Source organism: Mobula hypostoma, chromosome X1 (genome assembly GCF_963921235.1).
Source record: "Mobula hypostoma chromosome X1, sMobHyp1.1, whole genome shotgun sequence".
Lineage (NCBI taxonomy): Eukaryota > Metazoa > Chordata > Chondrichthyes > Myliobatiformes > Myliobatidae > Mobula > Mobula hypostoma.
The window spans coordinates 66,094,066-66,237,584 of NC_086128.1; the positions used below are offsets into that span (position 1 = coordinate 66,094,066).

Sequence of the window (143,519 nt, forward strand, 5' to 3'; positions counted from 1 at the left end):
GCTCTGTGTGCACGGGTAGTTTTGGAGAAGATTCCACTGCCTGTATCACTAGTTGTCGGTCTGTGTGCAAGGGTAGTTTTGGAGAAGATTCCACTGCCTGTATCACTAGTTGTCGGTCTGTGTGCAAGGGTAGTTTTGGAGATTCCACTGCCTGTATCACTAGTCGTCGGCTCTGTGTGCACGGTTAGTTTTGGAGATTCCAGTGCCTGTATCACTAGTTGTCGGCTCTGTGTGCACGGGTAGTTTTGGAGAAGATTCCACTGCCTGTATCACTAGTTGTCAGCTCTCTCTGCAGGGGTAGTTTTGGGATTCCACTGCCTGTATCACTAGTTGTCGGCTGTGTGTGCACGGGTAGTTTTGGAGAAGATTCCACTGCCTGTCTCACTAGTTGTCGGCTCTGTGTGCACGGGTAGTTTTGGAGAAGATTCCACTGCCTGTCTCACTAGTTGTCGGCTCTGTGTGCACGGGTAGTTTTGGAGTAGATTCCACTGCCTGTCTCACTAGTTGTCGGCTCTGTGTGCACGGTTAGTTTTGGAGATTCCACTGCCTGTATCACTAGTAGTCGGCTCTGTGTGCACGGTTAGTTTTGGAGATTCCACTGCCTGTATGACTAGTTGTCGGCTCTGTGTGCACGGGTAGTTTTGGAGAAGATTCCACTGCCTGTATCACTAGTTGTCAGCTCTCTCTGCAGGGGTAGTTTTGGGATTCCACTGCCTGTATCACTAGTTGTCGGCTGTGTGTGTACGGGTAGTTTTGGAGAAGATTCCACTGCCTGTCTCACTAGTTGTCGGCTCTGTGTGCACGGGTAGTTTTGGAGAAGATTCCACTGCCTGTCTCACTAGTTGTCGGCTCTGTGTGCACGGGTAGTTTTGGAGAAGATTCCACTGCCTGTCTCACTAGTTGTCGGCTCTGTGTGCACGGTTAGTTTTGGAGATTCCACTGCCTGTATCACTAGTAGTCGGCTCTGTGTGCACGGTTAGTTTTGGAGATTCCACTGCCTGTATGACTAGTTGTCGGCTCTGTGTGCACGGGTAGTTTTGGAGAAGATTCCACTGCTTGTATCACTAGTTGTCAGCTCTCTCTGCAGGGGTAGTTTTGGGATTCCACTGCCTGTATCACTCGTTGTCCGCTGTGTGTGCACGGGTAGTTTTGGAGAAGATTCCACTGCCTGTCTCACTAGTTGTCGGCTCTGTGTGTACGGGTAGTTTTGGAGAAGATTCCACTGCCTGTCTCACTAGTTGTCGGCTCTGTGTGCACGGGTAGTTTTGGAGAAGATTCCACTGCCTGTCTCACTAGTTGTCGGCTCTGTGTGCACGGGTAGTTTTGGAGAAGATTCCACTGCCTGTCTCACTCGTTGTCGGCTCTGTGTGCACGGGTAGTTTTGGAGATTCCACTGCCTGTATGACTAGTTGTCGGCTCTGTGTGCACGGGTAGTTTTGGAGAAGATTCCACTGCCTGTATCACTAGTTGTCAGCTCTCTCTGCAGGGGTAGTTTTGGGATTCCACTGCCTGTATCACTCGTTGTCCGCTGTGTGTGCACGGGTAGTTTTGGAGAAGATTCCACTGCCTGTCTCACTAGTTGTCGGCTCTGTGTGTACGGGTAGTTTTGGAGAAGATTCCACTGCCTGTCTCACTAGTTGTCGGCTCTGTGTGCACGGGTAGTTTTGGAGAAGATTCCACTGCCTGTCTCACTAGTTGTCGGCTCTGTGTGCACGGGTAGTTTTGGAGATTCCACTGCCTGTCTCACTCGTTGTCGGCTCTGTGTGTACGGGTAGTTTTGGAGAAGATTCCACTGCCTGTCTCACTAGTTGTCGGCTCTGTGTGCACGGGTAGTTTTGGAGAAGATTCCACTGCCTGTCTCACTAGTTGTCGGCTCTGTGTGCACGGGTAGTTTTGAAGATTCCACTGCCTGTCTCACTAGTTGTCGGCTCTGTGTGCACGGGTAGTTTTGGAGAAGATTCCACTGCCTGTCTCACTCGTTGTCGGCTCTGTGTGCACGGGTAGTTTTGGAGAAGATTCCACTGCCCGACTTTATTTATCCTGCGAAGGAAAGTTGTCCCCCACCCGTCCCCAGGATAACTAACACTAACTTCGGGCGAAAGTTTCGAACAGGGCAGGGCCGGCGGGCTGCGCAGGAATCGTTGACGTAGCCCGCAGATGCGGTGACGTCAGGAAGGGGTGACGTCAGCAAAAGGCGGGCGGTCGGAGGAACAGCTATGGCGGAGGCTCCGACCGGGGAAGGCGGCGGCGGCGACGCCGACGACGAGGCCGATTACTTCGACTCGAAGAGCCACTGCCTGGAGCTGTCGCGCCGGCAGAACGAGCAGCGGAAGCGCGGCCTCTTCTGCGACCTGACGCTGTCGGTGGGGGGCCGCGAGTTCCGCGCCCACCGCTCGGTGCTGGCCGCCGCCACCGAGTACTTCGAGCCGCTGCTCGGCGGCAACTTCGAGGAGTCGCGCTCCGAGCGGGTGGAGATGCGCAACTGGAGCACCCAGCCCGGCCCCGACCCCGACACCGTCGAGGCCGTCATCCAGTACATGTACACCGGCGCCATCCGCGTCTGCACCGGCACCGTCCACGAAGTGCTGGAGCTGGCCGACAGGTGAGCGCCTCGGGCTGGGCCGGGCCGGGCCGCGCCGATATGATTGGCTGACGGGGCTGAGGAGCAGCCGTGGCATTGGCTGAGGGACTGGGGTATCAGTAGTTTCATTGGCTGAAGGACTGGGGCAACAGGAGCTTCATTGAGGGACTGGGGCAAGAGGGGTTTCATTGGCTGAGGGGCCGCGGTATCGGGGGTTTCATTGGCTGAGGGACTGGGGCATCAGGGGCTTCATTGGCTGAGGGACTGGGGCATCAGGGGCTTCATTGGCTGAGGGAGTAGGGCATCAGGGGCTTCATTAGCTGAGGGACTGGGGCTTCATTGGCTGAGGCATGAGGGGTTTCAATGGCTGAGGGGCCGCAGTATCAGGGGCTTCATTGGCTGAGGGACTGGGGCATCAGGGGCTTCATTGGCTGAGGGACTGGAGTATCAGAGGCTTCATTGGCTGAGGGACTGGGGCATCAGGGGCTTCATTGGCTGAGGGACTGGGGCTTCATTGGCTGAGGCATGAGGGGTTTCAATGGCTGAGGGGCCGCGGTATCAGGGGCTTCATTGGCTGAGGGACTGGGGTATCAGTAGTTTCATTGGCTGAAGGACTGGGGCAACAGCGGCTTCATTGAGGGACTGGGGCATGAGGGGTTTCATTGGCTATGGGGCCGCGGTATCGGAGGTTTCATTGGCTGAAGGACTGGGGCATCAGGGGCTTCATTGGCTGAGGGACTGGGGCATCAGGGGCTTCACTGGCTGAGGGACTCGGGTATCAGGGGCTTCATTGGCTGAGGGACTGGGGCTTCAATGGCTGAGGCATGAGGGGTTTCATTGGCTGAGGGGCCGCGGTATCAGGGGCTTCATTGGCTGAGGGACTGGGGTATCAGGTTTCATTGGCTGAGGGACCGGGGCTTCATTGGCTGAGGCATGAGGGGTTTCATTGGCTGAGGGACTCGGGTATCAGGGGCTTCATTGGCTGAGGGACTGGGGCTTCAATGGCTGAGGCATGAGGGGTTTCATTGGCTGAGGGGCCGCGGTATCAGGGGCTTCATTGGCTGAGGGACTGGGGTATCAGGTTTCATTGGCTGAGGGACCGGGGCTTCATTGGCTGAGGCATGAGGGGTTTCATTGGCTGAGGCATGAGGGGTTTCAATGGCTGAGGGGCCGCGGTATCAGGGGCTTCATTGGCTGAGGGACTGGGGTATCAGGTTTCATTGGCTGAGGGATTGGGGCATCAGGGGTTTCACTGGCTGAGGAGCCGCGGTATCGGGGGCTTCATTGGCTGAGGGACTGGGGCATCAGGGGCTTCATTGGCTGAGGGACTGGGGCATCGGGTTTCATTGGCTGAGGGACTGGGGCATCAGGGGTTTCATTGGCTGAGGGTTGGGGAGCGGGATTTCATTGGTTGAGGGGCTGGGCAGCTGAATTTCATTGGCTGTGGGACTGGACGGTTAGGGGTTTCATTGGTTGAGGGGCTGGGCAGCTGAATTTCATTGGGTTGTGGGACTGGATGGTTAGGGGTTTCATTGGCTGAGGGTTGGGGAGCTGAATTTCATTGGGTTGTGGGACTGGACGGTTAGGGGTTTCATTGGTTGAGGGGCTGGGCAGCTGAATTTCATTGGGTTGTGGGACTGGATGGTTAGGGGTTTCATTGGCTGAGGGTTGGGGAGCTGAATTTCATTGGGTTGTGGGACTGGACGGTTAGGGGTTTCATTGTTGAGGGACTGGAGAGGGAAGGGCTTTACTGGTTGAAGGAGCAAGCTTCGGGCTTTCTGGGACCAGGTGTGTGGGTTGTTTTTAATGGAGTGGGTTGAGGGTCTGAACACAGAATATTACAGCTCTGGGCAGGCCATTTGGCGCAGGCCACACTGATCTTGAATCTGATTTGTACTAAATGCCTTCGGGTTCAAGTTTATTTTTACCTGATTGTACATACATATATATAGATAGAACCAAACAAACCAACTTCTTCCCAGACCACGGTGCACCCACGCAACATGGATCACACGCAGCAGATAAAACAAAATATTTCCACAAACAAGTTAACAACCTGTCATTCAAAGTCTATGTAATGCGAAGCCACAGGTAAACAGTATTCATCTCTCTGTCCTGGTGGCAGGGTATTCACTCCTCTTGTAGTATCATCCGTTTCTTTCATAGACACCTGTCTGTCTTCAACTCCACCAAATTACCACGTTCCACGACTACCCTAGGTAACCAAGCACCGACATAAGAAAAAACAACTTGCCCCTCATATCACCTTTAAACTGCCCCCACCCCATCTCTGGCAGATGTCATGAAAGTTGTTGTTATGCAGCTACAGTACATTGCGATACATTATAATAAAATCTGTAAATTACAGTATTGAAAAGGTTAGTAGTGCAAGAATAGAGGTAGTGTTCATGGGTTCAATGTCCATTCAGAAATCAGATGGTAGGAGCTGGTCCTGAATTGTCGAGTGTGTGCCTTTACGTTCCTGTTTCTCCTTGCTGATGGTAGCAATGAGAAGAGGGCACGTCCTGGGTGATGGGGGTCCCTTTTGGGGCATCGCCTTTTGAAGATATCCTGGGTGCTGGGGAGGATGACTGCCCATGACTGTTCAGTTCTCTGCAGCTTGTTTTGAATCTGTGCCTTTAACCCCCCCTCTCCCCTGCCCGCCATACCAGACAGTGATGCAGCCAGTTAGAATGCTCTCCACAGCGCGTCTAGAAATTCCGGTGCTTTTCCATCGTCGTTGAGCTAAGTGGAATGCATTGGTACTTGCAAATGCAGGTGGAGCTTAGCAGTCACTTAGTGATTTCACAAGATCTGTAGTATGACAGTGTATTCCTCTTCCCGCTTCCCTCTTCCCTCTTCTTGAAGTACCAACTCCGACCTCTTCCCTTTCCTCCTCACCTCCCCCTGGTGTTCCAGCTTCTTCCATTTCTCCCACGGTCCACTCTCCTCTCCTACCCGATTCCTCCTTCTCCAGCCCTTTGCCTTTTCCAACCTCCCAGCTCCTTATTTCAAACCCCCACCCCCCACAAACTGGCTTCACCTATCACCTTCTAGCTTTTCCTCCTCCCCCCCACCTTTTTACTCTGACATCTTCCCCCTTCCTTTCCGTAGATGCTGGCTGGCCTGCTGAGTTCCTACTGCATTTTGTTCAAAGACTTATTTATTATCAATGTATGTGTGCTTCACACAACCCTGAAATTCGTCTTCTCCAGATAGTCACGAGACACAGAGAAACTGTGGAAGTCATTCAAAGAAAAGCAGCAAACCCACCCACCCCCCGGCACAAAAAAATGAATGGCAGCAAGATCTGATCATATTTTGGGTCGTATTGATGTGGAAATGGTGGGGGTTTTCAGGGTTCGCAAACTTTCCAGCACCACTGTTTGTGTGTAGTGTGTGAATGGAACTGGTGGGGGGGAGGAGATGAAGATGGTTAATGGGGAACTCGCGGGTGGGATGTAGGAAAGTAAACTAATAATTAGAGATTGGGTTAAAGTGAATATATGATATAAAACATAGAATTTCTGGGTACAGCACAGTAAGTCAGGGTCCTTCTTCCCTCAATGTTTTGCTGACCAAAGTAAATGTACCATGATTAAACCATCCTTTCACTCCCATAAAGCCCATCTCATTATTTTTCATATATTTGTGAACTTTTCTAAGAGTTCTTTTATTTGCATTTTTGAGCTAAGGGGCAAAAGTTTAGGGGTAACATGAGGGGGAACTTCTTTACTCAGAGGGTGGTAGCTGTGTGGAACGAGCTTCCCAAAGAAGTGGTAGAGGCAGGTTCGATGTTGTCGTTTTTAAAAAAAAAAAATTGGACAGCTATATGGACAGGAAAGGAATGGAGGGTTATGGGCTGAGTGCAGGTAGATGGGACTAGGTGAGAGTAAGCGTTCGGCACGGACTAGGAGGGCCGAGATGGCCTGTTTCCGTGCTGTAGTTAAATGGTTATATGATCATCAGCCCCCAAACTCCCTCCCCTGCACAAAGTGCAACAAGAACTTTGACCTCCAAACCCCCTCCCTCCTGCGCAAAAATGAGAAAGCAGGCGTAAGCTCAGAATACAAAAACCGTAAGGCTGAAAAAGTCCACAGTCCACAGTCCAAATCCATAAATGCAAACCCTCAGAAACATCCTCCAAGATCATGGAGAGAGAGGGACACGGCTCGAGGGCTGAGGCCTTACCCTCCAGGCACAGAGATGGGCCACACAGGCTCCTACAGCAACAGAGGGATCAAAGGGGGAGGCCGAACACTTGCTCGCCTCTGTCGCAGTCTTCATCGTGGCTTTAATTGGTGAGTAATAGAAGCTTCAGTCGAAGAAATGGAGTTGATCATCGGCTAGCATCCCGTCTCAAGGTTTCTTCGCTTCGAGGCTTCGGGCTTGGAGCTCGGAAACTTCACTCAGTCGATCTCCAAGCTGTAAATTGCAGGCTTCAGCAGTTTCAGAAACATGCTTAAGATGAAAAACAGATATAAAAAGGCGTGAAATAACTGGTTTTGTGGTCTTATGCAGAAGGTGTGTGTTGCTTTGGATTTCAGCATCTGCAGAGCCTCTTATGTCTGTAATATCACAGCTATTCTGGAGAGGATGAGTGCTGTGAAAATATCACCGTGAGTGGATGATTCAGAACCCGGGTCGGGGCAGATTGAAGGAGGCATACATAAGAAACATTTCGTGCAGGGAGGAATCGAAAAAGAAATGCTGGAGGTACCCAGCAGGTGAAGTGAGCAAGGTGACGTTTGGCCAGGGGGTGTACTTTGGATCACGTTGCTAATTGTCTGCTTTCACCGATGAACCTGCTCCCCTTTCAGTTGAGACCCTCATCAGTGGCTTAATCTCAGCATTAAACGGATCTAGCCCATGCAAATATTATTCAATATAGAGCCAAAGGAAACAGCTTTCCCCTGGGGTCAGGGTGCAAAAGACAGTAACAACAGTGCAAAGCAAATGTGGTTATGACAGCGGAAAGCATGCAGTCAGAAGAATATAATATAGCTGTCCCTGAATGGCATGTCCTGCAAAATGGGATGTTGTCCTGTTCCAGCTTGTTCTTCCTCGGAGTGAACACCAGGGGGCAGCACCCAGCAGAAGATGGAGCTGGTCTATCATAATGAAACCAGATTTTTAAGATGGTGCTGCTGGGAACGTCTGCCCAAACGCTTGATCACTGCTCTTGAATGTGGGAATTGTTGCTTGCCAACCTTGGACTAAGGCTCTGGATGACGCTGAGAGTCAGGACATTGAATTGGAAGTGCAAAGACTGGACCGGTGAATAACAGGAATGTGGGGAGCATTGTTCATGTTTCTAAACATATAAAATGTGCTTTTAACCAGGGGCCCACAGACAGAGTCAGAGTCAGGTTTAATATCACTGGCATTTGTCGTGAAATTTGTTTTTGAAGCAGCAGTGCGTAATAAACAGCTAATACACACACATGCACGTACACAGAGACAGACACGTACACACACACACACACATTACATATTCATTGACATAAAATGTGGAATAGGCGTTTGCAGCCCTTCGAGTCGCACTGCCCAGCAACCCCACAACCCCCGATTTAACCCTCGCCTGATCATGGGGCTATTTGCAATGACCAATTAACCTATCAACCGGTACCGTCAACCATCGGTAAATACTGGGGCCATTTCATCCTATTGAGTCACCACTACCTCTTCAGATGCACGGCCTTGCCCAAAGAGTCAGATCTACCCCAGGTAAAGGAAATAGCCAGGAGAAATATCTGGTAAAACCACACTGGAGCGCAGGTTATATTAGACAGAGCCACAGTCTCGGCCTGATCACTTCCTTCCCACCCAAAGCTGCGTATCTTGCGATCTTGGTTCTCCCAACATAATCTAAGTTGGGTGATCATCCTCATGACCAGTGGGATGTGGCCAATAATTCATATCCATCTGCACTCTTCGCAAATACGACAGCAGTCGACCCATTCCCAGCTGCAGAGCAGAGAGAGGAGATGGCCTGACGGCACCAGCACACGGAACTACAGCGAGAGGGCAGCAGACCCGTACACAACATAGTCATGCTCTGACTACTCTAATCACGCCTAATGCAAAGTAATCGCCGAACCTCTTATTGTGGCTGGCGAAGAGCTTTACCGCCACGTCCTGAACCGGAGTGTGGCTCAGGATATCCGAATCCTATATATTTATATTTGTATCAGATTCTATTTTTTAAAAAAAAGCCTATTCTTAAGGACCTGCACTATATTTAAAGCAATAATCCTGTGATCCTTTCTGCAATGCTAATGTTAAATTGTATTTTTATGCCGTGATTGCTTGAAAATTAACCATCCCCTCTCTGGATTATATTTATTTTATTGAGATACAGCATAGAATGGGTCCTTCAAACCGTGCCACCCAGCAACACCAGGTTTAACCCTAGCCTGATCATGGGGCAATTTACAATCACCAATTAACCTACCAGCCCGTACATCTTCGGGCTGCGGGAGAAAGCCCACGCGGTGACGGGGAGAGTGTGCAAACTCCTTACCGCGGGAACTCCTTACCTCCTGCACTGTAAAGTGTCGTGCTTACCACCATACTACTGCGCTGACACACTAAAACACCTCAGCAGCACGTCGATTGCGAGACTCCCACCGCCCATGTTTGTTTTTAAGATGAAGAAGCACACGTACCATTTAACCCTGTGTGGCCAAACCTCAGTTAAACCTCTTGAGCGTGTCTGCGTACCTTTATGCATTGAGTTGCTGCCACATGACTGATTAGATATTTGCTTTAATAAGCAGGTCTATCTAATAAAGTGGCCTCTGAGCGTATATAACGTGTGATCTGTTTGCTCTCAGATGTGTCGTCCATTGTTAACACTCACAAGATTTTCCCAAACTTGACATTTGCTTCTTCCAGGTTCCTCTTGCTCCAGCTGAAGGAATTCTGTGGGGAGTTTCTGAAGAAGAAGCTGAACCTTACGAACTGCGTGGCCGTTCACAGCCTGGCCCACATGTACTCCCTGGACCAGCTGGCGCTGAAAGCAGCAGACATGATTCGCAGGGACTTCTACAAGGTGATCTGGGACGACGAGTTCTACACGCTGCCCTTCCACCTGGTCAGGGACTGGCTGTCGGACTCTGAGATCACGGTGGACTCTGAGGAAGTTCTGTTTGAGGCGGTGGTGAAGTGGGTTCACCGGAACCCCGAGGAAAGGGAGAAGCACTTCGAGGAGTTGTTCAAACTCTTGCGGTTGCCCCAGATGAAGCCCACCTACCTCACCCGCATCATTAAGTCCGAGCAGCTGGTGGCCGGTAGCGCCAGCTGCCTGCGGCTGGTGACAGAGGCGGTGGAGGGACACGCGCTGAGGTCGGAGAACCAGCAGCCGGCCAGCCCGGACAGCTGGGCGTCGCACGTGGTGCCCTTCCAGCCCCGCTTTGGCCAGAACATGGACGTCATCATGGTGGTGGGCGGCGTGTCAGAGGGCGGGGACTACCTCAGCGAGTGCGTGGGCTACTTCGTTGACGAGGACCGGTGGGTGAACCTCCCCCACATCCACAACCACCTCGACGGCCACGCCATGGCTGTCACCGAGTCCCACGTCTACGTGGCGGGCTCCATGGAGCCCGGGTTCGCGAAGACGGTGGAACGCTACAGCCCCAACCGTAACAGCTGGGAGCAGCTGAGCAACCTAATCACCAGGAAGCACTCCTTCGGCCTGATGGCGGTGAAGCAGCACCTGTACAGCATCGGGGGCCACGGCAACTTCAGCCCGGGCTTCAAGGACGTCGACGTCTACGAGCCCGAGAACGACCGGTGGCACCACCTCCAGTCGGCCCCCAAGATCCTGCGCGACGTCAAGGCCATCAGCGTGGAGGACCGCTACGTGTACGTCACCGCTCGCAGCCCCGTGGAAACCGACAGCGAGGACGGGCTGGGGACCGTCAGCGCCAAGTACGACACGGACACGAGGGAGTGGCAAGACGTGGAGTCCCTGCCGCTGCTGGATAACTACTGTGCCTTCCAGACGGCTGTCTCCACCACGAACTTCTACCACACGGCCTCCTGCTGCCCCAGGTGTTACCCCGTGACGGACAGCGAAGCGAAGCGGAAAATCTCCAGCACCGCGGCCGACGAGATCCTGGAGAGCTTGCCCCCAGAGGTGCTGAGTATAGAGGGGGCGGCCGTCTGCTACTTCCGCGACGACGTCTTCATCATCGGCGGCTGGAAGAACAGCGACGACATAGACAAGCAGTACCGGAAGGAGGCGTACCGCTACTGCGCCGAGCGGAAGCGCTGGATGCTGCTGCCCCCCATGCCCCAGCCCCGGTGCCGGGCGACCGCCTGCCACGTGAGGGTCCCGTACCGGTACCTGCACGGGGCGCAGAGGTACCCAATGCCGCAGAACCTGGCCAGGCAGCGGGAGAGGCTGCAGCAGATGCAGCAGCTGCACCGGCGTTCCCTGATCCTCAGGCGACAGCAGCAGCCCCAGGTCGACTGCTGACCGCGTGGCATCGCCATCGGAGACTCACACAGCCGCCCGAGTACAAAGGACGTGCAGCTTGTTGGTGTTTATAGGTAACTAGTAACTCCTGTCCTGTCCAAGCATAAACTGCAATGTCATTGTAAATTTGGAACGTTGAAAATGTTGGTAAGGTTTGTAAAATATGCTTTGCCTTAGTTAAGTTTATTTATTCACTTCAACCCTCTCACTAAATATCCTGGTCACTCAAGACCCATTTTTTATTTACCAATGCAGAATTGATAAGCTTTGTCATGTATATTTTGTTTAAGTAATTCACTTCAAGAAGTTTGGGTGGAGGTGGGGAGCCTATTCTGTTGAGTCATAGTAAATGCCTCTTGTCGCTCGATATCAACAGCCGCTCTTTGTTGTGGTCGGGCGACCGTTCTGTCAGCACTCAGAAACAAAGGGTGTTGGTGTGATCGGTCTCGCGGGTGCTTCTGCACTGCCGGAACCAAGGTCTGCCCCGATCCGGAATATTAGATTAACGCCATCAAAGACCCTGGCAGCTTTTGCCTGAATTTTCCGGGTGGCAGCCAGTAAGAGGGACGTTGCCCTGGAAACCTCAAATATCAGCGCGCTCCCCCGGCCACTGGGACCGCTGCGATAAGCACGCGAGTAGGTGAGGAGCGCGCTCATTAACAGGCGAGCAGTGGTCGTTGTTTCCCAGGCTGTTCGAAGCCAGTTACCTTTCCGTCGTACCTGAAGTGTTGTCTGCCAGTCGGGCACTCCTGGCATTCGGCAGATCGGCGTCGAGATGGCGCCTGCCCTTCGAGCTGCCGCTGCTGAAGGTGTCAAGAGTTCCCAGTGAGGAGCGTGACGATTGAGTTGCCGCGGTGACCACTGACCGCCGTCCCACACAGACCCCCAAGCTCAGTACGTGAGACGTGTTCTTAACATGGCCTCTCATCACCTCTGAACCCATGACTTTCAGAAGTGAACATTTACACGAAGGTGAAGTGCTTTCCTTTGCAGTTCTAGGTTTAGAATGACCGTAATTAAAATGCACCCACCCTAATTACCGTAATTAAAATATCTAGGAAGCTTTGAAATGCAACAATGTGAAATGATTCTGTTACATCACGGTGGTGTTTCCAATGTGTTTGGTCTTCTGGGGTGTTGTTACTAGAAGCTGCAATGTGTGTAAATGTATATTGACATGTCAATCCTTGAATTCTAGGATGTATTTTCCAAGTGCAGGTCCGTTTGTTTCAGAAGTTAAGCTCGGAGGAGGCAGTAGCATATGTTTGGTCAGGCCGTTCTAATTTCTGTATCAGAAGTGGTCCTGGAATTCGAGTAAGCAGTTCAAACCTGATTTAAAATTAAATTCACTTGTAAGCGCATTTGTGAGATGCATTGGTGAAAAGGGTTTATTGTGTAGGGTATGGTGACCGATCGTTCCTTTCTCACCCCATCTGACAGGCTATGTCGCTGCTGACTGCCACAAGGTCTGTACACTTTTTGACCCTACATATAAACTCAGTTTTTTTTTACCATTGTTGACGCCCTAGCGTTCGCTCAGAAGTCTGGTTTAATAATTGTCTCCTCTTACAGCGGTGACTTCTTGCGCGTGTCCTGAGCAATTGGGCAACCTCCCGTTTACTGGGCTTAGTGTTGACAGTCACATACTCCATCCAGCAACTACTGTTTCCCTTCCTAATTCCGATTTAAAATAGAATAGGAACCTTTACATATAATCTCTAGACCTGGTAAGAATAAGTGCCCTTGATAAAGTAGAACTGAAGGTAATCTGTCCGCCTGCTTACGCCCGGGAACCACGTACACTCTCCAGTCACAAGCTTCGGTTAGGAAGGACATCTTTTAATGGGCTAAATTTTTAAAACTATAGTCCTCCTTCCAGCACTGAAACGGCCATAACAATCTCGGCTGCAATATCTGCTTTTGTTCCTCCTTAAAAAAAAAATACACGTCTCTGCCATCAAATGCATCAGCACGCCAAGCCAGACGGAGATAATGTGGTGAGAACATGGCGGTATTCATTGATCCGTCGCCTCTGGAAGCAGTAGTGTGCTCAGTGGCTTTCCCAATTCTTGCTGTGTAACGGTGGTTCAGGAATGAATGCAGTCCTCTAACTGCTAAATACACTGTCACTTGTCGCACGAGCTACTGGAGTCATCTCTACACCCGTGTTACCGTGCTGATGAGTTGTTTTATTTCCAGACCCAGCGCCTGCAGCTTGGGAATTGATGGTAAGTGATTCGCAGCATGGTTTTTGCGTGAGTTACAGTCACTGCTTGTTTGAAATGGATTACTAAACCCAGTGGAAAATACTGTGCCCACAGCTCCCCGATAAACCAAAAGGAAATTCCAGCAACGATTAGTCCCTTTCAGCATGAAGCCTTGCTGCCTACAAATAGCCTTTTTTTGATCGATCCTAACCAGTGTTGTCAGTATCTTGTTGTGATACAGATCTCTCACCAGATTGTCTCAAACCAGCTGTCTCATTGTGACACAGATCTCATACCAGATCGTCTCTAAACAGTGTTGTCATTATCTCATTGTGATACAGATCTCACACCAGATTGTCCCTAAATAGTGTTGTCAGTATCTCATGGTGATACAGATCTCACACCAGATCCTCTCTAACCAGTGTTGTCAGTATCTCATTGTGATACAGATCTCACACCAGATCGTCTCTAAACAGTGTTGTCAATTCCTCATTGTGATACAGATCTAACACCAGATCTTCTCTAACCAGCATTGTCAGTTTCTCATTGTGATACAGATCTCACACCAGATCGTCTCTAAATAGTGTTGTCAGTATCTCATGGTGATACAGATCTCACACCAGATCTTCTCTAACCAGTGTTGTCAGTATCTCATTGTGATACAGATCTCACACCAGATTGTCTCTAAACAGTGTTGTCAATTCCTCATTGTGATACAGATCTAACACCAGATCTTCTCTAACCAGCATTGTCAGTTTCTCATTGTGATACAGATCTCACACCAGATCGTCTCTAAATAGTGTTGTCAGTATCTCATGGTGATACAGATCTCACACCAGATCTTCTCTAACCAGTGTTGTCAGTATCTCATTGTGATACAGATCTCACACCAGATCATCTCTAAACAGTGTTGTCAATTCCTCATTGTGATACAGATCTAACACCAGATCTTCTCTAACCAGCATTGTCAGTTTCTCATTGTGATACAGATCTCACACCAGATCGTCTCTAAATAGTGTTGTCAGTATCTCATGGTGATACAGATCTCACACCAGATCATCTCTAACCAGTGTTGTCAGTATCTCATGGTGATACAGATCTAACACCAGATCATCTCTAACCAGTGTTGTCAGTATCTCATTGTGATACAGATCTAACACCAGATCGTCTCTAACCAGCATTGTCAGTTTCTCATTGTGATACAGATCTCACACCAGATCGTCTCTCACCAGTGTTGTCAGTATCTCATTGTGATACAGATCTCACACCAGATCGTCTCTAAACAGTGTTGTCAATTCCTCATTGTGATACAGATCTAACACCAGATCTTCTCTAACCAGCATTGTCAGTTTCTCATTGTGATACAGATCTCACACCAGATCGTCTCTAACCAGTGTTGTCAGTATCTCATTGTGATACAGATCTCACACCAGATCGTCTCTAAATAGTGTTGTCAGTATCTCATGGTGATACAGATCTCACACCAGATCTTCTCTAACCAGTGTTGTCAGTATCTCATTGTGATACAGATCTCACACCAGATTGTCTCTAAACAGTGTTGTCAATTCCTCATTGTGATACAGATCTAACACCAGATCTTCTCTAACCAGCATTGTCAGTTTCTCATTGTGATACAGATCTCACACCAGATCGTCTCTAACCAGTGTTGTCAGTTTCTCATTGTGATACAGATCTCACACCAGATCATCTCTAACCAGTGTTGTCAGTATCTCATGGTGATACAGATCTCACACCAGATCTTCTCTAACCAGTGTTGTCAGTATCTCATTGTGATACAGATCTCACACCAGATCATCTCTAAACAGTGTTGTCAATTCCTCATTGTGATACAGATCTAACACCAGATCTTCTCTAACCAGCATTGTCAGTTTCTCATTGTGATACAGATCTCACACCAGATCGTCTCTAAATAGTGTTGTCAGTATCTCATGGTGATACAGATCTCACACCAGATCTTCTCTAACCAGTGTTGTCAGTATCTCATGGTGATACAGATCTCACACCAGATCTTCTCTAACCAGTGTTGTCAGTATCTCATTGTGATACAGATCTCACACCAGATCATCTCTAAACAGTGTTGTCAATTCCTCATTGTGATACAGATCTAACACCAGATCTTCTCTAACCAGCATTGTCAGTTTCTCATTGTGATACAGATCTCACACCAGATCGTCTCTAAATAGTGTTGTCAGTATCTCATGGTGATACAGATCTCACACCAGATCTTCTCTAACCAGTGTTGTCAGTATCTCATGGTGATACAGATCTCACACCAGATCATCTCTAACCAGTGTTGTCAGTATCTCATGGTGATACAGATCTCACACCAGATCATCTCTAAACAGTGTTGTCAATTCCTCATTGTGATACAGATCTAACACCAGATCTTCTCTAACCAGCATTGTCAGTTTCTCATTGTGATACAGATCTCACACCAGATCGTCTCTAAATAGTGTTGTCAGTATCTCATGGTGATACAGATCTCACACCAGATCTTCTCTAACCAGTGTTGTCAGTATCTCATGGTGATACAGATCTCACACCAGATCATCTCTAACCAGTGTTGTCAGTATCTCATGGTGATACAGATCTCACACCAGATCATCTCTAAACAGTGTTGTCAATTCCTCATTGTGATACAGATCTAACACCAGATCATCTCTAACCAGCATTGTCAGTTTCTCATTGTGATACAGATCTCACACCAGATCGTCTCTAAATAGTGTTGTCAATTCCTCATTGTGATACAGATCTCACACCAGATCTTCTCTAACCAGTGTTGTCAGTATCTCATGGTGATACAGATCTCACACCAGATCATCTCTAACCAGCATTGTCAGTTTCTCATTGTGATACAGATCTCACACCAGATCATCTCTAACCAGTGTTGTCAGTATCTCATTGTGATACAGATCTCACACCAGATCATCTCTAACCAGCATTGTCAGTTTCTCATTGTGATACAGATCTCACACCAGATCGTCTCTAAATAGTGTTGTCAGTATCTCATGGTGATACAGATCTAACACCAGATCATCTCTAACCAGTGTTGTCAGTATCTCATTGTGATACAGATCTCACACCAGATCATCTCTAACCAGTGTTGTCAGTATCTCATTGTGATACAGATCTCACACCAGATCATCTCTAAACAGTGTTGTCAATTCCTCATTGTGATACAGATCTAACACCAGATCGTCTCTAACCAGCATTGTCAGTTTCTCATTGTGATACAGATCTCACACCAGATCGTCTCTAAATAGTGTTGTCAGTATCTCATTGTGATACAGATCTAACACCAGATCGTCTCTAACCAGCATTGTCAGTTTCTCATTGTGATACAGATCTCACACCAGATCATCTCTAACCAGTGTTGTCAGTTTCTCATTGTGATACAGATCTCACACCAGATCATCTCTAACCAGTGTTGTCAGTATCTCATTGTGATACAGATCTCACACCAGATCATCTCTAACCAGTGTTGTCAGTATCTCATTGTGATACAGATCTCACACCAGATCATCTCTAACCAGTGTTGTCAGTATCTCATTGTGATACAGATCTCACACCAGATCGTCTCTAACCAGTGTTGTCATTATCTCATTGTGATACAGATCTAACACCAGATCGTCTCTAACCAGTGTTGTCAGTATCTCATTGTGATACAGATCTCACACCAGATCATCTCTAAACAGTGTTGTCAATTCCTCATTGTGATACAGATCTCACACCAGATCATCTCTAACCAGTGTTGTCAGTATCTCATTGTGATACAGATCTCACACCAGATCATCTCTAACCAGTGTTGTCAGTATCTCATTGTGATACAGATCTCACACCAGATCTTCTCTAACCAGTGTTGTCAGTATCTCATTGTGATACAGATCTAACACCAGATCGTCTCTAACCAGCATTGTCAGTTTCTCATTGTGATACAGATCTAACACCAGATCTTCTCTAACCAGCATTGTCAGTTTCTCATTGTGATACAGATCTCACACCAGATCGTCTCTAAATAGTGTTGTCAGTATCTCATGGTGATACAGATCTCACACCAGATCTTCTCTAACCAGTGTTGTCAGTATCTCATTGTGATACAGATCTAACACCAGATCGTCTCTAACCAGCATTGTCAATTCCTCATTGTGATACAGATCTAACACCAGATCTTCTCTAACCAGCATTGTCAGTATCTCATTGTGATACAGATCTCACACCAGATCGTCTCTAACCAGTGTTGTCATTATCTCATTGTGATACAGATCTCATAACAGATCTTGTTGCGACAAATCATCACATTAAGAAACAAGGTTTTCTTTCCCCTTCTCTATTTTTGTGAAATCTGCTTCTTTCATCTTTGGCAGCTTTTTCTTGGATTACTGTGGCAGCTTTAGTGTTCTGAGTAAAGGCTGATTTATACTTGTGAGTCAAATGTACGGCGTAGCCGCGTACCCTACGCTGTACTCTACGCAAACCCTACGCCGTAGCCTAACGCGCACCTCTCCCAAAATGTAACTGCGCGTCGCGGTGTCGCAGACTGAAACAACTGTGATTGTTCCGCCTGGTAGCATCGCATTTCCTCCTACGCTGCAATAGCTTCCCACTGGGCGACTGAAGGGCAGGGAAGGAACTCTGGCTGTAATGCTTTCCGTAAAGCTTTACAGACCTCCGAAATTACGGAGGACCCTGTGCTTGACGCCAGTTTGTAGCTGGCTGCTACAGCCTGTTGACTTCCATCTGAAGCTAAACCTTCGAATGGTGATTGCCAGTCGCTGCGCGTACACTGATGCGATATTAATGGTTGGAGACGATGAACCAAATCGTCAAATCTACCTGCCGACATCCGAAAATATTTGAAATGCATTTCCTCGTCCGTCTCTCTCAGTGGCCGGACAAGCACAGAATATTCACCCCCCTTCAGTTTCAGTCGCCATTGTCTGAAATTTGGGTTTCTTCGTGTTGAAACTCAACACAGTGGCATAGAAACCCCACCGCCAACGAGCGTTTTGGCGGTGAATTGCAGAGCGACGCAGACACACCAACGCACAGGTATAAATGCTCACAACGGCGTAGCCCACTTGCGTGAGCTAGTACGCACAAGTATAAACCAGCCTTAATCTGTCAGTTAACACGCATGTATAATGACTGATTGCATTCCTTTGCGTGATTTGCTGCGTTTAACCACTCTGGCTGTCTCACTTTTTTTTAGATTCAGCTGAAGCCTACTGGATATGGGAGCTTGTGCTTTAGACATTTCCCGTTTCTTTGTTCACAGTGTGTATGCAACTACCAGAACTAAACCTTGCTCTCTATTGAAAGAACTAACAGTGTGGTGGAGATGGGCCCCAGCTGTGCTTAACAGGCCTCTCCAAATTCTGCCGCTTGCTTTTGGTTAGTTTTAACTTTTGTGTGCTCTTTTTATTCTTTCTGAGTTATTGGCCTCTCTCTCTCTCCACTGAGATTGGATGACGACTTTGTCAGAGCGTGCGCCATTGATGACCTAAATGTGTATGTCAGGGGTGCTCACAGTTTTCATTTCTCCCTTTGGCCAAGGGAGCAGAGACTTCTGCTACTGTGTGGTGATGTTGGCTATTGCGAAGGGAAGGTAGTTAAAAGTCCATTGTGTCCTCGTCTGAAATCCAGGCTGTTTACTGCATGTGTTTGAGATTATAGTTGGTCTAGTTTCTCTCTGTCGCCCTTGGCAATCCGTTAAACATCCCCTCTGTCAAAAGGTTTGTTTGTAAAGAAGCAGGCTTCTCCATCCGCGCACTTCTGCAGTGAGCTGAGCACCATGTCGTTAACGTTGAGTTACGAGGGATAGACCGAGGAGTATCTTCTGAACAAAAGTTGTGCTTGTAAACTCCATCCCCCATCTGAACCATTTGCATCTGGTTTGTCTACACCTCACAGTCCCTTTCTATGAAATGCACGTGCATGTTTGGCAATCTGAACTTATCTATTCGTTTTTATAAAATACGGCATGTCAATAAAATGGTTACTTTTACCACGGAATATATCTGTCTTCTGTATTGAAAGTGTTACTATGCAGAGAGCCATACGCCCACTTGACAGACTGTAGAATTAAACATCTACTGTCTCTGTTTTTTATTATGTACAGTACGTCTTTCCTAGGTGGAGATGGAGCAGCAGATCTGTACTGTGTGTTCAGATACACAATCGTCATTTACCCATAAAATGCTGGAGGAACTCAGCAGGTCGGGCAGCATCTATGGAGAGGAATAAACAACTGGTGTTTCGGGCTGAGACCAGAAAGAATTCAGAAGATGGCAGGGAGGGGAAGGACTACAAGCTAGAAGATAATAGATGAAGATAGGTGGGTGGGGGGGGGGTGGAGGTGATGGGTGGAAAAGGTAAAGGGATGAACCTGCCTTGGCCTGAAACGTCAGCTGTTTATTCCTCTCCATAGATGCTGCCTGACCTGCTGAGTTCCTCCAGCATTTTTATTCTGAATTGAGATGCAGCACAGTGGGCCCTTCGAGCTGAGCCACCTAGCCCATTTAATCCCCCTATTTAATCCTAGCCTTATTCACGGGACAATTTACAACAACCTACTAACCGGTATGCCTTCGGACTGTGGGAGGAAACCAGATCACCTGGAGGAAACCCACATGGTCACAGGGAGAACATACAAACTCCTTACAGACAGTGGTGGGGTTTAAACCCAGACAGCCTGTACTGTAAAGCGTTGTGCTAACCAGTACGCTACCATATTGTCCTGTTTTGTATGAGCTCTGGGTTTCCAGCCCCTGTAGAATCTCTTGGGTTCATCGTTTACCCACCTTATTTTCCACTAATTACAATGATGTTCTTGTGTTGGCCCTTGTTATATTTTATATTCCTCGAAAGTATATGTTTATCTTTTAGCCTTAGGTATAATGAACACTGGGATCACAAGAACTGATTTATTATAAATTACGTACACCAGCCCTTTCTACAGGCTGCCTATCCCTTGTGCACTGCATTTTCATATTACCCCATTTCCTCACCATATTGAAGGCCAGTTGGCCTATTTAGTCTGTGAGCAATCCCATTATCTCACTTATTATGTCCATATGAATGCTCACCTACACTGAGACCAGGTGCAGGAGTTAGTTCTAGCAACATAGCCACAGGGAGAATGCAAATCTCTACCTCTACCTCTCACGTCACAGAGGGTCAGAGTGCTATCCGGGCCACCATATCTCAACGTTGGCTGCACTGGCTGTGTTTTGTGTTCTTGTAAGCTGGGTGGAAATCTGGCTTCAACCGAAGCAATTTCCAAACAACAAAGTCACTTTTCCTGTGTTAAGACATTTCTCAATGCTGTAAATCTCTGACAATAATTCGACAGACGCTGATTCTAAATTATCAGGGAGCGGAAGCTGCTGTTTCAGGTGTTTGTAAAAGAATGTCGAAATGCCGTCAGGAATCAACTGATTTTGGTTATTCAGTTCAACGGGACTTAACCAGCTAGACGGCACTTCAGGTGTTTAAAACAGTGTGGAGAACTAACAGGGTCAAAAGCCCATAAGACATAGGAACAAATTAGGCACTTATTTCTTCATTTCTAAAATTTTATTTAAGTGCAATCGTGAACAATAGCCAGATAAGAAATGCTGATCAAGTCAGCTAGTTCTCAAAGAAGACTCTAATAGGCCAATCAGATGGTTCACTGCTGCTCAGCGATAGAAAACAAAAAAAAACATGTACAATTAAGAAACATTAAAGAATAGTAGAAACACTGGAGTCATGATGATCATGATGAGGTCTGCTGGAGGGAGACATTTATACACATGCTGTCCTCCATAATTCAAAGAGATTAAAGGATAAGGTTGCCGGGTGACAAAACGTGGCGGGAGCACTTGAAACTACAAACTAATCCCTACCGGGAGAAAACAGCACCTGTTCTTTCCGCACTGTTCTCCAGCAGTTTAAGGACTAAGTCCATTTCAGCTCATCAACTCTGCTCTGTCATTTAATCATTGCTGATTTATCAACCCTCTCAACCCCATTTTATCTTCTCCCTGTAACCTGTGATGCCCTGACTAATCAAGAACCCTACCTCTGCTTTAGGTATACCTAATGAGTTGACAGGAACAGGCCCTTTGGCCCATCTAGTTAATATTAAATAATTTATACTGAGAACATGAGTAGTAGAGCTTGATAATGAAGTTGGTTTTCAAAGCTTGCAGAGAGATTTAGGACAGTTAGAAGAGTGGGCTGAAAGGCGGCAGATGGAGTTTAATGCTGATAAATGTAAGTTGCTACATGTTGGTAGAACTAATCAAAATAGGACACACATGGTAAATGGTAGGGCATTGAAGAATACTGTAGAACAGAGATATCTAGGAATAATGGTGCATAGTTCCCTGAAGGTGGAATCTCATGTGGATAGGGTGGTGAAGAAAGCTTTTGGTATGCTGGCCTTTATAAATCAGAGCATTGAGTATGGGAGTTGGGATGTAATGTTGAAATTGTATAAGGCATTGGTAAGGCCAAATTTGGAGTATTGTGTACAGTTCTGGTCACCGAATTATAGGAAAGATGTCAGCAAAATAGGGAGAATACAGAGAAGATTTACTAGAATATTACCTGGGTTTCATCTCCTAAGTGACAGAGAAAGGTTGAACAAGTTGTGTCTTTATTCTTTGGAGCGTAGAATGTTGAGGGTTGAAAGTGAGTCCGTAGGTTGATTTCAGTTTTGAGGTGAGTGAAGATGTACACACTGGTTCAGGTGCCTGGCATTTATCATCTCCAACAGGAGAATCTATAACCATATAACCATTACAGCACGGAAACAGGCCATCTCGGCCCTTCTAGTCCATGCTGAACTCTTACTCTCACCTAGTCCCACCGACCTGCACTCAGCCCATAACCCTCCATTCCTTTCCTGTCCAATTTAACTTTAAATGACAATATTGAACCTGCCTCAACCACTTCTGCTGGAAGCTCGTTCCACACAGCTACCACTCTATGAGTAAAGAAGTTCCCCCTCGTGTTACCCCTCAACTTTTGCTCCCTAACTCTCAACTCATGTCCTCTTGTTTGAATCTCCCCAACTCTCAATGGAAAAAGCCTATCCACGTCAACTCTATCTATCCCCCTCATAATTTTAAATACCTCTATCGTCCCCCCTCAACTTTCTACGATCCAAAGAATAAAGACATAATTTTTTCAACCTTTCTCTGTAACTTAGGAGATGAAACCCAGGTAATATTCTAGTAAATCTTCTCTGTACTCTCTCAATTTTGTTGACGTTTTTCCTATAATTCGGTGACCAGAACTGTACACAATACTCCAAATTTGGCCTTTCCAATACCTTGTACAATTTTAACATTACATCCCAACTCCCATACTCAATGCTCTGATTTATAAAGGCCAGCATACCAAAAGCTTTCTTCACCACCCTATCCACATGAGATTCCACCTTCAGGGAACTATGCACCATTATTCCTAGATCCCTCTGTTCGACTGCATTCTTCAATGCCCTACCATTAACCATGTATGTCCTATTTTGATTAGTCCTACCAAAATATAGCACCTTACATTTATCAGCATTAAACTTCATCTGCCGTTTTTCAGCCCACTCTTCTAACTGGCCTTAATCTCTCTGCAAGCTTTAAAAACCTATTTCATTATCCACAACTCCACCTATCTTAGTATCATCTGCATACTTACTAATCCAATTTACCACCCCATCATCCAGATCATAAATGTATATGACAACACTGGACCCAGTACAGATCCCTGAGGCACACCACTAGTCACTGGCGTCCAATCTGACAAACAATTATCCACCACTACTCTCTGGCATCTCCCATCCAGCCACTGCTGAATCCATTTTACTACTTCAATATTAATACCTAACAATTGAACCTTCCTAACTAACCTTCCGTGTGGAATCTTGTCAAAGGCCTTAATGAAGTCCATATAGACAACATCCACCGCTTTGCCCTCGTCAACTTTCCTAATAATCTCTTCAAAAAATTCAACAAGATTTGTCAAACATGACCTTCCACGCACAAATCCATGTTGACTGTTCCTAATCAGACCCTGTCTATCCAGATACTTATATATACCACCTCTAAGAATACTTTCCATCAATTTACCCACCACTGACGTCAAACTCACAGGCCAGTAATTGCTAGTTTTACTCTTAGAACCCTTTTTAAACAATGGAACAACATGAGCAATACGCCAATCCTCCGGCACCATCCCCGTTTCTAATGACATTTGAAATATTTCTGTCAGAGCCCCTGCTATTTCCACACTAACTTCCCTCGAGGTCGTAGGGAATATCATGTCAGGACCTGGAGACTTACCGATTTTTATATTCCTTAAAAGCGCCAGTACTTGCTCTTTTTTAATCATCATAGTTTCCATAACTTCTCTATCTGTTTCCCTTACCTTACACAATTCAATATCCTTCTCCTTAGTGAATACCGAAGAAAAGAAATTGTTTAAAATCTCCCTCATCTTTTTGGTTCCACACATAGCTGTCCACTCTGATTCTCTAAGGGACAAATTTTATCCCTCGCTATCCTTTTGCTATTAATATAACTGTAGAAACCCTTTGGATTTATTTTCACCTTACTTGCCAAAGCACCCTCATATCTTAAGGTTCTTTTTACATTCTTTATATTCCTCGAGAACCTCATTTACTCCATGCTGCCTATATATATTGTAGATATCTCTCTTTTTCCGAACCGAGTTTCCAATATCCCTTGAAAGCCACGGCTCTCTCAAACTTTTAACCTTTCCTTTCAACCTAACAGGAACATAAAGATTCTACTTAACCATATCTATAACAATTACAGCACGGAAACAGGCCATCTCGGGCTTCTAGTCTGTACCCTCAAAATTTCACCTTTAAATGACCTCCATTTCTCTATTACATCCCTCCCATAAAACAAATTGTCCCAATCCACTCCTTCTAAATCCTTTCGCATCTCCTCAAGGTTAGCCTTTCTCCAATCAAAAATCTCAACCCTGGGTCCAGACCTATCCTTCTCCATAATTATATTGAAACTAATGGCATTGTGATCACTGGACCCGAAGTGCTCCCCAACTCATACCTCTGTCACCTGACCTACCTCATTCCCTAACAGGAGATCCAACACTGCCCCTTCTCTAGTTGGCACCTCTATGTATTGCTGCAAAAAACTATCCTGCACACATCTTACAAACTCCAAACCATCCAGCCCTTTTACAGAATGGGTTTCCCAGTCTATGTGTGGAAAATTAAAATCTCCCACAATCACAACCTTGTCCTTACTACAAATATCTGCTATCTCTTTACAAATTTGCTCCTCCAATTCTCGCTTCCCATTTGGTGGTCTGTAATACACCCCTATAAGTGTTACTACACCTTTCCCATTCCTCAATTCCTCCCTAGACGAGCCCTCTAATCTATCCTGCCAGAGCACTGCTGTAATATTTTCTCTGACAAGCAATGCAACACCTCCCCGTCTTGTCCCTCCGATTCTAACACACCTGAAGTAATGAAATCCAGGAATATTTAGTTGCCAATCACACCCCTCCTACAGCCAAGTTTCACTAATAGCTACAACATTATACTTCCAGGTATCAATCCATGCTCTAAGCTCATCCACCTTTCTTACAATGCTCCTAGCATTAAAATAAATGCATTAAAGAAATTTTCCACCTCTTACTCTGTTTATCACTAACGGTGCAAACAACTTTACTATTTTCTTTTTCTTCCTTCTCCCCTACATCTGTTCCTACACTCTGTTTCCGCTCTCCCCTTGTACCTAGTTTAAATCCACTGGATCCTCTCTAGCAAACCTACCTGCAAAAATATTTGTCCCCCTCCAATTCAGTTGTAAACCGTCCCGCCGGAACAGGTCCCACCTTCCCTGGAAAACTGCCCGATAATCTATAAATCTGAAGCCCACCCTCCTGCACCTTGTCTTCAGCCATGTGTTGATCTGCGCTATCTTACAATTTCTAATCCCGCCTGCATGTGGCACTGGTAGCAATCCTGAGATTGCTATCCTGGAGGTCCTGTCCTTTAACTTGGCACCTAACTCCCTAAACTCGCCTTTCAGGACCTCCTCACTCTTCCTACCCACGTCATTGGTCCCTACATGGATCACGACATCCGGCTGCTCACCCTCCCTCTTGAAAATACCAAGAACTCGATCCGAGATATCACGGACCTTGGCAACAGACCATCTGGGATTCTTGATCTCTTCCACAAACCTCTTATCTGTCCCGCTAACTATCGAATCCCCTATCACTACTGCTCTCCTGTTTTCCCTCCTTCTCTTCTGAGCTGAGGGTCCAGTCTCAGTGCCAGAGACGCAATCACTGCAACTTGTCCCTGGTAGGTCGTCCCCATCAACAGTATCCAAAATGATGTACTTATTGTTGATGGGAACAGTCACGGGGGTGCTCTGCTCATTCTGTCTATTCCCCTTTCCTCTCTTGACAGTCACCCAGCTACCTGTCTCCTGACTCTAAGGGGTGACTATCTCCCTGTAACTCCTTTCTATTTCTGCCTCTGCCTCTCGAATGATCTGAAGTTCATCCAGCTCCAGCTCCAGTTCCCTAACTTGGTTTGTCGGGAGCTGCAGTTGGATGCACCTTTCGCAGGTGTAGTCATCAGGGACGATTGTGCTCGCCCTGACTTCCCACATACTGCAAACGGAGCACTCGACTGTCCTAACTGCTGCCTCCATTACCTACTCTTAAGGTAATTAAAGTAATTTAAGGAACTTACCTGGCCTTACCTCACTTGGAGTGAAGCTGGTCCTCAGTCTCTTGAGCCAAAGCCTTCCTAATCTGTCTCCCTCTACTCCGTCGCCCGCTACAACCAGCACCTTGAGGTTTAACTCTCTTCCACATTCAAGTATATTACTAAAGTTGACTCACTTTTTTTTAAAATCACCATCAATACTCAGTTCCCAGTTGGGAATTCATTCAGAAGGCCTCTCTTCCCCATCTTTCAAAATGTGGATGTTCAGTGTATGCTTCCCTCATCTCCCCTGCGGGGCGGGGGGGGGTAGTTGTGGTATTTATCCAGTGAGTTAATTAATTTTCATAAATACAAGACAAGAGATTCTGCAGATGCTGGAAATCCAGAGCACAACACACACACACCTCACACAAAATGCTGGAGGAACTCAGCATGTCAGGCAGCATCTGTGGAGAGGAATAAAGGGCTGACATTTCCGGCCGAGTCCCTTCATCAGGAGTGATGACTGGGGTTCAGTTCCTGCTGCTGTCTGTTAGGAGTTCTTCCTGTCACTACGTGGGTTTCCTCTGAATGCCCTGGTTTCCTCGCTTTCCAAAGGTTCAGTAAGTTGTGATCATACAGGCATGCCGACACTATTGGGCTACCCCAGCACGTAGAAAAGTACCGCTCAGAAACCTAGTTCAATGCCAAAACCATTTAATCTGCCTCCTGCCGTCGACCTGCACTGTGACCATAGGCCTTCATACCCTCTTCTATCCATGTACCTGTCTAAACGTTGAAATCGAGCTTGCATGCATCCCTGCACTGATGGCTCGTTCCACACTCACACCACCCTTAACTCTCAACCCCTCACGTTCCCCTTAAACGTTTCACTTTCATCCTTAACCCACGACCTCTCGTTGTAGTCCCACTCAACCTTGGTGGAAAGATCTGCAGGAAGAGGTACAGTCGACGTTTCGGGCCGAGACCCTTCGTCAGGGGTCTCGTCCAGAAACGTCGACTGTACCTCTTCCTAGAGATGCTGCCTGGCCTGCTGCGTTCACCAGCAATTTTTATGTGTGTGGCTTGAAATTCCAGCATCTGCAGATTTCCTCGTGCTTGGTGGAAAGAGCCTGATTGCATTTACCCTCTCTATTGTGGCTTGAGTTAAGGAAGGGTGAAAGACCGTGATGTGAGTTATATACAGACCCCCCCCACCCGCCAACCAGTAGTAAGGATGTGGTCTACAAATTACAATGGAAGATAGAAAATGCACGCCAAAGGGCAATGTTACAAAAATCGTGGGGGATTTCAAAAAGCAGGTAGATTGGGAAAATCAGGTCGGTGTGGGATTCCAAGAGGGGGAGTTTCTAGAATACCTATGAAATGGCTTTTTAGCACAGCTCATAGTAGAGCCCAGTAGGGGATCAGCTATTTCTGAATTGGGTGTTGTGCAATGAACCAAAATTGATTAGAGAGCTTAAGGTAAAAGAACATTTTGGAAAAAATAATCATAATTTCAAATTCCCCCTGAAATTTGAGGAGAAGCTAAAGTTAGATGTACCAGTTTCACAGTGGAGTCAAAGAAATCTCATAGGCGTGAGAGAGGAGTTGGCCAGAATTGATTGGAAAAGAACACTGGCAGGGATGATGGCAGAGTAGTAATGGCTGGAAATTTCTGGAAGGCACAGGATACAGTATATACACCCTAAAGAGGAAGAAGTATGTTGAAGGCAAGATGATGCAACCATGGCTAACAAGTGAAGTCGAAGCCAAAGAGAGGGCATTTCATAGAACAAAAATTGGTGGGAAGTTAGAGGATTGGGAAGCTTTTAAATACCAACAGAAGGCAACTAAAAAGTCGTAAGGTAAAGATGGAATATGAAAGCAAATCAGCCAATAATATTAAAGGGGATACCAACATTTTTTTCAGATCCATGAAGTATCAAAGAAAGGTGTGAGGGATATCAGACCACTGGAAAATGATGCTGGGGATGTAGTAATGGGGACAAACTGAATAAATATTTTGCATCGGTCTTCACTGTGGAAGTCCCAGGTGTCATGAAGTGAAGTTACTGTTACTAGGGAGAAGGTTCTTGGGAGACTGAAAGGTTTGAAAGTAGATAAGTCACCTGGACTAGATGGACTGCAGGGTTTTGAAAGAGGGGGCTGAAGAGATTGTGGAGGCATTAATAATGATCCTTCAAGAATCACAAGGTTCTGGAAGACTAGACAATTACAAATGTCACTCCACTCTTCAAGAAGGGAGAGCGGCAAGAGAAAAGGAAATATAGGCCGGTTAGTTTGACCTCAGTGGTTGGGAAGCTGGTGGATTGATTGTTTAGGGTACGGTTTGGGGTTACTTGGAGGCACATGATAAAATAGGCTGGAGTCAGCATGGGAAAATACTACCTGACAAATCTGTCGGAATTCTTTGAAGAAATAACAAGCAGGATAGACAAAGGAGAATTGGTTGATGTTGTGTATTTGGATTTTCAGAAGGCCTTTGACCAGGTGCCACACATGAGGCTGTTTAACAAGCTACGATTTCATGGTATTACTGGAAAAATTCTAGCATGGATAAATCAGTGGCTGATTGGCAGGGCGTAAAGAGTGGGAATAAAGGGAGCCTTTTCTGCCTGGCTGCTGGTGACTAGTGGTGTTCCATGGGGGTCTGTGTTGGGACCGATTCTTTTTACGTTATATGTCAATGATTTGGATGATGGAGTTGATGGCTTTTTTTTTTGCAAAGTTTGCAGACAATATGAAGATAGGTGGAGGAGCAAGTAGTTTTGAGGAAATGGCTACAGAAGGACTTGGATTCAGAGAACGGGCAAAGAAATGCAGATGGAATACAGTGTCGGGAAGTGTATGGTCTTGCACTTTGGTAGGAGAAATGAAAGGGTTGACTATTTTCTAAATGGAGAGAAAATACAAAAATCTGAAGCGCAAAGGGATTTGGGAGTCCTTGTGCAGGATTCTCTAAACATGAATTTGCAGGTTAAGTCTGTGGTGAGGAAGGCAAATTCATTTCAAGGGGACTGGAATATAAAAGCAAGGACTTTATAAAGCTCTGTCTGCCAGAGAAAGCAGGATCTCCCAGTGGCCACACATTTTAATTCCACATCCCATTCCCATTCCGACATGTCTATCCACGGCCTCCTCTACTGTAAAGATGAAGCCACACTCAGGTTGGAGGAACAACACCTTATATTCCGTCTGGGTAGCCTCCAACCTGATGGCATGAACATCGACTTCTCTAACTTCCGCTAAGGCCCCACCTCCCCCTCGTACCCCATCTGTTATTTATTTTTATGCACACATTCTTTCTCTCACTCTCCTTTTTCTCCCTCTGTCCCTCTGACTATACCTCTTGCCCATCCTCTGGGTCCCCCCCCCGTCTTTCTTCCTGGACCTCCTGTCCCATGATCCTCTCATATCCCTTTTGCCTATCACCTGTCCAGCTCTTGGCTCCATCCCTCCCCCTCCTGTCTTCTCCTATCATTTCGGATCTCCCCCTCCCCCTCCAACTTTCAAATCCCTTACTCACTCTTCCTTCAGTTAGTCCTGACGAAGGGTCTCGGCCTGAAACGTCGACTGCACCTCTTCCTACGGATGCTGCCTAGCCTGCTGCGTTCACCAGCAACTTCTGATGTGTGTTGCTTGAATTTCCAGCGTCTGCAGAATTCCTGTTGTTTGACTTTATAAAGCACTGGTGAGGCCTCACTTGGAGTATTGTGAGCAGTTTTGAGCTCCTCATTTTAGAAAGGAGGTGCTGAAACTGGAGAAGGTTCAAAGGAGGTTCACGAAAATTATTCCAGGATAGAATGACTTGTCATATGAAGAGCATTTGATTTCTCCGGGCCTGTATTCACTGGAATTCAGAAGGCTGGGGGTGACCCAGTTGAAACCTATCGAACAGTGAAAGACCAGTAGTGGATGTCTCTCCTATGATGAGAGAATCTAAGATCAGAGGACATCGACTCAGAACAGAGGGCTGTCCTTTTAGAACAGATACAAGGAGGAATTCCCTTAGCCTGAGTGTGGTGAATCGGTGGAACTTATGGAGCTGTGGAGGCCAAGTCTTTATGACAGAGGTTGATACATTCTTGATTGGTCAGGACATGAAGGGATATTAGAGGAGGGCAGGAGACTGGGCTGAGAGGAAAACTGAATCAGCCATGATGAAATGGCAGAGCAGACCTGATGGGCCAAATGGCCTAATTCTGCTCCTATATCTTATGGTCTTATACTCCCCTCACAATATTGTATACGCTCATCAAATCTCAGCTCAATCTTCTACATTGTAAGGAATGAAATCCTAACCTATTCAATCTTTCCTTGTAACTCAGGCCCTTCAGACCCGGCGACATCCTTATAAATTTTCTCAGGGCTCTTTCAACCTTATATGCATCTTTCCTGTGGGTAGGCGACTAAAAATGCACACAATACACCGAGTTAGGCCTCGCCAACGTCTTATACAACTTCAGCATAACATGCCATCTCCTGCACTCAATACTTTGATTTATGGAGGCATCTTCAGATACCCTTGGACTATTTGCATTGCCACAAGCAGCACATTTCCCTGTATGTTTCGATGTACCTATGAGAGAAAGAAACCTAATCTAAAAGATGAAAAAATCTTTCACATACTCAATCATCCTAGTCGCCGTGACCCCAGAGTTGGCAGATTTTGTTCATTTTCCAATGCCGACCTCTTGTTTAGTTTAGGTAGTTCGTTGGAAATTGCCGCTGTAACAAATCTACTTTACAATCCTTTTGCTTTGTACTCCAGAAATGCAGTAACTGTTTTACTAAATCCACTGATGTATCTACTAATTTAGGAAAATTAACCCTATTGTCTCCGTCTCCTGCATTGGATTTATCCTTATCAATACCATACTCTGGGTTCAAATTATACAAACATCCTGTGACTTTTTTTAAAACCCTTGTACCTCATTGGCAGGGTGGAGATACGTCTTTATCAAAGGAGGTGAAAGGTGCTCCTTACCTCTGCTAGTTATATGACCACTGACGCCAGGCAGACAATCTCTGAACAGTATTGATAATATTAGGCTGGGGGGAGGGGGGGGGTCACCCATCTTGTAAAGACACTGCCCAGAAGAAAGCGATGGCAAACCACTTCAGTAGAAAAATTTGCCAGGAACGATCATGGGTCTTGCAAGGACCGTGATCACCCACGGCGCATAACAAACGAACACACCTCATTCCAACAACATACATCAAAGTTGCTGGTGAACGCAGCAGGCCAAGCAGCATCTATAGGAAGAGGCGCAGTCGACGTTTCAGGCCGAGACCCTTCATCAGGACTAACTGAAGGAAGAGTGAGTAAGGGATTTGAAAGCTGGAGGGGGAGGGGGAGATGCAAAATGATAGGAGAAGACAGGAGGGGGAGGGATAGAGCCGAGAGCTGGACAGGTGATAGGCAAAAGGGGATACGAGAGGATCATGGGACAGGAGGTCCGGGAAGAAAGACGGGGGGGGGTGACCCAGAGGATGAGCAAGAGGTATATTCAGAGGGACAGAGGGAGAAAAAGGAGAGTGAGAGAAAGAATGTGTGCATAAAAATGAGTAACAGATGGGATATGAGGGGGAGGTGGGGCCTTAGCGGAAGTTAGAGAAGTCAATGTTCATGCCATCAGGTTGGAGGCTACCCAGACGGAATATAAGGTGTTGTTCCTCCAACCTGAGTGTGGCTTCATCTTGACAGTAGAGGAGGCCGTGGATAGACATGTCAGAATGGGAATGGGATGTGGAATTAAAATGTGTGGCCACTGGGAGATCCTGCTTTCTCTGGCGGACAGAGCGTAGATGTTCAGCAAAGCGGTCTCCCAGTCTATGTCGGGTCTCGCCAATATATAAAAGGCCACATCGGGAGCACCGGACGCAGTATATCACCCCAGTCGACTCACAGGTGAAGTGATGCCTCACCTGGAAGGACTGTTTGGGGCCCTGAATGGTGGGAAGGGAGGAAGTGTAAGGGCATGTGTAGCACTTGTTCCGCTTACACGGATAAGTGCCAGGAGGGAGATCAGTGGGGAGGGATGGGGGGGGGGGGACGAATGGACAAGGGAGTTGTGTAGGGACCTCATTCTAACTTTATTTATGTTTACTTAGAGATAAAAGACTCTCATAGCCCAACGAGCCCACACTGCCCGTGATCAATTAACCTACTAACCTGTATGCCCTTGGAACGTGGGAGGAAACCAGAGCACCCGGAGGAAACTGAGAATGTACGAATTCTTTACAGACAGCGACGGGTAATTGAAACCAGGTCACTGCCACTGAAAAGCATTGAACAAACAAAGGGGCACCCAGATTTGAACCAGGGACCTGTGGATCTGCAGTCAAGTGCTCTACCACTGAGCGATACCCCCCCCCCCCCACATCAAGAGCTGATAATTATCTACTGTCACATACTTAACCTGTTCATTTAGACCTCTTCCTCTTGGACTATAACACTCTACACTCCGTTTTCCTTTCCTTACTCACGGTACAAATGGTATCACTTCTCCAGCATGCAGAAGACATCTTTCCTTCTCCTTTGTGAGGCATTGATGGTGAAAGGAATCTCTCATTCTCCCTGACGTGTGCCCTGTTAATTGATCCTGAAAACAATACTTTAATTTTCAGAACTCTGATGCTGTTCACTCTCTGTGTTCCCTGGGCGGCTTCTTCACATTTAACACTGTATATAGTCATACCAAGTTTCTAAAAAAAAATTTTATTAAAAAATAAGTTTTATTTATGGTTATTACACAGTTGATTCTTCAGGAAAATATTTTATTGGTAACAGCAAAAGAGTAATCAAGTTGTCATTTCAGAGATCATACTGCTAAAATACTGGTAGAAGCAGAATATTTTATTTGTTCCTCGCGGGACAATAACCCGAGCAGTTTGTCTCGGGGCGCTGCATACTCCCTGACGTTGGGCAGGCCCGGCACCACGCAGCAGCTCAGGGCGCTGCGGTAGATACTCATGTCGTGGGCATCATACCACTCATCCGTCTTCTCATCGTAGCACTCTACGTTGAACGTGGTGGTGAAGCCATTGAAGCCGCCCACGACAAACAGGAGGTCGTCCACCACCTCGATGCCAAAGTTGCTGCGGGGGTTGAACATGGTGGGTAGCGTGCGCCACGTATTGGTGAGCGGACTGTAGGCTTCAGCGCTCCGGAGTCGGTTAGCACCATCGAAACCTCCTACCTGGCGTTCAAAGAAATAAACACAATGCTCACAACAAAGGAAACAGCCTGTTTTACTTTTAATCTCAATAAATTATATGGACCACAATAAAATCTTCAAATTTCTGCGATTTTATGGAAAAGTGTCAGTTGACACCTGGAGTTCCATGTCATCTAGACTTTCCAAAGTTCAAAGTACATATATAAACTGTTGAGATTCATTTCCTTGAGGGCATCCTCACTGAATCCATAGGATGATAACCATAGCAGAATCAATGAAAGACCGTACCAATTTGGGTGCTCAAACAGAGCGCAGAAGTTAACCAAGTGTGCAAATACAAAAATAACGAAATAATAAAGGAAGAAAGAAACAAGCAAGCAAATAATAATTGAGAACATGACAGAAGTGGCCTTGAAAGTGAGTCCATAGGTTGTGGGAACAGTTCAGAGATGGGGGCAAGTGAAGTTATCTCCACTGGTTCGATCACCTGATGGTCGAAGGGTAATAACTTCCTGAACCGGGTGGTGTGAGTCCCAAAGTACCCGTGCCTTCTTCCTGATGGCGGCGGTGAGAAGAGAGCATGTCCTGGGCGGTTGGGTCCCTAATGATGCATGCTGCTTTCCTGCTGCAACATTTCAAATAGATGTACTCAATAGTGGGGAGAGCTTTACCCGTGACGGTCACCCATTACCCATTTCGTCATTACAAAGCAGAGAATTACTTGTGAAGAGTGAAATAAAGATCGCCGGGAATTGAGAGTTCGATTTTAGATATTTTTTTTTTCTCAAATCGAGGATGGGTTCTTGGGAGAAGCCTCCAAAAGGACCACAGCCTTGTCATGGGGTTTGGAGGTTGTCGTGCCTGGAGAGCTATGTTGGCTGGAGTCAAGGGCTTTACTCTTTGGCTCTTGGTAGGGTCGCCCATTCCAAACAGGTCAAAGGTTAGAGGACAGACTAAGAGTGGTCCATTGGTCCTCTAGGCTTGGGGGATTCAGCTCAACGATAACAACCCTGACTGGTCAAAGTAAAAATTGTTACAGAAACAGCAATGAAGAATTCTTCTATGGAGCACCTTCATTGCTTCCCTAAGCACCAGCAGCGTAATGGGCAGTAAGTAGGTAAATCTTGGGAGAAGAGTTTCTGGTAATATAAGATTTAAATACCATTTTCAAGGTAGTGAAGAAACAAAAATTATTTATAGCTCAGAAAAGTTCGAGAAGATCTTTCACAAAAAGGAATTCTTCAAAAATTATCTTTCTTTCAGAGACCTTTTACCCCACATACAACATTCGGCTCACAATGTTGTTCCGGCCACTGAATAGTACTTTATTGAAAAGTGTTAATGTGTTAGGGGAAGTGGGGAGGGAAAAGCAAATGAATAAATGTACCATCCTCCAATATCCTGACCTCGGCACGATCACGGTTACGCAGTGTGTGGTTTATTTCCTGTTCAAATGGGGTGGTCAATTCAGGAACAATCAATGGATTCACTTTCAAGGACTGTTCGGCTCATGTTCTCGATATTTGTTGCTTATTTATTTACTACTATTATTTCTTTTTGTATTTGCAGAGTTTGTGGTCTTCACTCTGGTTGAACGCCCAAGTTCTTTCATTGATTCTGTTTGGGTTATTACTCTATTGAGGACGCCCACAAGAAAATGACTGTCAGGGCTGTATATGGTGACATATATGTACTTTGATAATAAATTTACTTTGAACGTTGAGAAATCTCCTACAATGAAGTCAGACAGTCTTAGAACACCACGGCACAGATACTGTCCCTCTAGTCCTTGCCAACAGTGAGGCAAAAGGCCAGATAATCTATTTTAAGAATGCTTTTATTTTCAAGGACACCAAAGAAGAGATTTCCTTCATCCAACACACATAAAAGTTGCTGGTGAACGCAGCAGGCCAGGCAGCATCTCTAGGAAGAGGTACAGTCGATGTTTCGGGCCAAGACCCTTCGTCAGGACTAACTGAAGGAAGAGCTAGTAAGAGATTTGAGAGGGGGAGGGGGAGGTCCAAAATGATAGGAGAAGACAGGAGGGGGAGGGATGGAGCCGAGAGCTGGACAGGTGATAGGCAAAGGGGATATGAGAGGATCATGGGACAGGAGGTCCGGGGAGAAAGACAAGGGGGGGGGACCAGAGGGTGGGCAAGGGGTATAGTCAGAGGGAGAAAAAGGAGAGTGAGAGAAAGAATGTGTGTATAAAAATAAAAAACAGATGGGGTACGAGGGGGAGGTGGGGCATTAGCGGAAGTTAGAGAAGTCGATGTTTATGCCATCAGGTTGGAGGCTACCCAGACGGAATATAAGGTGTTGTTCCTCCAACCTGAGTGTGGCTTCATCTTTACAGTAGAGGAGGCCGTGGACAGACATGTCAGAATGGGAATGGGATGTGGAATTAAAATGTGTGGCCACTGGGAGATCCTGCTTTCTCTGGCGGACAGAGCGTAGATGTTCAGCAAAGCGGTCTCCCAGTCTGCGTCGGGTCTCGCCAATATACAGAAGGCCACATCGGGAGCACCGGACGCAGTATATCACCCCAGTCGACTCACAGGTGAAGTGTCGCCTTACCTGGAAGGACTGTTTGGGACCCTGAATGGTGGTAAGGGAGGAAGTGTAAGGGCATGTGTAGCACTTGTTCCGCTTACACGGATAAGTGCCAGGAGGGAGATCAGTGGGGAGGGATGGGGGGGACGAATGGACAAGGGAGTTGCGTAGGGAGCGATCCCTGTGGAAAGCGGGGGGGCAAGGGAAAGATGTGCTTAGTGGTGGGATCGCGTTGGAGGTGGCGGAAGCTACGGAGAATAATATGTTGGACCTGGAGGCTGGTGGGGTGGTAGGTGAGGACCAGGGGAACCCTATTCCTAGTGGGTATTGTTGATTGTTGTTGTTTCCTTCATTCGTAGTGTTTAGGGAATATAGTGCCATGCCTCGATGCCCTATTGGGCAGGCACCACCTCTGCACTGTAACGTTCCCTCAGTAAACTCTCTTCCTAAGCGTGGGGCTTGAATCTGTATCTGTCTGATCCAGAGATGAGTGTTCAGCCCTTGAACCAGTACATAATATTCAGTGGTTTCAAATTTCGCAACCTCACTCCAGACTAGGACCTCTGGTCCATTCAGAATACATAAGCACAAGAGATGCTGGAAATCCAGAGCACTGCACGCTCAAAATGCTGGAGGAATTCAGCGGGCCAGGCAGCACCAGTGCAGAAGACTAAAGAGCCGGCGTTTCGACCGAGACCCTTCGTCGGGATCGGAAAGGAAAATGGAAGAAGCTGGATAAAGGTGAGGACCGGGGAAAAAGCCCAGTGGTGATAGGTGAATTAATGCCGGTACGGGGGGGGGGGGTTTGAAATAAGGAGCTGGGGTTGATAGGTGGAAAAGGTAACGGGCTGGGGAAGAAGGAGTCTGATAGGAGAGTGGACCATGGGAGGAAGGGAAGGAGGAGGTGATAGCAAATGAGGAGAAGAGTAAGAGGGGAGCCAGAGTGGAGAATGGAAGAAGAGGGAAGGGGGTGGAGGAAATTGGGGAAATCGATGTTCATGCCATCAGGTTGGAGGCTGCCCAGATGGAATTTGAGGTGTTGCTCCTCCAACCTGAGAGTGGTGTCATCATGGCAATAAATTATAACAAAACAAAATATACATATTTCCTCAGCTTCCCTTGATCGAAATTCTCTTCAATCTCATTTTCCTTCTCTCTAATTGGGGAATTTACAATCAGCGGCCACTTTATTAGGTACACCTGTTCGTTAATGCAAATATCTAACCAGCCAATCGTGTGGCAGCAACTCCCAAGGCATAAAAGCATGCAGACGGGGTCAAGAGGTTCAGTTGTTGTTCAGACTGAACATCAGAACGGGGAAGAAATGTGATCTAAGCGACTTTCTCCCTGGAATGATTGGTGGTGCCAGACGGGGTGGTTTGAGTATCTCAGAAACCGCTGATCTCCTGGAATTTTTCAGGCACAGTGGATTCTAGAGCTTAACATAGAATGGTGTGAGAAACACAAAAAGGAAAATCCTGTGAGCAGAAGTGCCTTGTTAGTGGGAGAGGTCAGGGGAGAATGGCCAGACTGGTTCAAGCTGACAGGAAGGTGACGGTAACTCAAATAGCCACGTGTTGCAACAGTGGTGCGTAGAAGAGCATCTCTGAATGAACAACACGTCCAACCTTGAAGTGGTTGGGCTACAGCAGCAGAAGATTACACTGAGCTCCACTCCTGTACCTAATAAAGTTGCCAATGAGTGTACATTTATTAAGAGCGATCTATGATGGCACGATGTCGTTACTTACTGCGTACACACATTCACCGTAAGCTATAACACCAACACCACTACGCCGGCTTCTCATGGGGGCTACGGTTGTCCATTGGTTAGTTTCTGGAGTGTAGAACTCGGCCGTAAACAAGCACTCGTTCCCGTTGAACCCTCCACATATGTAGACCTGGGGTGAAGAGGAAAGGACAGTTAGCTGGCTGCATCAGATGGATTGAGTTCACCGTAAGGTGTACACGCCGATCACTGTTCAAGAACAAGCCAAAACCAAGAGTGCACCAACTTTTGAATTACTGAGGACCAGCAATTAAGCACACAGTGGAAATATTTCGGGCATTCTATTCGCCGGTAGCCTGCCGACACTTGTAGGCAGCCTCCAACACATGCTTGGACTGTGGTGGTGTCAATTTCTGTGTCTGTTTCAATGTTTATGTGACAAATAGAGCCAATCGTTAATTAACGGTTGCCGGCCAGTTACTTAAAAGCAGAGGAGATGGAAGCAAGTACCGGAGTGAAGAAATAATACAGCAGGAATAATTTGAATTTAATAATTTTTATAAAATTATGAATGGTAAAAGACCGCTCACAGTGGGTGGAATGATTCTGTTTTAGAGCTTTTAGCATCCACTCGCAGCATCAGTTAAGCCATTTTCTGCAGTTGAGAACCAGATCTCAAACGATTGTAATGCACACACACACACACTCACACACACTCACTCACACACTCCCACACACACTCACTCACACACTCACTTACAGACACATACACTCACACAGATACACACATACAGACACACACACACTGACTCACTCACTCACACACTCAGACACACACAGACACACACACACACACACACACTTACAGACACATACACTCACACAGATACACACACACACACACACTGACTCACTCACTCACACACTCACAGACACACACACACACACACACACACACACACACACACACACACACACAATGCTGGAGGAACTCAGCAGGTCAGGCAGCTCCAGTGAGAGGAGTAAACAGTTGACGCTTGAGGGGGTGGGGTGTAGGAGCCAGAATAAGAAGGTAAGGGAGGGGAGGGGGGAGGGGGTCGAGTACCAGTTTGCAGATGATGGGTGATTGGGAAGATGGAAATAAAGCGAGAAGCTGGGAGATGATAGGCGGAAGAGGAAAAGGGCTGAAGAAGAAAGAATCTGATTGGAGAGGAGAGCGGACCGTGGGAGAAAGGGAATGGCGTGATAGGCAGGTGAACATAGAATAATACAGGCCCTTCGGCCCACAATGTTGTGCCGACACTTAAACCCTGCCTCCGATATAACTCCCCCCCCCCACACCTTAAATTCCTCCATATACCTGTCTAGTAGTCTCTTAAGTGAGGGGAAGAGAAGGGGTGAAAGGGTAACCAGAATAAGGATTGGAAAACAAGATGGTGTGGGGGGGGGGGCGGCTGTTCCTCCAGCATTTTGTGCGCATTATTCTCGATTTCCAGCATCTGCAGAATCGTTCTGTTTTTTAAACGTTGTCATTGTACCTGAAACACCTCCTCCTGCAGCTTGTGTGGAAAAGGTCCTCAGTTTAAACCTATATTCTCAAGTTCTTGGAGGCGGGGGGGGGGGGGGGGGGGGGGTCTAGGCACAGCCTCAGAATAGGGGGACGTCCATTTAGAACAGAGGTGAGGAGGAATTTCTTTCGCCAGAGGGAGGTGAATCTGTGGAATTCGTCACCACAGGCGGCTCTGGAGGCCAAGTCATTGGGGAGACTTAAAGCGGAGGTTGATAGGTTCTTGATTAGTCAGGGCATCTAAGGTTACAGGCAGAAGGCAGGAGAGTGGGGTTGAGGGGGTGATGGAATGGCAGCAGACTTGATGGGCCGAGTGGCCACATTCTGCTCCTATGTCTTACGGTCTTATTTAGTGTTCTTAAACCTGATCCTAAAGGCCGATGTATTATCGACTGATCGATTGCACATTTCTGCCGCCGGGTACTGGCCACATTATTACAGCCGGTGATCAAATCCCCGTCCTTTTGGCTCCTTTCAGTGAGACCTGCGACCTGTAATTAGAACAGAGGCGAGGCCGGATTTCTCCAGCCGGCCAGAGGCCGGTGGATCTGTGGAATTCGTGGCCACGCAGGCGGCGGCGGAGACTGAGCCACATTGAAAGCGGAGGTTGATCGGTTCGCGATTAGGGGCGAAGGAAAGAGAGTGTGGGGGGGGGGTGTTGTTGAGAGGGGAAAATAATCCGGCCATGATGGAATAGAGTGGAGCAGACTCAGCGGGCCGAATAGCCAAAATCTGCAGCTACGTCTTGCGGTGATCGTCGTTTACCGCTCGAGCTGGGCGATTACCTTGGAGAGTTCAAACTGGAGGTGATTAGATTTCGAGGACACGCAGTCCTCTTTTATTGTCATTTAGTAATGCACGCATTAAGAAATGATACAATATTCCTCCTACAATATTAGAATGGAGCTCCGACTTCTGCAGGGCTCTGGGGTAAGAGAGGAGCGAGCTGGGGCGTTTCTCCGTGGAGGGAAGAGCTGACTTGACGGAGGCGTACAGGGAGGCAGGGAGGCGGGTAACCAGAGAGAATTTCCTGGGCAAACACGAGGAAATCTGCGGACGCTGGAAACCCAAGCAACACACATCAAAGTTGCTGGTGAACGCAGCATCTCCAGGAAGAGGTACAGTCGACGTTTCGGGCCGACGAAGTCCTGACGAAGGGTCTCGGCCTGAAACGTCGACTGTACCTCTTCCTGGAGATGCTGCGTTCAGCACCAACTTTGATGCTAGATTTTCCTGGGGGCGGAAATGGCTAATGCCAGGAGTTTCTTTAGCCGGAGGCTCGGGGCTGCCCCCCACCCCATCTCCCCCCGACCCTCCGGGTTACCTTGCCGTGCAGCATGGTGGCGCTGGCGTCGCTGCGCTGTTCGTGCATCGGCGCGATCAGCGTCCACTGGTTGGTCTCGGGCTCGTAGCGCTCGGCGGTGTTGAGGCGCACGTAGCCGTCGAAGCCGCCCATGGCGTAGATGAAGCTGTCGAGGACGGTAACGCTGACATAGCAGCGCCGGGAGTGCATGGGCGCCACCTGTTGCCACGCCCGCCTCACCGGGTCGAAGCGCTTGACGCTGTTGAAGTAGTCCACGCTGTCGAAGCCGCCGATGATGTAGACGAAGCCGTTGAGGTAGGCGGCGCCGTGGTAAGCCCGGGGGCTCTCCTCCTCGCAGGTGACATTGACCCAGCGGTCGGCGCGGGCGTCGTACGCCTCGATGGCGTTGGTGGGGCTGCCGCCGCTCCAGCCGCCGATGGCGAAGAGGATGGAGAAGGGGAGCCGGGGCCTGGTGAGCGGGTTGCGGAAGTCCGAGCTGGACGGCCCGTTCATGTTGAGGTCGTACATGGCCTTGAGGGCGTTGATAATGATCGGCTTGCAGTCGTCGTTGTCCTTCACGTAGTCGTTGTTCTTGACGTTGTTCATGAAGTACTCGGCGTTCATGAGGGCCAGTCTCACCTACGGGGCCGGGGCGGGGAAGGGGGAAGGCAACGAGCGGTTAGCACGGGGAGGAGGAGACCCCGCTATGCCCACTCACGGGGAAGGCTTCGGGAGTGAACCGCGAGGGGGGAAATCCGGAGCTGGAGCCCCTCAGGCAGAGTCCGACCTTGAGTTCCACGCTGACTGGCAACTCCCGGTGCCATTAATATCATTAATACATATATTAATGACCTGGACGAGGGAATTAAATGCAGCATCTCCAAGTTTGCGGATGACACGAAGCTGGGTGGCAGTGTTAGCTGTGAGGAGGATGCTAAGAGGATGCAGGGTGACTTGGATAGGTTAGGTGAGTGGGCAAATTCATGGCAGATGCAATTTAATGTGGATAAATGTGAAGTTATCCACTTTGGTGGCAAAAATAGGAAAACAGATTATTATCTGAATCGTGGCCGATTAGGAAAAGGGGAGGTGCAACGAGACCTGGGTGTCATTATACACCAGTCATTGAAAGTGGGCATGCAGGTACAGCAGGCGGTGAAAAAGGCGAATGGTATGCTGGCATTTATAGCGAGAGGATTCAAGTACAGGAGCAGGGAGGTTCTACTGCAGTTGTACAAGGCCTTGGTGAGACCACACCTGGAGTATTGTGTGCAGTTTTGGTCCCCTAATCTGAGGAAAGACATCTTTGCCATAGAGGGAGTAGAAAGAAGGTTCACCAGATTGATTCCTGGGATGGCAGGACTTTCATATGATGAAAGACTGGATCAGCTAGGCTTATACTCGTTGGAATTTAGAAGATTGAGGGGGGATCTTATTGAAACATATAAAATCCTAAAGGGATTGGACAGGCTAGATGCAGGAAGATTGTTTCCGTTGTTGGAGAAGTCCAGAACGAGGGGTCACGGTTTGAGGATTAAGGGGAAGCCTTTTAGGACCGAGATGAGGAAAACCTTCTTCACACAGAGAGTGGTGAATCTGTGGAATTCTCTGCCACAGGAAACAGTTGAGGCCAGTTCATTGCCTAGAGGGAGTTAGATATGGCCCTTGTGGCTAAAGGGATCAGGGGGTATGGAGGGAAGGCTGGGGCGGGGTTCTGAGTTGAATGATCAGCCATGATCGTACTGAATGGTGGTGCAGACTCGAAGGGCCGAATGGCCTACTCCTGCACCTATTTTCTATGTTTCTCTGGGTTCATCCGCTACGTGGAGAGAGGGAGCCCGTTACACGGGCAACTGTTCGCTCTCCGTATCGTACCGCCCTGCCAGCCGCAATACTCACGGTCGGCCTCCGGCCAACCGAGGGGCCTCCTTTGCTAACGGGGGGAAAGCACGAGTTACCCACACCTCTCCTTCTATCGCCCCTCTCGCCCTCGTTTGGTTTCACGCTCCGCCGTCCTCTCCCGTCAGCTTCAGCCCTCGGCGACCTCCAGCCGCCCACCCCCTCCATCGATCAGGGTCGTCCAGGGACGGTGCGTCCCAGCTGTCTGGATACGCAGGCCAGGGCGGTACGATACGGAGAGCGAACTGCTGCCCCCGTGTAGCAAGCTCCCTCTCCCCACGCAGCCGATGGACCCAAAGGACCGGCAGAGACCGACACGGTTTGGCACCAGGAATTGCCAGGCAGCCTCGAACTCAACGTTAGGGACTCCGCTCTCCAGACTTTTTTTCTCTCGGCGGGGTTTACTCCCGAAGCGGGTGTAGCCGCAAGACAGCGGGTGGTTTGAGATCAGAGTTTCCCTTCTCCCAGATGAGCTGCCAACCGCGGCTGACGAGCCCCATCTGCCCGGAGCGACTGGTTTTAAGGCGCCGGTAACCCGCGTTTGCCCCTTCTCCTGTCAGTAGACACGGTTCCGCCGGGTTTAGTAGCTAAACCACACGGGAAGGCCGGGAGCTGGACTTGGTTGTCAGAGGCTACGTGAGACGCACAACACTGGGAGCATTTAATAGGTAGTGGTGCTTATTAACCCTCTCCTCCGCCCCACCCCTGGTTATGACAACCTTAAGGAATGTTTCCAGCCTCCTTTACCCCTCTCACCTGGATCCACCCATCACTAACCATCTCCTGCGCCACCCCGCCTCTTAAACAACCCCGACCCCCCGTCATCTCCCCTCGTCTGTCAGTCCTGGTGAAGGGTCTCAACCCGGAACATCGACTGCCCATCTCCTTTCACAGACGCCGCCCGACCCGCTGTTCGTCCGGCGTGGGTATCGTCCCCACCCCCCCCCCCGACCCCATTCTGGGCGCCCCCCCGGAGCGCTGCTTAATCCCAGACCGGAGAGCCAAGGCAGTTGGCTCGGTTCAGTGCACGCGTGGAGCCGCTAACCATCTGCCGCAGGAACTCAGCGGTTCGAGCAGCGTCTGTTGGAGGGGAATGAATTGTCGATTGAGTTCCTCTACTCTGACCTTTTACTTCTTCTCACCCGCCCATCACCTCCCCCTGGTGTCCCTCCTCCTTCCCTTCTCCCACAGTCCACTCTCCTCTCCTGTCAGATTCCTTCCTCTCCAGCCCTTTACCTTTCCCACCCATCACCTCCCCCTGGTGTCCCTCCTCCTTCCCTTTCTCCCATGGTCCACTCTCCTCTCCGAGCAGATTCCTTCCTCTCCAGCCCTTTACCTTTCTCACCCATCACCTCCCCCTGGTGTCCCTCCTCCTTCCCTTTCTCCCATGGTCCACTCTCCTCTCCGAGCAGATTCCTTCCTCTCCAGCCCTTTACCTTTCCCGCCCATCACCTCCCCCTGGTGTCCCTCCTCCTTCCCTTTCTCCCATGGTCCACTCTCCTCTCCGATCAGATTCCTTCCTCTCCAGCCCTTTACCTTTCCCACCCATCACCTCCCCCTGGTGTCCCTCCTCCTTCCCTTTCTCCCATGGTCCACTCTCCTCTTCGATCAGATTCCTTCCTCTCCAGCCCTTTACCTTTCTCACCCATCACCTCCCCCTGGTGTCCCTCCTCCTTCCCTTTCTCCCACGGTCCACTCTCCTCTCCGATCAGATTCCTTCCTCTCCAGCCCTTTACCTTTCCCACCCATCACCTCCCCCTGGTGTCCCTCCTCCTTCCCTTTCTCCCACGGTCCGCTCTACTCTCCGATCAGATTCCTTCCTCTCCAGCCCTTTACCTTTCCCACCCATCACCTCCCCCTGGTGTCCCTCCTCCTTCCCGTTCTCCCACGGTCCACTGTCCTCTCCGATCAGATTCCTTCCTCTCCAGCCCTTTACCTTTCTCACCCATCACCTCCCCCTGGTGCCCCTCCTCCTTCCCTTTCTCCCACGGTCCACTCTCCTCTCCGATCAGATTCCTTCCTCTCCGGCCCTTTACCTTTCCCACCCATCACCTCCCCCTGGTGTCCCTCCTCCTTCCCTTTCTCCCACGGTCCACTCTCCTCTCCGATCAGATTCCTTCCTCTCCAGCCCTTTACCTTTCCCACCCATCACCTCCCCCTGGTGTCCCTCCTCCTTCCCTTTCTCCCACGGCCCACTCTCCTCTCCGATCAGATTCCTTCCTCTCCAGCCCTTTACCTTTCCCACCCATCACCTCCCCCTGGTGTCCCTCCTCCTTCCCGTTCTCCCACGGTCCACTCTCCTCTCCGATCAGATTCCTTCCTCTCCAACCCTTGACCTTTCCCTCCCACCCGGCTTCACCTATCACCTTAGAGCCAGGCCTCCTTCCCCTCCCCCCGACCTTTTTATTCTAGCATCATCCCCCGCCGCCCGCTTCCTTCTCAGTCCTGATGAAGGGTCTCGGCACAAAACGTTGACTGTTTATTCCTCTCCACAGACGCTGACCGACCTGCTGAGTTCCTCCAGCATTTTGTGTGAGTGTGAGTGTGAGTGTGCGTGTGAGTATGAGTGTGTGTGTGTGTGTGAGTGTGCGTGTGAGTATGAGTGTGTGTGTGTGAGTGTGAGTGTGTGAGTATGAGTGTGTGTGTGTGTGCGTGTGAGTATGAGTGTGTGTGTGTGTGTGTGAGTGTGCGTGTGAGTATGAGTGTGTGTGTGTGTGTGAGTGTGAGTGTGTGAGTATGAGTGTGTGTGTGTGTGCGTGTGAGTATGAGTGTGTGTGTATGTGAGTGTGAGTGTGTGAGTATGAGGGTGTGTGTGTGTGTGTGTGCGTGTGAGTATGTGTGTGTGTGAGTGTGCGTGTGAGTATGAGTGTGTGTGTGAGTGTGCGTGTGAGTATGAGTGTGTGTGTGTATGTGAGTGTGAATGTGTGAGTATGAGTGTGTGTGTGTGCGTGTGAGTATGTGTGTGTGTGTGTGAGTGTGCGTGTGAGTATGAGTGTGTGTGTGTGTGTGTGTGCGTGTGAGTATGAGTGTGTGTGTGTATGTGAGTGTGAGTGTGTGAGTATGAGTGTGTGTGTGTGTGTGCGTGCGAGTATGTGTGTGTGTGTGTGTGCGTGTGAGTATGTGTGTGTGTGTGTGAGTGTGCGTGTGAGTATGAGTGTGTGTGTGTGTGTGTGAGTGTGCATGTGAGTATGAGTGTGTGTGTGTGTATGTGAGTGTGAGTGTGTGAGTATGAGTGTGTGTGTGTATGTGAGTGTGAGTGTGTGAGTATGAGTGTGTGTGTGTGTGTGTGCGTGTGTGTGTGTTGGCAGTTCTTCCCCCCCCGCTCACAGACGCTGCCCGACCTGCTGAGTTCCTCCAAATGCCATTTCGTGCTCCAGATTCCAAATCTCTGCTGTGCGTCTCCGCTGACCCATCTGGACTCCCAGATCACGAGGACTGGTCAAGGCCATTCAGCCCATCGAGACCACTCCGCCATCCCAACATGGCTGATTTATTATCCATCTCGACCCCGATTCTCCTCCTGATGTTTGTCACCCTGACTACTCAAGAACCTGTCAATCTCTACTTTAAATACACCCAATGACTTGGCCACCAGCGCCGTCTGTGGCAACGAATTCCACAGATTCACCACCCTCTGGCTAAAGAAATTCCTCCTCATCTCTGTTCTATTGGGGATCCTATTCTGAGGTGGAGACTTCTGGTCCTAGACTCCCCCACTATAGGAAACATCCTCTCCACATCCAGTCTATCTGTGTCCTCTGGTCCTAGACTCCCCCACTATGGGAAACGTCCTCTCCACATCCACTCTACCTGTGTCCCCTGGTCCTAGACTCCCCCACTATAGGAAACATCCTCTCCACATCCACTCTATCTGTGCCCTCTGGTCCTAGACTCCCCCACTATAGGAAAAATCCTCTCCACATCCAATCTATCTGTGTCCTCTGGTCCTAGACTCCCCCACTATAGGAAACATCCTCTCCACATCCTCTCTATCTGTGTCCTCTGGTCCTAGACTCCCCCACTATAGGAAACATCCTCTCCAAATCCACTCTATCTGTGTCCTCTGATCCTAGACTCCCCCACTATAGGAAACATCCTCTCCACATCCACTCTATCTGTGTCCTCTGGTCCGAGACTCCCCCACTATAGGAAACATCCTCTCCACATCCACTCTATCTGTGTCCTCTGGTCCGAGACTCCCCCACTATAGGAAACATCCTCTCCACATCCACTCTATCTGTGCCCTCTGGTCCGAAACTCCCCCACCATAGAAAACATCCTCTCCACATACACTCTATCTGTGTCCTCTGGTCCTAGACTCCCCCACTACAGGAAACATCCTCTCCACATCCACTCTATCTGTGCCCTCTGGTCCTAGACTCCCCCCACTATAGGAAACATCCTCTCCACATCCACTCTATCTGTGTCCTCTGGTCCTAGACTCCCCCCACCATAGGAAACATCCTGTCCACATCCACTCTATCTGTGTCCTCTGGTCCTAGACTCCCCCACTATAGGAAACATTCTCTCCACATCCACTCTATCCGTGTCCTCTGGCCCTAGACTTCCCCCACTATAGGAAACATCCTCTCCACATCCACTCTATCTGTGTCCTCTGGTCCTAGACTCCCCCACTACAGGAAACATCCTCTCCACATCCACTCTATCTGTGTCCTCTGGTCCTAGATTCCCCCCACTATAGGAAACATCCTCTCCAAATCCACTCTATCTGTGTCCTCTGATCCTAGACTCCCCCACTATAGGAAACATCCTCTCCACATCCACTCTATCTGTGTCCTCTGATCCTAGATTCCACCACTATAGGAAACATCCTCTCCACATCCTCTCTATCTGTGTCCTCTGGTCCTAGACTACCCTACTATAGGAAACATCCTCTCCACATCCACTCTATCCGTGTCCTCTGGCCCTAGACATCCCCCACTATAGGAAACATCCTCTCCACATCCACTCTATCCATGTCCTCTGGTCCGAGACTCCCCCACTATAGGAAACATCCTCTCCACATCCACTCTATCTGTGTCCTCTGGTCCGAGACTCCCCCACTATAGGAAACATCCTCTCCACATCCACTCTATCTGTGCCCTCTGGTCCGAAACTCCCCCACCATAGGAAACATCCTCTCCCCATCCACTCTATCTGTGTCCTCTGGTCCTAGACTCCCCCACTACAGGAAACATCCTCTCCACATCCACTCTATCTGTGTCCTCTGGTCCTAGACTCCCCGCACTATAGGAAACATCCTCTCCACATCCACTCTATCTGTGTCCTCTGGTCCTAGACTCCCCCCACCATAGGAAACATCCTCTCCACATCCACTCTATCTGTGTCCTCTGGTCCTAGACTCCCCCACTACAGGAAACATCCTCTCCACATCCACTCTATCTGTGTCCTCTGGTCCTAGACTCCCCCCACTATAGGAAACATCCTCTCCACATCCACTCTATCTGTGTCCTCTTGTCCTAGACTCCCCCCACCATAGGAAACATCCTCTCCACATCCACTCTATCTGTGTCCTCTGGTCCTAGACTCCCCCACTATAGGAAACATCCTCTCCACATCCACTCTATCCATGTCCTCTGGCCCTAGACTTCCCCCACTATAGGAAACATTCTCTCCACATCCACTCTATCTGTGTCCTCTGGTCCGAGACTCCCCCACTATAGGAAACATCCTCTCCAAATCCACTCTATCTGTGTCCTCTGATCCTAGACTCCCCCACTATAGGAAACATCCTCTCCACATCCACTCTATCTGTGTCCTCTGATCCTAGATTCCACCACTGTAGGAAACATCCTCTCCACATCCTCTCTATCTGTGTCCTCTGGTCCTAGACTCCCCTACTATAGGAAACATCCTCACCACATCCACTCTATCCGTGTCCTCTGGCCCTAGACTTCCCCCACTATAGGAAACATCCTCTCCACATCCACTCTATCTGTGTCCTCTGGTCCGAGACTCCCCCACTATAGGAAACATCCTCTCCACATCCACTCTATCTGTGTCCTCTGGTCCTAGACTCCCCCCACTATAGGAAACATCCTCTCCACATCCACTCTATCTGTGTCCTCTGGTCCTAGACTCCCCCCACCATAGGAAACATCCTGTCCACATCCACTCTATCTGTGTCCTCTGGTCCTAGACTCCCCCACTATAGGAAACATCCTCTCCACATCCACTCTATCTGTGTCCTCTGGTCATAGACTCCCCCACTATAGGAAACATCCTCTCCACATCCACTCTATTGAGTCCTTCCAGTATTTGACAGGTTTCGATGAGATTTGACACCCCGCCAACACGGCTTCATTCTAAACTCCAGCGAGTGCAGGTCCAGAGCTATTGGATGTTTCACAGGTGTTCCCGGTGACTCTCAGCTAGTGGGGGGACATGGCAGGGATGGTGGGGAATAGAGGGGTGGTTGGGTTGGGAGGAGGGGTGGTGTCACAGGACACGTTTAGCTGGCCCATTGCTGCCCAGTGATCCTGCGGGATGCAGGGACAATCCAACATGCTGGTGGAACTCAGCAGGTCAGGCAGCATCTCTGGAGTGGAACAACCGGTGGACGTTTCGGGCCGACACCCTTCATCAGGACTGGTAAGGAAAGTGGGGTGGGGGGAAGAGAGAGACTCGCCATTCTTTTTAAAAAGTAATTCCCTCCCCCTCCCTTCCCCTAATTCTATGTCACTCTGCCCCCTCCCCCAGCTGCCTACCACCTCCCTCATGGTTCCGCCTCCTTCTACTACCCATTGTGTTTTCCCCTATTCCTTCTTCACCTTTCCTGCCTATCCCCTCCCTGCTTCCCCTCCCTCACCCCTTTATCTTTCCCCTTACTGGTTTTTCACCTGATACCCACCAGCCTTCTCCTTCCCACCCTCCCCCACCTTCTTTATAGGGCCTCTGGCCCTTCCCTCTTCAGTCGTGACGAAGGGTTCCCGCCCGAAATGTTGACTGATCGTTTCCACGGATGCTGCCCGACCTGCTGAGTTTCTCCAGCATGTTGTGCGTGTTGCTTTGACCCCAGCATCTGCAGATTATTTTGTGTTTATTTCTTACTGTAAATTATAGTCTTTAAAAATCATGATATCCTGCCAAACAACAAATTTCGCAGGTGAGGATCTCTTTGAAGGCAGCAGGAAGACGGGGTGGAGGGCGGGCATCCGGGAAATGGAGGAGGAGCGGGAGGAGGGCGGAGGATTGCCCCGTGGGCAGCATTGCTCACTGGCAGTGGCGTCGCGACCTCCTCGATGTCTGGCCAGCCTCTGACAATCTTTGCCCGTCTTGGCAAGTTCGGTGGTGGTGGGGGCTGGGGAGGGGTATGGTGATTAGAGGGCGGCACAGTCCTTGAGTGGGAGAGGCGGATGGGGACGGTATCGGAGTTGCTGCTGGTGGGTGTTTGTGTTCTGTGTTGGTCGGGCTGGCAGAGTGGCCAACTGGAATGTGTGACGCCACTTGGGGAAGCCCCCGCCACCCCCGACACGTCCACCGGCTGTGTTAGACAGCGAGGCAAATGTTGGCATTTCACAGCATGTTTCAATGTTCATGTGAAAAATAGATTTAAGTCTTAAATCTTCAAATCCACCCCCCCCCCCCAAGACAGGGACAGCATGGATTAGATACATAATAAAGATCTGCCTGCACTGTCCCAGGGCACGGGATACAGACAGAGTGAAACTCCCGCTACACTGTCCCATCACACACTCCCAGGACAGGGACAGCACGGGTTAGATACAGAGTGAAACTCCCTCTACACTGTCCCATCACACACTCCCGATCAGCAGCAGTATGGGTTAGATACAGAGTGAACCTCCCTCTACACTGTCCCATCACACACTCCCGATCAGTAACAGTACGGGTTAGATACAGAGTGAAACTCCCTCTACACTGTCCCATCACACACTCCCGATCAGTAACAGTACGGGTTAGATACAGAGTGAAACTCCCTCTACACTGTCCCATCACACACTCCCGATCAGTAACAGTACGGGTTAGATACAGAGTGAAACTCCCTCTACACTGTCCCATCACACACTCCCGATCAGCAACAGTACAGGTTAGATACAGAGTGAAACTCCCTCTACACTGTCCCATCACACACTCCCGATCAGCAACAGTACAGGTTAGATACAGAGTGAAACTCCCTCTACACTGTCCCATCACACACTCCCGATCAGTAACAGTACGGGTTAGATACAGAGTGAAACTCCCACTACACTGTCCCATCACACACTACCGATCAGTAACAGTACGGGTTAGATACAGAGTGAAACTCCCGCTACACTGTCCCATCACACACTCTCAAGGCAGGTACAGCACAGGTTAGAGACAGAGTGAAGCTCCCTCTACAGTATCCCAACACACACTCCTAGATCAGCAACGGTATGGGTTCGATACAGAGTGAAGATCTGTTCACATTGTCTCATCACACACTCCCAGGTCAGAGACAGAGTGAAGATCCCACATCACATATTCCCAGGTCACTTAGATACAGAGTGAAGCTCCCTGTACTCTGCCCCACTACACACTCACAGGACACAAGTTAGCTCCAAAGTGAAGCTCCCTCTACACCATCCCATTGCACACTCCCATGACAGGAAGAGCACGGGTCAGATACTGAGTGAAGATCTCTCCACACTGTCTCAAAACACACTCCCAGGACAGGGAGAGCACGGGCTAGACACAGAGTGAAGCTCCCTCTACACTGTCTGAGGCCGGGAATCCCCTCCTCTGGCCAAGGGTGGAGTTTACTCTGCCTCAACGGATGTCGGTGGGGCTCAGGTGTGTGGAACGACTCAGGCTGAGCTGCTTGTCGGGCCCAGGCCCCGCTATCTTATCCGAGGGCCGTGTCCACACAATTTAAGCCGCCTCTCCTCGACACCCACAATCCCATTCAGGGATGCAAGCAGGAGGTATCTGTGTGGGCTGCTGCTCCACACCCTCCACTTCCTAGCCCTTGTCCACCATCCCGACACGCCATGGCGGTCTGTCTTTCCACCTGGAGGTGAGGGGGCCCCAATGGAAGTCCCTTTATGGAGGAGTTCTTTCCATGCACCTGGGGGATCTGGGGTGGAGGGTGCTGCAGAGAACGGTGCCTTGTAATAATTTTTTTAGTCTGTACACCGATCTCCCAGCCGCATACCACTTCTGCGGGCTGGAGGAGACCATGTACCATACGTACCTGGAGTGTGCAAGACTGTGGCCCCTTTTTACGTATTTGCGTAGGCTGCTTCTCGCCTTCTGGTTGCATTTTAGCCCCAACCTATTTATATATGGTCATCCAGTAAGGAAGGGGGCACAGAGGGATGAGGATGCCCTTGTCAATGTGCTCCTGGAGCTGGTGAAAACAGCCATCCGCGGGTCTTGGAAACGGGTGGCGGGAGGATGTCCCCGGGCAGACTGCCTGGTAATGTTTAGGGGGTATGTTCATGCCCGGGTAAAAAATTGAGAAGGAACACGGTGACCACAGAGTTGTTCCGGGACCATTGGGCTCCGCGGGGGTTAATAGCCATCATTGACAGAGATGGAAACATTTTGGTTTAATGTGTACTGTCTATTTGTAGTGTAGTAATTGTGCTAGTCACTGGTTTGTATATATTGTAGCACTGAATTTGTAATAAAGGTATTTTGTATATAAAAACAAAGGACAGGAACAGCACAGGAAGCTGCCCCTACACTGTCCCATCACACACTCCCAGGGCAGACACAGCACAGGTCAGAGACAAGAGTGAAGCTTCCTTTACACTGTCCCATCGTAACTCCCAGATCAGCAGCAGTACGGGTTAGATACAGAGTAAAGGTTTGTTCAAACTGTCCCAACACACACTCCTAGGACACGGGTTAGAGACAGAGTGAAGATCCCTCTACACTGTCCCATCCACACACTCTCAGGGAGACACAGCACAGGTTAGAGACAGAGTGAAGCTCCCTTTACACTGTCCCATCGTAACTCCCAGATCAGCAGCAGTACGGGTTAGATACAGAGTAAAGGTTTGTTCACACTGTCCCAACACACACTCCTAGGACACGGGTTAGAGACAGAGTGAAGATCCCTCTACACTGTCCCATCGTAACTCCCAGATCATCAGCAGTATGGGTTAGGTACAGAGTGAAGATCTGTTCACACTGTCCCATCACACACTCCCAGGACACAGATTAGATACAAAGTGAAGCTCCCTCTACACTGTCCGTTCACACACTCCCAGGACAGGGAGAGCACGGGCTAGATACACAGTGAAGATTCCCTGTACACTGTCTCATCACCCACCCCCAGGGTATGATGTAGAGACAGAGTGAAATTCTCTCTACACTGTCAGAGTGAAGATCCCCCTCACGAGTATGCATACTGTGCTATCCCACACCCTCACTTCAGGAAGTCTGATCGCCTGGCTGAGTATAGGCAGAGACTGAAGACTGCAGCATCAGTCGTGGGGACCAAGAAGGTAAGGACCAAGACAGTTTGGACAAGGGAAGCACAGGAGCGCCTACAGGACTGCCTTGAATCAGTGGACTGGACTGTATTCATGGATTCATCTTCGAACCTGGATGAGTGTGCTGCAGTTGTTAATGACTTCAGTAAAACCTGTGTGGATGAGTGTGTGCCTACAAAGACTTACTGTACATTCCCAAACCAAAAGCCGTGGATGAACCAGGAGGTGCATCGTCTGCTGAAGGCTGGATCTGCGGCATTCAAGTCTGGTATCCCAGGCCTGTACCAGAAAACCAGGTATGATTTGCGAAGGCCTATTTCAAGGGTGAAGAGACAATTTTGAATGAGGTTGGAGGTGACATCGGATACACGGCAACTCTGGTAGGGACTGCAAGACATTACTTCCTACAAAGCGAAACCCAACAGTATGAATGGCAATGATGCTTCACTACCAGATGAACTCAACGCCTTCTATGCCAGCTTTGGAAGGGAGAACACAACTACAGCTGTGAAGATCCCTGCTGCACCTGATGATCCTGTGATCTCTGTCTCAGAGGCTGATGTTAGGCTGTCTTTAAAGAGAGTGAATCCTCACAAGGCGGAAGGTCCCGATGGAGTACCTGGTAAGGCTCTGAAAACCTGTGCCAACCAACTAGCCGGAATACTCAAGGACATTTTCAACCTCTCACTGCTACGGGTGGAAGTTCCCACTTGCTTCAAAAAGGCAACAATTATACCAGTGCCTAAGAGGAATAATGTGAGCTGCCTTAATGACTATCGCCCGGTAGCACTCACATCTACAGTGATGAAAAGCTTTGAGAAGTAGGTTATGACTACACTGAACTCCTGCCTCAGCAAGGAGCTGGACCCATTGCAATTTGCCTATCACCACAATAGGTCAATGGCAGACGCAATCTCAATGGCTCTTCACACCGATTTAGACCACCTGGACAACACAAACACCCACGTCAGGATGCTGTTCATCGACTATAGCTCAGCATTTAATACTATCATTCCCACAATCCTGATTGAGAAGTTGCAGAACCTGGGCCTCTGTACCTCTCTCTGCAATTGGATCTGTGACTTTCTAACTGGAAGACCACAATCCATGCAGATTGGTGATAACAACTCCTCCTTGCTGACGATCAACACTGGCGCACCTCAAGGGTGTGTGCTTAGCCCTCTGCTCTACTCTCTCTATACCCATGACTGTGTGACTAGGCATAGCTCAAATACCATCTATAAATTTGCTGATGACACAACCATTGTTGATAGAATCTCAGCTGGTGACGAGAGGGCGTACAGGAGTGAGATATGCCAACTAGTGGAGTGGTGTCACAGCAACAACCTGGCACTCAACGTCAGTAAGAGGAAAGAGCTGATTGTGGACTTCAGGAAGGGTAAGATGAAGGGACACATACCAATCCTCATAGAGGGTTCAGAAGTGGAGAGAGAAGCAGCTTCAAATTCCTGGGTGTCAAGATCTCTGAGGATCTAACCTGGTCCCAACATATCGATGCAGTCATAAAGAAGGCAAGACAGTGGCTATACTTTATTAGGAGTTTGAAGAGATTTGGCATGTCAACAAATACACTCAAAAACTCCTATAGTTGTACCGTGGAGAGCATTCTGACAGGCTGCATCACTGTCTGGTATGGAGGGGCTACTGCACAGGACTGAAAGAAGCTGCAGAGGGTTGTAAATCTAGTCAGCTCCATCTTGTGTACTAGCCTACAAAGTACCCAGGACACCTTCAGGGAGCAGTGTCTCAGAAAGGCAGTGTCCATTATTAAGGACCTCCAACACCCAGGGCATGCCCTTTTCTCACTGTTACCATCAGGGAGGAGGTACAGGAGCCTGAAGACACACACTCAGTGATTCAGGAACAGCTTCTTCCCCTCTGCCATCTGATTCCTAAATGGACATTGAATCCTTGGACACTACCCCACTTTTTTAATGTACAGTATTTCTGTTTTTGTACATTTTTTAATCTATTCAATATAAGTATACTGTAATTGATTTACTTGTTTAATTATTATTATTATTATTTTTTCCCTCTTCGATATTATGTATTGCATTGAACTGCTGCTGCTAAGTTAACAAATTTCAAGTTATATGCTGGTGACAGTAAAGCTGATTCTGTCTCATCACAAACTCCCTGGTAAGGGAATGCATGAGTTCGATACAGAATAAATCTCCCTCTACACTGTCCTATCACACACTCCTATGACAGGGACAGTATGGGTGAGACACAGAGTGAAGATCCCTGTTCACTGTCTGATCACACACTCCCAGGACAGAAACAGCATGGATCAGATACAGAGTGAACCTCCCTCTACACTGTCCCAACACACACTCCCATGACAGGGACAGCACAGGTTAGAGGCAGAGTGAATGAAGCTCCCTCTACACCGTCCCATCACACACTCCCATGACAGGGACAGCACGGGTCAGATACAGAGTGAAGCTCCCTCTACACTGTCCCATCACACACTCCCAGGACACAAGTTAAAGACAGAATGAAATTCCCTCTACACCGTCCCATCACACACTCCCATGACAGGGACAGCCCGGGTCAGATACAGAGTGAAGCTCCCTCTACACGGTCTCATCACACAATCACAGGGCATGGTTTAGATACAAAGTGAAGCTCCCTCTACAATTTCCCATCATACAATCACAGGACACAAGTTAAAGACAGAATGAAATTCCCTCTACACCGTCCCATCACACACTCCCATGACAGGGACAGCACGGGTTAGATACAGAGTGAAGCTCCCTCTACACTGTCCCAACACACACGCCCAGGACACAGGTTAGAGACAGAGTGAAGCTCCCTGAACTCTACCCCAACACACTCCCATGACAGGCATAGCACGGGTTAGATACAGAGTGAAGCTCCCTCTACACTGTCCCATCAGACACTCCCAGGACAGGGACAGCATGGGTCAGATACAGAGTGATGTTCCCTCTAGATGGTCCCATCACACACTCCCATTAAAGGGAGAATTTGGGTTAGATACAGAGTTAAACTCCCTTTACACTGTCCCATCACACACACTCACAGATGAGCAACAGTATGGGTTAGATACAGAATGAATATCTGCTCACACTGTCCCATCACACACTCACAGAAAACAGGTTAGAGACAGAATGAAGCTCCCTGACCTCTGCTCCAACACACTCCCATGTCAGGCACAGCACAGGTTAGATACTGAGCGCTACTCCCTCGACATTGTCCCATCGTACACTCCGAGAATAGGGATAGTATGGGTTAGATATAGAGTGAAGCTCCCCCCACAGCGTCCCATCACACACTCACAGCAAACATTGTTAGAGTCAGAGGAAGCTCCCTCTTCACTGTCCTATTACACACTCCCAGGACAGGGACTTCATGGGTTAGACACAGAATAAAGCTCCCTCCACACTGTCCCATCACACACTCACAGATCAGCAACAGATTGGGTTTGACACAGAGTGAGGAGGTGATAGAGAGGAGCAGGTAGTCACACCGGGGCCTCGGGAGACAGATAAGTGGGTAACAGTCGGGAGAGGGAAGGGCAGGAGTCAGATACTAGGGAGTACCCCAGTGGCTGTCCCCCTTAACAATAAGTACTCCTGCTTGAGTACTGTTGGGGGGGTGGGGACAGCCTACCTGGGGGAAGCAACAGTGGCCGCGCCTCTGGCACAGAGTCTGGCCCTGTGGCTCAGAAGGGTAGGGAAGGGAAGAGGATGGCAGCAGTGATAGGGGACTCTTTAGTTAGGGGGTCAGACAGGCGATTCTGTGGATGCAGGAAAGAAACACAGATGGTGTGCCACAGGGATCAGTGCTGGGTCCACTGTTATTTGTCATCTATATCAATGATCTGGATGATAATGTGGTAAATTGGATCAGCAAGTTTGCTGATGATACAAAGATTGGAGGTGTAGTAGACAGTGAGGAAGGTTTTCAGAGCCTGCAGAGGGACTTGGACCAGCTGGAAAAATGGGCTGAAAAATGGCAGATGGAGTTTAATACAGACAAGTGTGAGGTATTGCACGTTGGAAGGACAAACCAAGGTAGAACATATAGGGTTAATGGTAAGGCACTGAGGAGTGCAGTGGAACAGAGGGATCTGGGAATACAGATACAAAATTCCCTAAAAGTGGCGTCACAGGTAGATAGGGTCATAAAGAGAGCTTTTGGTACATTGGCCTTTATTAATCGAAGTATTGAGTATAAGAGCTGGAATGTTATGATGAGGTTGTATAAGGCATTGGTGAGACCGAATCTGGAGTATTGTGTTCAGTTTTGGTCACCAAATTACAGGAAGGATATAAGTAAGGTTGAAAGAGTGCAGAGAAGGTTTACAAGGATGTTGCCGGGACTTGAGAAACTCAGTTACAGAGAAAGGTTGAATAGGTTAGGACTTTATTCCCTGGAGTGTAGAAGAATGAGGGGAGATTTGATAGAGGTATATAAAATTATGAGGGGTATAGATAGAGTGAATGCAAGCAGGCTTTTTCCACTGAGGCAAGGGGAGAAAAAAACCAGAGGACATGGGTTAAGCGTGAGGGGGGAAAAGTTTAAAGGGAATATTAAGGGGGGGCTTCTTCACACAGAGAGTGGTGGGAGTATGGAATGAGCTGCCAGACGAAGTGGTAAATGCAGGTTCTTTTTTCACATTTAAGAATAGATTGGACAGATACATGGATGGGAGGTGTATGGAGGGATATGGTGCTTGTGCAGGTCAGTGGGACTAGGCAGAAAATGGTTCGGCACAGCCAAGAAGGGCCAAAGGGCCTGTTTCTGTGCTGTAGTTTCTATGGTTTCTTTGGTAGTTTGCCTCCCAGGTGCCAGGGTCCGGGATGTTTCTGATCACGTCCAGGATATCTTGAAGTGGGAAGGTGAACAGCCAGAGGCCGTGGTACATATTGGTACCAACGTCATAGGTAGGAAAGGGGAGGAGGTCCTGAAAACAGACTACTGGGAGTTAAGGAAGGAAGTTGAGAAGCAGGACCACAAAGGTAGTAATCTCGGGATGACTGACTGTGCCACGTGACAGTGAGTATAGGAATAGAATGAGATGGAGGATAAATGCGTGGCTGAGGGATTGGAGCAGGGGGCAGGGATTCAGATTTCTGGATCATTGGGACCTCTTTTGGGGCAGGTGTGACCTGTACAAAAAGGATAGGTTGCACTTGAATCCCAGGGGGACCAATATCCTGGTGGGGAGGTTTGCTAAGGCTACTGGGGAGAGTTTAAACTTGAATTGTTGGGGGGTGGGAACAGAACTGAAGAGACTGGGGAAGAGGTGCTTGGCTCACAAATAGAGAAAGCTTGGAGATAGTGCGAGAGGGAGGATAGGCAGGTGATAGAGAAGGGACGCGCTCAGACCAACGGTTTGAGATGTGTCTATTTTAATGCGAGGACTATTATGAACAAAGTGGATGAGCTTAGAGCGTGGATCAGTACTTGGAGCTATGATGTTGTGGCCATTACAGAGACTTGGACGGCTCAGGGGCAGGAATGGCTACTTCAAGTGCCAGGCTTTAGATGTTTCAGAAAGGACAGTGAGGGAGGCAAAAGAGGTGGGGATGTGGCACTGTTGATCAGAGATAGTGTCACGGCTGCAGAAAAGGAGGAAGACATGGAGGGGTTGTCTACTGAGTCTCTGTGGGTGGAAGTTAGAAACAGGAAAGGGTCAATAACTCTACTGGGTGTTTTTTATAGACCACCCAATAGAAACAGGGACATCGAGGAGCAGATAGGGAGACCGATTCTGGAAAGGAGTAATAATAACAGGGTTGTTGTGGTGGGAGATTTTAATTTAACAAATATTGATTGGCATCTCCCTAGAGTGAGGGGTTTAGATGGGGTGGAGTTTGTTAGGTGTGTTCAGGAAGGTTTTCTGACACAAAATGTAGATAAGCCTACAAGAGGAGAGGCTGTACTTGATCTGGTATTGGGAAATGAACCTGGTCAGGTGTCAGATCTCTCAATGGGAGAGCATTTTGGAGACAGTGATCACAATTCTATCTCCTTTACCATAGCATTGGAGAGGAATAGGAACAGACAAGTTAGGGAAATGTTTAATTGGAGTAAGGGGAAATATGAGGCTATCAGGCAGGAACTTGGAAGCATAAACTGGAAACAGATGTTCTCAGGGAGACATACAGAAGAAATGTGGCAAATGTTCAGGGGATATTTGCATGGGGTTCTGTGTAGGTACGTTCCAATGACTCAGGGAAAGGATGGTAGCGTACAATTCTGTGGTGCACAAAGGCTGTTGTAAATCTAGTCAAGGAGAAAAGAAGAGCTTACGAAAGGTTCAAAAAACTAGGTACTAATAGGAATTTAGAATATTACAAGGCTAGCAGGAAGGAGTTTAAGAAGGAACTTAGGAAAGCCAGAAGGGGCCATGAGAAGGCATTGGCAAGCAGGATTAAAGAAAATCCCAAGGCATTCTACAAGTATGTGAAGAGCAAGTGGATAAGACGTGAAAGAATAGGACCTATCAAGTGTGACAGTGGAAAATTCGTATGGAACAGGAGAAAATAGCAGAGGTACTTAATGAATACTTTACTTCAGTATTCACCATGGAAGAGGATCTTGGTGATTGTAGTGATGACTTGCAGTGGACTGAAAAGCTTGAGCATGTAGATATTAAGAAAGAGGATGTGCTGGAGCTTTTGGAAAGCATCAAGTTGGATAAGTCGCCGGGACCGGATGAGATGTTTCCCAGGCTACTGTGGGAGGCGAGGAAGGAGATTGCTGAGCCTCTGGTGATGATCTTTGCATCATCAATGGGGACGGGAGAGGTTCCAGAGGATTGGAGGGTTGCAGATGTTGTTCCCTTATTCAAGAAAGGGAGTAGGGATAGCCCAGGAAATTATAGGCCAGTGAGTCTTACTTCAGTGGTTGGTAAGTTGATGGAGAAGATCCTGAGATTTATGAACATTTGGAGAGGCATAATATGATTAGGAATAGTCAGCATGGCTTTGTCAAAGGCAGGTCGTGCTTTACGAGCCTGATTGAATTTTTTGAGGATGTGACTAAGCACATTGACGAAGGTAGAGCAGTAGATGTAGCGTATATGGATTTCAGCGAGGCAATTGACAAGGTACCCCATACAAGGCTTATTGAGAAAGTAAGGAGGCATGGGATCAAAGGGGACATTGCTTTGTGGATCCAGAACTGGCTTGCCCACAGAAGGCAAAGAGTGGTTGTAGATGGGTCATATTCTGCATGGAGGTCAGTCTCCAGTGATGTGCCTCAGGGATCTGTTCTGGGACCCCTTCTCTTCGTGATTTTGATAAATGACCTGGATGAGGAAGTAGAGGGATGGGTTAGTAAATTTGCTGATGACACAAAGGTTGGGGGTGTTGTGGATAGTGTGGTGGGCTGTCAGAGGTTACAGCGGGACATTGATGCAAAACTGGGCTGAGAAGTGGCAGATGGAGTTTAACCCAGGTAAGTGTGATGTGGTTCATTCTGGTAGGTCAAATATGATGGCAGAATATAGCATTAATGGTAAGACTCTTGGCAGTGTGGAGGATCAGAGGGATCTTGCGGTCCGATTCCATAGGACACTCAAAGCAGCTGCGCAGGTTGACGCTTTGGTTAAGAAAGCATACGGTGCATTGGCCTTCATCAATTGTGGGACTGAGTTTAAGAGCCGAGAGGGAATGTTGCAGCTATATAGGACACCGGTCGGACCCCACTTGGAGTACTGTGCTCAGTTCTGGTCGCCTCACTACAGGAAGGATGTGGAAACCATAGAAAGGGTGCAGAGGAGATTTACAAGGAAGTTGCCTGGATTGGAGAGCATGCCTTATGAGAATAGGTTGAGTGAACTTGGCCTTTTCTCCTTGGAGCGACGGAGGATGAGAGGTGACCTGATAGAGGTGTATAAGTTGGTGAGAGGCATTGATCGTGTGGACAGTCAGAGGCTTTTTCCCAGGGCTGAAATAGCTAGCATGAGACAGCATACTTTTAAGGTGCTTTGAAGTGGGTACAGAGGTATGTTTTTTACACAGAGAGTGGTGAGTGTGTGGAATGGGCTGCTGGTGGCGGCGGTGGAGGTGGATACAATAGGGTGTTTTAAGAGAATCCTGGATAGGTACATGGAGCTTAGGAAAATAGAGGGCTATGGGTAAAGCCTAGGTAGTTCTAAGGTAAGGACATGTTCGGTACAGCTTTGTGGGCCGAAGGGCCTGTGTTGTGCTGTAGGTTTTCTATGTTTCTATGTTTCTATGTGTTCACACTGTCCCAACACACACTCCCAGGACAGGGAGGCACAGGCTAGATGCAGAGGGCAGCACCCTCTCCACAGTCATCACCCACTCCCGGGACAGAGACAGCATCGGTTAGAGATAGTGTGAAGCTCCCTGTGCTCTGCCACAACACACTCTCCCAGATCAGGGGCAGCAAGTGTGAGAGACAGGGTGTAGCCCCCTCAACAATGTCCCAACACACACTCACAGGACAGGGACAGCACAGGTTAAATACAGGGTTGAGTCTCCTCTACACTGTCCCATCTCACACTCTCGGAATAGGGAGAGCACAGGCTAGGTACGGAATAAAGTTCCCTCGACACTGTCCCATCACACATTCCCAGGACAGGGAGAACATGGGTTAGATACCGATGGATGCTCCATCCACTTTGTCCCATCACACACTCCAGGGCAGACACAGCTTGGGTTAGACAAAGAGTGAAGTTCCCTCTGCACTGTCCCATCACACACTCCCAGAACACAGGTTAGATAGAGTGAAGCTCCCTCTACACTGTCCCATCACACACTCCCAGAACACAGGTTAGATAGAGTGAAGCTCCCTCTACACTGTCCCATCACACACTCCCAGAACACAGGTTAGATAGAGTGAAGCTCCCTCTACACTGTCCCATCACACACTCCCAGAACACAGGTTAGATAGAGTGAAGCTCCCTCTACACTGTCCCATCACACACTCCCAGAACACAGGTTAGATAGAGTGAAGCTCCCTCTACACTGTCCCATCACACACTCCCAGAACACAGGTTAGATAGAGTGAAGCTCCCTCTACACTGTCCCATCACACACTCCCAGAACACAGGTTAGATAGAGTGAAGCTCCCTCTACACTGTCCCATCACACACTCCCAGAACACAGGTTAGATAGAGTGAAGCTCCCTCTACACTGTCCCATCACACACTCCCAGAACACAGGTTAGATAGAGTGAAGCTCCCTCTACACTGTCCCATCACACACTCCCAGAACACAGGTTAGATAGAGTGAAGCTCCCTCTACACTGTCCCATCACACACTCCCAGAACACAGGTTAGATAGAGTGAAGCTCCCTCTACACTGTCCCATCACACACTCCCAGAACACAGGTTAGATAGAGTGAAGCTCCCTCTACACTGTCCCATCACACACTCCCAGAACACAGGTTAGATAGAGTGAAGCTCCCTCTACACTGTCCCATCACACACTCCCAGAACACAGGTTAGATAGAGTGAAGCTCCCTCTACACTGTCCCATCACACACTCCCAGAACACAGGTTAGATAGAGTGAAGCTCCTTCTACACTGTCCCATCACACACTCCCAGAACACAGGTTAGATAGAGTGAAGCTCCCTCTACACTGTCCCATCACACACTCCCAGAACACAGGTTAGATAGAGTGAAGCTCCCTCTACACTGTCCCATCACACACTCCCAGAACACAGGTTAGATAGAGTGAAGCTCCCTCTACACTGTCCCATCACACACTCCCAGAACACAGGTTAGATAGAGTGAAGCTCCCTCTACACTGTCCCATCACACACTCCCAGAACACAGGTTAGATAGAGTGAAGCTCCCTCTACACTGTCCCATCACACACTCCCAGAACACAGGTTAGATAGAGTGAAGCTCCCTCTACACTGTCCCATCACACACTCCCAGAACACAGGTTAGATAGAGTGAAGCTCCCTTTACACCATCCCATCACACACTCCCAGAACACAGTTTAGATACAGAGTGAAGCTCCCTCTACACTGTCCCATCACACACTCCCAGAACACAGGTTAGGTACAGAGTGAAGCTCCCTCTACACTATCCCATCGCTCACACCTGGGACAGGAACAGCACAGGATAGATAGAGTGAAGCTCCCTCTAGACTGTCACATCACCCACTGAACAGGGACAGTATGATTCAGATACAGAGTGAAGAGCCCTCTACGCTGTCTCAGGACAGGGACAGCATGGGTCAGAGACAGAAGGAATCTTCCTCTACAGTGTCCCATCATACACTTCAAGAAAACAGGTTAGAGACAGAATGAAGCTTTCTCTACACTGTCCCATCACATACTCCTGGGACAGGGACATTATGGGTTAGATAAAGAGTGAAGATCCCCCTACACTTTCCCATCACAAACTCCATGGTCAGGGAGAGCATGAGCTCGATACAGAATAAATCTCCCTCTACACTGTCCTATAACACACTCCTTGGACAGGGATAGTATGGGTTAGACACAGAGTGAAGCTTCCTCCACCCTGTCCCATTACAAGCTCCCAGAAAACAGGTTAGAGACACAGTGAAACTTCCTCCACACTGTCCCATCACACACTCCCAGGACACAGGTTAGGGATAGAGTAAGGCTCCCTGAACTCTGCCCCAGCACACTCCCTTGACAGGCACAGCTCGGGTTAGATACAGAGTGAAGCTCCCTCTACACTGTCATATTGCATAGTCCCAGATCAGCCACAGCATGGGTTAGATACAGAGTAAAGATCTATTCACACTGCCCCATCGCACACTCCCAGGACACAGGTTAGAGACAGAGTGAAGCTCCCTCTACTCTGCCCCAAAACAGACCCCCACGACAGACACAGCACAGGCTAGAGACTGAGTGAAGTTCCCTCTACACTGTCCCACACACACTCCCAGGACAGGGACAGCATGAATTAGACACAGAGTGAAGCTCCCTCTATACTATCCTATCACACACCCATGAGACAGGGACAGCATGGGTTAGATACAGAGTGAAGCTGTCTCTACACTGTCCGATCACACACTCACAGAACAGAGACAGCATGCGACATAGAGAGTGAATCTCCCTCTACATTGTCCCTTCATACACTCCCAGGACAGGGACAGCACGGGTCAGAGACAGATGGAAGCTCCCTTTACACTGTCCCATCACAGATTCCCAAGACGGGGACTCCCAATATAGGGGTTAGAGACAGATCGAAGCTCCCTCTCCTACACTGTCCCATCACACACTCCCAGATCAGCAACAGTATGGGTTAGACACACCTGGAGATCTGTTCACACTGTCCCAACGCACACTCTCAGAACACTGGGTCTTGGAAACAGGTGGCAGGAGGATCTGCCCGGGCAGACTGCCTGGCAATGTTTGGGGAGTATGTTTTTACCCGGGTAAATATTGAGAAGGAACACATGCTGTCCACATCGACCTTACAGTCATTCTGGGACCATTGGGCTCCGCGGGGGGTAATTGCCATCATTTACACAGATGGAAACATTTTAGTTTAATGTGTATTGTGTATTTGTAGTGTAGTAATTGTGTTAGTCTGGTTTGTAAATATAGCACTGAATTTGTAATAAAGGTGTTTTGTGTGTGTATATATATATAAAAGACACAGGTTGGAGACAGAGTGAAACTCCCTCTTCTACACTGTCCCATCACACACTCCCAGATCAGCAACAGTATGGGTTAGAAACAGAACAGGGACATCTGAGAACAGGGAAGATCTGTTCACACTGTCCCAACACACTCTCACAGGACACAGGTTAGAGACAGAGTGAAGCTCCCTTTACACTGTCCCGTGACACACGCACAGGACACAATTTAGCTACAGGGTGAAGCTCCCTCTATACTGTCCCATCACCCACTCCCACAACAGGAACAGCACGTTTTAGACGCTGAGTGGAGATTCCTCAACAACGTCCCAATGCACATTCCCAGGACAGGGACAGCATGGGCTAGATACAGAGTGAAGCTCCCTTTACATTGTCCCATCACACACTCTCAGGGTAGGGAGAGGGACAGCATGGATTAGATACAGAGTGAAGATCCCCCTACATTGTCCCATCACAAATGCCCCGGTCAGGAAGAGCATGAGTTTGATACAGAATAAGTCTCCCTCTACACGGTCCTATCACACACACTTCCAGGACAGGGACAGCACAGGTGAGACACAGAGTGAAGCTCCCACTGCACTGTTCAGTAACACACTCCCTGGGGAGGGACAGCATTAGTTAGATACAGAGTGAAGCTCTGTTTACAGTGTCTCAACATACAATCTCAGGACACAGGTTAGAGACAGGGTGAAGCTTCCTCTACATGGTCCCATCTCACACCACCAAGGCACACTCAGCTCAGGTTAGACACCTTCCGCTCTGCCCCAACACACACTCCCAGGGTAGGTTCAGCATGGGTCAGAGGCAGAAGGAAACCCCTTCTACACTGTCCCATCACACACTCTCAGGGCAGACACAGCATGGTTCAGATAGAGAGTGAAGTTCCCTCTACACTGTCCCAACAATCACTCTTGGGACAGGCACAGCACAGGTTAAACACGGAGTAAAACTCCCTCTACACTGTCCCATCAAAAAAACTCCTTGGTAAGGGAATGCCTGATTTCCATACAGAATAAAGTTCCCTCTACACTGTCCTATCACACACTCCCAGGAAAGGGACACCACAGATTAGATACAGAGTGAAGCTCTCTCCACATGTCCTATCACACGCTCCCAGGGCATGGGTTAGATACAGAGTGAAGCTCCCTCTACACTGTCCCATCACACTCCCAGGACAGGGACAGCACGGGTCAGAGACAGCGTGAAGCTCCCTCTACACTGTCCCATCACACCCTCCCAGGGACAGCGCAGTCAGATACAGAGTGAAGCTCCCTCTACACTGTCCTGGGCACAGGCTATGTACAGAGTATAAACCCCAGAGCTACCAGCACTTCAACAGAAGCTCCCAAGGCATCATTCCTGGGCGAGGCAGGATCTTCGAAGAAGGGCAGCACCTGGGGACAACTTGAAAGACTGGCCCAGGCCTGAGGACTGTGGCGAGCTGCTGTCAGCACCCAGTAGCAGCGTCCTACATGATATGGGGGATGCACTAACTCAGCTGCAAACAGAGGAGGCTGGGCATGGGGTTTGCAATCCCATCACGTTAAAAACCCAGACCTATGGCAGCAGGACCTCCATAGACCTCATTCCTGGGAGAGGAAGGATACACCAAGGAGATGGGCTACACTTGGAGACAACGACCTCATTTCCGGGAGAGGAAGGTTCTTCGAAGATTGGCCTGTGGGCAACTTGCCCAGGTCAGAGGACTCTGGCAAGCCACTGTTGGTGGTCTATGCCCCAGCCGTTGTGGTGGGCTTAAGAAGAATAAGGAGATGGTTTAATTTTAAGAGGCCAACAGAAGAAGACCTGAGAGCACGAGCAGGGTTATTAAACAGAAGCGATTCTGTGATGTAAGACACACACACACACACAATGCTGGAGGAACCCAGCAGGTCAGGCAGCGTCCGTGGGAAAGTGTAAACAGTCGCCGTTTCTGGCCGAGTCCCTTCGGCAGGACTGGCAGCAGGGATCACAGAGGGGGAGCGGTGAGAGGGGGATAGGGGAGGTTTCTCTGAACTCCCATATAACAATTACAGCACGGAAACAGGGCATCTCGGCCCTTCTAGTCCCTGCCGAACTCTTACTCTCACCTAGTCCCACCGACCCGCACTCAGCCCATAACCCTCCATTCCTTTCCTGTCCATATATCTATCCAATTTAACTTTAAATGACAACATCGAACCTGCTTCAACCACTTCTGCTGGAAGCTCGTTCCACACAGCTACCACTCTCTGAGTAAAGAAGTTCCCCCTCATGTTACCCCTAAACTTTTGCCCTTTAACTCTCAACTCATGTCCTCTTGTTTCAATCTCCCCCACTCTCAATGGAAAAAGCCTATCCACATCAACTCTATCAATCCCCCTCATAATTTTAAATACCCCTATCAAGTCCCCCCTCAACCTTCTACGCTCCAAAGAATAAAGACCCAACTTGTTCAACCTTTCTCTGCAACTTAGGAAATGAAACCCAGGTAACATTCTAGTAAATCTTCTCTGTACTCTCTCTAAGATTTTTTGACATCTTTCCTATAATTCGGTGACCAGAACTGTACACAATACTCCAAATTTAGCTTTACCAATGCCTTGTACAATTTTAACATTACATCTCAACTCCCGCCCAAGGGAAGATCTAAACTTCTTCGGTATCCCCGGAAGAGACTTCGCAAAATAGTGCTGTAAATCCAAATCGCAAATCTGCAGATGCTGGAAATCCTGCCAAGGGTTTCGGCCCGACTCCGTGTGTGTGTGTGTGTGTGTTGCTCTGGATTTCCAGCATCGGCAGATTTTCTCCTGTTCTGTGATAAACTGCGGTCCCAGACTATTAAGAGTTTTTTTTTTAAAAAAAGCAAGTTAGAAAACTTCTAAATAGTCAGTGTGACACACTATACCTTAGGTAGCAGTATGACAATGGACCTTTTCCTGATGTCCGGGTCTTGGACAATCCACTTGAGAATGGCGTCGAAGACCACGTCTTCCTGCTTGACGTTTAACTCGTCCTTCTCGATAATGTCTCTGAGCTCGAAGGCCGAGAGCTCCAGGAACTCCTCGCTCACCTTCACGATCTCCTCGAAGTGGTGCAGGATATACATGTAGGCTTTGTGCCGCAGGTCGGGGCAGAAGTAGTAGTCGGCAAACTTGCAGATGCCGATGCAGTTCTCGAGGCAGAGCTGGGCCTGCAGGAACTCGCAGCAGGCGCGGACGATCCCCAGCACGTTGAACTGGTCGGCGGCGGCCAGCAGCCGCTCCACGTTCTCCACGGTGACTGGGACCGTCCGAGTGTAGGCGTACTCAATGATCAGCTTCATCATGTCGGGCGACACGCCCGGGATGTTGTACACCTTCTTCTCTATGCTGTTCCAGCCGCTGGTGAACAGGGCGCTGTGCGGGGACGGAGGGGAAAGGGAAACAGAGGCGTTCAGGCGTGCGTTCCCCTCCGCCCTCCCGCGCAAAACCCTACCGCCGGCGCTGGAGAACTTGGGCAACGCGCACAAAAAGCGACCGAGGAACTCAGCAAGTCAGGCAGCATCCACGGAGAGGAATATACTGTATAGACGAGGTTCGGACCGGTAGGTTGGGGAGAGTTCTGATGCAACTCAAAGTTGAAAGCAACTTTCTATCAAAGTTTATTTTCAGTACTGTATACACACACACACACACACACACACACACACACACACATACACACACACACACACACACACACACACACACACACACACACAGAGCTAGGGTGGCCTAAAGCTTTTGCACACAGTACTGTAGTAATTTTACGTATTGCACTGTACTGCTCCCACACAAAAAAAAAATCAAATTTCATGACATATGCTAGTGATGATAAACCTGATTCTGATCTGGGTCTCTGTTGTGGACTGAGAGTGGGAAGGGGGGCAGGGAGAGGGGAATTGTGGTTGGGAAAAGTGGAAGGAAGAGGGAAGCACAAGAGAGACATTCTGCAAATGATCGGTAAACCGATTGTTTGGAATCAAATGGCCCTGCCTGGTGTCTCAGGGCTGGGTGTGTTTGCACCCCATCACCCCGATACTCCTTCTCTGCCACCTGTCCCACATCCCTCCCGCGGTGCCCCACCCTCGCCAATTCCAACATCCTTTGCTCCCGCCAGATTTACAAACTCGCTCTCCGTTCCACAGTGACAAATGCAGTACTGAGCAAAAGTCTTGGGCACCCTGATTCTATATGTATTTGTCCAAGACTTTTGCACAGTACTGTATATAACTAGATACAATCCTGAGATTTATTTCCTTCCAGGCATTTACAGTAAATACAAATACACAAACATATAATAATAACAATAAATAATAATCATAATAAGCAATAAATATCGAGAACATGAGATGAAGACTCCTTGAAAGTGAGTCCATTGGTTGCGGGAATGTTTCAATGAATTGAGTGAAATTATCCCCCTTGATTCCAGCGCCTGATGGTTGAGGGGGTAATAACTGTTCCTGAACCTGGTGGTGTGGGACCTGAGACTCCTGTACCTCCTTCCTGATGGTTGAGGGGTAATAACTGTTCCTGAACCTGGTGGTGTGGGACCTGAGACTCCTGTACCTCCTTCCTGATGGTTGAGGGGTAATAACTGTCCCTGAACCTGATGGTGTGGGTCCTGAGGCTCCTGTACCTCCTTCCTGATGGTTGAGGGGTAATAACTGTTCCTGAACCTGGTGGTGTGGGTCCTGAGGCTCCTGTACCTCCTTCCTGATGGTTGAGGGGGTAATAACTGTTCCTGAACCTGGTGGTGTGGGACCTGAGGCTCCTGTACCTTCTTCCTGATGGTTGAGGGGTAATAACTGTTCCTGAACCTGGTGGTGGGGTCCTGAGGCTCCTGTACCTCCTTCCTGATGGTTGAGGGGGTAATAACTGTTCCTGAACCTGGTGGAGTGGGTCCTGAGGCTCCTGTACCTCCTTCCTGATGGTTGAGGGGTAATAACTGTTCCTGAACCTGGTGGTGTGGGTCCTGAGGCTCCTGTACCTCCTTCCTGATGGTTGAGGGGGTAATAACTGTTCCTGAACCTGGTGGTGTGGGTCCTGAGGCTCCTGTAGCTCCTTCCTGATGGTTGAGGGGGTAATAACTGTTCCTGAACCTGGTGGTGTGGGACCTGAGACTCCTGTACCTCCTTCCTGATGGTTGAGGGGGTAATAACTGTTCCTGAACCTGATTGTGTTGGACCTGAGACTCCTGTACCTCCTTCCTGTTGGTTGAGGGGGTAATAACTGTTCCTGAACCTGGTGGTGTGGGACCTGAGGCTCCTGTACCTCCTTCCTGTTGGTTGAGGGGATAATAACTGTTCCTGAACCTGGTGGTGTGGGACCTGAGGCTCCTGTACCTCCTTCCTGATGGTTGAGGGGGTAATAACTGTTCCTGAACCTGGTGGTGTGGGACCTGAGGCTCCTGTACCTCCTTCCTGATGGTTGAGGGGGTAATAACTGTTCCTGAACCTGGTGGTGTGGGACCTGAGGCTCCTGTACCTCCTTCCTGATGGTTGAGGGGGTAATAACTGTTCCTGAACCTGGTGGTGTGGGTCCTGAGGCTCCTGTACCTCCTTCCTGATGGTTGAGGGGTAATAACTGTTCCTGAACCTGGTGGTGTGGGTCCTGAGGCTCCTGTACCTCCTTCCTGATGGTTGAGGGGATAATAACTGTTCCTGAACCTGGTGGTGTGGGTCCTGAGGCTCCTGTACCTCCTTCCTGATGGTTGAGGGGGTAATAACTGTTCCTGAACCTGGTGGTGTGGGTCCTGAGGCTCCTGTACCTCCTTCCTGATGGTTGAGGGGTAATAACTGTTCCTGAACCTGGTGGTGTGGGTCCTGAGGCTCCTGTACCTCCTTCCTGATGGTTGAGGGGTAATAACTGTTCCTGAACCTGGTGGTGTGGGTCCTGAGGCTCCTGTACCTCCTTCCTGATGGTTGAGGGGATAATAACTGTTCCTGAACCTGGTGGTGTGGGACCTGAGGCCCCTGTACCTCCTTCCTGATGGTTGAGGGGGTAATAACTGTTCCTGAACCTGATTGTGTTGGACCTGAGACTCCTGTACCTCCTTCCTGTTGGTTGAGGGGGTAATAACTGTTCCTGAACCTGGTGGTGTGGGACCTGAGGCTCCTGTACCTCCTTCCTGATGGTTGAGGGGGTAATAACTGTTCCTGAACCTGGTGGTGTGGGTCCTGAGGCTCCTGTACCTCCTTCCTGATGGTTGAGGGGTAATAACTGTTCCTGAACCTGGTGGTGTGGGTCCTGAGGCTCCTGTACCTCCTTCCTGATGGTTGAGGGGATAATAACTGTTCCTGAACCTGGTGGTGTGGGACCTGAGGCCCCTGTACCTCCTTCCTGATGGTTGAGGGGGTAATAACTGTTCCTGAACCTGATTGTGTTGGACCTGAAACTCCTGTACCTCCTTCCTGTTGGTTGAGGGGGTAATAACTGTTCCTGAACCTGGTGGTGTGGGACCTGAGGCTCCTGTACCTCCTTCCTGATGGTTGAGGGGGTAATAACTGTTCCTGAACCTGGTGGTGTGGGACCTGAGGCCCCTGTACCTCCTTCCTGATGGTTGAGGGGGTAATAACTGTTCCTGAACCTGATTGTGTTGGACCTGAGACTCCTGTACCTCCTTCCTGTTGGTTGAGGGGGTAATAACTGTTCCTGAACCTGGTGGTGTGGGACCTGAGGCTCCTGTACCTCCTTCCTGATGGTTGAGGGGATAATAACTGTTCCTGAACCTGGTGGTGTGGGACCTGAGGCTCCTGTACCTCCTTCCTGATGGTTGAGGGGATAATAACTGTTCCTGAACCTGGTGGTGTGGGACCTGAGGCTCCTGTACCTCCTTCCTGATGGTTGAGGGGGTAATAACTGTTCCTGAACCTGGTGGTGTGGGACCTGAGGCCCCTGTACCTCCTTCCTGATGGTTGAGGGGGTAATAACTGTTCCTGAACCTGATTGTGTTGGACCTGAGACTCCTGTACCTCCTTCCTGATGGTTGAGGGGTAATAACTGTTCCTGAACCTGGTGGTGTGGGTCCTGAGGCCCCTGTACCTCCTTCCTGATGGTTGAGGGGGTAATAACTGTTTCTGAACCTGGTGGTGTGGGTCCTGAGGTTCCTGTACCTTCTTCCTGATGGTTGAGGGGTAATAACTGTTCCTGAACCTGGTGGTGTGGGACCTGAGGCTCCTGTACTTCCTTCCTGATGGTTGAGGGGTAATAACTGTTCCTGAACCTGGTGGTGTGAGTCCCGAGGCTCCTGTACCTCCTTCCTGATGGCTGAGGGGGGTAATAACTGTTCCTGAATCTGGTGGTGCAGGTCCTGAGGCTCCTGCACCTTCTTCCTGAACTGTTCCTGAACCTGGTGGTGTGGGTCCAGAGGCTCCTGTACCTCCTTCCTGACGGGTGAGGGGGTAATAACTGTTCCTGAACCTGGTGGTGTGGGTCCTTATGCTCCTGTACCTCCTTCCTAATGTTTGAGGGGGTAATAACTGTTCCTGAATCTGGTGGTGCGGGTCCTGAGGCTCCTGTACCTCCTTCCTGATGGCTGAGGGGGGTAATAACTGTTCCTGAACCTGCTGGTGTGGGTCCTGAGGCTCCTGTACCTCCTTCCTGATGGCATCAGCGAGAGGAGAGCACGGCCTGGATGGTTGGGGTTCCTGACGAAGAGTCTTGATGCTGCTTGACGTGATGAGTTCGTGAGAGTTGCGGAAGATGTGACACGTACTTTGCAGAGTTTGCATCTCCGGCGACACAAGAGGCTATGGATCAAAAACACGAGAGATTCCACAGACGCTGGAAATCCAGAACAACACACAGAAGACGCTGGAGGAACTCAGCAGGTCAGTCAGCATCTATGGAAGGGATTAAGCCCCTTCCTCTCCAGTTCTTCCATCAGGACTGGAAAGGAAGTAGGAAAAAGCCAGAATAAGAAGGTGGGTGGGGGAGGGGGGAGGAGGACAAGCTGACAGGTGACAGGTGAGACCAGGTGAGGGGGAAGGTGGGTGGGTGGGGTGGGGGCGGGGACAAGCTGACAGGTGACAGGTGAGACCAGGTGAAGGGGAAGGAGGACAAGCTGACAGGTGAGACCAGGTGAGGGGGAAGGTGGGTGGGTGGGAGAGAGGGGGAGGAGGACAAGCTGACAGGTGAGACCAGGTGAGGGGGAAGGTGAGTGGGTGGGGGAGGTGGAGGAGGACAAACTAACAGGTGACAGGTGAGACCAGGTGAGGAGGAAGGTGGGTGGGGTGGGGGAGGGGAGAAGCTGACAGGTGAGACCAGGTGAGGGGGAAGGTGGGTGGGTGGGGGAGGGGGAGGAGAACAAGCTGACAGGTGACAGGTAAGACCAGGTGAGGGGGAAGATAGGGTTGGGGGTAGGGGAGGAGTCACCTCATGTGCCGACACCCCTGTGCCCAGCGTCACTTTATGGACACACAATCAATGTGTGTCCACAAGCTATCTTACGTATTCATATTTATTATGTTTTTATTATTAATGTGTTCTTTATCTTATTGAATTTTTTTGTTCTGCATCGGACCCGGAGTAACAATTATTTCGTTCTCCTTTACACTTGAGTGCAGGAAATGACTTTAAACAATCTTGAATCCCGAACCTTAAGGAGAAAGGGATATTCGGATTGGCTCCCAACACATCAATCTGATGAAATGCTGGCGAGTTCCCATTTTCCTTTTACAATTTGCGGTGGGGTCGGGGGGTGCGGGGCGGGGCGGGGGGAGGGGATAGGTGGCGCGGTTTGAGTAACGCCACTACAGCACCAGCGGCCCGGGGTCAATGCCCGCCGCTGCCTGTGAACTGGTTTGTACCTCCTGCCCGGAGACCACGCGGGCTTCCCTCGGATCCCTCCCGCATTCCAGAGATGTACAACGTTAGAGCCCAGTGTGTGCTGACCTACTCTAAGACAAATCACACCTCCCCTCCACCCCCTCCCCAGGAGGTCGATGACCTCCCATCTCCATCGGCCTCTGAAGGCGATGGCGTGTCTGGATTTCATCCAACGCTTCCGCAGTCCACTGCGTCCACTGCACAGGGGTTTGGCCTGTTGGTCGGCCTTACCCGTTTCCACCTCTCACTACGGGGGCGTACTGTCAGATTAGATTTTAGAGGCCACTCCCACACAGCAACCCCCCCCCCCACCGCTTTCCCGTCATCTAGGCACCTATCTAAGAGTTTCTTAAACAAGAGAAAATCTGCAGATGCCGGAAATCTGAGACTCTCTCTCTCTCTCTCTCTCTCTCTCTCTCTCTCTCTCTCACACACACACACACACACACACACAGACACACACACACACACACACACTCTCTCACACACACACACAGACACACACACACGTAGACACACACACACACACACACAGACACACACACACACACACACACACACAGACACAGACACACACACACACACACACACACACACACACACACACACACACACACACACACACACACACACACACACTCACACACACAAACACACACACACACACAATGCTAGAGGAACTCAGCAGGCCAGGCAGCATCCATAGAGAAAAAGTACGGTTGCCTTTGGCAGGACTTTAATCTATCTCCCTCTACCACCCCACCTCCGGAGCGCATTCCACGCACCCACCACTCGCTGTCAAAAAAAAAAACCAGCAGAGACGTCACCTTCCCTATCCTTTCCTCCAAATCACCTTAAAATTATACCCCCTTGTATCAGCCACAACCGTCATTAGAAAACGACTGGCTCTCCACTCGATCTGTGCCTCTTATCATCTTGTTCACCTCTCACTCTCCTTTGCTCCGAAGAGAAATGCCCGATAGGTCACTTATCTTCATTAAACGTGCTCTCTAATCCAGGCAGCATCCTGGTGAATCTCCTCCGCACCTTCTCTAATCCAGGCAGCATCCTGGTAAATCTCCCTCTGCACCCTCTCTAATCCAGGCAGCATCCTGGTGAATCTCCTCTGCACCCTCTCTAATCCAGGCAGCATCCTGGTGAATCTCCTCCGCACCTTCTCTAATCCAGGCAGCATCCTGGTAAATCTCCCTCTGCACCCTCTCTAATCCAGGCAGCATCCTGGTGAATCTCACTCTGCACCTTCTCTAATCCAGGCAGCATCCTGGTGAATCTCCTCTGTACCCTCTCCGATCCAGGCCGCATCCTGGTAAATCTCCCTCTGCACCCTCTCTAATCCAGGCAGCATCCTGGTGAATCTCCTCTGCACCCTCTCTAATCCAGGCAGCATCCTGGTGAATCTCCTCCGCACCTTCTCTAATCCAGGCAGCATCCTGGTAAATCTCCCTCTGCACCCTCTCTAATCCAGGCAGGATCCTGGTGAATCTCCTCTGCACCCTCTCTAATCCAGGCAGCATCCTGGTGAATCTCCTCCGCACCCTCTCTAATCCAGGCAGCATCCTGGTAAATCTCCCTCTGCACCCTCTCTAATCCAGGCAGCATCCTGGTGAATCTCACTCTGCATCTTCTCTAATCCAGGCAGCATCCTGGTGAATCTCCTCTGTACCCTCTCCGATCCAGGCCGCATCCTGGTAAATCTCCCTCTGCACCCTCTCTAATCCAGGCGGCACCCTGATAAATCTCCCTCTGCACCCTCTCTAATCCAAGCAGCATCCTGGTGAATCTCCTCTGCACCCTCTCTAATCCAGGCAGCATTCTGACAAATCTCCTCTGCGCCCTCTCTAATCCAGGCGGCATCCTGGTGAATCTCCTCTGCACCTTCTCTAATCCAGGCAGCATCCTGGTGAATCTCCCTCTGCACCCTCTCTAATCCAGGCAGCATCCTGGTGAATCTCCTCTGCACCCTCTCTAATCCAGGCAGCATCCTGGTGAATCTCCTCTGCACCTTCTCTAATCCAGGCAGCATCCTGGTGAATCTCCTCTGCACCCTCTCTAATCCAGGCAGCATCCTGGTGAATTTCCTCTGCACCCTCTCTAATCCAGGCAGCATCCTGGTGAATCTCCTCTGCACCTTCTCTAATCCAGGCAGCATCCTGGTGAATCTCCTCTGCACCCTCTCTAATCCAGGCAGCATCCTGGTGAATCTCCTCTGCACCCTCTCTAATCCAGGCAGCATCCTGGTGAATCTCCTCCGCACCCTCTCTAATCCAGGTGGCATCCTGGTGAATCTCCTCTGCACCCTCTCTAATCCAGGCAGCATCCTGGTGAATCTCCTCCGCACCTTCTCTAATCCAGGCAGCATCCTGGTGAATCTCCTCTGCACCTTCTCTAATCCAGGCAGTATCCTGGTAAATCTCCCTCTGCACCCTCTCTAATCCAGGCAGCATCCTGGTGAATCTCACTCTGCACCCTCTCTAATCCAGGCAGCATCCTGGTGAATCTCCTCCGCACCTTCTCTAATCCAGGCAGCATCCTGGTGAATCTCCTCTGCACCCTCTCTAATCCAGGCCGCATCCTGGTAAATCTCCCTCTGCACCCTCTCTAATCCAGGCGGCACCCTGATAAATCTCCCTCTGCACCCTCTCTAATCCAGGCAGCATTCTGACAAATCTCCTCTGCGCCCTCTCTAATCCAGGCGGCATCCTGGTGAATCTCCTCTGCACCTTCTCTAATCCAGGCAGCATCCTGGTGAATCTCCCTCTGCACCCTCTCTAATCCAGGCAGCATCCTGGTGAATCTCCTCTGCACCCTCTCTAATCCAGGCAGCATCCTGGTGAATCTCCTCTGCACCTTCTCTAATCCAGGCAGCATCCTGGTGAATCTCCTCTGCACCCTCTCTAATCCAGGCAGCATCCTGGTGAATTTCCTCTGCACCCTCTCTAATCCAGGCAGCATCCTGGTGAATCTCCTCTGCACCTTCTCTAATCCAGGCAGCATCCTGGTGAATCTCCTCTGCACCCTCTCTAATCCAGGCAGCATCCTGGTGAATCTCCTCTGCACCCTCTCTAATCCAGGCAGCATCCTGGTGAATCTCCTCCGCACCCTCTCTAATCCAGGTGGCATCCTGGTGAATCTCCTCTGCACCTTCTCTAATCCAGGCAGCATCCTGATGAATCTCCTCTGCACCCTCTCTAATCCAGGCAGCATCCTGGTGAATCTCCTCTGCACCCTCTCTAATCCAGGCAGCATCCTGGTGAATCTCCTCTGCACCTTCTCTAATCCAGGCAGCATCCTGGTGAATCTCCCTCTGCACCCTCTCTAATCCAGGCAGCATCCTGGTGAATCTCCTCTGCACCTTCTCTAATCCAGGCAGCATCCTGGTGAATCTCCTCTGCACCCTCTCTAATCCAGGCAGCATCCTGGTGAATTTCCTCTGCACCCTCTCTAATCCAGGCAGCATCCTGGTGAATCTCCTCTGCACCCTCTCTAATCCAGGCAGCATTCTGATAAATCTCCTCTGCGCCCTCTCTAATCCAGGCGGCATCCTGGTGAATCTCCTCTGCACCTTCTCTAATCCAGGCAGCATCCTGGTGAATCTCCCTCTGCACCCTCTCTAATCCAGGCAGCATCCTGGTGAATCTCCTCCGCACCCTCTCTAATCCAGGTGGCATCCTGGTGAATCTCCTCTGCACCCTCTGTAATCCAGGCAGCATCCTGGTGAATCTCCTCTGCACCCTCTCTAATCCAGGCAGCATCCTGGTGAATCTCCTCTGCACCTTCTCTAATCCAGGCAGTATCCTGGTAAATCTCCCTCTGCACCCTCTCTAATCCAGGCAGCATCCTGGTGAATCTCACTCTGCACCCTCTCTAATCCAGGCAGCATCCTGGTGAATCTCCTCCGCACCTTCTCTAATCCAGGCAGCATCCTGGTGAATCTCCTCTGCACCCTCTCTAATCCAGGCCGCATCCTGGTAAATCTCCCTCTGCACCCTCTCTAATCCAGGCGGCACCCTGATAAATCTCCCTCTGCACCCTCTCTAATCCAAGCAGCATCCTGGTGAATCTCCTCTGCACCCTCTCTAATCCAGGCAGCATTCTGACAAATCTCCTCTGCGCCCTCTCTAATCCAGGCGGCATCCTGGTGAATCTCCTCTGCACCTTCTCTAATCCAGGCAGCATCCTGGTGAATCTCCTCCGCACCCTCTCTAATCCAGGTGGCATCCTGGTGAATCTCCTCTGCACCTTCTCTAATCCAGGCAGCATCCTGGTGAATCTCCTCTGCACCCTCTCTAATCCAGGCAGCATCCTGGTGAATCTCCTCTGCACCCTCTCTAATCCAGGCAGCATCCTGGTGAATCTCCTCTGAACCCTCTCTAATCCAGGCAGCATCCTGGTGAATCTCCTCTGCACCTTCTCTAATCCAGGCAGCATCCTGGTGAATCTCCTCTGCACCCTCTCTAATCCAGGCAGCATCCTGGTGAATCTCCTCTGCACCTTCTCTAATCCAGGCAGCATCCTGGTGAATCTCCTCTGCACCCTCTCTAATCCAGGCAGCATCCTGGTGAATTTCCTCTGCACCCTCTCTAATCCAGGCAGCATCCTGGTGAATCTCCTCTGCACCCTCTCTAATCCAGGTAGCATTCTGATAAATCTCCTCTGCGCCCTCTCTAATCCAGGCGGCATCCTGGTGAATCTCCTCTGCACCTTCTCTAATCCAGGCAGCATCCTGGTGAATCTCCCTCTGCACCCTCTCTAATCCAGGCAGCATCCTGGTGAATCTCCTCTGCACCCTCTCTAATCCAGGCAGCATCCTGGTGAATCTCCTCTGCACCTTCTCTAATCCAGGCAGCATCCTGGTGAATCTCCTCTGCACCCTCTCCAATCCAGGCAGCATCCTGGTGAATCTCCTCTGCACTCTCTCTAATCCAGGCAGCATCTTGGTCAATCTCCTCTGCACCGTCTCTGATCCAGGCAACATCCTGGTGAATCTCCTCTGCACCCTCTCTAATCCAGGCAGCATCTTGGTAAATTTCCTCTGCACCCTCTCTAATCCAGGCAGCATCCTGGTGAATCTCCTCGGCACCCTCTCTAATCCAGGCAGCATTCTGATAAATCTCCTCTGCGCCCTCTCTAATCCAGGTGGCATCCTGGTGAATCTCCTCTGCACCTTCTCTAATCCAGGCAGCATCCTGGTGAATCTCCCTCTGCACCCTCTCTAATCCAGGCAGCATCCTGGTGAATCTCCTCTGCACCCTCTCTAATCCAGGCAGCATCCTGGTGAATCTCCTCTGCACCTTCTCTAATCCAGGCAGCATCCTGGTGAATATCCTCTGCACCCTCTCTAATCCAGGCAGCATCCTGGTGAATCTCCTCTGCACCTTCTCTAATCCAGGCAGCATCCTGGTGAATCTCCTCTGCACCTTCTCTAATCCAGGCAGCATCCTGGTGAATCTCCTCTGCACCCTCTCTAATCCAGGCAGCATCCTGGTGAATTTCCTCTGCACCCTCTCTAATCCAGGCAGCATCCTGGTGAATCTCCTCTGCACCCTCTCTAATCCAGGCAGCATTCTGATAAATCTCCTCTGCGCCCTCTCTAATCCAGGCGGCATCCTGGTGAATCTCCTCTGCACCTTCTCTAATCCAGGCAGCATCCTGGTGAATCTCCCTCTGCACCCTCTCTAATCCAGGCAGCATCCTGGTGAATCTCCTCCGCACCCTCTCTAATCCAGGTGGCATCCTGGTGAATCTCCTCTGCACCCTCTCTAATCCAGGCAGCATCCTGGTGAATCTCCTCTGCACCCTCTCTAATCCAGGCAGCATCCTGGTGAATCTCCTCTGCACCTTCTCTAATCCAGGCAGTATCCTGGTAAATCTCCCTCTGCACCCTCTCTAATCCAGGCAGCATCCTGGTGAATCTCACTCTGCACCCTCTCTAATCCAGGCAGCATCCTGGTGAATCTCCTCCGCACCTTCTCTAATCCAGGCAGCATCCTGGTGAATCTCCTCTGCACCCTCTCTAATCCAGGCCGCATCCTGGTAAATCTCCGTCTGCACCCTCTCTAATCCAGGCGGCACCCTGATAAATCTCCCTCTGCACCCTCTCTAATCCAAGCAGCATCCTGGTGAATCTCCTCTGCAGCCTCTCTAATCCAGGCAGCATTCTGACAAATCTCCTCTGCGCCCTCTCTAATCCAGGCGGCATCCTGGTGAATCTCCTCTGCACCTTCTCTAATCCAGGCAGCATCCTGGTGAATCTCCCTCTGCACCCTCTCTAATCCAGGCAGCATCCTGGTGAATCTCCTCTGCACCCTCTCTAATCCAGGCAGCATCCTGGTGAATCTCCTCTGCACCTTCTCTAATCCAGGAGGCATCCTGGTGAATCTCCTCTGCACCTTCTCTAATCCAGGCAGCATCCTGGTGAATCTCCTCTGCACCCTCTCTAATCCAGGCAGCATCCTGGTGAATCTCCTCTGAACCCTCTCTAATCCAGGCAGCATCCTGGTGAATCTCCTCTGCACCTTCTCTAATCCAGGCAGCATCCTGGTGAATCTCCTCTGCACCCTCTCTAATCCAGGCAGCATCCTGGTGAATCTCCTCTGCACCTTCTCTAATCCAGGCAGCATCCTGGTGAATCTCCTCTGCACCCTCTCTAATCCAGGCAGCATCCTGGTGAATTTCCTCTGCACCCTCTCTAATCCAGGCAGCATCCTGGTGAATCTCCTCTGCACCCTCTCTAATCCAGGCAGCATTCTGATAAATCTCCTCTGCGCCCTCTCTAATCCAGGCGGCATCCTGGTGAATCTCCTCTGCACCTTCTCTAATCCAGGCAGCATCCTGGTGAATCTCCCTCTGCACCCTCTCTAATCCAGGCAGCATCCTGGTGAATCTCCTCTGCACCCTCTCTAATCCAGGCAGCATCCTGGTGAATCTCCTCTGCACCTTCTCTAATCCAGGCAGCATCCTGGTGAATCTCCTCTGCACCCTCTCCAATCCAGGCAGCATCCTGGTGAATCTCCTCTGCACCCTCTCTAATCCAGGCAGCATCCTGGTGAATCTCCTCTGCACCTTCTCTAATCCAGGCAGCATCCTGGTGAATCTCCTCTGCACCCTCTCTAATCCAGGCAGCATCCTGGTGAATTTCCTCTGCACCCTCTCTAATCCAGGCAGCATCCTGGTGAATCTCCTCTGCACCCTCTCTAATCCAGGCAGCATTCTGATAAATCTCCTCTGCGCCCTCTCTAATCCAGGTGGCATCCTGGTGAATCTCCTCTGCACCTTCTCTAATCCAGGCAGCATCCTGGTGAATCTCCCTCTGCACCCTCTCTAATCCAGGCAGCATCCTGGTGAATCTCCTCTGCACCCTCTCTAATCCAGGCAGCATCCTGGTGAATCTCCTCTGCACCTTCTCTAATCCAGGCAGCATCCTGGTGAATCTCCTCTGCACCCTCTCTAATCCAGGCAGCATCCTGGTGAATCTCCTCTGCACCGTCTCTAATCCAGGCAGCATCCTGGTGAATCTCCTCTGCACCTTCTCTAATCCAGGCAGCATCCTGGTGAATCTCCTCTGCACCCTCTCTAATCCAGGCAGCATCCTGGTGAATTTCCTCTGCACCCTCTCTAATCCAGGCAGCATCCTGGTGAATCTCCTCTACACCCTCTCTAATCCAGGCAGCATTCTGATAAATCTCCTCTGCGCCCTCTCTAATCCAGGCGGCATCCTGGTGAATCTCCTCTGCACCGTCTCTAATCCAGGCAGCATCCTGGTGAATCTCCCTCTGCACCCTCTCTAATCCAGGCAGCATCCTGGTGAATCTCCTCCGCACCCTCTCTAATCCAGGTGGCATCCTGGTGAATCTCCTCTGCACCCTCTCTAATCCAGGCAGCATCCTGGTGAATCTCCTCTGCACCCTCTCTAATCCAGGCAGCATCCTGGTGAATCTCCTCTGCACCTTCTCTAATCCAGGCAGTATCCTGGTAAATCTCCCTCTGCACCCTCTCTAATCCAGGCAGCATCCTGGTGAATCTCACTCTGCACCCTCTCTAATCCAGGCAGCATCCTGGTGAATCTCCTCCGCACCTTCTCTAATCCAGGCAGCATCCTGGTGAATCTCCTCTGCACCCTCTCTAATCCAGGCCGCATCCTGGTAAATCTCCCTCTGCACCCTCTCTAATCCAGGCGGCACCCTGATAAATCTCCCTCTGCACCCTCTCTAATCCAAGCAGCATCCTGGTGAATCTCCTCTGCACCCTCTCTAATCCAGGCAGCATTCTGACAAATCTCCTCTGCGCCCTCTCTAATCCAGGCGGCATCCTGGTGAATCTCCTCTGCACCTTCTCTAATCCAGGCAGCATCCTGGTGAATCTCCCTCTGCACCCTCTCTAATCCAGGCAGCATCCTGGTGAATCTCCTCTGCACCCTCTCTAATCCAGGCAGCATCCTGGTGAATCTCCTCTGCACCTTCTCTAATCCAGGCAGCATCCTGGTGAATCTCCTCTGCACCCTCTCTAATCCAGGCAGCATCCTGGTGAATCTCCTCTGCACCCTCTCTAATCCAGGCAGCATCCTGGTGAATCTCCTCTGCACCCTCTCTAATCCAGGCAGCATCCTGGTGAATCTCCTCCGCACCCTCTCTAATCCAGGTGGCATCCTGGTGAATCTCCTCTGCACCTTCTCTAATCCAGGCCGCATCCTGGTGAATCTCCTCTGCACCCTCTCTAATCCAGGCAGCATCCTGGTGAATCTCCTCTGAACCCTCTCTAATCCAGGCAGCATCCTGGTGAATCTCCTCTGCACCTTCTCTAATCCAGGCAGCATCCTGGTGAATCTCCTCTGCACCCTCTCTAATCCAGGCAGCATCCTGGTTAATCTCCTCTGCACCTTCTCTAATCCAGGCAGCATCCTGGTGAATCTCCTCTGCACCCTCTCTAATCCAGGCAGCATCCTGGTGAATTTCCTCTGCACCCTCTCTAATCCAGGCAGCATCCTGGTGAATCTCCTCTGCACCCTCTCTAATCCAGGCAGCATTCTGATAAATCTCCTCTGCGCCCTCTCTAATCCAGGCGGCATCCTGGTGAATCTCCTCTGCACCTTCTCTAATCCAGGCAGCATCCTGGTGAATCTCCCTCTGCACCCTCTCTAATCCAGGCAGCATCCTGGTGAATCTCCTCTGCACCCTCTCTAATCCAGGCAGCATCCTGGTGAATCTCCTCTGCACCTTCTCTAATCCAGGCAGCATCCTGGTGAATCTCCTCTGCACCCTCTCCAATCCAGGCAGCATCCTGGTGAATCTCCCTCTGCACCCTCTCTAATCCAGGCAGCATCCTGGTGAATCTCCTCTGCACCTTCTCTAATCCAGGCAGCATCCTGGTGAATCTCCTCTGCACCCTCTCTAATCCAGGCAGCATCCTGGTGAATTTCCTCTGCACCCTCTCTAATCCAGGCAGCATCCTGGTGAATCTCCTCTGCACCCTCTCTAATCCAGGCAGCATTCTGATAAATCTCCTCTGCGCCCTCTCTAATCCAGGTGGCATCCTGGTGAATCTCCTCTGCACCTTCTCTAATCCAGGCAGCATCCTGGTGAATCTCCCTCTGCACCCTCTCTAAACCAGGCACCATCCTGGTGAATCTCCTCTGCACCCTCTCTAATCCAGGCAGCATCCTGGTGAATCTCCTCTGCACCTTCTCTAATCCAGGCAGCATCCTGGTGAATCTCCTCTGCACCCTCTCTAATCCAGGCAGCATCCTGGTGAATCTCCTCTGCACCTTCTCTAATCCAGGCAGCATCCTGGTGAATCTCCTCTGCACCTTCTCTAATCCAGGCAGCATCCTGGTGAATCTCCTCTGCACCCTCTCTAATCCAGGCAGCATCCTGGTGAATATCCTCTGCACCCTCTCTAATCCAGGCAGCATCCTGGTGAATCTCCTCTGCACCCTCTCTAATCCAGGCAGCATTCTGATAAATCTCCTCTGCGCCCTCTCTAATCCAGGCGGCATCCTGGTGAATCTCCTCTGCACCCTCTCTAATCCAGGCAGCATCCTGGTGAATCTCCTCTGCACCTTCTCTAATCGAGGCAGCATCCTGGTGAATCTCCTTTGCACCCTCTCTAATCCAGGCAGCATCCTGGTGAATCTCCTCCGCACCCTCTCTAATCCAGGCGGCATCCTGGTGAATCTCCTCTGCACCTTCTCTAATCCAGGCAGCATCCTGGTGAATCTCCTCTGCACCCTCTCTAATCCAGGCAGCATCCTGGTGAATCTCCTCTGCACCCTCTCTAATCCAGGCAGCATCCTGGTGAATCTCCTCTGCACCTTCTCTAATCCAGGCAGCATCCTGGTGAATCTCCTCTGCACCCTCTCTAATCCAGGCAGCATTCTGATAAATCTCCTCTGCGCCCTCTCTAATCCAGGCGGCATCCTGGTGAATCTCCTCTGCACCTTCTCTAATCCAGGCAGCATCCTGGTGAATCTCCCTCTGCACCCTCTCTAATCCAGGCAGCATCCTGGTGAATCTCCTCTGCACCCTCTCTAATCCAGGCAGCATCCTGGTGAATCTCCTCTGCACCTTCTCTAATCCAGGCAGCATCCTGGTAAATCTCCTCTGCACCCTTTCTAATCCAGGCAGCATCCTGGTGAATCTCCTCTGCACCTTCTCTAATCCAGGCAGCATCCTGGTGAATCTCCTCTGCACCTTCTCTAATCCAGGCAGCATCCTGGTGAATCTCCTCTGCACCCTCTCTAATCCAGGCAGCATCCTGGTGAATCTCCTCTGCACCTTCTCTAATCCAGGCAGCATCCTGGTGAATCTCCTCTGCACCTTCTCTAATCCAGGCAGCATCCTGGTGAATCTCCTCTGCACCCTCTCCAATCCAGGCAGCATTCTGATAAATCTCCTCTGCGCCCTCTCTAATCCAGGCGGCATCCTGGTGAATCTCCTCTGCACCCTCTCTAATCCAGGCAGCATTCTGGTGAATCTCCTCTGCACCTTCTCTAATCCAGGCAGCATCCTGGTGAATCTCCTTTGCACCTTCTCTAATCCAGGCAGCATCCTGGTGAATCTCCTCCGCACCCTCTCTAATCCAGGCGGCATCCTGGTGAATCTCCTCTGCACCTTCTCTAATCCAGGCAGCATCCTGGTGAATCTCCTCTGCACCCTCTCTAATCCAGGCAGCATCCTGGTGAATCTCCTCTGCACCCTCTCTAATCCAGGCAGCATCCTGGTGAATCTCCTCTGCACCTTCTCTAATCCAGGCAGCATCCTGGTGAATCTCCTCTGCACCCTCTCTAATCCAGGCAGCATCCTGGTGAATCTCCTCTGCACCTTCTCTAATCCAGGCAGCATCCTGGTGAATCTCCTCTGCACCCTCTCTAATCCAGGTAGCATTCTGATAAATCTCCTCTGCGCCCTCTCTAATCCAGGCGGCATCCTGGTGAATCTCCTCTGCACCCTCTCTAATCCAGGCAGCATCCTGGTGAATCTCCTCTGCACCTTCTCTAATCCAGGCAGCATCCTGGTGAATCTCCTCTGCACCCTCTCTAATCCAGGCAGCATCCTGGTGAATCTCCTCTGCACCTTCTCTAATCCAGGCAGCATCCTGGTGAATCTCCTCTGCACCCTCTCTAATCCAGGCGGCACGTTGATAAATCTCCCTCTGCACCCTCTTTAAAGCTTCTGGTCCTTTCCATAATGGAGCATAGTGGAACCGAACACGAAGCTCAAAGCGTGGTCCAACCTAGAGTTCGGCAGCGCTGCAAAACTCCTGCTCGGCTTTCGGACTCAGTCCCCCTTCCTCCCCCGCCCCCTCCCCCGACCAGCGAAGGCCAACTTTGAAGGATCTGTGTATGTACGATGAGACCAAACTTTTCAAATTCCGACTCCCACATTCCCGTTCCCGCGTGTCGGTCCACGGCCTCCTCGTGTACCTGGACGTAGCAGGTAGACCGTCCACCTGGATGGGCGGGGGCGGTCTCGCCGGGCCGAAATGGAGCGTGTTAACTGCGCCGTATCTCACAATAATGTGGACCCGCTTCGCTACACCGTTCGCCCCAAGCAGCCCGGTTCGCGGACCGCAGGAGCCCCGGTGACCGAATCGGGCCTGCTGGCCGCGCTTACTGACCGAAAGTAGGAGCTGCAACTGCAGAGGATGTTCTTGTGGGCGTTGAAGTCGATGCGGTTGACCCTGATCACCACGTCGCAGAGCTTCCCTTCCAGGCGGAGCTCGTTGAAGATGGTGCACGCCATGGCGCTCATCTTCCTCTCCATGGTGCCCTGCCTGAGCTGCCGCGCCGAGGTCGACGGTTCCTCCATGTGTTGAGGCTGTAGGTCGGGGAACGGGGTGGGGTGGGTGGGCCCCCTTCCCGGTGAGGTTGGGAATGGGGTGTGTGGCGAGAGATCCGTGCGTGACCTGGTTGTCACGGCCTGTATTTTCAGAGCGCTAGCTCAAGGTTCCAGAACAACCGCGATTGTAACATCACTAAAGGGAAGCCCCCCCACCCCACCCCCCACTCCCCAACACCCCCCCCCCCAGCACTTCTGGTGACACGGACAATGAAATATTGGGCTCCCAATGACGAGTTTAAATAAAACTGAGTCGCAGCTTTCAATCTCAAGTCTACCCAAACTGGCCGATCGTTCTTATCAACCCAGTCGAACCAAAAGGACATTAACAGCCCAGTATATACATTCTTAAATTAGGCAAAGCGAGACCTCCATCCCTTTTCAACTTTTGTAAGTGACATCTACTAATTTCTCGGTCTTTTATTATCCCAAATAAAAGATAAAATAATAGAGTCAATCCGTTCAAAAAAAAACTTCTTAGTCAGAAAAACAGGAATATTCTGAAATAAATATAACAACATTGGTAAAGTCATCATTTTGACTATATGAATACGACCAACAAGTGAAAATGTAACTGGGCTTCATCTACTAAATAAGTACTTCGTGGAATCTACCAAGGGAACAAAATTAGATTTATAAAGATCCTTATATTTTTTAGTGATTAAGGCGAGCATTTGTAATTTCGCGAGGTGCCCGGTCAACACCTCGCATTCCCTCGGGCTAGTCTCCAACCTGCTGGCATGATTATCGATTTCTCTTTCCCCTCTATATTCCTCACCCTCACCTTTACTTATTCTCGCCCGCCTATCACCCGCCCCCCCCCCCGCGTTCCCCTTTCTCCTCTGGTCCACTCCCCTCTCCTATCAGATTCCTTCTCCTCCAACCCTTGATCTTTTCCCACCTACCTGGCTTCACCTGTCATCTTCCAGCTAGCCTCTTTCCCTCCGCCCCCCCCACACCTTTTTATTTTGGCAGCTCCCGCCCTCTTTCCTCCTGATGAAGGGTCTCAACCCGATATTAAGGGAGAGGAGGTGTTGGAGTTGTTAAAATACATTAGGACAGATAAGTCCCCGGGACCTAATATTCCCCAGGCTGCTCCACGAGGCGAGAGAAGAGATTGCTGAGCCTCTGGCTAGGATCTTTATGTCCTCGTTGTCCACGGGAATGGTACCGGAGGATTGGAGGGAGGCGAATGTTGTTCCCTTGTTCAAAAAAGGTAGCAGGGATAGTCCGGGTAATTATAGACCAGTGAGCCTTACGTCTGTGGTGGGAAAGCTGTTGGAAAAGATTCTTAGAGATAGGATCTATAGGCATTTAGAGAATTATGGTCTGATCAGGGACAGTCAGCATGGCTTTGTGAAGGGCAGATGATGTCTAACAAGCCTGATAGAGTTCTTTGATGAGGTGACCAGGCATATAGATGAGGGTAGTGCTGTGGATGTGATCTATATGGATTTTAGTAAGGCATTTGACAAGGTTCCACACTGTCGGCTTATTCAGGAAGTTAGAAGGCATGGGATCCAGGGAAGTTTGGCCAGGTGGATTCAGAATTGGCTTGCCTGCAGAAGGCAGAGGGTGGTGGTGGAGGGAGTACATTCAGATTGGAGGATTGTGACTAGTGGTGTCCCACAAGGATCTGTTCTGGGACCTCTACTTTTCGTGATTTTTATTAACGACCTGGATGTGGGGGTAGAAGGGTGGGTTGGCAAGGTTGCAGACGACACAAAGGTTGGTGGTGTTGTAGATAGTGTAGAGGATTGTCAAAGATTGCAGAGAGACATTGACAGGATGCAGAAATGGGCTGAGAAGTGGCAGATGGAGTTCAACCCGGAGAAGTGTGAGGTGGTACACTTTGGAAGGACAAACTCCAAGGCAGAGTACAAAGTAAATGGCAGGATACTTGGTAGTGTGGAGGAGCAGAGGGATCTGTGGGTACATGTCCACAGATCCCTGAAAGTTGCCTCACGGGTGGATAGGGTAGTTAAGAAAGCTTATGGGGTGTTAGCTTTCATAAGTCGAGGGATAGAGTTTAAGCGTCGCGATGTAATGATGCAGCTCTATAAAACTCTGGTTAGGCCACACTTGGAGTACTGTGTCCAGTTCTGGTCACCTCAGTACAGGAAGGATGTGGAAGCATTGGAAAGGGTACAGAGGAGATTTACCAGGACGCTGCCTGGTTTAGAAAGTATGCATTATGATCAGAGATTAAGGGAGCTAGGGCTTTACTCTTTGGAGAGAAGGAGGATGAGAGGAGACATGATAGAGGCGTACAAGATAATAAGAGGAATAGATAGAGTGGATAGCCAGCTCCTCTTCCCCAGGGCACCACTGCTCAATACAAGAGGATATGGCTTTAAGGTAAGGGGTGGGAAGTTCAAAGGGGATATTAGAGGAAGGTTTTTTACTCAGAGAGTGGTTGGTGCGTGGAATGCACTGCCTGAGTCAGTGGTGGAGGCAGATACACTAGTGAAGTTTAAGAGACTACTAAACAGGTATATGGAGGAATCTAAGGTGGGGGCTTATATGGGAGGCAGGGTTTGTGGGTCAGCACAACATTGTGGGCCGAAGAGCCTGTACTGTGCTGTACTATTCTATGTTCTATCGACTGTTTACTCTTTCAGACATCCCACCTCTCCTGTAAGTTCCGGCAGTCTCCTGCATATTGATAGCGGCTCCCTGATGCTCGGAAATTATATACAATATCCCGCAAATCTATTTTTTTTGAGAGGGAGAGCGAGCATCCTGATTGGTGTCTCTTCGCGCTAAGTAGACCTATCAGTTTTCTCTGTGGGCAGGCTTTACAGCCGACATCAAAAATAATGACAGTGTTGCTCGCTGCACTGTTGGCAACAGTGACTTTTCTATTGCCCATGGTGGGTTAAAATGTAAACGACATGTTGAGGTGAGTTTAACAGGTGTCGTTCGTTCATTAGCATAGCTAATGTTATTTAAACTAGCTGGCTGGCTGCTAAGGAGCTACTCTATTAATGTCCTAACGTGATGAGGCCTAACTCCCTGTAGACTTGCTTAAAGTTATAACAGAATAAAAAAAAAACGACTCCATGATAATATAAGTACATATTTTAATGTCACATTTTCTGCATATACCCAACTTGCTTTACAAATTAGACAAAATCACTAAACAAAGTATTACATACACCCTTGAAGGTCGACCGGCGGGGGTGGGGAGATTTGGGGTTGCGGGGAGGAGTGGGGGGGCGCTGCTACCTCCCTGAAATGTGTTTTTGTAGGGTGGGATGTCTGCTCTTTTTCCATAGATGCGGCCTGACCTGCTGAGCTCCTCCAACGTTTTGTGCGTGTGTCACGGTCCCGTCTGGCAACTCGCCGTCTTGCTGTTGCCTCCTGAACTGGGCCATAAACCCCTCGTCTGATTTCCAGTCATTCCCAGTTCCACTAATTACAGCGCCCCTGGTTCCCATTAGCGAACCTGGGATAAAACTCGCGCGGCACAGTCGTGCTTTGTCCGTTCGTTGGTCGGCTCCAGCGTGAGAAAACCTCGCTTCCCGATTCCCTGGGACTGTTAGTTCTCAGCTCCGCATCATTTCCTGGATCCTCCTACGTAAACCGTGTCTCCGTGTAAAGACTCTCCCGGGTACCGGTTCCCCGTGCGCGGCGGTGCTAACGCCTCACGACTCTGCCTCCGCGCCTGGGTTCGTCCTCAGCCTCGTCCTTGCCACAGGGTGTTGCTCTGGATTTCCAGCGTCTGCAGACTTCCTCGTCTTTTATGCAGGAAGAAGGAGTTGGACTGTGTGCATGATCAGACGGCAAGCAAGACTCCCGTTCGAAAGAGTCCATTAATTGGCAGCCGACTCTAATGTATTCCAGGGTTCCAATCGTGTGTAGGCTGGGCGAATGGTGTTTTTACCATAAAACAGAGGAGCAGAATTAAGCCATTCGGCCCATCGAGTCTGCTCCGCCATTCCATCATGGCGGATTTACTATCCCTCTCAACACCGCTCTCCTGCCTTCTCCCCGTAACCTTTGACGCCCTGACTGATCAAGAACCCGTCAACCATAGAACCATAGAACCATAGAAACTACAGCACAGAAACAGGCCCTTTGGCCCTTCTTGGCTGTGCCGAACCATTTTCTGCCTAGTCCCACTGACCTGCACATGGACCATATCTCTCCATACACCTCCCATCCATGTATCTGTCCAATTTATTCTTAAATGTTAAAAAAGAACCCGCATTTACCACCTCATCTGGCAGCTCATTCCATACTCCCACCACCCTCTGTGTGAAGAAGCCCCCCTTAATGTTCCCTTTAAACTTTCCCCCCCTCACCCTTAACCCATGTCCTCTGGTTTTTTTCTCCCCTTGCCTCAGTGGAAAAAGTCTGCTTGCATTCACTCTATCTGTACTCATTATAATTTTATATACCTCTATCAAATCTCCCCTCATTCTTCTACGCTCCAGGGAATAAAGTCCTAACCTATTCAACCTTTCTCTGTAACTGAGTTTCTCAAGTCCCGGCAACATCCTTGTAAACCTTCTCTGCACTCTTTCAACCTTATTTATATCCTTCCTGTAACTGGGTGACCAAAACTGAACACAATACTCCAGATTCAGCCTCACCAATGCCTTATACAACCTCATCATAACATTCCAGCTCTTATACTCAATACTTTGATTAATAAAGGCCAATGTACCAAAAGCTCTCTTTACGACCCTATCTACCTGTGACGACACTTTTAGGGAATTTTGTATCTGTTTTCCCAGATCCCTCTGTTCCACTGCACTCCTCAGTGCCTGACCATTAACCCTGTATGTTCTACGTTGGTTTGTCCTTTCAACGTGCAATATCTCACACTTGTCAGTATTAAACTCATCTGCCATTTTTCAGCCCATTTTTCCAGCTGGTCCAAGTCCCTCTGCAGGCTCTGAAAACCTTCCTCACTGTCTACTACACCTCCAATCTTTGTATCATCAGCAAACTTGCTGATCCAATTTACCACATTATCATCCAGATCATTGATACAGATGACAAATAACAATGGACCCAGCACTGATCCCTGTGGCACACCACTAGTCACAGGCCTCCACTCAGAGAAGCAATTCTCTACCACCACTTTCTGGCTTCTTCCATCGAGCCAATGTCTAAACCAATTTACCACCTCTCCATGTATACCTAGCGACTGAATTTTCCTAACTAACCTCCCATGCGGGACCTTGTCAAAGGCCTTACTGAAGTCCATGTAGACAATATCCATTGCCTTCCCTTCATCCACTTTCCTGGTAACCTCCTCGAAAAACTCCAATAGATTGGTCAAACATGACCTACCACGCACAAAGCCATGTTGACTCTCCCTAATAAGTCCCTGTCTATCCAAATGCTTGTAGATTCTGTCTCTTAGTACTCCCTCCAATAACTTACCTACTACCGACGTTAAACTTACTGGCCTATAATTTCCTGGATTACTTTTCGATCCTTTTTTAAACAACGGAACAATATGAGCCATTCTCCAATCCTCCGGCACCTCACCTGTAGACACCGACATTTTAAATCTATCTGCCAGGGCCCCTGCAATTTCAACACTAGTCTCCTTCAAGGTCCGAGGGAACACCCTGTCAGCTCCTGGGGCTTTATCCACTTTAATTTGCCTCAAGATAGCAAGCACCTCCTCCTTTCCAATCTGTACAGTTTCCATGATCTCACTACTTGTTTCCCTTAATTCCATAGACTTCATGCCAGCTTCCTTAGTAAATACAGACGCAAAAAACCCATTTAAGATCTCCCCCATTTCTTTTGGTTCCACACATAGCCGACCACTCTGATCTTCAAGAGGACCAATTTTATCTCTTACAATCCTTTTGCTCTTAATATACCTGTGAAAGCTCTTTGGATTATCCTTCACTTTGACTGCAAAGGCAACCTCATGTCTTCTTTTAGCCCTCCTGCATTTCCTTCTTAAGTATTTTCTTGCACTTTTAATACCTCCTCAAGCACATTATTTACTCCCTGCTTCCTATACATGTCATACAACTCCCTCTTCTTCTTTATCAGAGTTGCAATATCCCTTGAGAACCAAGGTTCCTTATTCCTATTCAATTTGCCTTTAATCCTGACAGGAACGTACAAACTCTGCACTCTCAAAATTTCCCCTTTGAAGCCTTCCCACCTACCAATCACATCTTTGCCAGAGAACAACCTGTCCCAATCCACGCTTTTTAGATCCTTTCTCATTTCTTCAAATTTGGCCTTCTTCCAGTTCAGAACTTCAACCCTAGGACCAGATCTATCCTTGTCCATGATCAAATTGAAAATAATGGTGTTAGGATCACTGGAACCAAAGTGCTCCCCTACACAGACTTCTGTCACTTGCCCTAATTCGTTTCCTAACAGGAGATCCAATATTGCATCCCCTCTAGTTGGTCCCTCTATATACTGATTTAGAAAACTTTCCTGAACACATTTTACAAACTAAATCATCTAGACCCCTAACAGTATGGGAGTCCCAATCAATGTATGGAAAATTAAAATCCCCTACCACCACAACTTTATGTTTCCTGCAGTTGCCTGCTATCCCTCTGCAGATTTGCTCTTCCAAGTCTCGTTGACTATTGGGTGGTCTATAAGCTGCCAGTCCTGCCTCTCCTGTAGCCAAGTTTCACTAATTGCTATAACGTCATAATTCCACGTGTCAATACACGCCCTCAATTCATCCGCCTTCCCCACAATACTCCTAGCATTGAAATATATACACCTCAGAAGATTTTTACCACCACTCACAACCTTTCTATCAGCAGATTTGCTTAAACTTTCAATATCATTTATTTTCACCCCAGCCACACTGTCAGCTCTGGCACTCTGGTTCCCATCCCCCTGCAAATCTAGTTTAAAGCCTCCCCAATAGCACTAACAAACCTCCCTGAAAGGATATTGGTCCCCCTGTGGTTCAAGTGTAACCCGTCTCTCTTGTACAGGTCCCACCTGCCCCAGAAGAGGCCCCAATGATCCTGAAATCTGAAACCCTGCCCCCTACACCAGTTCCTCAGCCACTTGTTCCTCCTCCAGAGCATCCTATTCCTACCCTCACTGGCACCTAGCACAGGTAGCAATCCTGAGATTACCACCCTCGAGGTCCTGCTTTTCAACTTCCTACCAGGCTCTCTATACTCACTGTCCAGGACCTCTTCACTCTTCCTCGCTATGTCATTGGTGCCGATGTGCACCACAACATCTGCTTTAGGTACACCCAGTGACATGGCTTCCACAGCTGCCTGTGGCAATGAATTCCACAGATTCACCACCCTCTGGCTAAAGAAATTCCTCCTCATCTCTGTTCTAAATGGACGTCCCTCTATTCTGAGGCTGTGACCTCTGATTCTAGACTACCCCACTATAGTAAACATCCTCTCCACACCCACTCTATCTGTGCCCTCTGGTCCTAGACTCCCCCACTATAGGAAACATCCTCTCCACATCTACTCTATCTGTGCCCTCTGGTCCTAGACTCCCTCTCTATAGGAAACATCCTCTCCACATCCACTCTATCTGTGTCCTCTGGTCCTAGACTCCCCAGTATAGGAAACATCCTCTCCACATCCACTCTATGTGTGCCCTCTGGTCCTAGACTCTCCCACTATAGGAAACATCCTCTCCACATCCACTCTATCTGTGTCCTCTGGTCCTAGACTCCCCCACTATAGGAAACATCCTCTCCACATCCACTCTATCTGTGCCCTCTGGTCCTAGACTCCCCACTTATAGGAAACATCCTCTCCACATCCACTCTATCTGTGTCCTCTGGTCCTAGACTCCCCCACTATAGGAAACATCCTCTCCACATCCACTCTATCTGTGTCCTCTGGTCCTAGACTCCCCCACTACAGGAAACATCCTCTCCATATCCACTCTATCTGTGTCCTCTGGTCTTAGACTCCCCCACTATAGGAAACATCCTCTCCACATCCACTCTGTCTGTGTCCTCTGGTCCTAGACTCCCCAACTATAGGAAACATCCTCTCCACATCCACTCTATCTGTGTCCTCTGGTCCTAGACTCACCCACTACAGGAAACATCCTCTCCACATCCACTCTATCTGTGTCCTCTGGTCCTAGACTCCCCAATTATAGGAAACATCCTCTCCACATCCACTCTATCTGTGTCCTCTGGTCCTAGACTCCCCCACTATAGGAAACATCCTCTCCACATCCACTCTGTCTGTGTCCTCTGGTCCTAGACTCCCCAACTATAGGAAACATCCTCTCCACATCCACTCTATCTGTGTCCTCTGGTTCTAGACTCCCCCACTACAGGAAACATCCTCTCCACATCCACTCTATCTGTGTCCTCTGGTCCTAGACTCCCCAATTATAGGAAACATCCTCTCCACATCCACTCTATCTGTGTCCTCTGGTCCTAGACTCCCCCCACTATAGGAAACATCCTCTCCACATCCACTCTATCTGTGCCCTCTGGTCCTAGACTCCCCCACTATAGGAAACATTCTTACCACAGCTACTCTGTTTAGGCCTTTCAACATTCAAAAGGTTTCAATCAGTTTCCCCCCTCACTCTTCTAAACTCAGCGAGTACAGGCCCAGAGCCATCAAACGCTCCTCATACATTAACCCTTTCATTCCTGGAGTCATTCTCATGAACCTCCTCTGGACCTTCTCCAACGCCAGCACGTCTTTTTGTAAATAAAGAGTTCCCAGCTGCTCCCAATACTCCAAGTGCGGTCTGACTGATTCCTTATAAAGCCTGACATTTGCATCCTTGCTCTGATATTCTAGCCCTCTTGAAATGAAAGCTCACATCATATTTGCCATCCTCACCACAGACTCAACTTACAAGTTAACTTTTAGGGAATCCAGCACAAGGACTCCCAAGTCCCTTTGTACCTCTGATTTTTGAATTTTCTCCCCATTTAGAAAACAGTCTATGCCTTCATTCCTTCTGACATGGCCAAACTTTTCCTGACACTGTATTCCATCTGCCACTGCTTTGCCCACTGCTTCCTCAAAATTACCTACCCCTACACCTATCTTCATATTGTTTCCAAACTTAGGTTAGATTAGGTTATGAGGACACGCAGACGTCTTTTATTGTCATTTAATAATGCATGCATTAAGAAATGATACAATATTTCTCTGGTGTGATATCACAGAAATACAGGACAGACCAAGACTGAAAAACTAACGAAAACCACATAATTATAACATATAGTTACAACAGTGCAACAATACCATAACTTGATGAAGAACAGGCCCTGAGCGCATAAAAAAGTTTAAAGTCTCTCGAAAGTCTCACATCTCACGCAGACGGGAGAAGGAAGAAAACTCTCCCTGCCATACCCGACCACAGTCCGACTCTGAGTCGTCCGAAAACTTTGAGCCTCCGACCAGCCCTCCGACACCGAGTACCCAGCACCATCTCTATCCGAGCGCTTCGACCTTAGCCTCGGTCACCAGCAGCAGGCAAAGCCGGGGATTTTGGGGCCTTCCCTCCGGAAGATTCTCAATCGCACAGTAGCAACGGCAGTGAACCGGGCATTTCAGAAATTTCTCCAGATGTTCCTCTGTGCTCTCACATCTGTCTGCATCAAATTAGAATTGTCCACGGCCCCTATTTAACAAATACGATACAGTATCATTTCACCGGAGATATGCGTCGCACTGCCATCTTCTCCTCCCGCCAAGTCATAACGCCATCAATTCTATTATCCAGATCACTGACATATAACGTAAAAGGAATCAGTCCCAACACAGACCCCTTGGAACACCGGCCGCCAACCAACAAAGGTTCCCTTTATTCCCACTCTGTGCCTTCTGTCAATCCCGATCTTCTATCTATTCTCGTATCTTTCCTTTAATATCATGGGTTGTTATCTCGTTAAGCAGCCCCATGCGTGGCATCTTGCCAAAGGCCGTCTGAAAAATCCAAGCAAACAACATCCACTGACTCTCCTTTGTCTATCCTGCCTCCTAATTCCTCAAAAGAATTCCAACGGGTTTGTCAGGCAAGATTTCTCCTTAAGGAAACTATGCTGACTTTGGCCTATTTTCTCATGCACCTCCAAGTACCCCAAAACCTCATCCTTAACAATGGACTTCCAACATCTTCCCAAACACTGGAGTCTGGTTAAATGGCCGATAATTTCCTGCCTTCTTAAAGAGAGGAGTGACATTCACAATTTTACAGTCCTCTGGAACCGTTCCTGAATCTAGTGATTCTACGAGGGAAGGGAGGGAGGGAGGAGGGAACGTCGACTCAGACCATGAGAGGCCTGCGTCGGGCATTTTCACGCCTTACAAGGTGCAGATTGGAAGTCCGTGTGGGGCGCCACTCCTCACACAGACACTAGAGCAATGTGTGGTTAAGTGCCTTACTCAAGGGCACAAACACGTTGCCACAGCTGAGGCTCGAACTAGCGACCTTCAGATCACCAGACGAACGCCTTAACCACCTGGCCACGTGCCCAACACGTGGTTCTAGTGTTAGGGCGTATTCAGGAGTTATGGTATATAGCAAATACTAATTTCAACAGCAGCCAGCATTCTGACCGGAACATGGACTGTAGATTAAATTTAAAATGCAGCACTGAACAACGGACCTCGATTGGACCGCAGAAGACTGCATATGCATGAATGCAACCTGGCGTCGGTGAGAACTAACGCTCATTCTGGGTGTCTGGGGTGTGGTTGCGGGGAAGAAGGGGTGTGAAAACTATACATAATTCAAAGGAAGCTTTGTAGGTAGGCTAAAGTCAGAAGTATTACAGTGGAGTAAAAGGAATTGCAGAGGCATAAGAGGGGAGTTGGCCGGAGCTGACTGGAAAAGAACACTGGCAGGGATGACGGCAAAGCAGCAATAGCTGGAATTTCTGGAAGCAATTCGGAAGGCGCAGGATAGATACATCCCAAAGAGGAAGAAGTATTCTAAAGGAAAGATGATTAACAAGAGAAGCCAAAACCAACATAAAAGCCAAATAAAGGGCATATAATAGAGCAAAAATTAGTGGGAAGTTAGAGGATTGGAAAGCTTTTTAAAAACCAACAGAAAGCCGCTAAAAAGTTGTTAAGGAGGTAAATATGGAGTACTACCCAATAGTATTAAGGAGGATACTAAAAGTTTTTTTCAGATACATAAAGTATGAAAGAGAGGTAAAAATGTATATCGGACCGCTGCAAAACGATGCTGGAGAGGTAGTAATGGGGGACCACGAAATAGCAGATGAACTGAAGAAGTATTTTGCATCAGTCTTCACTGTGGAAGACACAAGCAGTATGGTGGAAGTTCCAAATGTTAGGGGGCATGAAGTGTGTGAAGTTAGCAGTACTAGGGAGGAAGTTCTTTTGGGAAACTGAAGGGTCTGAAGGTAGATAAGTCACCAGGACCAGATGGACAACACCCCAGGGTTCTGAAAGAGGTGGCTGGAGAGATCATGGAGGCATTAGTACAAGAATCACTGGATTCTGGAATGGTTCCGGAGGACTGGAAAATTGCAGATGTCACTCCACTCTCCAAGAAGGGAGAGAGGCAGAAGAAAGGGAATTATGGGTCAGTTAGCCTGACCTCAGCGCTTGGGAAGATGTTGGAGTCGGTTGTTAAGGATGTGGTCTCGGGGTACTTGGCGGCACATGATAAAATAAGCCGGAGTCAGCGTGGTTTCCTCAAGGGAAGATCTTGCGTGCCTTCCTCCAGGCGGCCGGTACCGTGCTCGGGTCATCAGCCTGTGTGGATGGGATGTGCTCCTCCAGTGGAATCCGGGTACCGGCACTTAAACAACCGGCAGCTGGGAGACAGCCGATTCCGGGATTCGTGCTGTGGGTTCTGGGGGGACAGACGGCAGGATTTCTGACCCCCTTCTGGTCATGGTGGGACGTGGGCAAAGCCCACACCTTGTTTCTATATTCGGGGTACATGGGAGGGGGGTTCGACTAAGAGACGAGGCTCCGAGATTGAGCGGCTTGAGAGAGAGTTGCTTGACTTTAAATCCCGACTTGCTCCGGCCGCTGGGAACCAGCAGTTATGGCCGGAACACCAGGAGAAGAAGGACGTGTTGAGGGATCTGCAGCTCCGGCAGTCCCGAGGTGCGTACGGGAGGTCACGGATCCAAATGCTTCTTCTACTCGTTGGAGAAGTGGCGGGGAGTCCAAAAGCAAGGTCGTGGAGCTACTGGCTCGTCCGTCACGGACGCTGATGAAATCAACAAAGAAGTCCCCTCTTTCTATCGGGCCTTATTCTCACCAGACCCGTCAAATGCAGATGCGTGCAAGGAGGTCCGGAAAGATCTGCCAATGGTCAGCCCAGAGGACATAGAGCGTCCGGACGCCCTCCTGAATTGAGTGGATCTGTCTTCAGCCCCTCCGCAACGCCGTGGGGGAGGGGGGCAAATCCCCTGGCTTTTTGGGATGTCCTAGGGGAGAGCCTAGCCCCCGGGGAAATGCCCCTCACAATGGCGGAGAGCTGTCGTGGTCCTACCGCCCAAGAAGGGAGACCTCCGCCTGCTAAAGAACTGGCGGCCCGGTCTCCCTCTTGTGCGCGGACTACAGGATCTTCGCCCGGGCAATGGCCAACCATTTTGGCTCGGTGTTAAGACAGGTGATCCGTCCTGGCGAATCCCACACCGTCCCAAGCCGGTCCATCCAGGACAATGTCCATCTCGTACGGGACCTGATCCACCTGCTCCAGGAGACTGGGTCCCCGGGCAGCGTTTCTCTCTCTTGACCAGGAGAAGGCGTTTGACCGGGTAGACCACAATTTCCTGGTGGGCACTCTGCAGGCATCTGGGCTCGGACAACGCTTTGTAGCCGGGGTCCGGCCCCTATACTCTGCCATGTATGAACGGATCATTGGCAGCGCGCATTCCCTTCAGAACAGGAATATGTCAGGAGGTTCCCCATGTCCGCCAGTTGCATGCGATCTCTGTCGAACCATTCCTAAGCCGCCTTCGGCGAAGGCTGACGGGTCTGGTTCTGCGTGAACTGGGCATGGAGGTCGTCCTCTCGGCCTACACCGACGATGTACTCTTCACGGTGACAGATCCCGGTGACCTGCGGGAGACGCGCGAGTGCCAAGAAGTTTTCTCGGCGGCGGTCCTCCGCTCGGATCAACTGGGCGAAATGTTCCGGACTCTTAGTAGGTCAGTGGCAGGTGGTCTCCCTGCCGGGGGAGATGAGGGCTTTTGAGTGGAGCACCAGACGTCTCCTCTATCTGGGAGTCTACCTGAGTCCTTCTGGGGAGACCTGGCTGGCGAACTGGCAGCAGCTGGAGACGAGAGTTATTGTCCAGCTGGGGCGCTGGTCAGGCCTTCTCAGGGTGCTTTCTTACTGAGGCAGGGTGGTGGTTAATAAACAACTGGTGGCCGCCATGTTGTGGTACCGGATGGTCACCTTGGCCTCGCCCGCCGCCTGGATGCAGAGGGAGTTAGCGGACTTCCTCTGGGGTAACAGGAAACACTAGGTCTCCTCGGCGGGCCTGAGTCTCCCACTTGGAGAGGGCCGACGGTCCGATGGTCACGTGTGTGTGTGTGTGTGTGTGTGTCTGTATCTGTACGCGCTCAGCGGCTCTCCGCCTCAGGACCCTGAATGCCGAGCACTCGCCTGGGTGAGGCCATAAGGTATAGGAAGGAGCAGATCTCGGCCATTTGGCCCATCGATCCTTCTCCGCCAGTTTCCCTCTCCCAATCTGGTCAGACCCCACTTGGAGCACTGTGCTCAGTTCTAGTCGCCTCACTACAGGAAGTATATGGAAACCATAGAAAGGGTGCAGAGGAGATTTACAAGGATGCTGCCTGGATTGGGGAGCATGCCTTATGAGAATAGGTTGAGTGAACTCGGCCTTTTCTCCTTGGAGCGACGGAGGATAAAAGGTGACCTAAGATGATGAGAGGCATTGATCGTGTGGATAGTCAGAGGCTTTTCCCCAGGGCTGAAATGGCTAGCACGAGAGGGCACAGTTTTAAGGTGCTGGGAAGTAGGTACAGAGGAGATGTCAGGGGTAAGTTTATTACGCAGAGAGTGGTGAGTGTGTGGAATGGGCTGCCAGCGACGGTGGTGGAGACGGATACGATAGGGTGTTTTAAGAGACTCCTGGACAGGTACATGGAGCTTAGAAAAATAGAGGGCTATGGGTAAAGCCTAGGTAATTTCTAAGGTAAGGACATGTTCGGCACAGCTTTGTGGGCCGAAGGACCTGTATTGTGCTGTAGGTTTTCTATGTTTCTAACCTCCTGCCTTCTCCCCGTACCCCTCATGCCCTGACTAATCAAGAATTTAATAAATACTTCCTTAAATGTACCCACTGACTTGGCCGCCACAGCCGACTAGGGAGACGAATTCCGCAGATTCACCACCTTATGGCTAAAGAAATTCCTCCTCATCTCCGTTCTCAAAGGTGCGGCGTGTGTTGACGACAGACTTTCTCCGGAGGGGCTGCTGCCGGCGGGCGTCAGCCGTGCTGCTTTGTGGAGGCTGCCCGGCTTCTATCGGGGCCTGCTGAGAGTCTGGATGCCTCCGGCCGGGAATCCCCTCCGCCGGCAGAGGGGAGGGGGGGAGGTTCCGGCTGAGGTAATGGCTGACCCCTGCCCTACCCCGTTGTCAGTGAGGCTCAGGTATAAAGCTCCCTCCAGTTTCTAATCACCAGTGTGCACAAAAATCTTTATGCTGTTCATTGACTTTAGTTCGGCGTTCAATGCTGTGATCCCCTCCAAGCTGATCGCCAAGCTTCACCAGCTTGGTATCAGCGTATCACTCTGCAATTGGACCTTGGACTTTCTGACTAACAGTCCCCAATCAGTTACGTTGGACAATCTCTCCATCTCCACTCTCACCCTGAACACCGGCGTGCCTCAAGGCTGTGTGCTGAGCCCTCTTCTGTACTCCCTATTCACCTATGACTGCCTTCCTGTACATGGTTCTAACTCCATAATCGAGTTCGCAGACGACACCACGGTGGTTGGACTTATCAGAGGGGATGACGAGATGGCCTACAGGGACGAGGTCCAGCACCTGGCCGCGTGGTGTGCCAACAACAACCTGGCCCTTAACACCCAGAAGACCAAGGAGATCATTGTGGACTTCAGGCGTGCCAGGAGCCACACTCACGTCCCCATCTACATCAACGGAGCTGTAGTGGAGCATGTATCATGCTTCATATTCCTCGGTGTCCACATTTCCAATGATCTCACCTGGTCCCTGAACTTCTCCATCCTAATCAAAAAGGTGCAACAACACCTTTATTTCCTGTGGAGCATCAAGAAAGCTCACCTCTGTCCCAGGGTACTGACGGACTTTTACCGCTGTACCATTGAGAGCATACTCACCAACTGCATCTCAGTGTGGTATGGTAATTGTCCCGTATCGGACCGCAAAGCACACCAGCGTGTGGTGAAAACTGCCCAGCGGATTACTGGCACCCAATTGCCCACCATTGAGAACATCTACCATAAACGCTGCCTGGGCAGGGCGAAAAGCATTATCAGGGATGCATCTCACCCTAACCATGGACTTTTTACTCTCCTCCCATCCGGTAGGCGCTACAGGAGCCTCCGCTCCCGCACCAGCAGGCACAGGAAGAGCTTCTTCCCTGAGGCTGTGACCCTGCTGAACCTCACATCACAGCGCTAAGCGGTATTGCATCCGTATTGTACTGTCTCAGTACTTTTATATTTGTGTGCTGTAGCAGTTATTTTGTAAATAACACTATTCTTTGCATTTCTGGGCAGATGCTAAATGCATTTCATTGGCTTTGTATCTGTACTCGGTACAATGACAATAAAGTTGAATCTAATCTAATTATTTTTCCCAGTGACAGCAACCAGAGCGCACAGAATATTCCCCCCCCCCCACCCAATAAAAGCAGTATAAGCAAGCCAGTTCTAAAATCTGCAGACAGATCATCGCAACCTCCACGTTGTCAACACCGCCCGTGTCAGAAACCGGAAAAATGAAACGTGACTGTGTACGGTCGTGAAATATATTGAACACGCCAACGCGGGAGAGTTTGCGCGCGGTTGAAATTCCTTTGCGCGCCCGTAGCAGGAGATGCGTGCGCGCACACCTTAAGGGGGAACATTGCGTCAGGCTTGGGGAGCGACCGCGGCTGGGCTCACCACCGCTCTGCCAGAGCCGCTTGTCGGACCCAGGCCCCGGGAGCCGAGCCCACACAACCTCTCCCATCGACAACCACCATCCCATTCAGGGATACGGGTAGGAGGTACCCGTGCAGGCTGCGGCTCCACACCCTCCGTTTCCTAGCCCTTGTCCACCGTCCCGACACGCCATGGCGGGCTGTCTTTTCATTTCCCCTCCTCCCCCCGCAATGGAAGTCCCTTTACAAGGGGTTATTCCCCTGCGCCTTGGGGAATAGAGCGGTGCCCTGTAGCGAGTTCCTCAAGTTGCGAACGGATCTCCCAGCCACCTGCCGCCTCTGCGGGCTGGAGGAGACCGTGTACTGCGTGTACGTGGAGTGTACGAGGCTGAAGCCCCTTTTCGCGCACCTGTCTGGACTGCTTCTCGTCTCCTGGTCGCGTTTTAACCCCACCCTATTTATATACGGTCATCCGGTAAGGAGGGATGAGGGGTGTCCTTGTCAACTTGCTCCCGGGGCTGAGGAAAACAGCTATCCGTGGCTCCTGGAAGCGGGTGGCGAAGGGTTCTGCCCGGGCCAACTGCCTGGTATTGTTTCGGGGCTATGTACGTGCCCCGGTAAACATTAGGAGAGAACAGGCTGTGTCTCGGCGGGCACAGAGGCATTTTCCGGCTGCTGGGCTCTGCGGGGGATCGGCGCCAGGGTAATTGTGTTAGTCACAGCAGAGAATCTCCCTCTGTAACGTCCATCAGAGTCCTGGGGTCAGACTCGGAGAGAAACTCCCTCTGTAATCTCTGGCACACAGTCCTGGGGTCAGACACAGAGAGAAACTCCTTCTATAATCTCGGTCACACGGTCCTGGGGTCAGACAGAGATAGAAGTTCCCTCTATAACGTCCATCACACAGTCCTGGGGTCAGACGGAGATAAAAGCTCCCTCCACAATCTCCATCACACAGCCCTGGGGGTCAGAAAGAGAGAATCTCCCTCTGTAATGTCCATCACACAGTCCTGGGGTGAGATACAGAGAGAATCTCCCTCCCTCTATAATCTCCATCACACAGCCCTGAGGGTCAGAAAGAGAGAATCTCCCTCTGTAATGTCCATCACACAGTCCTGGGGTGAGATACAGAGAGAATTTCCCTCCCTCTATAATCTCCATCACACAGCCCTGGGGTCTGGCGCAATGAGTTGCTCCCTCTATAACCTCCATTGCACAGACCTGGGGTCAGAAACACAGAGAAGCCCCCTCCATAATCTCCATCACACAGTGCTGCGGTCAGACTCAGACAGAATCTCCGTCTGTAATGTCCATCACACAGTGTTGAGGTGAGATACAGAGAGAATCTTCCTCTCTCTATAGCCTCCATCACACAGACCTGGGGTCAGAAACAGCGAGAATCTCCCTTGGAAAAGTCCATTGCACAGTAAAGGTGTCTGACTCAGATAGAAACTCCCTTTATAATCTCCATCAAACAGTCCTTGGGTCAGACAGAGAGAAAATCTCCCTTAAGAATGCCAATGACACAGCCCTCGGGATAGACACAGAGAGAAGCTCCCTCTGCACCGTGTCATCACACAGTCCTGGGGTCAGACGGAGATAAAAGCTCCCTCCATAATCTCCATCACACAGTGCTGCGGTCAGACTCAGACAGAATCTCCGTCTGTAATGTCCATCACACAGTGTTGAGGTGAGATACAGAGAGAATCTTCCTCTCTCTATAGCCTCCATCACACAGACCTGGGGTCAGAAACAGCGAGAATCTCCCTTGGAAAAGTCCATTGCACAGTAAAGGTGTCTGACTCAGATAGAAACTCCCTTTATAATCTCCATCAAACAGTCCTTGGGTCAGACAGAGAGAAAATCTCCCTTAAGAATGCCAATGACACAGCCCTCGGGATAGACACAGAGAGAAGCTCCCTCTGCACCGTGTCATCACACAGTCCTGGGGTCAGACGGAGATAAAAGCTCCCTCCATAATCTCCATCACACAGTGCTGCGGTCAGACTCAGACAGAATCTCCGTCTGTAATGTCCATCACACAGTGTTGAGGTGAGATACAGAGAGAATCTTCCTCCCTCTATAGCCTCCATCACACAGACCTGGGGTCAGAAACAGCGAGAATCTCCCTTGGAAAAGTCCATTGCACAGTCAAGGTGTCTGACTCAGATAGAAGCTCCCTTTATAAAGTCCATCAAACAGTCCTGGGGTTGGACACAGAGAGAATCTCCCTCAAGAATGCCAATGACACAGCCCTCGGGATAGACACAGAGAGAAGCTCCCTCTGCACCGTGTCATCACACAGCCCTGGGGTCAGATGGAGATAAAAGCTCCCTCCATAATCTCCATCACACAGTCCTGGGGTGAGATACAGAGAGAATCTCCATCACACAGTGCTGGGGTTTGGCACAGTGAGTTGTTCCCTAGAGCATGGATCACCACTTGGAGCTATGATGTTGTGGCCAGGTCTGCGAGTCAAAGATTGGTGCTGAAACAAAGCCGAGGAGACAGACATCAGGCAGAGCCCTGGTAGTAGGGGACTCCATAGTGAGAGGTACAGAAAGGGGTCTCTGCGGCAACAGGCGGGATTTAAGGATGGTGTCTTTCCTCCCTGGTGCCAGGATCCAGGACGTCACTGACCGATTGCAGGGCATCCTCAAGGGTGAAGGTGAACAGCCGGAAGTGGTGGTGCTTGTCGGCACAAATGACGTCGGGAGGATGAGGAAAGAAATTCTGCAGCGTGACTTCAGAGAACTCAGAAGAAGGCTGAAAATCAGGAATTCCAGGGTGGTTATCTCTGGTTTGCTTCCAGTTCCTCGTGCTGGAGAGGACAGGAACAGGGAGATAGGGGATCTGAATGTGTGGCTGAGGAGCTGGTGCGGGGAGCAGGGATTTAGATTCTTGGACCACTGGGATCTGCTTTGGGGTAAGGATGAATTGTACAGAAGGGACGGGTTGCACCTTAACAGGCGGGGGACCAGCATTCCGGCAGGCAGGTTTGTCACTGCAACACGGGTGTGTTTAAACTAAGTAGTGGGGGGCAGGGGATGAACAGGAAATATAAGAATGGAGTTAAAGGGAAAGAGAGAATAAGGAAAGTTAAGAAAGACAACAGAACTAACTGGGCAGAAAGCTCCGGAAGGGATCGGAGAGTATGGCCGAGTGCAATAGGAATCGATGTCAAAGGTGAGGGGAGTAAAAGTATTGCTTTAAAAGGATTAAAAGTATTATATATGAATGCACGAAATATAAGAAATAAAGTGGATGAGCTTGAGGCTCAGTTGGAAATTGGCAAGTATGATGTTGTGGGAATAACAGAGACACGGCTGCAAGAGGACCGGGACTGGGAAATGAATATTCAAAGATATCCTATTGAAAGGACAGACAGGTTGGCAGAGGGGGTGGGGTGGCTCTGTTAGTGAGGAATGAAATTCAGTCCCTTGTGAGGGGGGTCATAGAATCAGGAGATGTAGAGTCAGTATGGATAGAACTGAGAAATTGTAAGGGCAAAAAGACCCCTAATGGGAGTTATCTACAGGCCTGCAGACAGTAGCCCAGATATAGGGTGCAAGTTAAATCAAGAGTTAAAATTGGCATGCGGCAAAGGCAATGCTACGGTTGTTATGAGGGATTTCAACATGCGGGTAGACTGGGAAAATCAGGTTGGCACTTTACCCCAAGAAAGGGAGTTTGTGGAATGCCTCAGAGATGGATTCTTAGAGCAGCTTGTATTAGAGCCTACCAGGGAGAAGGCAATTCTGGACTTAGTGTTGTGAAATGAGCCAGATTTGATAAGGGAACTCGAGGTAAAGGAGCCATTAGGAGGTAGTGACCATAATATGATAAGTTTTAATCTACAATTTGAGAGGGAGAAGGGAAAATCGGAAGTGTCAGTATTACAGTTGAACAAAGGGGACTATGCACCCATGAGGGAGGAGCTGGTCAAAGTTGACTGGAAAGATACCCTGGCAGGGATGACAGTGGAACAACAATGGCAGATATTTCTGGGAATAATACAGAAGGTGCAGGATCAGTTCATTCCAAAGAGGAAGAAAGATTCTAAGGGGAGTAAGAGGTGACCGTGGATGGCAAGGGAAGTCAAGGACAGTATAAAAATAAAAGAGACGGTGTATAACATAGCAAGGACGAGCAGGAAGCCAGAGGATTGGGAAACTTTTTGTCATGGTCCAGTCTGTGGAATTCGTATTCCAGTTCACGGTCCGGTCCATCGACCCTTGCTCCAGGTTTTCCTGTCTACCCTGTTTCTGTTCTTGTTGAGCTCTAATTGAGGCAGCTGATGCTCGTTGGGGCTGGCTGCATAAATACCTCCAGAGACCAGTGTGTGGCTGATGGGTTGTTCTTGTCCTTACTCCTTGTATCCCTTCCTCTGCCTTTTGATTCCTTGCCTGAAGCCTTGCTGGTAACTCTCGCCTCGCCTTGCTTTGCCTGAAGCGTTGCCTTGTCTTGCTGGTAACTCTCACCTCATCTCGCCTGCAGTCTTGTCCTGGAGCCACCCTGTACCTGGCTCCCTTCCTGTCCCTTGCCTCCTCCCAGGTAAGCCGGGCTGTCTTGCCGTTACCTGGGGTTGGTTCTGTCTGTTCCTGTCCCTTGCCTCTGTCGGGTGGTGATCCGCGCCCTGCCCAGGAGTATCTGCGCCCTGCCCAGGAGTATCCGCTCCCTGTCCAGGTGAACCGTGCCCTACCCAGGAGGAGCCAAGCCTTGCCTCAAGTCTCCTGCCTCCAGCCTCCAGCCTCGCCTCAAGTCTCCTGCCTCCAGCCTCCAGCCTCACCTCAAGTCTCCTGCCTCCAGCCTCCAGCCTCGCCTCAAGTCTCCTGCCTCCAGCCTCCAGCCTCGCCTCAAGTCTCCTGCCTCCAGCTTCCATCCTTGCCTTGCCTCAAGTCTCTAGCCTCTAGCCTCTTGCCAAGCCAAGCCAAGTCTCTAGCCTCTAGCTTCAAGCCTGAAGACTCCAGCCTCGTCCTGCCCGCCTGCCAAGCCTCGTCCTTGCCTAGTTCTGGAGTCCGAGCCAGAGGCAAACCCAGGTACTGGGTCCTTGTCCAGTCTCTGGCTTGGAGTCTAAGCCCGGGCTCCTAGCTCTTTTGTCCAGTTCTGTTCCAGGTTCTTGGTTTTCGTGTCCATGTCCTTGCCATCGCCCTGTATCCTAGTCCTGTCCCTAGTCCTTCAGTGTCTGTGTCTTGCACTTGGGTTCGTTCCTAGCCACGGCAGTATGACACTTTTAAGGAGCAACAGAGGATATCTAAAAAGGCAATACGGGGGGCGGGGAGGGGGGAAGATGAGGTACGAAGGTAAGCTAGCCAGGAATATAAAGGAGGATAGTAAAAGCTGCTTTAGGTATGTGAAGAGGAAAAAATTAGTTAAGACCAAAGTTGGGCCCTTGAAGACAGAAACGGGTGAAATTGTTATGGGGAACAAGGAAATGGCAGACGAGCTGAACAGGTACTTTTGATCTGTGTTCACTAGAGAAGACACAAACAATCTCCAGGTGTAATAGTGGCCAGAGGACCTAGGATAATGGAGGAACCAAAGAAAATTTGCATTAGGCAGAAAATGGTGTTGGGTAAACTGATGGGACTGAAGGCTGATAAATCTCCAGGGCCTGATGGTCTGCATCCCAGGATACTTAACGACGTGGCTCTAGAAATCGTGGACACTTTGGTAATTATTTTCCAATGTTCTATAGATTCAGGATCAGTTCCTGTGGATTGGAGGGTAGCTAATGTTATCCCACTTTTTAAGAAAGGAGGGAGAGAGAAAACAGGGAATTATAGACCAGTTAGTCTGACATCAGTGGTGGGGAAGATGCTGAAGTCAAGTATAAAGGATAAAATAGTGGCACATTTGGATAGCAGTAACAGGATTGGTCCGAGTCAGCTGGATTTACGAAGGGGAAATCATATTTGACTAATCTTCTGGAATTTTTTGAGGATGTAAATATGAAAATGGACATGGGAAAGCCAGTGGATGTGGTGTACCTGGACTTTCAGAAAGCCTTTGATAAGATCCCATTTAGGAGATTAATGGGCAAAATTAGAACACATGGTATTGGGGGTAGGGTGCTGACATGGATAGAAAATTGGTTGGCTGACAGAAAACAAAGAGTGGTAATTAACGGGTCTTTTTCAGAATGGCAGGCAGTGACGAGTGGGGTACCGCAAGGCTCGGTGCTGGGACCGCAGCTATTTACAATATACATTAATGATTTAGATGAAGGGATTAAAAGTAACATTAGCAAATTTGCCAATGACACAAAGCTGGGTGACAGTGCGAAATGTGAGGAGGATGTTACGAGAATGCAGGGTGACTTGGACAGGTTGGGTGAGTGGGCAGATGCATGGCAGATGCAGTTTAATTTGGATAAATGTGAGGTTATCCACTTTGGTGGCAAGAACAGGAAGGCAGATTACTATCTGAATGGTGTCAAGTTAGGAAAAGGGGAAGTACAATGAGATCTGGGTGTCCTTGTTCATCAGTCACTGAAAGTAAGCATACAAGTACAGCAGGCAGTGAAGAAAGCTAATGGCATGTTGGCCTTCATAACAACAGGAGTTGAGTATAGGAGCAAAGAGGTCCTTCTGCAGTTGTACAGGGCCCTGGTGAGACCCCAGCTGGAGCATTGTGTGCAGTTTTGGTCTCCAAATTTGAGGAAGGACATTCTAGCTATTGTGGGAGTACAGCGTAGGTTCACTGGGTTAATTCCAGGGATGGCAGGAATGTCAAATGTTGAAAGATTGGAGTGACTGGGCTTGTATACACTGGAATTTAGAAGGATGAGAGGGGATCTGATTGAAACATATAAGATTATTAAGGGATTGGACACGCTGGAGGCAGGAAACATGTTCCCGATGTTGGGGGAGTCCAAAACCAGAGGCCACAGTTTAAGAATAAGGAGTAGGCCATTTAGAATGGAGTTGAGGAAAAACTTTTTCACACAGAGGGTTGTGGTTCTGTGGAATGCTCTGCCTCAGAAGGCAGTGGAGGCCAATTCTCTGGATTCTTTCAAGAAAAAGTTAGATAGAGCTCTTAAAGATAGTGGAGTTAAGGGATATGGGGAGAAGGCAGGAAAAGGGTACTGATTGTGGATGATCAGCCAATGTCACAGTGAATGGCGGTGCTGGCTTGAAGCACCAAATAGCCTACTCCTGCACCTATTGTCTATTATGGAGACTTGGCTGGTTCAGGGGCAGGAATGACTACTTCAAGTGCCAGGCTTTAGATGTTTCAGAAAGGACAGGGAGGGAGGCAAAAGAGGTGGGGATGTGGCACTGCTGATCAGAGATAGTGTCACGGCTGCAGAAAAGGAGCAAGTCATGGAGGGATTGTCTACGGAGTCTCTGTGGGTGGAGGTTAGGAAAAAGAAGGGGTCAATAACTCTACTGGGTGTTTTTAATAGACCACCCAATAGTAACAGAGAGATCGAGGAGCAGATAGGGAGAGAAATTCTTGAAAGGAGTAGTAATAACAGGGTTGTTGTGGTGGGAGAGTTTAATTTCCCAAATATTCATTGGCATTTCTCTAGTGTGAGGGGTTCAAATGGGGTGGAGTTTGTTAGGTGTGTTCAGGAAGGTTTCTTGACACAATATGTAGATAAGCCTACGAGAGGAGAGGCTGTACTTGATCTGGTATTGGGAAATGAACCTGGTCAGGTGTCAGATCTCTCAATGGGAGAGCATTTTGGAGACAGTGATCACAATTCTATCTCCTTTACCATAGCATTGGAGAGGGATAGGAACAGACAAGCCAGGAAAGCGTTTAATTGGAGTACGGGGAAATATGAGGCTATCAGGCAGGAACTTGGAAGCATAAACTGGAAACAGGTGTTCTCAGGGAAACGTATGGAAGAAATATGGCAAATGTTCAGGGGATTTTTGTGTGGGGTTCTGTGTAGATACGTTCCAATGAGACAGGGAAAGGATGGTAGGGTACAGGAACCGTGGTGAACCAAGGCCATTGTAAATTTCGTCAAGAAGAAAAGAAGAGCTTACAAAAGGTTCAAAAAACTAGGTAATGATAGTGATCTAGAAGATTATAAGACTAGCAGGAAGGAGCTTGAGAAAGAAATTAGGTGAGCCAGAAGGGGCCATGAGAAGGCCTTGCTGGACAGGATTAAGGAAAACCCCAAGGCATTCTACAAGTATGTGAAGAGCAAGAGGATAAGACGCAAGAGAATAGGACAAATTAAGTGTGACAGTGGAAAAGTGTGTATGGAACCGGAGGAGATAGCAGAGGTACTTAATGATTACTTTGCCAAAGAAGAGCAAGGTGGTATGCCTGAATGACTATCGACCTGTGGCTCTGACATCAATTGCTATGAAGTGCTTCGAGCGATTGGTTATGGAACACATCAACCACAGCCTACCGGTCAACCTCGACGCTTTGCAATTCGCCTACCGGAGCAACAGGTCAACGGCAGGTGCCATCTCCCTGGCCCTACATTCCTCCTCAGAACACCTGGAGATAAAGACACATACGTAAGGATCCTTTTCATTGACTACAGCTCTGACTTTAATACCATCATTCCAAATAAACTGATTCCTAAGCTCCAGAAGCTGGGCCTTAGCACTCAGATCTGCAGCTGGATCTTCAACTTCCTCACGGTCAGGACCCAGGCTGTAAAAATAGGGGACAAGCTCTCCTCTACAATCACTCTGAGCACAGGTGCCCCACAAGGCTGTGTACTCAGCCCCCTGCTGTACTCGCTGTACACCCAGGATTGTGTAGCCAAGTTTCCATCAAACCCAATATATAAGTTTGCTGATGACACAACAATTGTAGGCCGTATCTCGGTTAATGATGAGTTTGAGTACAGAGAGGAAATTAAGAACCTGGTGGCATGGTGCGAAGACAATAACCTATCCGTCAATGTCAGCAAGACGAAGGAATTGGTTGTTGACTTCAAAAGGAGTAGCGGAACGCACGACCCCATCTACATCGGTGGTGTGCAAGTGGAACAGGTCAAAAGCTTTAAGTTCCTCGGGGTCAATATCACAAATGACCTGACTTGGTCCAACCAAGCACAGTCCACTGCCAAGAAGGCCCACCAGCACCTTTACTTCCTGAAAAAAACTAAAGAATTTTGGCCTGTCCCCTAAAACCCTCACTAATTTTTATAGATGCACCGTAGAAAGCATTCTTCCAGGGTGCATCACAACCTGGTGTGGAAGTTGTCCTGTCCAAGACCGGAAGAAGCTGCAGAAGATCGTGAACACGATGCAGCACATCACACAAACCGATCTTCCGTCCGTGGACTCACTTTACACCGCACGCTGTCGGAGCAGTGCTGCCGGGATAATCAAGGACACGACCCACCCAGCCAACACACTTTTCGTCCCTCTTCCCTCCAGGAGAAGGCTCAGGAGCTTGAAGACTCATACGGCCAGATTTGGGAACAGCTTCTTTCCAACTGTGATAAACAGTTTCCAACTGCTGAACAGATCTTGACCCAGATCTGGGCCGTACCCTCCAAGTATCCGGACCTGCCTCTCGGTTTTTTGCACTACCTTACTTTCCCTTTTCTATTTCCTATTCATGATTTATAATTTAAATTTTAATATTAACTATTGATTTGTACTCCAGGGAGCGGGAAGCGCAGAATCAAATATCACTGTGATGATTGTACGCTCTAGTATCAATTGTTTGGTACAATAAAGTATAAAGTATAAAAGTATTCACTACGGAAAAGGACCTTGGCGATTGTAGGGATGACTTGCAGTGGACTGAAAAGCTTGAGCGTGTAGATATTAAGGAAGAGGATGTGCTGGAGCTTTTGGAAAGCATCAAGTTGGATAAGTCAACAGGACCGGATGGGATGTACCCCAGTCTACTGTGGGAGGTGAGGGAGGAGATTGCTGAGCCTCTGGCGATGATCTTTGCATCATCAATAAGGACGGGAGAAGTTCTGGAGGATTGGAGGGTTGTGGATGTTGTTCCCTTATTCAAGAAAGGGAGTAGAGATAGACCAGGAAATTATAAACCAGTGAATCTTACTTCAGTGGTTGGTAAGTTGATGGAGAGGATCCTGAGAGGCAGGATTTATGAACATTTGGAGAGGTATAATATGATTGGGAATAGTCAGCATGGCTTTGTCAAAGGCAGGTCATGCCTTACGAACCTGGTTGATTTTTTTGAGGATGTGACTAAACACATTGATGAAGGTAGAGCAGTAGATGTAGTGTATATGGATTTTAGCAAGGCATTCGATAAGGTACCCCATGCAAGGCTTATTGAGAAAGTAAGGAGGCATGGGAGCCAAGGGGACATTGCTTTGTGGATCAGAACTGGCTTGCCCACAGAAGACAAAGAGTAGTTGTAGACGGGTCATATTCAGCATCGAGGCTGGTGACCAGTGGTGTGCCTCAGGGATCTGTTCTGGGACCCCTACTCTTTGTGATTTTTATAAATGACCTGGATGCGGAAGTGGAGGGATGGGTTAGTAAATTTGCTGATGACACAAAGGTTGGGGGTGTTGTGGATAGTGTGGAGGGCAGTCAGTAGTTACAGTGGGACATCGATAGGATGCAAAACTGGGCTGAGAAGTGGCAGATGGAGTTCAACCTAGATAAGTGTGAGGTGGTTCATTTTGGAAGGTCAAATATGATGGCAGAATATAGCATGAATGGTAAGACTCTTGGCAGTGTGGAGGATCAGAGGGATCTTGGAGTGCGAGTCCATAGGACGCTCAAAGCTGCTACGCAGGTTGACTCTATGGTTAAGAAGGCATATGGTGCATTGGCCTTCATCAATCGTGGGATTGAGTTTAAGAGCTGAGAGGTAATGTTGCAGCTACACAGGACACCGGTCAGACCCCACTTGGAGTACTGTACTCAGTTCTGGTCCCCTCACTACAGGAAGGATGTGGAAACCATAGTAAGGGTGCAGAGGAGATTTACAAGGATGTTGCCTGGATTGGGGAGCATGCCTTATGAAAACAGGTTGAGTGAACTTGGCCTTTTCTCCTTGGAGCGACGGAGAATGAGAGGTGACCTGATAGAGGTGTATAAGATGATGAGAGGCATTGATCGTGTGGATAGTCAGAGGCTTTTTCCCAGGGCTGAAATGGCTAACACGAGAGGGCACAGTTTTAAGATGCTTGGAAGTAGGTACAGGGGAGATGTCAGGGGTCAGTTTTTTACACAGAGAGTGGTGAGTGTGTGGAATGGGCTGCCAGCGACGGTGGTGGAGGTGGAAACGATAGGCTCTTTTAAGAGACTCCTGGATGGCTACATGGAGCTTAGAAAAATAGAGGGCTATGGGTAAAGCCTAGGTAGTTCTAAGGTTGGGACATGTTTGTCACAGTTTTGTGGGCCGAAGGGCCAGTATTGTGCTGTAGGTTTTCTATGAATATTTATTAGATTAGATTAGATTCAACTTTATTGTCATTGTGCTGAGAATATCTATATTTCCATGTGAAAAATGTCACTTTTACAACTACTCCCTCCCACCATCTCTCTTTATCCCCCCACACCGTCTCTCTTCAACTCCCACTCCGTCACCGTCTCTCTTCACCCCCCCACCCCGTCACCATCTCTCCACCCAGCCCGTCACTATCTCACCCCCCCACCCTGTCAACGTCTCACCCCCCACCCTGTCACCGTCTCACCCCCCCACCCTGCCACTGTCTCACCCCCCAACCTGTCACTGTCTCTCCACCCACCCCATCACTGTCTCACCCCCCATTCCGTCACTGTCTCTCTTCACACCCCCACCCTGTCACTGTCTCTCTTCACACCCCCACCCTGTCACTGTCCCTCTTTACCCCCCACCCCGTCACTGTCTCACCCCCCACTCCGTCACTGTCTCTATTCCCCCCCACCCTGTCACCTCTCTCCACCCACCCCGTCACTGTCTCACCCCCCCCAGCCTGTCACCGTCTCACCCCCCCACCCCGTCACTGTCTCACCCCCCCACCTTGTCACTGTCTCACCCCCCACTCCGTCACTGTCTCTATTCCCCCCACCCTGTCACCATCCCTCCACCCAGCCCGTCACTATTTCACCCCTTCACCCCGTCACCGTCTCACCCCCCCACACCGTCACTGCCTCTCTTCACCCCCCCCACCCCGTCACCGCCTCTCTTCATCCCCCCACACCATCACTGTCTCTCTTCACTCCCCCACCCCGTCACCGCCTCTCTTCACCCCCCCACCCCGTCAACGTCTCACCGCCTCACCCCGTCACTGTCTCACCCCCAACCTGTCAATGTCTCTCTTCACCCCCCACCCCGTCACTGTCTCTCCCCCCACTCCGTCACTGTCTCTCTTCACACCCCCACCCCATCACTGTCTCTCTTTACCCCCCACCCCATCACTGTCTCTCTTCACCCCCCCACCCCGTCACTGTCTCACCCCCTAGCCCGTCACTGTCTCTATTCCCCCCCACCCCGTCACTGTCTCACCCCCCCAGCCCGTCACTGTCTCTATTCCCCCCATCCCGTCACTGTCTTCACCCCCCACCCCGTCACTGTCTCTCCCCCCACTCCGTCACTGTCTCTCTTCACACCCCCACCCCATCACTGTCTCTCTTTACCCCCCACCCCATCACTGTCTCTCTTCACCCCCCCACCCCGTCACTGTCTCACCCCCTAGCCCGTCACTGTCTCTATTCCCCCCCACCCCGTCACTGTCTCACCCCCCCAGCCCGTCACTGTCTCTATTCCCCCCATCCCGTCACTGTCTTCACCCCCCACCCCGTCACTGTCTCACCCCCCAACTCGTCACTGTCTCACCACCCCACCCCGTCACTGTCTCTTCACCCCCCCACCCCATCACTGTCTCACCCCCTCACACCATCACTGTCTCTCTTCAACCCCACCCCGTCACTGTCTCCCCCAACCCCGTCACTGTCTCTCTCCACCCCGTCACTGTCGCTCTTCAACCCCCACCCCGTCACTGTCCTCACCCCCCCACCCCATCACTGTCTCACCCCCCACCCCGTCACTGTCTCTCTTCACCCCCCACCCCGTCACTGTCTCACCCTCCACCCCCCGTGACTGTCTCACCCCCCCACCCTGTCACTGTCTCTCTTCAACCCCCACCCCGTGACTGTCTCACCCCTCCCACCCCGTCACTGTCTCTCTTCACCCCCCCCACCCGTCACTGCCTCACCCCCCACCCCGTCACTGTCTCTCTTCACCCCCCACCCCGTGACTGTCTCACCCCACCACCCCGTGACTGTATCACTGCCCCCACCCCGTCACTGTCTCACCCCCCACCCCGTCACTGTCTCTCTTCACCCCCCCATCCCGTCACTGCCTCACCCCCCACCCCGTCACTTTCTCTCTTCACCCCCCCACCCCGTGACTGTCTCACCCCCCTACCCCGTCACTGCCTCACCCCCCCCGTCACTGTCTCGCTTCACCGCCCCGCCCCCCCCCGTCACTGCATCACCCCCCCGTCACTGTCTCGCTTCACCGCCCCGCCCCCCCCCCCCCCGCAGCCCGTCACTGTTGGAAATGTCCTGTGTGAACTGCTTTGCTGTTGCCGGGAGACGGCGTGGCGTTGCCGGGCGACGTGATGTAAACAATTCCAAATAAGGGATCGCCGTCAATGAGAGAGGTGGGAGAGAGAGAGAGAGAGAGAGGGATGAGAGAGAGAGAGAGAGAGAGGGATGAGAGAGAGAGAGAGAGAGAGAGAGAGAGAGAGAGAGAGAGAGAGAGAGAGAGAGAGAGAGAGGGATAGAGCAAGTGTGTGAGAGAGAGAGACTGAGAGGGAGAGGGTGAGGGTTAGAGAGAGACAGAGTGAAACGGAGAGTAAAAGAGAAAGCGGATTAGAGAGAGTCGGGTGAGAGAGAGAGTGATAGGAGAAGGAGAGGGTAGAGAGAAAGTGAGTGAGAGGGAGAGGGTTAGAGAGAGGAGAGAGAGGAGGGAAGAGGGAAGAGGACAGAAGGGCAGAGAGATTGGGGAAGAGAGTGAGGGTGGGAGAGAGGGGTAGAGAAAGAGAGAGAGAAGGGAAGGGAGTGAGGGGGGTGGATTGACTTGATCGGTTTGACCCGCACATCGGCCTCTCACTCCCCCCACCCCACCCCCCCACGATGGCGTACAGCTACCACGCCAACCAGGTGAGTGTCGGTGTGGACCAGGCGATCGGGGGGCCGAGGGGGTCCGTGGCCGGGGCGAGGGGAGGTGCGCGGAGTGTGTGTGTGTGTGTGTGTGGGGGGGGGTGGGTCACTGTCTCGTTTCACCCCCCTGCTCTCCCGTCTCCGCAGTACGAGGGAGCCTTCAACAGCAGCCGGATGAGCAGCTGGACCGTCCCCAAGACCCGCGATCAGACTTCGAAGGTAAGGGGGGGGGAGGGTGGCCGCAAGGGTGGGGGGGGGGAGCAGTGAGCGACGAGGGGCAAAGGTTGGGGGGGTGGGTGGGAGGGGTGAGCTGAACCTCAAGGTCTGGCTGCTGGAGATAGGTGGGGAAAGGGGAAACAACACACATAAGAGTAGCTGGTGAACGCAGCAGGCCAGGCAGCATCTCTAGCAAGAGGTGCAGTCGACGTTTCAGACCCCTCGTCAGGGTCTCGGCCCGAAACGTCGACTGTACCTCTTCCTAGAGATGCTGCCTGGCCTCCTGCGTCCACCAGCAACTTTGATGTGTGTTGCTTGAATTTCCAGCATCTGCAGAATTCCTGTTGTTTGGGGAAAGGGGGAAAGGCTGGTTTGGTCCTTACTTCAGGACCAAGGCTAAACTCCAGGGGAGTGACGATCAGAAGCTGCCCAGAGGGTGCGGAGGCTGAGCACATCGCCCGGAGTTCCGGGCCAGGGGAGACTGATGCTGATGACCCTCGGGTTAAATCCCCTGCCAGTGACCACCACTGCCTTTGCTTTCCCGTTCAGAAACCTAAATTTCGAGAAGGGTCGAGCTTCTTCATTGCAAACGATAAAGGATATCTGAAGCCAGGCGTTCCCCGATCGAAGGTGAGAAATGGGGGGGCGGGGGGAGGGAGGGAGAGAGAAAATGTATGTATGTGTGATGGGACAGTGTAGACAGACGGAGCTGCTCTCTGTATCTGTATCCTGAAAGTGTGTGATGGGACAGTGTCGTGGGAGCTTCACTCTGTATCTAAACCATGTCCTGGGAGTGTGTGATGGGGCAATATAAAGGGAGCTTCACTCTGTATCGAACCCGTGCTGTGTCTGCCCTGGGAGTGTGTGATGGGACGGTGTAGAGGGAGCTTCACTCTGTATCTGACCCGTGCTCTGTCTGCCCTGGGAGTGTGTGATAGGACAGTGTAGAGGGAATTACACTCTGTCTTTAACTTGTGTCCTGTGATTGTATGATGGGAAATTGTAGAGGGAGCTTCACTTTGTATCTAAACCATGTCCTGGGAGTGTGTGATGGGGCAATATAAAGGGAGCTTCACTCTGTATCGAACCCGTGCTGTGTCTGCCCTGGGAGTGTGTGATGGGACGGTGTAGAGGGAGCTTCACTCTGTATCTGACCCGTGCTCTGTCTGCCCTGGGAGTGTGTGATAGGACAGTGTAGAGGGAATTACACTCTGTCTTTAACTTGTGTCCTGTGATTGTATGATGGGAAATTGTAGAGGGAGCTTCACTTTGTATCTAAACCATGCCCTGTGATTGTGTGATGAGACCGTGTAGAGGGAGCTTCACTCTGTATCTGACCCGGGCTGTCCCTGTCATGGGAGTGTGTGATGGGACGGTGTAGAGGGAATTTCATTCTGTCTTTAACTTGTGTCCTGGGAGTGTGTGATGGGACAGTGTAGAAGGAGATTCACTCTGTATCTAACCCGTGCTGTCCCTGTCCTGGGAGTGTGTGATGGGACAGTGTAGAGGGAGTTTCACTCTGTATCTAACCCGTGCTGTCCCTGTCATGGGAGTGTGTGATGGGACGGTGTAGAGGGAATTTCATTCTGTCTTTAACTTGTGTCCTGGGAGTGTGTGATGGGACAGTGTAGAGGGAGTTTCACTCTGTATCTAACCCGTGCTGTCCCTGTCCTGGGAGTGTGTGATGGGACAGTGTAGAGGGAGCTTCACTTTGTATCTAAACCATGCCCCGTGGTTGTGTGGTTGGATCGTGTAGAGGCCCCCTCGGGCAGTGCATTCTCCCTCTGGTGGAGAAAGTTTAGATTCAGCTCACCTGAAACCTTCACCTTCTAGCCTTAGATGTACTCAACAATGAAAATAAAACCATTCCCCTCACACCCCCAGTACCCAGGGCATGCCCTCTTCTCACTACTACCATCAGGGAGGAGGAGGAGGTACAGGAGCCTGAAGACACACACTCAACGATTCAGGAACAGCTTCTTCCCCTCTGCCATCAGGGAGGAGGTACAGGAGCCTGAAGACACACACTCAACGATTCAGGAACAGCTTCTTCCCCTCCGCCATCAGGGAGGAGGTACAGGAGCCTGAAGACACACACTCAACGATTCAGGAACAGCTTCTTCCCCTCTGTCATCAGGGAGGAGGTACAGGAGTCTGAAGACACACAGTCAACGATTCAGGAACAGCTTCTTCCCCTCTGCCATCAGGGAGGAGATACAGGAGCCTGAAGACACACACTCAGCGATTCAGGAACAGCTTCTTCCCCTCTGCCATCAGGGAGGAGGTACAGGAGCCTGAAGACACACACTCAACGATTCAGGAACAGCTTCTTCCCCTCTGCCATCAGGGAGGAGGTACAGGAGCCTGAAGACACACACTCAACGATTCAGGAACAGCTCCTTCCCCTCTGCCATCAGGGAGGAGGTACAGGAGCCTGAAGACACACACTCAGCGATTCAGGAACAGCTTCTTCCCCTCTGCCATCCGATTTCTGAATGGACTTTGAACCCATGAACACTACCTCACTATTTTTAATATATTATTTCTGTTTTTTGCATGATTTAAAATCTATTCAATATACGTATACTGTAATTTATTTATTTATTTATTTTTTTCTCTCTGCTAGATTATGTATTGCATTTTGCTGCTGAGATAACAAATTTCACGTCACATGCCGGTGATAATAAAGCTGATTGTGATTCTCTCCACGCTGCATACCTCTAATAAGATAATCACCTTATCTGCTCTGCACAAAGACACCCAAACCAGCCCCACCCAGCCTGTCTTTATCCCCGTAAGACTCCAATCCCAGGCAGCGTCCCGAGGAATCTCCAGGGCAATTGCACCCTTCTCACTGCGCGGCGACCAGAACCCGTAGTCTGGCTGTAAGCAGTGCGCAGCAAAGCTCTGGGAGCACAGGAGAGATTCTGCAGGTACTCGTAATCTCGGCCAACGCACTCGAGATGGTGGGAGAACGTCTATCACAAACAGGATTAATACCACCGCCATATGTCGCGAAATTTGTTGTCTTTGTGGCAGCGGTTCCATGCAATACTTAATCATAAAAACTGTAAAATAAAGCCTGTATAATAAATATATGTAAAAAGTTAAATTAAGTAAGTCATGCAAAAAAAATAAGTAGTGAGGTGGTGTTCATGGGTTCAATGTCCATTTAGGAATCTGATGGCAGAGAGGAAGGAGCTGTTCCTGAATCGTTGAGTGTGTGTCTTCAGGCTCCTGTACCTCCTCCCTGATGGCAGAGGGGAAGAAGCTGTTCCTGAATCGTTGAGTGTGTGTCTTCAGGCTCCTGTACCTCCTCCCTGATGGCGGAGGGGAAGAAGCTGTTCCTGAATCGCTGAGTGTGTGTCTTCAGACTCCTGTACCTCCCCCCTGATGGCAGAGGGGAAGAAGCTGTTCCTGAATCGCTGAGTGTGTGTCTTCAGGCTCCTGTACCTCCTCCCTGATGGCAGAGGGGAAGGAGCTGTTCCTGAATCGCTGAGTGTGTGTCTTCAGACTCCTGTACCTCCTCCCTGATGGCAGAGGGGAAGAAGCTGTTCCTGAATCGTTGAGTGTGTGTCTTCAGGCTCCTGTACCTCCTCCCTGATGGCAGAGGGGAAGAAGCTGTTCCTGAATCGTTGAGTGTGTGTCTTCAGACTCCTGTACCTCCTCCCTGATGGCAGAGGGGAAGAAGCTGTTCCTGAATCGCTGAGTGTGTGTCTTCAGGCTCCTGTACCTCCTCCCTGATGGCGGAGGGGAAGAAGCTGTTCCTGAATCGCTGAGTGTGTGTCTTCAGGCTCCTGTACCTCCCCCCTGATGGCAGAGGGGAAGGAGCTGTTCCTGAATCGCTGAGTGTGTGTCTTCAGACTCCTGTACCTCCTCCCTGATGGCAGAGGGGAAGAAGCTGTTCCTGAATCGTTGAGTGTGTGTCTTCAGGCTCCTGTACCTCCTCCCTGATGGCAGAGGGGAAGAAGCTGTTCTTGAATCGTTGAGTGTGTGTCTTCAGACTCCTGTACCTCCTCCCTGATGGCAGAGGGGAAGAAGCTGTTCCTGAATCGCTGAGTGTGTGTCTTCAGGCTCCTGTACCTCCTCCCTGATGGCGGAGGGGAAGAAGCTGTTCCTGAATCGCTGAGTGTGTGTCTTCAGACTCCTGTACCTCCTCCCTGATGGCAGAGGGGAAGAAGCTGTTCCTGAATCGCTGAGTGTGTGTCTTCAGGCTCCTGTACCTCCTCCCTGATGGCGGAGGGGAAGAAGCTGTTCCTGAATCGTTGAGTGTGTGTCTTCAGGCTCCTGTACCTCCTCCCTGATGGCAGAGGGGAAGAAGCTGTTCCTGAATCGCTGAGTGTGTGTCTTCAGGCTCCTGTACCTCCTCCCTGATGGTAGCAATGAGAAGAGGGCACGTCCTGGGTGATGGGGGTCCTCAATGATGGACGCCACCTTTTTGAGGCATCGCTCCTTGATGCTGGGGAGGCCGGTGCCCGTGATGGAGCAGACTCAGTTTACAACTCTCTACCGCTTTTCCCCATCCTGGGCTGTGTCCTTTGCCGCCCCCCCCCACCCCCCATAACAGACGGTGACGCAGCCAGTTAGAACGCTCTCTGTAGACATTTGCGAGTGTCTTTAGTGAAGTAACAAAATCTCCTCAACCCCCCATGAAACGTGTTTGGCGTCGTGCCTTCCTCTGTGGCAGCGTCGACACGCTGGGCCAAGGGTAGACCATCAGAGAAAGTACCAGCTCAGGCAACGAGCAGTCGATGGTCTCGGCCGGAATCGTCGACTGTTCATTCACCTCCATGGACGCTGCCTGACCTGCCGAGTTCCTCCAGCGTTTCGTGTGTGTGTGGTTCAATGTTTCACAAATCAGTAGATTCACGTCCCATGACCTTTGAAGGAAAATCCACCACGTGCCTTTTCCAGGACATTGTCCGACTGTGTTGCCTCTTTCCGAGATCTGTGGACTGGAGCCCCCAAGTCCCTCTGTTCTTTAGCACCCCGTCGGGCCTCGCTATTATCGGCCTTCGCAAACTGTATCAATTCACTCTTCTCTGGATCATATTCCATTTGCCCACACCGCCCAGTTTCCGCAGCTGATCCGAGCTGTGGCCCTTGGGGCGGTCTGCCTCGCTGACCCTAACGCCAGTTTCCGTATCGACTGCTGCCTTGGTTATCCTACTGTGTCTTGTTCCACCGCGTCGGTGTAGGTCACAGACAGAATCAGCTCTAATGTCACCATCACACACTCCCGGGACAGGCACAGCACGGGCTAGATACAGAGTAAAGCTCCCTCTGTATTGCCCCATCACACACTCCCGGGACAGGCACAGCACGGGCTAGATACAGAGTAAAGCTCCCTCTGTATTGCCCCATCACACACTCCCAGGGGTACAGGTCAGATACAGAGTGAAGCTCCCTCTGCACTGTTCCATCACACACTCCCAGGACACGGTTTAGATACAGAATGAAGCTCCCTCTGCACTGTCCCATCACACACTCCCAGGACACGGTTTAGATACAGAATGAAGCTCCCTCTATATTGCCCCATCACACACTCCCAGGACACGGTTTAGATACAGAGTGAGGCTCCCTCTGCACTGTCTCATCACACTCTCCTGGGACACAAGTTAGAGACAGAGTGAACCTCCCTCTGCACTGTCCCATCACACACTCCCAGGACACTGTTTAGATACAGAGTGAGGCTCCATCTGCACTGTCCCATCACACACTCCCAGGACACGGTTTAGATACAGAATGAAGCTCCCTCTATATTGTCCCATCACACACTCCCAGGACACGGTTTAGATACAGAATGAAGCTCCCTCTATACTGTCCCATCACACACTTCCAGGACACGGTTTAGGTACAGAGTGAAGCTCCCTCTATATTGCCCCATCACACACTCCCAGGACACGGTTTAGATACAGAATGAAGCTCCCTCTATATTGTCCCATCACACACTCCCAGGACACGGTTTAGATACAGAATGAAGCTCCCTCTATATTGTCCCATCACACACTCCCAGGACACGGTTTAGGTACAGAGTGAAGCTCCCTCTATATTGCCCCATCACACACTCACAGGACACGGTTTAGACACAGAGTGAAGTTCCTTCTGTATTGCCCCATCACACACCCCAGGGGTACAGGTCAGATACAGAGTGAAGCTCCCTCTACACTGTCCCATCACACACTCCCAGGACACGGTTTAGACACAGAGTGAAGTTCCTTCTGTATTGCCCCATCACACACCCCAGGGGTACAGGTCAGATACAGAGTGAAGCTCCCTCTGCACTGTCCCACCACACACTCCCAGGACACGGTTTAGACACAGAGTGAAGTTCCTTCTGTATTGCCCCATCACACACTGCCAGGGGTACAGGTCAGATACAGAGTGAAGCTCCCTCTACACTGTCCCATCACACACTCCCAGGACACGGTTTAGATACAGAGTGAAGCTCCCTCTGCACTGTCTCATCACACTCTCCTGGGACACAAGTTAGAGTGAAGCCCCCTCGACACTGTCCCGTCATGAAATTTCTTGTGTTTGAGGCAGCAGTAGAATGCAATACATAATAACAGATAAAAACATGAATTAGAGTAAATGTGAATATATATAAAAATATAGACAATAGACAATAGGTGCAGGAGTAGGCCATTCAGCCCTTCGAGCCAGCACGGCCATTCACTGTGATCATCCACAATCAGTATCCAGTTCCTGCCCTATCCCCATAACCTTTGATTCCGCTATCATTAAGAGCTCTATCTAACTCTTTCTTGAAAGCATCCAGAGACTTGGCCTCCACTGCCTTCAATATATATATATATTCTTACTGTAATTCACAGATTTTTAAAGAATTAAATTTAAAAAGTAGTGCAAAAATAGAATTTTAAAAAAGTAGTGAGGTATATTCGTGGGTTCAATGTCCATTCAGAGATTGGATGGCAGAGGGGAAGAAGCTGTTTCTGAATCGCTGAGTGTGTGTCTTCAGGCTCCTGTACCTCCTCCCTGATGGCAGAGGGGAAGAAGCTGTTTCTGAATCGTTGAGTGTGTGTCTTCAGGCTCCTGTACCTCCTCCCTGATGGCAGAGGGGAAGAAGCTGTTTCTGAATCGTTGAGTGTGTGTCTTCAGGCTCCTGTACCTCCTCCCTGATGGCAGAGGGGAAGAAGCTGTTCCTGAATCGTTGAGTGTGTGTCTTCAGGCTCCTGTACCTCCTCCCTGATGGCAGAGGGGAAGAAGCTGTTCCTGAATCGCTGAGTGTGTGTCTTCAGGCTCCTGTACCTCCTCCCTGAAGGTAGCAATGAGAAGAGGGCACGTCCTGGGTGGTGGGGGTCTTTAATGATGGACGTCGCCTTCCTGAGTCATCGCTGCCTGGAGACGTCCTGGATTTTATGGAGGCTAGTGCCCGTGTTGGAGCTGACTGAGTTTACAACTTTCTGCAGCTTACTTCGATCCGGTGCAGTAGCACCCCCCCCCACCCTCCCCCCTCCCCGTCCACCCGCCCTCCACCCCAGACGATGATGCAGCTGTTAAGAACGCTCTCCGCGGTGCATCTGAAGAAAATTCCACGCATCTTTGGTGACAGACCAAATCCCCTCAAACTCCTAATGAAACATGGCTGCTGTCTTTGTAGCTTCATCGGTGTGTTGGCTGCCGGTTAGATCCTCAGAGATATCGACACTTGAAACTTCCCACGCTTTCCACTCTGTTTGTCCACCTCACCCATGTCCACAGTGATTGTCTTCATTCACCTTTCGTCTTCATGCCATGGACCCCTACCATGAACTGCGGGAGGGGGTTTCTGTGAATGCCAGGTTGGGAACGCCTCGTCTAATTCTCCTGAATTAAGCCTGTATCCCTCTGCTCCTTCCCCATACCTGTTCAAGCAACTTTCAAACAAGTACAATCGTATCTGTCTCACCACTTTCCAACCAGGCATTCACAGACCACCTCCCCCGCCCCACCCCAGACACAAAGACAGCAGTTAATGTGTTTATTCATAATCAGCGTCTCCTGTCTCACTTCCCAAATCTGTGAGGCTGCTTTCTCACAGCAGGAGCTGACAGCATCCCGGAATCTCACCCAAAGTAGAAGTTTATTATCGGACGAGGTAAACTTCAGCCCGAGATACTCAGCAAATCTGTAGAACGATAACTGCAAACAGGAACTGCAAACTGTAAACAGGACCTGTAAACTGTAAACAAGCTGTGCAAATCCAGATAATAAATAAATAGGAATAAATAACGAGCGTGAAATAACAAGATAAAAGGGTCCTTAAATTAGTTTAGTTAGCCCCTTTTGTTCAAGAGCCTGATGTTTGAGGGGTAATAACTGTTCCTGAACCTGGTGGTGTGGGTCCTGAGGCTCCTGTACCTCCTTCCTGATGGTTGAGGGGTAATAACTGTTCCTGAACCTGGTGGTGTGGGTCCTGAGGCTCCTGTACCTCCTTCCTGATGGTTGAGGGGTAATAACTGTTCCTGAACCTGGTGGTGTGGGTCCTGAGGCTCCTGTACCTCCTTCCTGATGGTTGAGGGGTAATAACTGTTCCTGAACCTGGTGGTGTGGGACCTGAGGCTCCTGTACCTCCTTCCTGATGGTTGAGGGGTAATAACCGTTCCTGAACCTGGTGGTGTGGGTCCGGAGGCTCCTGTACCTCCTTCCTGATGGTTGAGGGGGTAATAACTGTTCCTGAACCTGGTGGTGTGAATCCTGAGGCTCCTGTACCTCCTTCCTGATGGTTGAGGGGTAATAACTGTTCCTGAACCTGGTGGTGTGGGTCCTGAAACTCCCGTACCTCCTTCCTGATGGTTGAGGGGTAATAACTGTTCCTGAACCTGGTGGTGTGGGTCCTGAAGCTCCCCCGTACCTCCTTCCTGATGGTTGAGGGGTAATAACTGTTCCTGAACCTGGTGGTGTGGGTCCTGAGGCTCCTGTACATCCTTCCTGATGGTTGAGGGGTGATAACTGTTCCTGAACCCGGTGGTGTGGGTCCTGAGGCTCCTGTAACTCCTTCCTGATGGTTGAGGGGGTAATAACTGTTCCTGAACCTGGTGGTGTGGGACCTGAGGCTCCTGTACCTCCTTCCTGATGGCAGCAGTGAGAAGAGAGCATGGCCTGGGTGGTGAGAATGTTTGATGACAGATGTTGCTTTTCTACGGCAATGTTTCATGCAGATGTGCTCAATGGTTGGGAGGGCTTTACCCATGATGTACTGGCCTGAATCCACTACCTTTCAGTAGGATTTTCCGCTCAAAGGATTGGTGTTCCCACACCAGGCTGAGATGCAACCAGTCAGCACACTTTCCACCACACAGCTATAGAAATGTGCCAAGGTTTTCGATGACCTGGCGATTCCTCTTAGAGGGCCCAGGAAGTAGAGGCACTGTCGTGCTTTCTGCGCAATCAGGCCGGGTCCAGGGGAGGCGAGGGATTTCACAGTGACTGCTCCCCTTCCAGTCGAGTCCCCGATCTCGTCCTCCCCCCCCCACAGCCCCTTCCTGTGCACAATTTGTACCCGGGTGAGTGGGGCAGGTCTTTTCTGGGGAGCCTCACCCTCCGTGTCTATGTCCACTTGTCTCCGCCCCCCACCCCTCAGGAGAACCCCTGGGGAACCTTCCTTGGAACCTGGCAGATGCCCCAGCGCATCCCGCAGCCTCGGCCCAACCTGACGGCCCGGAACAGCGCCGGCGCGGCCCGGCTGATCGACCAAGTGAAGTCGTCGCCGCTGTACAAAGCCAGCAACGGATTCGGACTGCAGGCGGCGTTCCCGGTAGGAGCGGACGGGGGTGGGGTGGGGAGGAGGGGTATGGCGGGTCATGGGTGAGGAGGTGAGGGGGGAGCCGCGCTGTGGAATGGGCGGATGGGGGTAGGCGGACAGAGAGGGTCTGTGAGGGGGCACAGCACAGTGGGGTGGGGGGAGTGCAGGGAGCCGGAGGGACACGGAGGGAGTCTTTTTCACTTTTCCTGCCCTCACTCTCATTCTCTGCCATTCCCCACCCCCCCAAGCACTGCGTGGAGCCGGTCCTGGAGGAGACCTTTGAGGAACGCTGCGCCCGGACCCAGGACACCCCGGCTCTCCCTCCCCGGCTGTCCGCGAGGCTCGGCGACCAGGAAGGAGACCCCGAGCCGACAGGGACCCCTCCTGCCCGGGTCGGCCCTTCACCCCCCGGGACGCAGGGCAGCGGGAGGGTCGCGACCCCTGGCGCCACCGGACGGGCGTCGGCCAGCCCGGGGGGCCCCCGGGAGAGCCCTGACCCTGCCCTCCGGTGCCGGAGCCCTCTGATTGGATGACCTGGCAGGGTTCGGGGGGCGGGGGGACTTGGCGATCTGTGGGGAAACGTTTAACCCAATAAAATTGTCGAAGCGAAACCCTGGCTCCCATCTCTGATTGTTCACGCTGTAACCCCATAGGTCAAAGGGCAACCATGACCCTATCCACCCCCTGTGGACTGGCCATTCACCTGCAGTGGGGTGGGGTGTCAGCCCTGTGTCGACAACACCACTGCACCTCATCAGTCCCTTCCCTGTCAACTGGGGTCACTCCCTCGTCCACATGGCCGCCAGACAGCGCAGATGAAAGAACTGAAATGCCAGAGGGCCCCAGTGGAAGAATGGACCTCACCAAGATGGCAGCTGGAGTGGGGGGGTGACCATGCAAGAACCAACCTCAACAACATGGCTGCTAGAGAGTGACGGTGGGGAGTACTGACCTCACCAATATGGCTACTAGAGAGTGACAATGGAAGAACCAACCTCACCAACAAGGCGGTTGCAGTGTGACATTGGAAGAATTGACCTTATCAAAATGACTGCCAGAACGTGAACATGGAAGGGCTGCCCTCACCAACATGGCCGATAGGGACAATTGAAAGACTGCCCTCACCAACATGGCTAATAGTGACAATGGTAGAATCGACCTCACCACCATGGAAGAACTGACCTCACCAAGATGGCATACAGTGGTTAGTATTCTACTATGGATTTATGGAGTATGCTCACAGGAAAATGAATCTCAGGGCTTAGAGATGGTGACATATAAGTATTTTGATGATAAATTTACTTTAAACGTTGGAAGCTGGAGCCAGAAAGTTGCCACTAATGACGCCTCATGCCCAGATGGGGAGGATGGGAAGGAATGGGAGGGGAGGGGGAGAGGACAGGGACCAAGATAGGCTGAGGACAAAGCCTTATTGGAGAAAAAGAACAGATTTGGACATCCACATACATTTACAAATCTCCACGGCCAATGTCAGCCAGGTGCCCAGGGTCAGCCGGTGGACCAGTTGCATCAGAAACTCCACCTGTGGCATCATCAGCTCAGGAGCAGAGTCCCCAGCCTGTCGAGAGAATTAGTGGCGGGTTGCCGGACTGTTCTCCACTGCCCACCCAGATGCCATCTCAGGGCATCAACCCGAATTCCCCACAACCTCAGCTCATTCCACTTGCCATACTCCCAGGCACGACCTCGGTGAAGCCCGTTCCCACCATCACTCAGGAGGTGGGGTGGGTAGGGGAACATCAGCCAGGTAAGGGGGTGGTGGGGAACATCACAGGAGTGATGGGGATGAGGGAAATTTACACTAGTGACAGGGGTGAGGGGACTTTACACTAGTGATGGGGTGGGGGAATTTCACACTAGTGACGGGAGATGTGGGAACTTCATACTAGTGATGGGGGTGAGGTAACTTTACACTAGTGATGGGGATGGGGAGCATTACACTAGTGACGGGGGTGAGGGAACTTCACACTAATGATGGGGTGAGGGAACTTTACACTGGTGAAGGGGGTGTGATAACTTCACACTAGTGATGGGGTGTGGGAACTTTACACTAGTGAAAGGGGTGAGGGAAATTCACACTAATCAAGGGGGTGGGAGAACTTCACACTAGTGACGGGGTTGTGGGGACTTCCCATTAGTGACAGGTGTGAGAACTTCACACTAGTGAAGGGGGTGTGGGAACTTTACACTAGTGATGGGGTGAGGGAACTTTACACTAATCAAGGGGGTGTGAGAACTTCACACACGTGATGGGGGTGAGGGAACTTTACACTAGTGACGGGGGTGTGGGAACTTTACACTAGTGATGGGGTGAGGGAACTTCACACTAGTGATGGGGTTGTGGGAACTTTACACTAGTGATGGGGTGAGGGAACTTTACACTAGTGACGGGGTGTGAGAACTTCACACTAGGGATGGGGGTGAGGGAACTTTACACTAGTGATGGGGTGGGGGAAATTCACACTAATCAAGGGGTGGGAGAACTTCACACTAGTGACGGGGTTGTGGGAACTTTACACTAGTGATGGGGTGGGGGAAATTCACACTAGTGACAGGGGTGAGGGAACTTTGCACTAGTGATGAGGGTGAGGGAACTTCACACTAATCAAGGGGGTGGGAGAACTTCACTCTAGCAACGGGGTCTTGGGGGGTGAGGTGTGGGGGGACTCGGGGGTGTGAGGCAGGGGGTCTCGGAGGGTGAGGTGTGGGGTCTCGGGGTGATGAGGTGTGGGAGTCTCGGGGGGGTGAGGTGCGGCGTCTCTCGGGGGGGTGAGGCGTGGGGTCTTGGAGAGGTGAGTTGTATGGGGTCTCGAGGGTGAGGTGTGTGGGGTCTCGGGGGGGTGAGGTGTGGCATCTCTCGGAGGGGTGAGGTGTGGGGTGTCGTGGAAGTGAGTTGTATGGAGTCTCGGGGGGTGAGGTGTGGGGTCTCGGGGGGTGGGGTGTGGGGTCTTGGGGGGTTGAGTTGTGTGGGGTGTCGGAGGGGGTGAGGTGCGGCGTCTCTCGGGGGGGTGAGGTGTGGGGGTTCTCGGGGGGTGAGGTGCGGCGTCTCTCGGGGGGTGAGGTGTGGGGGTTCTCGGGGGGGTGAGGTGTGGCGGGTCTCGAGAGGGTGAGGTGCGGCGTCTCTCGGGGGGGTGAGGTGTGGTGGTCTCGCGGGGGTGAGGTGTGGGGTCTCGGGGGAGTGAGGTGTGGGGGTCTCGTGGGGTGAGGTGCGGCGTCTCTCGGGGGGGTGAGGTGTGGGGTCTTGGAGAGGTGAGTTGTATGGGGTCTCGAGGGTGAGGTGTGTGGGGTCTCGGTGGGGTGAGGTGTGGGGGGTCTCGGGGGGTGAGGTGTGGCATCTCTCGGAGGGGTGAGGTGTGGGGGGTCTCGGGGGGGTGAGGTGTGGGGGTTCTCGGGGGGTGAGGTGTGGCGGGTCTCGGGGGGGTGAGGTGTGGAGATTCTCGGGAGGGTGAGGTGCGGCGTCTCTCGGGGGGGTGAGGTGTGGAGATTCTCGGGAGGGTGAGGTGCGGCGTCTCTCGGGGGGGTGAGATTTGGCGGATCTCGGGGGCGTGAGGTGTGGTGGTTCTCGGGGGGTGAGGTGTGGCGTCTCTCGGGGGCGTGAGGTGTGGTGGTTCTCGGGGGGTGAGGTGTGGCGTCTCTCGGGGGGGTGAGGTGTGGTGGTTGTCGGGGGGTGAGGTGTGGGGGTTCTCGGGGGGGGTGAGGTGTGGGGGTTCTCGGGGGGGTGAGGTGTGGGGGTTCTCGGGAGGGTGTGAGGTGTGGCGGGTCTCGAGAGGGTGAGGTGCGGCGTCTCTCGGGGGGGGTGAGGTGTGGCGGGTCTCGGGGGGTGAGTTGTGGCGGGTCTCGGGAGGGTGAGGTGTGGGGGTTCTCGGGGGGGGTGAGGTGTGGCGGGTCTCGGGGGGAGGGTGAGGTGTGGCGGGTCTCGGGAGGGTGAGGTGTGGCAGGTCTCGGGGGGGTGAGGTGTGGCGGGTCTCGGTGGGGGTGAGGTGTGGGGGGTCTCGGGGGGGTGAGGTGTGGTGGTTCTCGGGGGGTGTGTGGCGTTTCTCGGGGGGGGTGAGGTGTGGTGGTTCTCGGGGGGTGAGGTGTGGCGTCTCTCGGGGGGGTGAGGTGTGGCGGGTCTCGGGGTGGTGAGGTGTGGCGGGTCTCGGGGGGGTGAGGTGTGGTGGTTCTCGGGGGGTGAGGTGTGGAGTCTCTCGGGGGGGGTGAGGTGTGGCGTCTCTCGGGGGGGTGAGGTGTGGTGGTTCTCGGGAGGTGAGGTGTGGCGGGTCTCGGGGGGTGAGGTGTGGTGGGTCTCGGGAGGGTGAGGTGTGGGGGTTCTCGGGGGGTGAGGTGTGGTGGGTCTCGGGAGGGTGAGGTGTGGGGGTTCTCGGGGGGGTGAGGTGTGGCGGGTCTCGGGGGGAGGGTGAGGTGTGGCGGGTCTCGGTGGGGGTGAGGTGTGGGGGGTCTCGGGAGGTGAGGTGTGAGGTCTGGTGGGGGGTGAGGTGTGGGGGTCTCGGGGATGTGAACTGTGGGGGTCCCAGGGATGTGAACTGTGGGTGCCTTTGGGAGAGGAGTTGAAGCGGTCTCGGGAGGGTGAGATGTCGGGAACTCGAGGAGGTGAGTGTGAGATCGTAGTGAGGAGAGTTGTGGGAGTCTCGCTGATGTGCGGGGTCGTGGGCTCGCTGAGGTGTGGATGGAGACTCGGGGAGGTGGGGTGTGGGGTCTCAGTGAGGTGAGGGGTGGGGGTGTCGGGGAGATTAGGTGTGAGATACCAGTGAGGAGAGTTGTGGGGGTCTCGCTGATGTGCGGGGTCGTGGGCTCGCTGAGGTGTGGGGTGGGGACTCGCGGAGGTGGGGTGGGGTGGGGTAAGTGTCACGAGAAGGTGAGGGGTGGGGACTCGGGGAGGTGGGGTGGGGTAGAGTAAGTGTCACGAGAAGGTGAGGGGTGGGGATTCGGGGAGGTGGAGTGTGGGGTCCCAGTGAGGTGAGGGGTGGGGGTGTAGGGGAGATTAGGTGTGAGATACCGGTGAGGTGAGTTGTGGGGGTCTCGCTGATGCGCGGGGTGGGGACTCGGGGAGGTGGGGTGGAGTGGGGTGGGGTAGGTGTCACGAGAAGGTGAGGGGTGGGGACTCGGGGAGGTGGGGTGTGGGGTCCCAGTGAGGTGAGGGGTGGTGGTGTAGGGGAGATTAGGTGTGAGATACCAGTGAGGAGAGTTGTGGGGGTCTCGCTGATGTGCGGGGTCGTGGGCTTGCTGAGGTGTGGGGTGGGGACTCGGGGAGGTGGGGTGGGGTGGGGTAAGTGTCACGAGAAGGTGAGGGGTGGGGACTCGGGGAGGTGGGGTGTGGGGTCCCAGTGAGGTGAGGGGTGGGGGTGTAGGGGAGATTAGGTGTGAGATACCGGTGAGGTGAGTTGTGGGGCTCTCGCTGATGTGCGGGGTCGTGGGCTCGCTGAGGTATGGGGTGGGGACTCGGGGAGGTGGGGTGGGGTGGAGTAAGTGTCACGAGAAGGTGAGGGGTGGAGACTCGGGGAGGTGGGGTGTGGGGTCCCAGTGAGGTGAGGGGTGGTGGTGTAGGGGAGATTAGGTGTGAGATACCGGTGAGGTGAGTTTTGGCGGTCTCGCTGATGCGCGGGGTGGGGACTCGGGGAGGTGGGGTGGGGTAGGTGTCACGAGAAGGTGAGGGGTGGGGCTCCGGGAGGTGAGGGGTGGGGAGGGATGGGGAGCGACACGGCTGTCCCTTTACCGCTCCACCCCCCTCCAGCGCCGCGACGCTCTCCCGGATCTGCAGCCCGCGGCCAGCGGCGGCACCGGCAGCGTTTCGGTGCGGGGCAGCGACAAAATGGTGAGTGCCAAAAGTTCGGGGGACGGTGACCGGGGCAGGGTCCGTTACCGAGGGTGGGGCGATGTGTGTGTGTGTCTGTCCCACCCCGACCCCCGGCCGCAGCTGTGCGTTCCCGTCTCCAGACACCCGACACCGGACACCGGCCCGGCGCGGACCGTCCATTGCGGAGCCTCTGAAGGTCAACAAGTCCGGTTACCGTCGCCGCAATTCCGATGCTCTTCAAAGACATCCCCCACCCACCAACCAAACCCCATGGGAGATCATCCCCGTACCGGGCTGGGGGTGGTGGTGGTGTGGGGAGCACTGCAGGAGGGAGCGCCCATCTGTAGCGAGGGAGAGCCGCACCGTGGGCAAGTTGGGAAGAGAGTAATCTTTATCTGCTTAAAACGGAGAGTGATTAAGTTCACGGCAAAGGTTACGGAGAGCAGGCAGGAGAATGGGGGTTGAGAGGGATAATAAATCAGCCGTGACTCGATGGGCTGAATGGCCTGATTCTGCTCGCCTGTTTTGGGGTTCCCGACCTCAGGAAGAGATGGTGGCCTCTGCCGCTCTCTGGGTCGAGCGGGCGAGGCTGCTGATCGCGCCCCCGTAGGCCGGGAAGGTCTGTCGGGCGTCTCAGGGCAATTGCTCCCGCTGCCGGCGGGTGGGGAAGAGGGGCTGGTGGGGCTGACACCGGAGACGGCTGTGGCGTTGGAATTAGGAGCAATTGCAGTCTGTAGAAGGAACTCGGAATCAGGTTTAAAATCGCTGGCGTACGTCGAAGTTGCTGCCTGACCTGCTGAGTTCCTCCAGCGTCGTGCTTGTGTGTGTGTGTCAGTCAGTGTGTGTTTTCTGTGTGTGTCTGTGTGTTTCTGTGTGTGCGTGTGTCTGTATGCCTGTGTGTGTGTCTATGTGTGCTTCTGTGTGTGTATCTGTCTGTGTGTGCATGTGTTTCTGTGTGTCTGTGTCTGTGCGTGGGTGTGTGTGTCTGTGTGTGCTTCAGTGTGTGTATCTGTGTCTGTGTGTGCATGTGTTCTCTGTGCGTGGGGGTGTGTGTGTGTGTCTGTGTCTGTGTGTGTCTGTGTCTGTGTGTGTTTCTCTGTGTGTCTGTGTGTTTCTGTGTGTGTGTGTGTCTGTATGCCTGTGTGTGTGTCTATGTGTGCTTCAGTGTGTGTATCTGTGTCTGTGTGTGCATGTGTTCTCTGTGCGTGGGTGTGTGTGTGTGTGTCTGTGTCTGTGTGTGTTTCTCTGTGTCTGTCTGTGTGTATCTGTGTGTGTTTCTGTGTGAGTGTGTTTCTTTGTGTGTGTTTCTGTGTGTGTGTGTGTGTGTGTGGTGTGTGTGTGTGTGTGTGTGTGTGGTGTGTGTGTGTGTGTGTGTGTGTCTGTGTGTGTTTCTTTGTGTGTGTTTCTGTGTGTGTGTGTGTGTGTGTGTGTGTGTTTCTGTGTGTGTGTGTGTGTGTGTGTTTCTGTGTGAGTGTGTTTCTTTGTGTGTGTGTGTGTGTGTGTGTGTGTGAGTGTGTTTCTTTGTGTGTGTGTGTGTGTGTGTGTGTGTGTGTGTTTCTTTGTGTGTGTTTCTGTGTGTATGTGTGTGTGTGTGTGTGTGTGTGTGTGTGTGTGTGTGTGTGTGTGTGTGTGTGTTTCTCTGTGTCTGTTTGTCTGTGTGTGTATGTGTGTGTGTCTGTGTGTGTGTGTGTGTGTTTCTGTGTGTGTGTTTCTGTGTGAGTGTGTTTCTTTGTGTGTGTTTGTGTGTGTGTGGTGTGTGTGTGTGTGTGTGTGTGTGTGTGTTTCTCTGTGTCTGTTTGTCTGTGTGTATCTGTGTGTGTTTCTGTGTGAGTGTGTTTCTTTGTGTGTGTGTGTGTGTGTGTGTGTGTGTGTGTGTGAGTGTGTGTTTTCTGTGTGTGTCTGTGTGTTTCTGTGTGTGTGTGTGTCTGTATGCCTGTGTGTGTGTCTATGTGTGCTTCAGTGTGTGTATCTGTGTCTGTGTGTGCATGTGTTCTCTGTGCGTGGGTGTGTGTGTGGTGTGTGTGTGTGTGTGTGTGTGTGTGTGTGTGTCTGTGTGTGTTTCTGTGTGTGTGTGTGTATGTGTGTGTGTATGTCTGTGTGTGTGTGTGTGTATGTGTGTGTGTATGTCTGTATGTCTGTGTGTGTGTCTATGTGTGCTTCAGTGTGTGTATCTGTGTCTGTGTGTGCATGTGTTCTCTGTGCGTGGGTGTGTGTGTGGTGTGTGTGTGTGTGTGTGTGTGTGTGTGTGTGTGTGTCTGTGTGTGTTTCTGTGTGTGTGTTTCTTTGTGTGTGTTTCTGTGTGTGTGTGTGTGTGTTTCTGTGTGAGTGTGTTTCTTTGTGTGTGTGTGTGTGTGTGTGTGTGTTTCTGTGTGAGTGTGTTTCTTTGTGTGTGTGTGTGTGTGTGTGTTTCTGTGTGTGTGTGTTTCTTTGTGTGTGTTTCTGTGTGTGTGTGTGTGTGTGTGTGTGTGTGTGTGTGTGTGTGTGTGTGTGTGTGTGTGTGTGTGTGTGTGTGTGTGTTTCTCTGTGTCTGTGTGTGTGTGTGTGTGTGTTTCTGTGTGTGTGTTTCTTTGTGTGTGTTTCTGTGTGTGTGTGTGTGTGTGTGTGTTGTGTTTAATTTTGATGTTTTGCTGCAGCAGTGGATTGCATCGCCTAATATTTTATAAATGTAATAAATGTATTTTAAAAATAAACTAAATAAGTACAGTAGTGCAAAAATGAGAGCAAGAAAATCGTGTGTCACAAACAGCAGGAAATCCGCAGACGCTGGAAATCCGAAGCGAAAGCCGCACGAGGTGCTGGAGGAACTCAGCAGGTCAGGCAGCATCTGCGGAAAGGCGGGAAGAGTCGGCGTTTGGAGGCGAGGCCCTTCGTCCAGACTCACAAAGGGTCTGGGCCGGAAACGCCTGCTGTGCTCCCTTTCCCTCCGACGCTGCCTGGCCTGCTGAGCTCCTCCAGCACTTTGTGAGCGAACGAGGGCTCGTTGTCCGATCAGAAATCTGCTGGAGGAGAGGAGGAAGCTGCCCCTAAAATGCGTAAATATAAATAAATACCAAAAAAAGGAGAAAAACTGTAATAATAATAGATTTAAAAAGTAAATAGTGAGAACTTGAGTTGTGGTGTTCCGAGAAGTGAATTGGATCTGTGACCTATCGAGTAAAGTTATTCCCTCTCGTCCCAGAGCTTTTAATAGCTGCCTGTCACCTGCCAAGCAGGAATTAGTGACAGATAAAGCTCTCTGCCTATGTATCTCTGGTTATTATTAGGACATGCACAGACACACACACACACACCAGTCCTCGTCGAAGGATTAGCTGTAGAAAGGGTGAGCAGTTTCAAGATCCTGGGTGCCAAGAGCCCTGAGGATCTCTCCTGGCCCTAACGTGCCAATGCAATCACACAGCAGGCACGACAGTGGGTAGATTTCACCAGGAGTTTGAGGAGAAGTGGTATGGCAGCGAACCCAACTCGCTAATTTCTGCAGATGGACCGTGGAGAGCATTCGGACTGTCCGGTATGGAGGGGCCACTGCACAGGGTCAGGAAAGACCACAGGAAGTTGTAAACTCAGCTCCATCATGGGCACCAGACTCCCCAGCATCGAGGACATCTTCAACAGCAGTGCCTCAAGAAGGTGGTGTCTGTCATTAAGGACCCCCGTCACCCAGGATATGCCCTCTTCTCATTGTTACCATCAGGGAGGAGGTACAGGAGCCTGAAGACACACACTCAGCGATTCAGGAACAGCTTCTTCCCCTCTGCCATCAGGGAGGAGGTACAGGAGCCTGAAGACACACACTCAACGATTCAGGAACAGCTCCTTCCTCTCTGCCATCAGGGAGGAGGTACAGGAGCCTGAAGACACACACTCAACAATTCAGGAACAGCTCCTTCCCCTCTGCCGTCCGATTTCTGAATGGACATTGAACCCATGAACACCACCTCACTGGGACATGATCCTCTCGTATCCCCTTTTGCCTATCACCTGTCCAGCTCTCGGCTCTATCCCTCCCCCTCCTGTCTTCTCCTATCATTTTGCATCTCCCCCTCCCCCTCCAGCTTTCAAATCCCTTACTCACTCTTCCTTCAGTTAGTCCTGACGAAGGGTCTCGGCCTGAAACGTCGACTGCGCCTCTTCCTATAGATGCTGCTTGGCCTGCTGCATTCACCAGCAACTTTAATGTATGTTGCTTGAAGTTCCAGCATCTGCAGAATTCCTGTTGTTGTTGGCTGCATCACTGCCTGGTATGGGAACTGTACTTCCCTCAATTGCAGGACTCTGCAGAGAGTGGTGCGGACAGCCCAGCACATCTGTAGTTCTGTAGTTGTGAACTTCCCACAATTCAGGACATTTACAGAGACAGATGTGTAAAAAGGGCCCGAAGGATCACTGGGGACCTGAGTCACCCCAACCATAAACTGTTCCAGCTGCTACCATCCGGGAAACGGTACCGCAGCATAAAAGCCAGGACCAACAGGCTCTGGGACAGCTTCTTCCACCAGGCCATCAGACTGATTAATTAATGCTGATACAACTGTATTTCTATGTTATATTGACTGTCCTGTTGTACATACTATTTATTATAAATTACTATAAATTGCACATTTAGACGGAGACATAACGTAAAGATTTTTACTCCTCGTGTATGTGAAGGATGTAGGAAATAAAGTCAATTCAATTCAATTTTTGAACTACTTATTTAAAGTGTGTTGGAGTGGAGATACGTCTCTACCAAAGGAGGTGTGAGGTGCCCCTTCCCTCCACTAGCCTGCAGGTCACCCTCGGGCAAGGTGTAGCACCTGCTTAGTCCCCCTGATCAGGGTCGGGTGAAACCGTGGGACCAGGTGGTGGACGGTCGTACGAGCAGCCGGTGCAGATCACAAGTCCTGGTGATGCGACCACTGACGCCAGGCAGACAATCTCTGAAGAGTATTGATAATGGCTGGGGGGTCACCCATCTTGTAAAGTCACTGCCCAGAAGAATGTGATGGCAAACCACTTCTGTTAGAAAAATTTGCCAAGAACAATCATGGCCGCGGAAAGACCGTGATCACCCTCACGGCACATAATGATGATGTCATATATCACGGCACATAATGATGCTGTCACGTAACACAGCATGATGATTTGGTTTTAAATTTTTTTGATGTATATATACTTACCGTAATTTACGGTTTAAAAAAAAATTATTGTGTGATGCATTGTACTGCTGCTGCATAACAAAAAATTCCATGGTGTACTGTGTGCCAGTAGATAAATGGGGGGTCTTGGCGCTAGGGGAATTCTCGGCAGTCTTTACAGTAGGTTGCACGGTTGGCACCACATTGCGGGCCGAAGGGCCTGTAATGTGCTGTTGGTTTTCCATGTTTCTGTGACTGTGATTGTGTAACAACTCTCTGTGCAATCAAGAGTTGACCTTATGATATAATTAGCCATTGTGCTCTGACTGACGCCAACATCCTGCCTTGGCCGATGTGTGTGTATGTGTGTGGGGCAGGGGGAAGGTCAGGCTGGGGAAACTCAATGGAGCCATTTACAGATCTGGGAGGGAAGGAGTTAATGTTATTTACTCAGAGACACATGGCAGAATTGGGACTTTACGGTCCAACGAGTCGCAGCTCTCAGCTACCCACCTATTTAACCCCGGCCGAATCACAGGACAATCTACAGCAGCGACTTGACCACAGCGTCACTTTATGGATATAGAAACAATCCACGTATATGAGGTATATTGTGCATTGATATTTATTGTGGTTTTTTAAAAACTAATATTGTGCTTTTTTTGGGGCTGCTTCGGACCTGGAGTAGCAATTATTTCACTCTCCCTTATGCTTGCGTGCCGGCAGAGGCATTAAACGACCTGGAGCCGAAACCTTGTCACCGGTGCGCCTCTTGACAGCGGGAGGAGCCGCAGACGGGGCGCGGGGGAAAGGATGCAAGCTCTTCACAGACGGAGCGCAGGATCCGATCTCCGGAGTCCGGGGTGCCCCGCGCTGTGATAGCCTTGCACGAGCCGCTAGCAGGGGGCGGGGTAGAGCTGCGTCTCTGAGTAAGGCCACTCGTTCCCTCCGCTAGCCTTGGGCAAGGAGTAGCAACCCCTCCACCCCCCGATCAGGGTCATGTGAAGCCATGGGGGCAGGTGGTGGATGGTCGTATGAGCAGCCGGTGCAGATCACAAGTCCTGGTGATGCGACCACTGACGCCAGGCAGAGAATCTCTGCAGAGTATTGATAATGGCTGGGGGTCACCTGTCTTGTAAAGTCACTGCCCAGAAGAACGCGATGACAAACCACTTCTGTAGATAATTTTGCCAAGAACAATCATGGCCGCGGAAAGACCCTGATCACCCACGGTGCATAATGATGATGCCATACGACACGGCACATAATAATGATGTCATACGACATGGAACATAATGGTCGAAAGAACGCTGGGGAGGTGGGCTCCACTGTAGAGTTGAGGACAGAGATCGAGATCTGGTTGCTTGCAGCCGGGAGCCTGGTGCGTGTTGCGTTAAAGTCTCAGCCCCTAGTGTCTGGGGCAGCAATGAAGGTCCTCCATCTCTGGCGATGTTCAGGACTTCCTTCATCAGGTCAGTAGTCTCTTCACGGTCAGTCATGCAAGTCCCGTCTCACTCGGGCATAGAAACTGTTCTCGTAACAGTTTTGTCTGACTGGTCAGGGTCGTTCTTCCTGAGCTGAGCAAACACGCCCCCCACCCCCCACCCCTCGTCTCCCCTCCACCCAAACCTGGAGGACCAGCGGACCACACCTAATCTGGCCTCTACCCTTTGACCCGTTCGGCATGGGTGACCCCCACCAAGAGCCAACATGGCTCCCCAGGTCCCTGAGGCACGCAAGCCTCCAAACCCCGACAAGGTTAGGCGGAGAGTGGTGAGTGCGTGGGACGGGCTGCCGGCGTCGGTGATGGAGGGGGGTGGGGTGGATACGATAGGGTCTTTGAAGAGTCTCCTGGACAGGTACATGGAGCTCAGAAAAATAGAGGGCTATGGGTAACTCTAGGTAATTTCTAAAGTAAGGGCATGTTCGGCACAGCATTCTGGGCTGAAGGGCCTGTATTGTGCTGTAGACCTTGTATGTTTCAATGTTGTGGTCCTCTTGGAGGAAAGGGAGGGATAGTTGTGGAATTCATTACCTGGGAGTCCCATTCCCATTCCCATTCTGACAAGTCTGTCTCCACTGGCACAAAGAGGCAAAATTCGTGTTCAATGAGCAACACCTCATATTCCATCTGGGTGGCCTCCAATCTTACGGCATGAACATCGATTTCTCTAAATTCCAAGTAATACCTCTCCTCCCTCCCCCCACCCCCCGCTTCTCTCTTTCTTGATTCCCAAATTCCGGTTCCCCTCTCACACATTCAGCAGATTGACCAGAATATGAAAGCAAGGCTGTAATGCTGGGGCCTTACGAGGCACTGGTCAGCCCGCACTTGGAGAAATGTGAGCTGTTCTTTTTTTTTATTAAGTGCAATTGTGAACAGTAGCCAGATCAGAAATGCCGATCAAGTCAGCTAGCTCCCAGGGAGGACTCTGATAAAGCCAGTCAGGTGGTTCACTGCTGCTCAGCGATAGAACACAAAACAGGCACAAGGGTGGCTAGCCCCTGTACCCCAGAAACACACCTGAGCGATGTGGCGGAGGTACGTGCTATGCATGACCTGATCTGAAAGCGTCATGTTGACTCATAACAGATTGTGTTCACGGTGGAACAGCTTAGTCAGGGATGGGGTGATCAGCACTGATGGACAAATTATACCTCCACCGCCCAAACTTCTGGGCCCCTTATCCAAGAAATGATGTACTGGCATTGCAGGGGATCCAGAGGAGGTTCTTGAAAATGATCCTGGGAACGAAAGGGTTAACATATGAGGAACACTTGATGGCTCTGGGCTGGTACTCGCTGGAGCTTAGAAGTATGAGGGAGGGGGCCTCATGCAAACTCTTGATAGAGTGGATGTGGAGAGGATGTTTCCTATAGTGGGGGAGTCTAGGACCAGAGGACACTGATAGAGAGGATGTGGAGAGGATGTTTCCTATAGTGGGGGAGTCTAGGACCAGAGAACACAGATAGAGTGGATGTGGAGAGGATGTTTCCTATAGTGGGGGGAGTCTAGGACCAGGGGACACAGATAGAGTGGATGTGGAGAGGATGTTTCCTATAGTGGGGGAGTCTAGGACCAGGGGACACAGATAGAGTGGATGTGGAGAGGATGTTTCCTATAGTGGGGGGAGTCTATGACCAGGGGACACAGATAGAATGGATGTGGAGAGAATAGAAACCATAGAAAAACTACAGCACAGAAACAGGCCCTTTGGCCCTTCTTGGCTGTGCCGAACCATTTTCTGCCTAGTCCCACTGACCTGCACACGGACCATATCCCTCCATACACCTCCCATCCATGTATCTGTCCAATTTATTCTTAAATGTTAAAAAAGAACCCGCATTTACCACCTCGTCTGGCAGCTCATTCCACACTCCCACCACTCTCTGTGTGAAGAAGCCCCCCCAATGTTCCCTTTAAACTTTTCTCCCCTCACCCTTAACCCATGTCCTCTGGTTTTTTCTCCCCTTGCCTCAGTGGAAAAAGCCTGCTTGCATTCACTCTATCTATACCCATCATAATTTTATATACCTCTATCAAATCTCCCCTCATTCTTCTACGCTCCAGGGAATAATTCAACCCTTCTCTGTAACTGAGTTTCTCAAGTCCCGGCAACATCCTTGTAAACCTTCTCTGCACTCTTTCAACCTTATTAATATCCTTCCTGTAATTTGGTGACCAAAACTGAACACAATACTCCAGATTCGGCCTCACCAATGCCTTATACAACCTCATCATAACATTCCAGCTCTTATACTCAATACTTTAATTAATAAAGGCCAATGTACCAAAAGCTCTCTTTATGCCCCTATCTACCTGTGACTCCACTTTTAGGGAATTTTGTATCTGTATTCCCAGATCCCTCTGTTCTACTGCACTCCTCAGTGCCTTACCATTTACCCTGTATGTTCTACCTTGGTTTGTCCTTCCAAAGTGCAATACCTCACACTTGTCTGTATTAAACTCCATCTGCCATTTTTCCAGCTGGTCCAAGTCCCTCTGCAGGCTCTGAAAACCTTCCTCACTGTCTACTACACCTCCAATCTTTGTATCATCAGCAAACTTGCTGATCCAATTTACCACATTATCATCCAGATCATTGATATAGATGACAAATAACAATGGACCCAGCACTGATCCCTGTGGCACACCACTAGTCACAGGCCTCCAGTCTGAGAAGCAATCCTCTACTACCACTCTTTGGCTTCTTCCATTGAGCCAATGTCTAATCCAATTTATCACCTCTTCATGTATACCTAGTGACTGAATTTTCCTAACTAACCTCCCATGCGGGACCTTGTCAAAGGCCTTACTGAAGTCCATGTAGACAATATCCACTGCCTTCCCTTCATCCACTTTCCTGGTAACCTCCTCGAAAAACTCCAATAGATTGGTCAAACATGACCTAGCACGCACAAAGCCATGTTGACTCTCCCTATTAAGTCCCTGACTATCCAAATGCTTATAGATTCTGTCTCTTAGTACTCCCTCCAATAACTTACCCATTACCGATGTCAAATTTACTGGCCTATAATTTCCCGGATTACTTTTTGATCCTGTTTTAAACAACGGATCAACAAAAGCCATTCTCCAATCCTCCAGCACCTCACCTGTAAACACCAACATTTTAAATATATCTGCCAGGGCCCCTGCAGTTTCAACACTAGTCTCCTTCAAGGTCTGAGGGAACACCCTGCCAGGTCCTGGGGATTTATCCACTTTAATTTGCTTCAAGATAGCAAGCACCTCCTCCTTTTCAATCTGCACAGTTTCCATGATCTCACTACTTGTTTCCCTGAATTCCATAGACTTCATGCCAGCTTCTTTAGTAAATACAGATGCAAAAAACCCATTTAAGATCCCCCCCATTTCTTTTGGTTCCGCACATAGCCGACCACTCTGATCTTCAAGAGGACCAATTTTATCCCTTACAATCCTTTTACTCTTAATATACTTGTAAAAACTCTTTGGATTATCCTTCACTTTGACTGCCAAGGCAACCTCATGTCTTCTTTTAGCCCTCCTGATTTCCTTCTTAAGTATTTTCTTGCACTTCTTATACTCCTCAAGCACCTTATTTGCCCCCTGTTTCCTATACATGTCATACAACTCTCTCTTCTTCTTTATCAGAGTTGCGATATCCCTTGAGAAGCAAGGTTCCTTATTCCTATTCACTTTGCCTTTAATCCTGACAGGAACATACAAACTCTGCACTCTCAAAATTCCTCCTTTGAAGGCTTCCCACTTACTGATCACATCCTTGCCAGAGAACAACCTATCCCAATCCACGCTTTTTAGATCCTTTCTCATTTCTTCAAATTTGGCCTTCTTCCAGTTCAGAACCTCAAACCTAGGACCAGATCTATCCTTGTCCACGATTAAATTGAAACTAATGGTGTTATGATCACTGGAACCAAAGTGCTCCCCTACACAGACTTCTGTCACTTGTCCTAACTCGTTTCCTAACAGGAGATCCAATATTGCATCCCATCTAGTTGGTCCCTCTATATATTGATTTAGAAAACTTTCCTGAACACATTTTACAAACTCTAACCCATCTAGACCCCTAACAGTATGGGAGTCCCAATCAATATGTGGAAAATTAAAATCCCCTACCACCACAACTTTATGTTTCCTGCTATCTCTCTGCAGATTTGCTCCTCCAATTCTCGCTGACTATTGGGTGGTCTGTAATACAATCCCACTAATGTGTCCATACCTTTCCTGTTTCTCAGCTCCACCCATAGGGACTCAGTAGACAAGCCCTCTAATCTGTCCTGCCTGAGCACTGCTGTAATATTTTCCCTAACAAGCAATGCTACTCCCCCACCTTTCATTCCTCTGCCTCGATCACATCTGAAACATCGGAACCCTGGAATATTAAGCTGCCAGTCCTGCCCCTCCTGTAGCCAAGTTTCACTAATTGCTATAATGTCATTATTCCACGTGTCAATACACGCCCTCAACTCATCCGCCTTCCCCGCAATACTCCTAGCATTGAAATATATACACCTCAGAAGATCTTTACCACCACTCACAACCTTTCTATTAGCGGATTTGCTTGAACTTTTAACATCATTTATTTTCACCCCAGCCACACTGTCAGCTCTGGCACTCTGGTTCCCATCCCCCTGAAAATCTAGTTAAAAGCCTCCCCAATAGCACTAACAAACCTCCCTGAAAAGACTTTGGTCCCCTTGTTTTAGATGTTTCCTATAGTGGGGGAGTCCAGGACCAGAGGACACAAATAGAGTAGATGTGGAGAGGATGTTTCCTATAGTGGGGGGAGTCTAGGTCCAGAGGACACAGATAGAGTGGATGTGGAGAGGATGTTTCCTATAGTGGGGGAGTCCAGGACCGGAGGACACAGATAGAGTAGATATGGAGAGGATGTTTCCTATAGTGGGGGAGTCTAGGACCAGAGGACACAGATAGAGTGGATGTGGAGAGGGTGTTTCCTATAGTGGGGGAGTTTAGGACCAGAGGGCACAGATAGAGTGGATGTGGAGAGGATGTTTCCTATAGTGGGGGAGACTAGGACCAGAGGACACAGATAGAGTGGATGTGGAGAGGATGTTTCCTATAGTGGGGGAGTCTAGGACCAGAGGACACAGATAGAGTGGATGTGGAGAGGGTGTTTCCTATAGTGGGGCAGTCTAGGACCAGAGCGCACAGCTTCAGAATAGAGGGATGTCCATTTAGAACAGAGATGAGGAGGAATTTCTTTAGCCAGAGGGTGGTGAATCTGTGGAATTCAGTGTCACAGACGGCTGTGGAGGCCAAATTATTGGGTATAGTTAAAGTCGAGGTTGATAGGTTCTGGATTAGTCAGGGTGTCAAAGATTATGGCAGGAGATTGAAGTTAAAAAGGATAGTAAATCAGCCATGATGGTATGGTGGAGCATGCACGATGGGCCAAATGGCCTAATTCTACTTCTACGTCATTTGGGGTATGGTCGTTTCTCCTCACCTGACCATCACCCCTCCCCCCCCCGCCCCCCCCCGGTTCCC

At 50.3% G+C, this 143,519-nt stretch overlaps 4 protein-coding genes across 5 annotated transcripts in view; 3 read left to right on the forward strand and 1 right to left on the reverse strand.

The window, feature by feature from the left end:
• The first annotated feature begins 2,194 nt into the window (after window positions 1–2,194).
• On the forward strand, window positions 2,195–34,946 carry klhl11 (kelch-like family member 11). 2 transcript variants are annotated; one of them, XR_010016481.1, is made up of 3 exons: window positions 2,195–2,602; window positions 9,479–11,137; window positions 34,763–34,946. XR_010016481.1 is itself a non-coding variant. In XM_063036914.1 (2 exons), the coding sequence occupies exons 1-2, from the start codon at window positions 2,217–2,219 to the stop codon at window positions 11,061–11,063; spliced, it is 1,971 nt and encodes a 656-aa protein (XP_062892984.1). In that variant the 5' UTR covers window positions 2,195–2,216; the 3' UTR covers window positions 11,064–19,423. The 2 variants fall into 2 exon arrangements, 1 of the variants encoding a protein (XP_062892984.1); XM_063036914.1 differs by lacking the exon at window positions 34,763–34,946 and having other exon boundaries at window positions 9,479–19,423.
• Window positions 32,143–67,618, reverse strand: LOC134340087 (kelch-like protein 10). The gene is made up of 4 exons (XM_063036915.1): window positions 67,184–67,618; window positions 40,367–40,984; window positions 37,498–37,647; window positions 32,143–33,214 (listed from the first exon to the last, which is right to left on the reverse strand). The coding sequence occupies exons 1-4, from the start codon at window positions 67,601–67,603 to the stop codon at window positions 32,837–32,839; spliced, it is 1,566 nt and encodes a 521-aa protein (XP_062892985.1). The 5' UTR covers window positions 67,604–67,618; the 3' UTR covers window positions 32,143–32,836.
• A 47,543-nt stretch (window positions 67,619–115,161) lies between these two features.
• cfap126 (cilia and flagella associated protein 126) lies at window positions 115,162–126,177 on the forward strand. The gene is made up of 5 exons (XM_063037365.1): window positions 115,162–115,608; window positions 115,756–115,827; window positions 116,374–116,454; window positions 125,411–125,584; window positions 125,821–126,177. The coding sequence occupies exons 1-5, from the start codon at window positions 115,582–115,584 to the stop codon at window positions 126,103–126,105; spliced, it is 639 nt and encodes a 212-aa protein (XP_062893435.1). The 5' UTR covers window positions 115,162–115,581; the 3' UTR covers window positions 126,106–126,177.
• A 5,118-nt stretch (window positions 126,178–131,295) lies between these two features.
• Window positions 131,296–143,519, forward strand: part of LOC134340651 (cytosolic 5'-nucleotidase 3-like) — an 83,663-nt gene continuing 71,439 nt past the window's right edge. The window contains exon 1 of the mRNA XM_063038106.1: window positions 131,296–131,405. Coding sequence (XP_062894176.1) covers window positions 131,403–131,405 — 3 coding nt within the window. The 5' untranslated portion in view covers window positions 131,296–131,402. The remainder of the gene's footprint in view (window positions 131,406–143,519) is intronic.

Excerpts from the sequence above, each read along its gene's own strand:
- cfap126 (XM_063037365.1), top strand. The coding sequence starts at position 115,582 with ATGGCGTACAGCTACCACGCCAACCAG. Across the intron at positions 115,828-116,373 it reads CCCGCGATCAGACTTCGAAG|AAACCTAAATTTCGAGAAGG; the intron begins GTAAGGGGGGGG and ends TTTCCCGTTCAG. Across the intron at positions 125,585-125,820 it reads GACTGCAGGCGGCGTTCCCG|CACTGCGTGGAGCCGGTCCT; the intron begins GTAGGAGCGGAC and ends CACCCCCCCAAG.
- klhl11 (XM_063036914.1), top strand. The coding sequence starts at position 2,217 with ATGGCGGAGGCTCCGACCGGGGAAGGCGGCGGCGGCGACGCCGACGAC. Across the intron at positions 2,603-9,478 it reads GTGCTGGAGCTGGCCGACAG|GTTCCTCTTGCTCCAGCTGA; the intron begins GTGAGCGCCTCG and ends TGCTTCTTCCAG.
- LOC134340087 (XM_063036915.1), bottom strand. The coding sequence starts at position 67,603 with ATGATGAAGCTGATCATTGAGTACGCCTACACTCGGACGGTCCCAGTC. Across the intron at positions 37,648-40,366 it reads CCACCATGCTGCACGGCAAG|GTCTACATATGTGGAGGGTT; the intron begins GTAACCCGGAGG and ends TCTTCACCCCAG. Across the intron at positions 33,215-37,497 it reads ACGGTGAATGTGTGTACGCA|GTAGGAGGTTTCGATGGTGC; the intron begins GTAAGTAACGAC and ends TTTGAACGCCAG.